This window comes from Carex rostrata, chromosome 3, assembly GCF_964058835.1.
Source record: "Carex rostrata chromosome 3, lpCarRost1.2, whole genome shotgun sequence".
NCBI lineage: Eukaryota > Viridiplantae > Streptophyta > Magnoliopsida > Poales > Cyperaceae > Carex > Carex rostrata.
The window spans coordinates 1571186-1695458 of NC_135920.1; the positions used below are offsets into that span (position 1 = coordinate 1571186).

Consider the following 124273-nt stretch of genomic DNA (forward strand, 5'->3'; position numbering starts at 1 on the left):
ACTTTCCAAGGCGGTCCACCTTCAGTATTCCTTTGGCATCAAAACCCAATTTAATCCTTTTACAGATCTACTCCATGATTGATTTCTAAAACTTTAATCTACTTACAAATTAAATAGATTAATATAACATATTTATACCTTGTTTCCAAATCACAGTTCGAATGCAGACCGAGCGAGTAGAGCCTCACCAGGGAAGGAATCGACTCGGAGTATCACACGTGTGATACCTCTATCGGTTATCCACCAGGACTAACCGGAGAGCGGTTTATTTCTTCTGCCAGAAATACCGTAAACTGCGGAATTATGCAAAAACACTATTCACGGGGAAAAGATGAAAACCCGTAAACACGAATTTTCGGTTGCTCAGTTTCATCAATATGCAAAACTGACATACCGCAAAATTCGGTAAAATACTATTCATCGATCCCGTAAATATACTTCACAACAACTCGCAAGATTATACATCAACTACGTATAACTTTCTTTTCTCAACCGAAACACTATTTGGGAGAGAAACCGAGAAAGAGAGAAAATACCGATCCATTTCGACACGAAACGGTATGAGTGAATTAGCGAATTTCTCTCTACCCCTCCACCCCTATTTATAGGGTTTAGGGTCGGTTGCCAAAAGACCAAAATGCCCTCCAAGTTCGGCCTATTTACAAGATATGCCATTGAATGGATAAGGATGACATGTCATGTGGATAAGATTGATGACGTGTCATCTGGATAGGATCGATGACATGTCATGCAGATAAGCACGAATCTGAAAAGACCCGAATGCCCTCGGCCCGAATACAAATAATATTCGTATAATTATTCTGAACAATTATATATATTTTTCTTTGGTTGTTCGTTTCGGTATCGATGATGTGTCATCTGGATAGGATCGATGACATGTCATGCGGATAAGGACGAATCTGAAAAGACCCGAATGCCCTCGGCCCGAATACAAATAATATTCGTATAATTATTCTGAACAATTATATATATTTTTCTTGCGGTTGTTGTTTCGGTAATTTATACAATGTGTCATGCACATTTATAAATTAACCAGTTAACTTTTATACAACGTGTCACACACGTTTATAAATTAGCCAATGTTTTTGCTTGTTATTTTTACATAACATTTATAATTTAATTATAACACGTATAATTAATTATAACCATCTTACTATTGATCATAACCAATTTATAATAAATCACAATAAGATTCTCCGATTAACTCCTATATGGTGTGACCCAATATGATCTGTGTTATGTTGGTAAATAGATGCTGCATCTGGCAACACATCATAACCAATTTATAATCAATCACAATAAGATTCTCCGATTAATCATGAGCGGCATCTGGCAACACATCATGACCATCCAATTACACAGATGATGCTGTACAGTACAATATCACGATCTAGTAAACAATTTACTTGTGTCTGTTCTTCTGTCTCATAGCTATCAGATTAGTTTCAAGGTAGATGTGTGTCATCCTTGCTAACTGAATCTTTTCTTGATCTTGAGCAGATTATCAAATATAATTACTCTTGTAATTATACCGCTAGCAGATAATCTTACTCTATCAAGGGGCCCAGTGATGCTATAGCTCGTATAGAGATACGAGGGACAAATAGTATTCTTGGTAAACCATCACTACCTCAGCTAAGCCATGTATACCGAAGAGCTACCGTTATAACTGCATTTTACCGACAGCGTTTGATAACAATCACACATATACATTTCTTAGTAGGAAAGATGAATACCTCATACTGTAGAACTTGACACTGAATGAAAACATAAATGACACGAACACAATTCTATTTAATGTTTCATTCGGGGTCTGTCAAATACCATGTTCCTAGAACATGCATCTATGTGATTAAAATGACATCTCGTGTCAGGTGGTTTGTAAAACTTAACCATCTTTTAATCCACATACTAACCTTATCGCGGTAATTAGTGCTCCTGCTAATTACCTTGGTCAGTGACTTTTTAAGAGTTTATATTATCTATATTATGGAGTTTCACAATTTCAGTCATGAACTCGAAATGATCCATAAATTCAATAATACTCAAGGCAACAAAATGATATTAATCATCCAATTCATGAACAAAGCTTTATGATAAATTATCGTATTATTGACTTCTAGATTATTACACTAACACCCAATTGATCTAGAAAACCGTCTTTCACCTCTTGGTACTTGGCACAATTTATCTAAACTATTGGGTAAAGCCCGTATAAGACAAGCGTCACCTCTCGGTACTTAGCCTATCAAATACCCTATTCCTTATGGTCTGGACCTAATATTCAATTTCTCAATTGCAAATACCAAATCCTAAGATTTCATGCAATTTCGATTAAGTCTTCACAATCAATTTAAAATAAAGAATAGATCATAACAAAGAACAAGAATATATAAAATAAAACCAACTAAATCATAACAAAAGTTTCAAGTACAACCCTAATCAACCCTAGAAAAGCCCTTAGCCAGTCATGACTAAGACACAAATGAAATCAAAAAGAGTAAAAGAGTTCCAAAGGAAAGAAAATAATAAAACCGGTTGATCAATGGTGTTCTCTCCTTCCTTCTTCTCTCTTCCTTGCTTTTCCTTGTTCAAAACTAGAAATTCTGCCTAAAAAACCGTCCTCAATTTGTTCTACAGGTCCCCTTTTATACCCCTCTCTAAAACCTAGAAATAACTAACTAAAAATAGCAAATTCGGGCTCTGAACCGCCTTATTGCGGGCCGCAATGAATGGAGGCAGTTAACAGACTGCGCAGAAAAATCTGGAGAGGTCATTGCGGGCCGCAATAAAGGTCCTTGCGGGCCGCAAAAAAAGGTCCTTGCGGGCCGCAATAAATGTGAAAGATGCTCCAAATTTCGTGTTGACTTGCTACAGATCACCCGTTTTGCTCCGTTAAGCTCCAAGCACTTGATTACCTGCAAAATAAACATAACTAGGGAAGTAACTTGAACTTTTGGATATTTCTAACCTAATCAAACCTAATTTAATCAAAACTTGGCTTAATTTACATAACAAACCCTAGGTTTCAATAGATACAATTTCGGCTTATCATTGGGAGAGGTGTGTTATAATTAAAGTATTCTCTGATCGGTCTGTTTTTGCCTCCCAGTTTGAAAGGCAGATGTGAAGAGCATGGGGGGGGGGGGGGGGGTCTGTCCACTGACCTCCTTTACTATGTCTGGGAGAGGCCTTTATTTGGTAGAGTGCAAGAATAAGAAGGACTATGATATAATCATCTCGGAAGGCCCCTGGTCATACAGGCAAGACCTGGTGGTCGCTATGGAGTGCTCATCAGTGAATGAAGTTGACAGGGATAGAGTGACACATGCCGATATATGAGTGCAGCTCCATAACCTGGGTTCAGAGGTGCTGACTGAGGAAGGACTCTGTATCGTAACTGAGCCGGTTGGTACGATATTATCTGAGCCATTGGTGGGTTATCTGAATGGTAAGACTTTTTTCAAGGTCAAACTCCTCATTGCCCTTAACGCCCCGATCAAAGACAAGCTTAAAATTACCAATCCAATTCTGGGGGATGTTGAAGTATATCTGGTGTATGAAAAAATTGACCGCGTATGTTGTTTCTGCGGGGCTTTGGGCCATGAGATCTTATCGTGTCAGGAACGGGCCAGGCTCGCCAAAATTAAAAAAAAGAATGGAAAGTCAGGATAGGCCGAAACTGGAGGGGATTTTGAAGCCGACTAAAGGCCCATGGATTGTCAATAATACCTTAATCCCTCTCAACAATAACTCAGACGACCCAGAAGTCACCCAAAAGCCTACTGTTAACCCAAAGCCTGCTACTGTAGGCCTCAAAAGAACCTTGACCGAAATAAATCCTACCTGTTCACATAGCGGATCGGGTATGACTTACCTGATAACAGACCCTTCTTCCCTACCTATCTCTTCCATTAATCAAACCCAAAATGAACAAAAAGATGACTCTGTCCCTCTACGCAGATTCCAGGCGGCACGATCCTCGGCAGGGGCTGGGGCGCCGTTGGATAAAAAATGAGCATCCTCTCGTGGAATTGTCGAGGCAGCGGAGGGCCGTCGACAATCCCCACTCTCAACCGATACCTCCGCAGGACGGGCGCGCTTTTATCTTTCATTTTAGAGACAAAGTGCTCTGAAAAGGTGGCTATGAAAATAATTTCTAAGTTACAGTTGCAGAATAGTGTAGTAATTCCCTCCCAAGGAAGGGGAGGGGGGGGGTTTGTGGATGTTATGGGTGAATGAGATTTCTATCTCAGTTTTAGAGACCTTTTTTTCGTTTATTGTCGCAAATGTTCAGCTTGGACCAGCGGCAAAACCTTGGCTGAATTTTGCAGCATATGGTGATTGTGACGACAGATGAAATGACGAAATATGGAGAAAACTTTTAGATTATGCAATGAATGATGACCTGCTGGTGTGTGCAATTGGAGACTTTACTTGGGTAACGGGGCATAATGAGAAGCAAGGTGGAAGTTAGATAATCAAAGCAAAACATAAAAAGTTTAGATCCCTCCTTCAAAGGTCGGGTCTGATTGATCTTGGATTCTCGGGGCCGGCCTATACTTGGGCTAACAACCAAAAAGGTAGACCTTTAATCCTGGAGAGGTTGGATAGAGCAGTGGTGACTACTGAATGGATCAATTTATACCCGAATTCTAAGGTTTTTCACATACCAAACTATTCTAGCGATCACCTACCAATTCTCTTAAGAACAGATTCTAAACCTAGGAGGAAAGCTAAGTCGTTTAGGGTTGAGCAGTGGTGGGCCTCGCATCATGATTTTCAGGATGTCTGTGTCAAAGCGGGCTAGAACATGGGTCAGTCTTGGAGTGAGCTGTGTAACTCTTTTAAGAAGGAAGTGAGAGTATGGGGTAAGGGCAGCAAGAACCCGAATTGGGAACTAGTGAATATTGAAAAAGAGATGGAGCAATTGATTACTCAACAACAATCTGATGTAATCCGTGAAAGAATTGCTATATTGTAGCAGGTGCATAGCTGCCCAAGAGGCATATTGGTTGCAACGTTCAAGGCTTAATTGAAGAGGCATATTGGTTGCAACGTTCAAGGCTTAATTGGAACCTAATGGGAGATCAGAACACTTGGTTCTTTCATATAACGACAGTTGTGCGGAGGAAAAGAAACATAATACAAGCTATCCTGACGGCGGAGGGGGAATGGATTATGAAGGAGGAAGAAATCAGAAAGCTCTTTGTCAGTCATTACAAGGAGATTTACAAAAAAAAACCCCTAGGAAAGATCTATTCCCATTCGGCTGTTTGTTGACTCAATAGAAGGGGAAATCATTAAAATTCTCCAAGAAGAAATGGAGGGCCTTGAAAGGAACCCGACACCTGCTGAGATTTTGTGGGCTGTTGTAGACACCCCAAATTGTGTAATATTGAAAACAAAATATATGTTTGCATCAAACTTTGAGTGATGAAACCAATGACGAATGAAGAATGTAATCTCGAGGTATTTGCAAAAAGAGGTATGCTTTGCAATTGAATTTTTCGGTTAGTGTCATATATTGTCTAGTCTCGAGTAGAATATGTGCACTACAAGTTGAACATTATTCAGCCCGAGAATATTATAATTACATCATCGATGATGATAATTATTATTGACGATGTTATATTCACGAGTACTTATTTCTATTGGCTTATTGATGACATTAGTCATTTACCTATCTCCGGTTTTGAAATAAATTTTATTATGATCTCATGAAATTAAAATAAAATCCAAAAAATATGATGAGAAGAGAAAATACTTCTCAAATATATCATCTCACAAAATTAAGATAAAATCTAGAAATACAACAAAACCTAGTTGTTTTAAGTGGATAATTTCGCTTTGATATCGAGAAGTGCGACAAATTTCCGATATAACAAAATACTAGTTTTAACATGCCATTTTATTCTATTAAAGCACATATTAAATTTAAATCATGGATAGTGTCAACCCACAACTACATCCGACAGGGTAATTTATCATTAGAATTGTATTTTTCAGATGAAACATTATGACTCAAATTTGTCTCTCCAGTACATCTCACATGAATAAAATATAAGGGAATACTGTTCGGCAGATGTAGGGCCTTGTCTGCAGTGATAAGTTAGCTCCATAGTTTCACTATCCAAAATTAATAACTTATAAAAGAACATAAGGCTTGCTAAAGAGCTCACTATTGGATTCATTCGGAAAATATTACGCACTATTCTATTTCGGGTGCAATACGAAATACACTCGATGCTTAGGATAATGATTTAACCAAACTCATTTTTAAGTAACTGTTTCGGAGGAAATAGTCATACCATGCATCAATGTGTTTTATATGACAACCCTATTTACATACGTTATAAAAACCAAGTTTTAATTATGATTAGCTTAAAATTAATGTGAAGCTACACACAAAGGATCGTGTCACATTTTTTTTCTGCCAACATCTAGATATACTGGATAAACCACAAACATATCTTCCAGGAAGAATATGCATGATTTTATAATATCCAAATTATTTTAGAAAATATTACAAACTATTAGAATAATTTTAGAGTCCATTCTTTACTTTGTGAGACATTATTATTTATATCAAGCATATGTTATTTTCATCTCCAAAATGAAACCTTTTAATTAATGTGGAAATGATAGTATTTAATGCACAAGTTATTTTACTTAAGTGTTTTAGAATTAGCAAATATATTTTATAATGTCACAAAAATTCAAAAAAATTACATCTTCATAAGCTTTGAGCATGATTACACTACAACAAAAATTCAGAAAAAGTTACCCAAATGAATTTAGTAGCAATATGACAAGACATCATTATAAAATGTATATTCAAATCACATTTGCAAGTGGCAAAACCAGCCAAGGAACAACTTGTATATCCCTTTTCAGCTATATTCTAGCTTCTTATGTTATTTCAAGTCAAAAGATATGCACCAAAAATATCAGCAAGATTCTTGCCTATTTCATATGATATTTCTCCCATATATTAGTTAAGTTAATTTTCCTTAAAGGGTGATATTCTTACAAACCTTTATGGGTGAAACACATGCTGTTAATCGGTCCAGAAAAATGATCTCAAAAGAGAAAGGCTACTTGTCTAATTATATTCTAGTAGTTTATTGAAGCATGCTCTCGTTATAAATCACCACCTAAACATATATGTGATGTCATCATAAATATATATGCTACTTCATATTTAAGAAACTTGAATTGGTTGCTCACGTTTATCTATAATATAATTGTGTAGTCTTATTTTATTCCTGATATGAATTTTGATCGTTTCAAAGCCTAGCTGTTGAAATATTATGCACTAAGGCTATTTAATTAGCATATTCATAGATAATCAAAACTTTAGCTCTTGTCACATCTCTCTGAAAAATTTAAGCACTTTTGTCATGATCATTTAAGGGTCTGTTGCACAAAAAAAGAAATGTCAGCAAGATTCTTGCATCTTATTTCATTTCAAGTCGGTGGCAACTTGTGTCTAAGTTATTTTTCATGTTCTTGCATATTAGAAAAGTTAATTTAATTAATGTATTAGAGTACTTATATTAGCATAAAACATCTCAATCTTTAATTCGAAGAAAAATATTTTCAAGAGAAAGAAACTAGGGATCAATTATTCTTAATGGAACACGATAATAAAATTGAGATAACCTTATTTTAGAAGCCATATATAAAAATATGCATAGTAACATTTATTTGCATAAACGCTAATGATTATTCAATGTTTGAGCCTAACGTGCTAGCATAATGCAATAGGGATTCTATATGGTGCAAGAATGATTTGTCAGTGAGCAAGTGGTAAATGTTCATTTAACTTCGGTACATCAACACAGTAAGCTTGTATATTATTATGGAAGTATATTATTTTGAGTAGGCCTTGTTTGAACTTGCTACAAACTACTGCAAGCTAGGGAGCATTTTCAAGCATTCCAAGGGAAATATATATCCTAATTAAATTTGAGGGACAGTGAGTAACGTTAGTTGCCACTATCCTACTTGAAGCAAAGATAAATTACTTACTTTATATGTATAAAAAGATCATCCCTGAGATCTCAAATTTAAACCCTAAATTATCTACCTAAACTTACAAATATTAACAATAATTTTTCTGATTTAATTCATATGCAAAAATCCCAGAAGCTAGAAAAGAAACTCAGCAGAAAATAAACTCAGCAAATTCAGCAGTAAAACTTGAGATTTAAAGCAATATAATTAATTCATTTATGCATATTAAAAACTTATGATCTAGTCATGTCCTTGCTGCAAATTTTCATCTTTTTATCCTGTTGGAATTGATCAAAGAACAAGGCAAATTCCTGAATTTCAGCAGCAAGAATCCTGCTGCTATGTTTCCACTTGTTCTTGGTGATAAACATCATTAAGATGTGTAAAATGGTCATTAAAATTAAGAAAAACCTTCTAAGTACCTGTAGGCATAGTTTGGATTCTTTTCCTGCATTATAATCATTATATTTCAGTGTTTTTCACAGCCTTTTTCTAATCCTAGTCAAATCTGTTCAAAACAGGTTCAATAGTGGGGCATGACATCTTGCAGCAGATTAAGCACAATTTTAAGCTTCAAAAACCTTCAAACTTCACCTATAAATAGCTCCCTGCATCTTCACTTCATCTTCATAGTTGGTTAGAGCATCTAAAGCACAAAAGAGAGAGCAAAAAAACGTTCATTATTCAGCCCACAAAAAAAAACAGCAAGAGGAAAAAAATGTGTATTCCACAAACTTTGCCATGAAACCCTAATATCATGAGCTTCAAAAAATTATGAGTGACAACCTTGTTATGCTATTCCATTAACCAAGTTCTCAGAATACTAATACCATCCATCCAAGCCATCGAGGAAATTATCATGGTGTTCTAATAACGAGAATGAAGATTGGCGTGGCTTGAAATTTTTTTGATCAATTTTCATTTTCTTTTAGTTGCTTTATTTCTTTTTTTTTCTTCTTCTTTATTCCTTCTTTTTATTGTTGTTGTCAAGCTTGCTTATCTCATTTTGTAACATATATTATCGTTAAATAAATTTTTGAAAGCTAGAATTAGTAGAGACCAATTTATCGGGTGAATGTGGTGCCTAACACCTTCCACATTCATAACCAAGACACGAACCTAGCTTATCCATGGGCATATATAAATTAGATTGTGTATTTCTTATTGTATAACGTGTGACGACTCCGAATAAAATTTAAATCACGTTTTAAAGGTTGAGTTGAGCGTCGGGTTTCGTAGCACGGTAGCTACAGCTGTCAATGCTCTTGGGCCTATGAAATTGCCTGGCCCAGATGGGATTAACGCAGCCTTGATACAACAATAATGGAAGCACTTTGGGCCCACAATCATAAGAGAAGTTCAACTCTTCTTCCAGACAGGGGTTATGAAGCCCTCAAATGCACATTCCAATCTTGTGCTAATCCCTAAGGTTGATACACCTCTCAAAGTGACTGATTTTCGCCCGATCAGTGTTTGCAACATAATCTACAAGATTATTTCCAAATTGCTGGCCAAGAGAATGCAACCTCTTATGAGCAAGATCATCTCTAATGCCCAAACAGCCTTTATCCCGGGTTGAGAAATATCAGACAATGTGATTTTGCTGAGGGAAATTATTCACAGCTTTAAAAAGCCGTATAATAATGAGCAACAGTTTGTTCTGAAGGCCGACCTCGCAAAAGCTTTTGATAGGCTAAACTGGGATTTCCTCTTCCATTTATTGTCTAAATACGAATTCCCAGCACAATTCTGCAGATGGGTTGAAGCTTGTGTGAAGTCAGCGAAATTTACCATTTTACTGAATGGAGTGGGTGATGGCTTCTTCCTGCCGTCGAAAGGGTTTCGACAGGGCTGCGCCATGTCTCCCTATTTGTTTATCATAGCAATGGATTCCCTCTCTAGATCTCTCAATCAAAGTCTCTAAAATGGTCTCATTTCGGATCTGAAATTATCCAGATCCGCTGACCCGTTAACCTGCTCCCTTTTCGCAGACGACTTGCTGATTATGGGGAAGCTTAATTCGATGGAGGTGTCAGTTCTACTCTCTACCCTTAACATTTTCTCTTTTGTTTCAGGGCTTTCCATTAATCAGGCGAAATCGAAAGTGTGGTTTTCTAAGAACACTACCGATCAAGCAAAGCTCATACTGACTGATTCAATTCAGGCGGCAGAGGCGACCACTGAGGAGAAATATTTGATTACCTTGTTGAAAAATTCGAGAAAAGACTGAACCGGTGGAAGGCTAATTTCTTGTCTCATGTTGGGAGATTGGTTTTAATAAAATCGGTTCTCGACTCCTTGCCGATATACGCGATGTGCACGATAGTTATACCGGCTAAGGTAATCTCAAAACTAACAGCTATAGCCCGAAATTTTTTCTGGGGAGGTAGGCATGACAAGAGAAGTCTAGCTTACGTGGCATGGAATGAGGTCACCACGCCAAAAGGGATGGGTGGTTTGGGGGTTGAGAAGCCTCACTGAAATGATTAAGGCTCTGGTTCTTAAGATGGTCTGGAAGCTGGTAAGGGGTGATGATACGCTGTGGGTTAAAGCCATTCAAGTAAAGTACTATCCAAGGGGTGCCTTCTGGTCTACCCAAAGAAGAAATTATTGTTCAAAACTTTGGAAGCAAATGGTATCTCTAAGGCAGGTACTAGTAAGCCATATTGTTTGGAAAATTGGTAGTGGGGACACAATTGGCATCTACTCCCAACCATGACTCCCGGGCTGACAAGAGCTTAGGGCAAGTACTGCTCAACAGAGAAAATCCAAGGTATCATCCCTAATTCATGCTGCAACTAAGGAATGGAATTTTGAAAGCCTTCAAGAGGTGTTTGGATTCAATAAAGCTCTGGCAATAGCAACTCTGGATAGTATTAAACCTTCACCACAACCTGCTCCTGACACCTTAATGTTCACCTATGCAAAGGATGACAAATTCTCAGTAAAAAAGGCATACCAGATGCTAAAAGGGGCAGATGTGGCAACCTCGGATAAAGAAATGTGGGATTGGTTATGGGCTAATACCAGTTTAACCCCTAAACTTTAAGTTTTTATTTGGAGGGGTATCAAAGGGGCTTTGCCAGTCAAAGCTGTTCTAGCTTACCGAATTAGGCACCTTTCACCTACATGCTCGATTTGCAAAGCTGAGAATGAAACAGTGATGCACACACTCTTTCACTGTGATTTTGCAAAGAGGTATTGGCTAATCTCTGCAACACCCTTCAGAACCAATCAACTCATGGGTACTTTTAAGGAGACAATGGTAGCCATGAAGGAAGTTATGACTGATCCTGAGATGTGTTCTTTTGTGTGCTCAATGTGGGCCATTTGGAGAATGCGAAATGAGGTACTCTATGGGGGAAAAACAGTCTCTTGAAGCATGCAAAGGCTTCTACAATAAAGAAAGAGAATCCTGTCAGATAAGAATGCTAACTGGAGGCCTAATTCCGCATAGTCAGGTGGTGGAGTATAACTGCATTGAGCAACAATTGCAGCAAGAAAAACTATCCTTTTCATGCTTTGTTGATGGTTCTTTGGCTCCAGATGGTAAGGCTGGGATTGGAGTATACCTTCTATGCAGAGGCAAGGTGGTCTATTGGATCTCAAAGGCCGTCCAGGCTGTCAATACGGCGCAGGCTGAAGCTAAAGCTTTGCTGGAAGGTTATAATGTTCTGGTAGAGAAAGCAGGAGGGATGGGAGCTGTCTTCTCTGATTCAAAGGATCTAGTAGCAGCTATGGCTCAGCAAACACCAACAATTTCTGATTGGAGAACTTTTGAGGAAGTGTGGAAGGCCTGGATAGTGCAGAGGGAGTACCAGATAAAAACAAGTCATGTAAGCAGAGATCACCACAACCTTACTATAGCTCACAAATTAGCTTCACAGGGTAGGTTGTATGAATGGGAAAAGATAAATAGTAATGAGCCTGCTTTTGAGCTAGCTGAAATGCATTCGGTTTACAATCATCACTTTTATCGCTGGTTATCTGCTTTGGTTTGTAACGTGATACACCACATTTTGGACACTCGTGAAGATCTTTATACTCATTTCGATATAATATACAATCATTTGGACACGCGTGTATTCTTTGAACTTCCAAATCCACTGGGCACAATATTTTCTTCACTTCATAAACATTAGGTGGTATCCTGTTTCCATCCGGAAGCATTTCTTTCAAAATTTGTAATAACTCAGTAAAACTTCTATCACTCCAACCGTTAGATGCTTTAAGGTTATATAATTTTAATACACCTTTCAATTTTGAAAATTTCGAACAACCAGGATACAATTCCTTATTAGAATCTTCGTACAAATTCTCAAGTAAATAATACTGCTTATCATTATCAAAATTCTCTTCTAAATCACGTAACATTTGATCAAAATTATCACATCTATCTACCACCATATCATCATTTTCTTCGGTATGGTATTCCTGATGCTGGGTACGAGTGCCTATGTCAGTTTCTAATCCCCGGAGATTATTCCCATCATTATCACCGGTATGGTATTCCTGATGCTTAGTACCAGTACCTATGTTGGTTGACAAACTCTCACCGTGCCATAACCAACACTTATATCCTTGCTTGAATCCACGACGGATTAAATGGTTCCTCACTTGGCTTGGGTTGGAAAATTTTTGACCATTGTTACAATCACGACAAGGACACGACATCAGTGCACTCCCCTTACTCGCCATATCTTCCATAGCAACTCTGATAAATTCCTCGACACCTGTCATATATTCATCAGATAGACGTAATGCTGCGTACATCCAACTGCGATCCATCTGCAATTATAATAAAACACAATTAATTAAGAACAAGGTTGGAGTACTCAATTCTGTTCACAATAGGGCTTACATGGGGCCGGGTTACCATCCTATCCCATTATGTGAATACTTTGTCTCAGTAGTGACCACATGTTACTCGTGTTTTAGCATTTAAGAAAATTTCGGCAGCATTTCCCCTTAGTTTCCCGAGTATTCGGGGAACTAATAAGGGAAAATGCTGCCGAAATTTTCTTAAATGCTAAAACACGACTAACATGTGGCCACATCTTAAATGAGACAAAGTATTCACAGAGCAGTCCCAAAATGGGGACTATTCAAAATTAATCCCTAATGGATTAATTTTGAACGGGTATCATGACCTAAAGGCAATAATCATGCAGTTGTGGCTCGTAAGACAATACTCTAACTACATACCTAAGCTAATATAAATACATCTATGTACTCTAGCTATACACTCTTACCAAAAAAACACATTAATGCACAAAACTAATTAAACATGAGTTCTAGGTTGTAGTACTTACAACTTTTTTTGGGATGCCGGATCGAGTGAGATGAAGATAGCTGCACCAAATCTCTCAATAATACCCAAACTACAAAATTAAACCGGAAAATCAGAACCTAATTAAGAGATGTACATATATAACATGCTATATATCCTACAAGTTGAATTAAAAAAAAATGCTCATATAGCATATATATAGCAAACTCAAAAGGGTGTGCATGCAAATCTTGAAATAAGAAAAGGTATTCAAACTTATAAAGAAAATCTCCACATATAAATAATATATAGGTCATATATAGCTAATATATTTGCTCATAAATTACACATATAACATATATAGCATATATATGCATATGCATCCAAATCTCCACATTTAAAGAAAAACTTGAAATGAGAAGAGGTATTCAAATTTAAAAGCTTGTGGAACCAATAAAAGAGCTAAATCAAAACTTATAAGGTTTAGATTTTGAGTGGGGATCATAACTCACTTGTATAGGATTTAGGGTTTAGGGTTTGAACCGAATCATAGCCAATAAATGGTGCTCCATTAATATCAAATTAGAGAAAAGAGATGATCAAATGTACCTGAGAAAAGAGAGCTGAGATAGCTGAATTAATGCAGGACGAAATAGCTGTTGCGCTCTTTAAGAGAGGCGAGACCTAGGAAGAGAGACGAGTTTCTGACAAAAATCGACCTGAATTTACCTTTATATGCACTATTAGGATCGGTTGTTAGCAATAAAACCGATCCTGATACTATCAGGATCAGTTATTCTAAACAACTGATCCTAATAATTCAACTATTAGGATCGGTTTGTTCTAAGAACTGATCCTGATAGTACCAGGATCGGTTTTTATAAACAACTGATTCTGATAGTTGAACTATCTGGATAAAATAACCATTCATGTTTATACATTATTTATTAATTATTTAATTATCATTTCATATTCTATTTTAAACATCAGATATGTATTTATTTAAACATAACCATCTGGATAATTTGAAAAATTTATAACATAAACATCTGGATCGGTTTTATTGATAATAACCGATCTAGATAGTATCTGAATCGGTTCTAAGCAATAAAACCGATCCAGATAATTTATTAAATACAAATTTTTTTTTAATTTATTAATTAAACTTTTAATAATTTATTAAATAAACCTTTCAAAAATCTGATAAATTATCTTACAAATTAATAAAAATAATAAAAATAATAAAATTAATAAATATATTAAATAAACCTTGTAAATAAACATTTCAAGATATTTATTTAATTTTTATATTTTCAAACCAATAAAATTAATAAAATTATTTACAAGAATTTTTTTAACCCATCTGGATCGGTTATTTAGTCAAGAACCGACACAGATTGTTTTAAATTATTTTTTATCTTTAATTATTATTTTTGAACTATCTGGATCGGTTGTTAGCAATAAAACCGATCCTGATACTATTAGGATCAGTTATTCTAACTATCAGGATCAGTTGTTTATAAAAACCGATCCTGAAACTATCAGGATTGGTTTGGAGCAACAACCGATCCTAATAAAAATTCTGCAATTGTACGTTTTGGAAAATAATAGATATTTTTTTAAGAAACTAGAAAGATATAATTTTTTTTGATTCCATAGAATAAACATATGAACCAAGGTCGATATCACATACTTCACTTGCTCTCTCTCTCTCCACACTCTCAATGGTTGCAATGGCGAAATTATCCTCGGATGACATAGAAGGCGAAGGCGAAATGGCCAAGCGGAGAAAGACTAACGAAGGAGGAAAGACTTTGAATATTCCGTCTTCTCAAAGTAAAATCAAAGAAGTAAGGACTTTGAATCCTACATCTCCTCAAAACGAGACTGGAGAAGAAAATGAGATAGCCACAATCCATACCGACTTCGGATCGGTTGTTTGGATTTTCAAAATGGCTAAAATGTACCATGGAGCACCAAACGCGTATACTCCGCATCTCACCCAAGTCTATATATATATATATATATATATAGCTCGCAAATATATTGGTAGCCGTATTTTTTTTTTAAGTTGGAGTCTTGAGATTAAAGGGTTCCTTAATTTTAATAGTATGAAATGCTTTCACTTCATATAACTCATTTGAATAGGATTCAGGTGCGCCTCTCTACTTTATAAACATGCCAAAAAAAACATAATACGTCTATGGTTGGTGTTAATTTGGAAGATAGAAAATTGATAAGAAAATATCTTCTATGCATTTCATTTAGAAAAGATTTGTAGGTTACGTAAGAACTATATTTGTCGTGTATTATGTTACATAAAAATGATGTATGCATATATATAGCTCGATACTAATCTAACATTCAACATCCTAGAGAAAATTTGATTTACCAATATATTGTTCTTCAATTGTTCTGATTGAATTTTTTTGTTTATCATATATTTATGTTTTTTTTAAGATTATTGGCTTTAAATGCCAACTAATAATTTCATTAATAAGAAAAACGAACTTACAACGAGTTAAATGACTCTCCAATACAAATCTTATATTTTATTCTCACAAAATTATCGAAATTACTCAAAATAACTCTAATTTTTCTAATCTCACTTGTATACACTCATAATTACTCTATTACCTTAAACTCTATCGCTCTCTACAGCTGGATCCGCTCTTTCGACCGCCGCCGGGATCTACTCACCCGCACCCCGATCGAGATGGCGTAGAGATTCAATATTCCGAAGTCCGACGATATCGCACTCTCGACTCCAATCGGCTCCAGTTCCTCCCCTCTCATTCTTCTCTCCGCTTAAAAAAGTAGAGCCGATCGAGAGAGAGGGGAGAAGCTATGTTAGAAGTGAAATCTAGAAAAGTGAGAGGAACAAACCAGAAGAGAAGAGAAGTGAAGAGGAAAAACTGTGGCGGCTGCTAGAGTTTTGAAATCACTCAAATATCACCTCGGTGTCATATATTTATGTTTTCATAATATTTCTATTTAGGACATGGAGTTGCACAATATATAGAATAGTAGTACGTGTCTGCAATTTTAGCTTCATATTGATTGGGCAACATTAAGATAAGGAGAGTAGATCACCTACCTCCCGGGGTGCAGGAAAATCCTGCCTCCTCTATCCCTGCAACTGGGACCAGTCACTCTTAAAGGGAGCCGGTCACTGTTCATTTTTGTATTTGGGGTCCACTAACAGTGACTCTGGAGACAGAAATTTTCTGTTCCCAGAAAAGCAGAGGATTCGATTTCCAAGATAAGTCGTCCATATATTTTTGGGACGCCAGATAGCTAGCTAGGTGTACTATCAATACTTGAAATTAAATCTCCCCATGCGGAAACACACAGGGACCACCAATCATACATACGATCAGGAAAAATACAAAAAGAAGCATAGTTGATTTTATTTTATAGAGAAGGGACCCTCGCTAATCTCTTTCCTTTTATTCTCTTTAAAAGGCAAAGCTTGTGGCATAGTCTTCAATCTTCAATGCCACGAAATTATATATAGTGTATATTACTGCCTCACAGTATCATAGTGTGTTTGTGCTCATCTATTATTGTAAATATAGTATGTACATAATATATGGAGTAGAATTAGGCTATTATTAGACTTATCAATTCTGAAGTTAACTCACCTCTCTAAGTGGGTTCACTTCTTCCGTCTCCAAACTTATTACGTACATCATAGTTCATTCATATTTGGCTATATGTGAGGAATAACTCATTATTTCTCGCTTCAAGTCACAACCAAACAAGACATAAGATATTTAAAACCAACACAGACAAATACTTTACGTTCATAAGATATATTTCTCGCTTCAAGTTTATACTTAATTTCATGATTTTTAGATCTAACATAGACAAATACTTTACGTTCATATTATGCAAGTATAATAGTAATTCATGACCAAGGAAATCAAGAATAAACATCAATAAAACTGTAACCCAGTGTCCATAAAGCCACATAAAGCATACCACAAAAATTACAAGTGTAGATCATACAAAAGTAGCAAATAACAAGGATAGATTGCGGGCTGAGCTGCTGATGTCCAACTTTTTTTTTGACAGGCCTCACTACTCTGCTGTCCATCATACGGTCCGAATTTCAATTTTAAAAATAGTGCTTCCGAAATATTTACTAGGAGAAAAGGTATGGCTTTCTATGCTTGTATCCGCAATTCATCGAGCTTTTATCCGCAACGAAATTTTGGAAAATGAAACGGAATTGCAAAATTCGTCCGGCACGAACGGCCCTGGTAACTTTAGTCAAACATTGGTGTCCTTGACCTACTATACACGCGTCACCTATACAGCATCATATTTAGATACGGACGTAGGCTTCAAAACCAGAAATCTAGAGATTGGCGCCTATTTGGATATAAAGGTTCGTTTTGATATTCGAGCCATACTAAAATTGACGGCTCAGATAAACCTGACTCTCCAACTCCTTCGAGGTCCAAAATCATCCACGTGTGCCCACAACACCGAAAGCAGTGTACAGCAACACAAACCCTAATATTTGAGCAAAAGAGAAAACACTAACTCTAAAATATCTACCTAAAATATCTCTTACATAGGGAACCGCCTCGATAATGCTTTTATATTAAAATTAATATGTAAAATTATTTTTCCAAATCTGGTTATAAATTAAAAATGCATCAGACTTGGACATAGTAAGTCCGATTCCTGCATCTTCTTTTGAAACGAGCAAAAAGACAAAAAAAGGATGTAGCTACACAAAACCTTAAATAATCTTCTGATTGGAGATCGACCTGAAAATCTGATATCAGATCTGAAACAGATATTCCTTAGCTTACTAGCTTAGTACCAAATACTTCTTCTTTTGTGCGACAAGGTGAAAGAGAAAAGATAATCATCCGATGCTTGCTTTTTCCCTACAAAATTTTGTTCGCTATTTTATTTTATTGCAAGTTCGATATAGCAAATGTTAAAAATATCAAAATTTTGTATTTGATAAATTCTGCGCAAGGGTTAGAAGAGAGGTCTGACAACGAGAGAAGAGAGGATGGGAGGAGATGAATGACTAGACATATCATTTCTCTGTTTGAACACTAAAAATTGAAGAGAGGAGATAGGAGAAAATGCTTGCTTATTATTATACTCCAAATTAGACTGTAAATGTTTACATCCCCTCTTTTTCTTGAGCTTACCTCTTGTAGTTTGTACAAAGGTGATAATTGTTATAAGATTAGCCATCAAAAAAAGATAATTGTTATAATATCCAAAATTTTCGAAATATTTGAATATCACATGCCATCATATATTTTTTTTGAAAGAAGTGGGTTATGTCACCGATTTCCATTGCAAGAAACCATTACAAAGTTTAATTGGTACCAGTGGTACCAACCAAGTACAATATAAGCATACTAGTAAACTAAACTAACAAACAAAATATGTCACAAGAAGAAACATAACACTTAAGACCTATTACAACCTGCATAGCACTCATATACCTAAGAAAATAAGCAAAACAGCCTCCTAAAAAGCCATCATATCACCAATAGACCAACATACGCATAATAGACCCTGCAAACTAAGAAATCTCAAAACAGTTCATCAAAGCAAAATATGCAAAACAGATACTAACATAACAAAAACACATATAGCAGCTTCAATATCTTCACCCTCCATACGTAGCCTCATCCTCCATTATGCTTCCTGTCCCAAGCATAGGGATTGTAGCCTGAGTATCCTCCATATGGGTAGCAAGTAAACCTCATAATAGGTCCTTTGCATCAGGAGGTAAGATATAGATTAGTTTCTCTAAAGCCTCATATTTCTGATAGGAACACCAAAATTTAACACGCGCAATAATTTGTGTACCTAGAGTGTGGGGACCTTTTGCACATGCCATCATATTAACTTTTACTGAAAAAAAATCTTCCAAAAACACGAAAATATTCAACAATGGAACTGAATTTAAGATCTTTACAAAAATATCTGACGATAGATATGTTTTGCTTAATCCAAATAAACACGCAGCAAACTTGATCTACTTTTGTAATAGCATGTAAAATAAACTTCTACGTGATACTTTTGTAGCAGTAATAATAATAGTAGTATTAATAATAACGACAAAACCAATCATAGTAATAATAACAAGATATTTGATGAATGTTTCAGTATTTTGTTACTAGAGTTTCGATAGTACAAAATATAGTAAAAAAAAAAAAAGATGATTGGACTAAAAATGGGAGGCATATGTTCATCGAGTAATGATATGCTCTGCCACACAAATGGAAACAATTCCAGAGCAAATTTTTGTTGAGTCTTCATAACCTTTACAAGGCAGTCATTAGAAGTATATTTTAAATTTACATTATAGTCACACATAAATTGAGAAATACTCCCAAAATATGACAAACAGTGTCTAGATAAAAATGTTTACGATAAGAAGTAGGTTTCATGCTTAGGATCGGAAAATGCGAGTGGTTTTTATTTTTAATTTATCGTAAAATTTTGTAAAAAAATAATTTAAAATTTAATTATTATAAAATAAAAAGATTCGAGTGAACCGCCGTTACTAAAAAAAAAAAATATATATATATATATATATATAAAAGAGTGAACCGTCGTCCGGTTTGAAGCTTACCTCTAGATCTCTCCAGCCTCGTTTCAACCTCGAAAGCCATTTTAGAGAAATAAAAACATGTAGAGAGAACAAAAACATCTTTTGACAAAGCTGTAAACAAGGGAGTAATCATTCAATAAAACCAAATACAAGGAGAAAAAAAAGGAGGGGGTCCTTGTTGCTTTATCTGTTAAAAAAAGAACACTCTGGGTATCTTAGGAGCTAGGTGCAGCTCCGTTGGCACCCTCCTTGTCAGTGACTCGAACACATGGAGAGGTCATTTTCAATTTCCCTCTCGCTTAATTCCTTCCATTTCAGAAAAGAAAAGACAGATGGCGAAAGGGGTACTACAAAAAGAGCGGGATCGTTTCTCACCTCTTGGCGTTTTTGTTGTTCATTTAGGTTTACTAGATCAGGCAGTGATGATGCGAGGTCGTGTTGAACTGAAGCGGATTGAAAACAAGGCGAGCCGCCAAGTCAGCTTCTCTAGGCGGCGTTGTGGCCTCATGAAGAAAGCGCACGAGCTGTCTGTGTTGTGCGACGCTGACGTGGGATTGATCATCTTCTCTCCGAAGGGGAAGCTCTATGAGTTCTCCAGCTCCAACTGGTACGCCTCAATACCTCGCTTTGGAATTTTTTTTTTTTTGAAATATTTTAGTTAAAACCTAGATTGTTAGATCGGGGGAGAGGAGATGAGGTCGTGTTCTTCTCTGCTGAAGATACCCTTAGTAGGTATTAATAGGCTCGCAATTGCGAATTTGGGAGGGTGTTTACTAGTCTTTTGAGAGGTGATGGGACCTGAGAGGGTCAAAAGGAAAAGATCGCGTCAGATATTTTATCGATATTGAAACTCGGCTGATTTCTCTTCTTTTACAATTCTTTTGCAATTCTTTTCACTTGTCTTTTCTGCCCTCGTGATCCTCCCTCGTTTGACTGCTGTTGAAGCATTTTTATTGTCATTCACCGTTTGATTTCATCTCAACAGTCCTTTGTTTAAAAATTATATTTATACTGTATATTTCATGTGGTTGAGGATTTTCTAATAATTCCATAACTCAATTCTGATTCGCTGAAGCTCCTCCAAAAATAACGATCTTTCACTTCGAGTCGGTTGTCGAGCAAGCACAAGGGGCAAGGTACTGCTCATTTGTAGCAATTATCACTGTTTATCAACGATCATTTGGCAAAAAAAATAATTTCTTCAATTATTAATTGGCAGCGTGGTGTTACAGATCACGAAGAACTTATGAGTTCTCAAATTAAATATTATCATCCATGCGTAATGAAACTAAATCACCTAGGTTAGGTGCAACTCTTATGGTTTCAATTAATTAATATCTTATGCGTAATTAAGTTCATTGAATGGAAAATGATTTATATTTCGGGGTATTTGTGAAAAAAAACAGTTTTTTTACATATAACGACGCGGATATTTAACTTGACTGGTGTTCTGTGAAGAAATTTTTTGATTTGGAGAAAAGACATCAAAACTCTTCCAACACAGATGAAAAATGACTGCTTAATTATAGTTTGCTCTTACTTGTTAGGGTTTTCATCATGTATGGTTTTAGGGTTTTCATTATTTAAGTTTGACTCTTTCTTCTACTCAATCATCTCTAAATCGTTCATAACTTAATTAAATCCTAGTGCGATAATATGCAGCACCTATATTATCCAATATTAGGCCTATGATTAATTTACAAGTAATTTTCTTAAATGAAACAATCCAACTTAAATTTGTGTAGAAGTTTCTGTTATTTGGTGGATTGAACTTCCAATATAATCTATAATACAACTATTTTAATAAGAACTATATACTTCTTCTTCTTTTCATATTTCAAGGAAAATAATTTTTCACACAGGAATTGAAATGTCATGTAGGCTCTTCAAAGACACAATATGATCTGCTAGATAATGTAATTAAGAATATTCATTTAGTTCTTTTTTCTAACAGTGTATTCCAAAACGTTCATACTAAATCCTTATAACTAGTTATTTTGAGTATAGCTTTAATAAACTGTTAGATTATATATTGTTTTAATATACTGTTTGATTATCACACTATAATTTGAGTAGCTTTCAATTGTCTAAAAACATACTGGAACCCCTTAGCATCATCTTCCTTGCTTCTCATATAAGCCTTGCTAAAACCTGAGAAAAATAAAACATGGATTGGGTCAATTGCTGTGCGTGCTTGGTTTAATGTGGCTCAGTATCCCTGTCTAATCATGGTCGAACAACTCGGATATAACTCTGCTGCTTTTCTGATCCTAACCATTCAAAATTTTCTATTCACGTATCTCTATAAAGAAACTTTTTTATGCACAAATCTCAACAAATTTGAATGGTTGAGATCCGAAAAGCAGCAGAGTTCATTCCAAACAAATTATACATGCAAAACTCAACCTTTATCATGCTAACTGACAAATAGCAGGGAATGAACATCCCTGCTATTCATATGCTTGAACAAGTCTGCAATTATTACTACAACAACTTTAATTTCAACTGCATGTGAATTTTAGAGCGATATATACATTCCTCCGTGCTTTGACTTTGTTTTCTCAGAAGTCAGAAGCCATGAATGTCATAGACCAGCTCCAAAACCAATGGATACCGATAGGGTGGAATATCTAAGGGAGGTAAGTTAAATAGGTTGTTTCCATGTGATAATTCAATGAAAACCAATCCCTAAATTCCTAAAAGAAAAGCTGAGCAGTCTCGATTTCTAATTATCCTATTTAACTTATATATAACTTGTTTCTTGCCAGGGAATAGTGCATGGTTGTGTCATTCAACCTTTTAGTTTAGATAGTGGCCAAAAATATAAAATAATTAAATTTTTACAATATATTTTAAAGGAACAAATAGGCTCGGAAATCAACTCATGCAATATGCGCGTTTAGAAAGTTGTGGTAGTTTTAAGTGTCTTAGAACATCTTAATGCAGCCAATCACAGTGCTTTAAAGTATTTAAGGTTAAATAAAGTTTAAACATCTTCATAGGTGGACTAAACTATTAAATCCTAAAATTTAAAGCGTTTTTTCTCTTATTAATTCACTTGCTAACAAAATACATAAGAATTACATAATTTTTTTTTATATAGCTTTGGTAAAAAATGTAATGGCGCATTTATGGTAGTTGATCAGTAACATTACCATAATTGAATTGCTTATTACTACTAGGATTATTGTAGTTTCATGACTTGTGGTAGTTAGGTTTCCCAAAGGACACTATTATGTTTTGAAATATTGCAGTTTTTGCTTGTATATTAAGGTGGTATTTAGTTGTGGACTAAAGCTAATGAGATTCAAGTTGGTTATGCCAACTTAGGCCAGCATAAATTATTTATGTTTAGTTGATGTCTAAAGTTATATTTTGACTATTAAGTTATTTTTTATTTTGTCAAAATTTTGTAGCTTAGAGAATGACTTAATTTGTTTTTATAATGAAATTGCAACTATTAGATCCCTTATTTTTCAAAACCATTACAAATTGGTCCCTGTCATTGCCAAAACTCATACCACTACTACAAGCTTTTTGATACCAATCGGTACGAGTAACAATATTACTCTATCAATTAAAAAAAGGTCATTTGGCACTAGTAAAGATATACTACCCACTAGGTACAAGCATCAAAGTCATGTTTGGTTGTGGAATAAGTGATGGAGTAAACCCTCAACTCCACTTATAAGGAGTCAAACGAGGAGTAAATTTAAAGAAGTAAGAAGGAGTGACATTTGAGTTAATCCGGATTAAGTTACTCCACCTCTTTAAGTGGAGTAACTTACTCCACCTATGGGTCCTGCGATTAGAGTTACACCATGTTATAATTTTCTCTCTCTTCCTTAGTCTAGCTATTTTTATGATGGCCAAAGATATCACAATTTTGTTATATGAGATGAACAAATTATATTGACTAGTCGCATTTCTTCGCATGATTCATAGCACACTAAGTGCTACTTTTTTGTAACATGGTGGGGGCTAACATTTAAATCAAAGCATGCATTCTACATTTTGGAAACCATTACAATCGCAGTTCAAAGGATCAAATACAACTATTGCATGAATCTGACTGATGACACTTATATAACAATTTATGTAGTATTTCATAACGAATCTCTGACTAATATCATTTTCACTAACATATAGCTATGCGATTGACTTGATATCTCATATTTACTTAAATTTAACATGATAATTAGTTAATTCAAATACTAGTCCATAAGATCACTAGTGTCCCACTAATAATAAAAAGGCTACAAATCATTAAGAATAACATAACATCTAACTATAGGGTTTCATGATCAAATCACAAAATTTTATAATTCAAAACAACTAATGCTTTGAATAAAGAACATAATAATAGTATTATTTCTAAAACATTGTTTTAAACATATTACAATGTGATTGTATGATTGATTTATTAGTCATGACATTTACACCTTTGATCTCTCTGCTTACATTAGGTCAAACTATAATAAATAGAGAGACGTTCGGTGGTAGTCCAATAGTCCAATTCAATCCATTTCTTAGCATCATAACATTCCTGAATTGATTTAGTGTGTAGCAACTCTATTTGGAATGAATTATGTCTCAATATTGTGATTTTTTTTTCAAAAAAATGGAAATTATTTCGGACTCTTGAACAATTTCTCGTCTCGAGTAAGTTATTGTAATTTTAACTAGTTATATTAAGTTTATAAACTATTGATTAGTTCAATTGAGTCTTTCAGTCACTTAGTTTACTCTATAACTATGTGTTAGAGCATCCACAACTCTGAAATTATATTGAAATTAATACTGTTGTTATGAAAGAAACTTGATTTTAATTTCAACACCTCTGTATCGGTGAGTTGAAATTAATTTCTTTAGAGTATACATTATGGAGAAAAAACAAAACATCCCAATATTTCTTCTCCTCTCTCTTGTTTTTCCTCTGAACAATGCTTCTTATCTCTCGTTAATTTGGCGCTCTTTCTTGATTTTATCCTCATCACCCGTAGCCATTTTGGTTTTCCACTTCTCCACCAACTATTATAATAAACTAAATCAACACAAATATAATAAACAATTTCAACAACCAAGATCCTAAAGGGAGAAAAGAAAATGATAATGTACCTTTTTCGCCAATGTCTAAATAGAAATTGCTTTCATTAAGTGAAAGCTTTCAAATTAGAAATTATCTTGCACCAGTGAGAGTAAATGTGAAATCACCAGTGCAGATTTTGAAAGTAAATGTTGAAGCTGATAGAGTTACTCTTATGATATCACTATGTTATGATACCAACTTGTTATGACTCCAGTGTTTTTCTGAGAAACAATAAACAATTTGATAATATTTTGCGGCCTCTTGTTGGCTAGTTGAACTTGGGGTTGTGTAGCCTTGATAGTGCTCGTGTTCATTTGAAATATAGGGGTTGTTGCGGGTCTCAACTTGTTGTGTTGAATTTTACGCATGTGTTTGTTTGAAATTCGCTACAAGTGGGTTGTTCATCATTGTGGATGTCGTTTAGTTGTTGGGGTTGACATTCATTTGGATTTGAAGGGATGTCTTGTCTCGAGATTTTTCTTCTTCTTTCCCAATCTATTCCTGATTGTCGTAAGCATTTTCTTCATTCCATTCTCTATTGATTTTCTCTTTAAATTTATTGAACTCTTTGTTTTGATTATTGGAGCGCCTTTGCATCCCATTTGGCCTTATTTTTTGCGCCTTAATTTGTTTATCAACTTGTTGAGCGTGTGTCATCATCCACCTAATGCCTTAATCGCGGCTATGATCTAATTATTCTTTGATACCAATTTGTTATGACCAAGTGACTTTGTACGAACAACAAACTTTTTTATAGTATTTTGGAGTTTTCGGGTGAGTGAGAGCTTTTCGGAAAGAACACAAGAAAATGGATGGATTTTTGATGATTTAAGAGAGGGTTGAAGAGATTTGATTGGTGAAAATATGGCTGAAGGCGAACAAACATAGATGGAAATATTTAACACTAATATACTTTACTCTTACTTCCAAAAGACAACTAAATTTGATAAATTTTATGTTGTATTGATTACTTGATTTCAATTGATACAAAACACACACAAATACATATATCTATATATGAAACACTCCACTAATACAACTCTCGTAACTCCATAACTAACACATTTTCTAATTTAACCACCCACTTCTGCTATATTACATAATCTGAAAATAAATTTTTAATTACTTCTAGATATTCTAAATTAACTAAAAGATAAATGAGAGATTTCATATATACTACTAAAAAGAAGACGCCTCATATACCTGTTAGAGATTTTGGGGACGTGTACTCAACACCATCATTTTTTCACTTTTGTAAATCCAAGTGAGTTTTGATTCCATCGAAAAACGAGAAGTCAAGTCTTGGTGTCGATTCATGCATCTTTGGGTTTTGTGGGCTGTACCATTTAATGTTGATGTTCCTCTCATGCTTGGTATTATACATATTGGCCTCTCGTTCGTTACTTGAACCTTGAGGTTGTGTTGTCTTAGTAGTGCTCTTCCTTCGAAATATAATTGTTGTTGTCGGTCTCAACTTGTTGTGTCGAAGATTGTGCATGTGTTTGTTCAAATTCGTTGCAAGTAGGTTGTTGATTATTGTGGATGTCATTTTGAAGTTGTTGGAGTTGACATTCATGTAAATTTGAGAGGTGTAAGCCTTGTCACAAAGGTTCTCCTGCCCTCCCAATCTATTCCTGATTGTTGTAAACATTTCCTTCATCTCTTACCATTCTCTATTGGTCTTCTCTTTATATTAATGGAACTCCTTGGCATGATTAGCATAGCGCATTTGCATTTCATCCAGCCGTGTTTTTGTGCTTTAATTTTCTCATCAATTTGTTGAGTGTGTATCGTTATCCTCATGATGCTTTAATCGCAACTATTATACCAATTTGTTATGATCTAACTATGCTTTGATACCAATTTGTTATGATCCGAGTGATTATGTGAGAAACAACAAACCTTCTGATGGTATTTTGGAGTTTTGAAGGAACTTTTTTGTTTTTGTTTTTGGGTGATTGAGAGCTTTTCAGAAAAGACACAAGATAAGGAATGGATTTGTGATGATTCTGATAAGGTTAAAAGGATTTTGTTTGGAAAGATATGGTTGAAGACAGAAGAACGTGGATAGAAATAATGAACACTAATTTACATTACTCTTATTCCTAAAAGGTTTGTGTTGCAATAATTACTTATTACAATTGGTACAAAACACACACATATATCGGAAAGATTCCATTAACACTACTAACACAACTACTGCTACTACAACACAAACACTTTCCTAATTGAACTGCCAACTACTCCTAAATATTACATGATCTTAAAATAAGTAAATATTTCTAGGTACCTTAAGTAACTAACAGATACAGTACAATAATTATACGTCTAAAACTAGAACAATGACTCAATAGATTAGTTTTTTTTTTAAGACTCTTGACATACTGAACAACAAACTATAACAATCTGATTCTAATCTTTGTAGATTCTAAAATGTAAAAAATGCAAAGTATTTAAGTTGTGAATTTCACCGTCTATTTTTCGACACACTTGAAATCATGTCTGATAGACTTGTAAAGAAAAAATTGTGATTAAAGTAGTTGCCAAAAGTCAATTTCAGAACCATTTGTATTGTGTATTGCATTTCTCTCTTGAGTTTGTTTTTTTTTTGCATATTCTTAATATGTTTGCTGTCAAACTTGTCCCTAAAATTTTATGATATTGTTGATTGATTTATTGTTATGCATGTCGTAACAGTCTTCTAATATGGTATCAACATGAATGACTATACAATTGTATAACATCTTAAATCTTCACAATTTTTGTGAGTAGTCTCTCTCTTTCTCTATCTGACTTTTCATTCTCTCTTCGAGAACCTTAGCAATGGTTTCTAAGTGGATTAATTAGTCAAAATAAGTTCAATATTACATCAATGGTTCATATGTATATAGTTATCTTGCATACTTTTATATATGAACCTAAAACTTTAAATAATGCACCACAAAAATCATTGGTTGTTATTCCACTATCACTTATATGTTGAAATTGAGATATTAGGCGTTCATTCTAATAGTACGCGAAGTACAATTAAGCATCTACAATTATCGTCGGCAGTAATGTCAACATTGGTATCTTTTTTTTTTGGAGGTCCTAGCATTTAATTTGTTCTACAACACTCATGTGATGATTATGAAGTATGCATTCCATCCAACAAACTCGCCATGCACAACTTTCCTTACAATGTCTCTTTAAATATTGTATATTAAATCAACTAGCTTCATAATTTTCATGCCAACATATGTCGAGAATGGAGACTGTAATTGTATTATCGTTGCGCATAAGAAGAAGAAATGCATGTCCTAGTCTCTCCAATACCGATGTTATATTAAGGATAATAAAAAGCTACACCAATTTGGATTGCCTAAAACATTTTGTCAATAGGAACCCTCTTCATTAATCATGCTAGAATAATATAAATCATTTAAAAGGGACAAGAAAATTTGTCTTAGTTGCTAAAGGGTGTTCCTGGCTTTTAACTCCTCATACCACTTTTTCATGCAAACGACATCAAAATTGAACAACAGTATGCCCTATATTTTTGCCATTGCTTTTGACCACAAAAAGAGTACTATTTTTGCCATTGAAGAAGGACAAATAATAAACAATAATTAAGGAGAGGATCATATTAACTAATTGTAGTCGTTCTTAGGAGATGTTTTCCTTTCCATTATGTTAATTACTTTTCTAGTGCCCATATAGTATTTGTCAGTGCTCTAGCACACTAACATACTGAACTGTAAACACATCAGACATTCACCTTAGTATGATTGCAACCACAACTAACACCTTCAATTGTTTTATTAAGGAATGTCCACACTAGTATTCTTTTGTTGTAAGTTTCTAACATTCTGCTCATTTTGATTACACTTATGTTGGGGTTGAAGTGTGCATATCATCGTATTTATGAACTGTTGGCTTAGCGTTATTCTGCCAATCTAACATCTTATACGACCTGAAAATTACTACTCTTCTTATTAACATTAATCTGAATAGTGTAAAATTGGCACCTTGCTCGCATTATTTCACATACTAACCACAATAACATTATTTTTGCATAATTCCCTATTATCCAAATGTACCCTGAAATAAACATATATGTTTACATATATATAAACATAAATATGATAAAAAGTAATATTAGAAAAATGGGTTGAGTTGAAGGAAAACGCGGAGCAAAAAAAATAGCATTCAAAACCCTAGTAGCCGCCTCCTTCCACCTCCTTTAAGGTACGTCCCTCCCATCCCTTCTAGAACTAACCCCGACATAACAAATCTCCCTATCCTCTCTCTCTCTCAGCTTTACCTTCTCGTACGAGAGAAAAATGAGGGAGAGGGGGAGGGACTAAAACCGTGAGTGCGATATCGACAGAGCTCAGAATGTAGAGTATCTACCCCATCTCGATCGGAGTACGGTGGTGAGCAAATTTGAACGTCAAAGCACGATGACGATCAAAGAAGAGCGGATCCAGTCGTGGAGAGAGATGTGGATAAAGGTAACAGAGTAGTTAATAGTGTATATAAGTAGGATTAAAGAATCAGAGAATTAGAATAGTTTAGAGGATTTCGTGAGTATAAGAGAGTAGATATATAAATTTGGGTCATTTGACTCGTTGTAAATATTTTTTTTTATCATTAGAATCACTAGTAGACATTTAAAACCACTAACCTTAAATATATATATATATATATATATATATATAGGATTTAGCTAATATGCTATAGGTAGCTAAGAGGCCTCCCGTGCTAGGGCTCAATATTCGACTTTTCAAAATCCTAACGGTCGATCCGAACCGTTGATCTTGTTCTCCATATTAATATGTGTTTGGAGACCAAATTTTACATTTTTTGGAAATTTTTTACTATTTTTTTAGATTTATTGAATATCGTTGTTTTTTATGGTCCAGATTTGTCTGAAAAACAGCGATTTTCAATAAATCTAAAAAAATAGTAAAAAATTTCCAAAAAATATAAAATTTGGTCTCCAAGCACATATTATTATGGAGAACAAGATGAACGGTTCGGATCGACCGTTAGAATTTTGAAAAGTCAAATATTGAGCCGTAGCACGGGAGGCCTCTTAGCTACCCATAGCACCGTAGCCAAGTCCTCTATATATATATATATATATATATAGAGGAGGGATCAAGTTACAACACTTGAAAGTTACAACAAAGTTACAACATCTATTTTTTTCATTTTCAAAGTCCAAATCGTCGATCCAAACCGTTAGATATTCAATCTATATTAAAATGTGCTTGGAGACCAAATTTTATATTTTTTGAAATTTTTTTGCTATTTATTAAGGTGGGTACAAAATCGCTGTTTTTATTAAAATTCTGCACCATTAAAAAACAGCGATTTTGTACCCACCTTAATAAATAGCAAAAAAATTTCAAAAAATGTAAAATTTGGTCTCCAAGCACATTTTAATATAGATTGAATATCTAACGGTTTGGATCGACGATTTGGACTTTGAAAATGAAAAAAATAGATGTTGTAACTTTGTTGTAACTTTCAAGTGTTGTAACTTGATCCCTCCTCATATATATATATATATATATATATAGAGGAGGGATCAAGTTACAACAAAGTTACAACATCTATTTTTTTCATTTTCAAAGTCCAAATCATCGATCCAAACCGTTAGATATTCAATCTATATTAAAATGTGCTTGGGGACCAAATTTTACATTTTTTGAAATTTTTTTGCTATTTATTAAGATGGGTACAAAATCGTTGTTTTTATTAAAATTCTGCATCATTAAAAAACAGCGATTTTGTACCCATCTTAATAAATAGCAAAAAAATTTCAAAAAATGTAAAATTTGGTCTCCAAGCACATTTTAATATAGATTGAATATCTAACGGTTTGAATCGACGATTTGGACTTTGAAAATGAAAAAAATAGATGTTGTAACTTTGTTGTAACTTTGTTGTAACTTTCAAGTGTTGTAACTTGATCCCTCCTCATATATATATATATATATGCATGCACACATGTATATGTTGCAGGAAAATATTGGCAAGAAGTTTGAAAAATTAAAGAAAAAAAATATATTAATATAGTAAATACAACAATCCAAACCTTTAGTCCTAAACAAGTTGGGATAGGCTAGAAATGAAACCAAATCACAAGTCATTATCTATGGGTTTCATTTCATGAGAGAATGGCTATTTTTCGACCATTGGTCTATCGTTGGTTCGCCACGCCTATCACGACTCTCATCCTTTATTCTGATTTGGGACAGATTGTGCAGAAACTACACAGGCAGAGTTTAATAAAGTAATAAATAATATAAGATATTTGTTGGAGCCAATCCATCGTTAGATTTCTTTCATGTAATTTTGAGAGTAAATCTATTGTTGCTTAGTGTGAATGATCTTGGAAAACAAATTACATTCTATATATGTTAGATTCTTTGGTATTCTTTGAAGAGAAAAAATCAATTGTTACATTTTTTATACCTTTTTGAAAGGAAAAAATCACCGTCTGCAACTATTTTGGACCATTAAATAATCATGATTTTTTATTTATTCAGAAAAAAGTTGAAAATTCTAAAATGAAAAATTTAGTACCCTGCAGAAAAATAATGGATGTTTGTGTGTTGAATTATCTTTTACGGTTCCTATTAGTTTTGGTTGTCTTTTAACCAACTACGTGGTTTCAAAACACCAAAGGGTGAATTCAGTAATAGCCTTCTGACCAGGAACAACCCTTAAGCCAGGTGCCAAAGTAGCGATCTCCAACTCATATACCCAGTATTGTGCTTTTAGTCTTGAACCATGAAACCATTTTTTCAGTGCAACCGACACCCCACATAAACTGTTCATATCAGTGGTGTTCCTACCAATGTCATACCAGCTCATACTTCTCTTTTCATACAAAATTTTGCAGCATGGAAAAGATAATAGAGAAGTACACAAGATTTTCAGATGCTGAGAAAGGTGTAAACATGGTACAACAAGATGTAAGTAAATTTCATATTTGTGGTATCATCAGTGTAAACTCTCAAGTACATATTCTGTGTGTTTAACAGATTTCAATCTATCATTACTTGCCTTAGATGACATATTAATAGTATATTATGCAAATAAGGGTTAATGAATGTTAAAAGCGGTCCCCTTTTGATGTTAATCGAATTTTATATTAGCTTTAGGTCATAAGGCAGATGCCACATACCTTCTGAAACTTGAATCCTTGGAGATTAGGTATGTAAAGCTGAATAATACCTCGCAAAATAACCAAGGCAACTAATTCAACCTGAAATTTACCCAGAAGTTACATTGTCTTTTGCAAAAAAAGTACCAGAGCTAATATATACAGTGGAGAACTAAAAATGAACAAACTTAGAAGCAAACATAGGGTTGGTACCTTCAAATTACCAATTCAGTAGGTAGGCAATTTTACTATACTGGTAAAGGCCCGTGATCAGTACGGCGGCTTGGATGGTTATGTCTTCCTGAGATCAACCTACAATACGACATCAAAAAATCAATAAAAAAGTTGGTTTATTTTTTTCTAATAAAAAAGAAAACTACGTGGGCCATTCCATATTCTAGCCACCTGTAGCTGTTAAATAAATGGCTTTTTATTTCAGAGGTCTGTGAGATTATCAGCAGATTCAGGGACCAAAGTTGATGTACCAAAGATTCTACAAAGGTACTTATCTAAGCTTGTGCATAATTTTCAGAAATTTATCTATTTGAATTTTTTTTCTAGAAAATAGTTGTTTCAAAGCACTTTGGAATTCTTTAGGTTGATCGATGGTTCAGATTTTCCAAAACTAAATTTGGATGAGTTTAATCAAATAGAGAATAAATTGGAGTCTGCCCTGGCAACGATCATGTCTCACAAGGTAATTGGCCCCCCTGTAAAGTACATGTTTATAAAAGAAGTAATCACTGTTGTCTGCTGTTATAGTTGCATAGATTGAGTAAATTGTGAGTCCTATTTAGGTCAATTTGATGTGTACTCTAGCTGAAAGCATAACTAATGATTCCTACAGGTTTGGTTGCAAAATTGTACCTTTGATCAAGCTTTATTGGCAACTTGAAGTCAATTTTAGACTTCACTGTGTTAATTTGGGTGATTAGTTGCATAATTAGGGTTAACATAAAATTGTGTATCTGGTTGTCTTGCTGCAGTTTGAATATTCACACTTAAAACGGGTGCCACAGCAAAGGGTAAAATCAATTGTAAGCATGCACAAGCAGATTTTTCACTATAGGATAGTGTGAATAAAAACAAAAAGAGGTGCCCAAAATGGTTAGTGCCAGCTGGCATGGATGGAACCTGCACGATCAAATTCACCTAAAGAACTTATGTTTATATAAAGCAGTGTCGAAAAAGATACCAAATATGTGTCCTGATTATTTCTGGCAAGCTACTTGAACCAAAATTTTAGAGTTTAATTGAACTGTTCGTTTTCTCACAAGAAAAGTTTTTGTGCAGACTGAATTGATGAAGCATATGATGAACGAACTCCAAGAAAAGGTATGTCTTATGGTTCTAATTGGAGCATTAAATAAATCTGCCTAGAACTCAGAGATCTTGTTCTGAGAAAATGATTCTTATTTCTTCTTACGGAATTAAATATCTCGAATTTAAACCATTTACACGATCCTTTTAGATAGTCCTCGAATATTCATTCTCTATAGCGCTAAAAAGCTCCTGTACCCTGGAGAGCTTTCGACTATTTTGTCAAAAGTCGCGATCGACCTAATTAATCTCAAAATACCTCGTTAATCCACACGACTCTCTGCGCACAATAGAGGATAAGCAAGCCCACGATGTGACAAAATTAAATTAAAAAATTGTAGAGAGACTTACAGGTATCAGACCGCAATGAAATCATTACCAATAGTTCCAATCCGCGTTATCAACTATTGAAGAGATTCAAAGCAAAACAAAATTTATTGAAGAGATTCCAATAGAAAAAATAAAAGAGAAAGTCATGAAGAAACGCTTTTGACATTGAATTTCATTCTTGTTCAGGGAAAGGCACTTCTCCATGAGAACAACCTGAGTTGTATCTGGAATGAAGAACAGACAGAGGCAAGAGATAATACTATCTTTTTAGTGTTTTTTTTTAATTCATAATGTCTTATTCCTAATTTTTGCTATTTATCTTTTCATATTTTTCTTGAAGGAAGGAATCAACAAGCTGCCGGATACGGAAGGAGCCGAAAAGGGCAGCAGTTTCGAAGTTGCCATAGAGAAGAATTCTTAGAATAATACTTTCAATTACACCGCTGTTATTAAAATACAATAAATATTGGAAATGAGTCTGTTGGAACTAACACGCGTGCGAAGCGGCGCCTGTTCACCTCACGTGAGCTTAATTACGGTTAGCACTTGGTAGAAAGTACTAGTAGTATACGAAAGAAATGGAGAGAGAGAGGTCTTTCCTTGTATTGTATTTGTATCCGATCAGTTCTTTGAATCCCCGGTATAGTATATGTACGAGTAGGGGTGGCAACGAGCTGTTAAAGAGCGAACTAGGTCACACTCGTACTCGGCTTGTTAGTATGTCAAGCTGAGCGAGCGAATTTGGATTTTAGGTCCCGAGCTAAAACTATTGTTCAAGACCGATTCGTAATTTGTCCGAGCGAGTCGAGCTAGTTCGTTACTAGCTTGGCAAATTTATAAATTTGTATATTTGTTTTCCTGCTATATCTTAAATTTTTATAACACATCTTATCAATTATGGCTAAAACAAAATAATATTTATATGACTAATTACTGATAAATACTCTTAATTCAATTATAATTAAGCAAATCAACTATTATAAATTAACTTTACAGCTAAATTCATACATACAAATATATCAAAATTCTAAATTCATACAAATATATTCACATAATAAATTCATGCATACCAAACCAAACAAATTCATACAAATTAACTTAATTGCTTATAATTAATTCACACATATTCCATACAAAATTACCAACCAACTTAAACACAGTCCAAAGTGCAATTGTCATAACACTGACTATAACATCCATAGACCATAATATCTCTAATCTGAAGTAAACGGATCTGATTAAACTATGTATATTAAATAGCTCGTTAACGACCGAGCTGGCTCGTGCCGAGCTAGACCAAACTCAAACTCATTAATTCTGGTTCGAGTATATAGCGAGCGAGCTAATTTTAACTCGATCCACTAACGAACGAGCTGTTACCGATCAAGTCACGGGCGAATACCAAGCGGGCCAGAGGCCACGAGCCACGAGCTTTTTTGCCAGTCCTATTGTACAAGGATTTTAAGAAGTGAGCCACGATTGTTGTAATAAAAGGAGTTCGTTATGAAATATTATAATAAGGATTGTTTCGGTCCTATTAATCGGTTTAACTTTTTTTATTATGTATTTTTATTAAGAAATTAATCAATATTACAAGTAGAGCACCTTTTTTTTGTATTGTTGTATAATTATGGATTATATTGCAAATCGATTCGTACCTGATTATATTTTTTTTCTACGTCAAACAATTTGGAGAGTGCTAGTAATAGCCTAATAGGTAACACGTCACCTTCTTTACATGTTTTAATTGATACAAATTAGAGACAGATATCAAGTGCATGTTTTATTGACCCTTATATTTTTTATGAGAATTTTATATAATTAATTTTTTTTAAATATAATTTTGTATAATTTTGAAAACTTTTGATATTTAAGAATTTATTTTAGTAAAAAAAAATCAACAACTCATATGTGAGACGTGAGGTAATTTCTCTCTAACTCTCTCTCTCAAAATTCCACCAAACAATATTAGATTTGCTAATGTACGTACCACACTCACCACTTCTTTAAAATTTTAAATTTGAAAATTTTAATTTGCTAGTTCATTGTGTTTTCTCTAACGACGAGGTGAATATAGAGGTTTTTTTAATTCTAAACTCTATTTAGTTGGATATTCAAATATAAAATTAGATCTTATGTGCGGGCAAGTAGTTCTTGGCGGAATCAAAACCTTAAAATATCAAGTGCATGTAAAAGTAAATAGAAAAGTTAAGAGAATTGACACAAGAGATGATAACGGACTTCGGCAACTAAAGGTCTACATCTCTGGGGCATCGCGGCTGCTTATCGGTGCACCTTTCTATTGATAAAATAATACAATGTGGAACCAGTGAAACCTTATAACATGCGGGTAGTCAACTCGACCCAAAACGATCGAGCACTAAAGGCTCTAAGTTCAACAAAAACTCCAAGAATCACTAACTATCACTCTAATCTCAACTTGATCAATTTAGGTGAAGTGGATTTGAAGTTATTGAAAGAAAATTCAAGTTTAAGTATAAGTAACAATGGACAAGGCTAAACCTTTTAAATGATTCAAAAGTGACGGCACAAAGGATGTTGTTCATTTGTTGAAGGGGAAACAATCAACCCTTCTATTAATATAGAGATATAAAAAAATATCAGAAAATGAAACAAAATCAGGATTTCATCATCAACCGTAGTGAGGGTTGGTCAATCGATACTGGTTGGGGCAGATCAGACATTTGGACTCTAATTCTTTTGTGCTTGATTTGCCTGAAAATATACTTTTGTAATTCATAAGTTTTGATTTCAACCGTTATTTTGTTTGATCAATCGTTGTAACAAATAGACACACGTAGCACAACCTCAAGCCTACTTTATCATATTTTTAGATATATAAAAATTGATAAATTAAAATGGTAAAAGTGGACTATCTTGCTCTTGATGATTCATCCAATCAATCCATTAACTTGTATTTACCATGAATCATGTATTAATGCTTGTCTTGACAAATAAATTGACATAACAATTAAACCTGCAACTATCTCAAAAAAAGAAATCGTATAATTTAATATTTTACAAATTAGTCAAAGAGTGAGTCTATGGTACTATGCATATTACGATTTTTTACTGTGCTACAGCGCTATATTCGAGTTTTCAAATCCTAACGGTCGATCCGAACCGTTCATCTTGTTCTTCATATTAATATGTGTTTGGAGACCAAATTTTACATTTTTTGAAATTTTTTTACTATTTTTTTAGATTTATTGAAAATCACTGTTTTTGGATGGTCCAGAATTTTCAGATCAAGTGATTTTCTAAATATCTAAAAAAATAGTAAAAAAATTTCAAAAAATGTAAAATTTGGTCTCCAAATACATATTAATATGGAGAACAAGATGAACGGTTCGGATCGACCGTTAGGATTTGAAAACTCGAATATAGAGCCGTAGCACGATAACAACCCGTGATATGCATAGTACCATAGACTCACTCTTAGTCAAATAGAGCAATAGATTGCTTACAACAACACACTGCTGAACTTGTGCCCCCTCACTATATCTCTGTATTGCATCCATCTTGCCTCATCTCTCTTGGCTTGTCCTGTCGAGTTGTCCTATTGTCTTTTCTACAACGATTATCCCTTCAGGTTATTCTCTTGAACCCTGTATTTTCTGGCACCTTCAACGTTGTTCCCTGATATGTTAATATATATCTCATTTTTGTGGTTGAATATTTGAATTGATTTGTAAGAAGTGTGATGGATTTGTTTTCTCAATTTTGTGGTTTTGTTGGCCTTTATGTAAATTATCCAATTTTGATGTCTTGTTTATCTCTTGAACGGAGAAATAGGTGCTTATAGAAGGCAATTTAAATTCTAATTTATACATGTGGTACTTTCTCCAATAATATCTATTTTTTTATTTATAGAGAAATTTCTAAAATTAAGCAAATATAGAAGGCAAATATTTTTTTTTCCTAAACATGGTATTAACTTATCGCTCTCTCAAATATAGATGGTAATAGAGCAATTTCTAAAACGAGGGTCTCAAGATGAATTCACTTCTCAATTGTCATAGTGAATTAAAGTTTGTTCAAGAAAGTATTATGATAATCATTGATGGTGTCAAAGCATATAGCATAACTCATTATCTTTTTATCTAAAAAAAATGGCAAAAAGCAAATACGAAGTAGCCATTTTTCTGATTTATTTACCACAAATGTGTTTTTGAGTCATTTTAGTAGGTTTTGGTGAAAGTTGTGTATTTAAGTCAAAAACAGAGCAAAAAATGTCATATTTCGGCGATTATCAAATAGCCGCCAAAATAAGACATCACATGGAGCATACATCACCTCTCATGAAGTTCACAACATGCAAAATATCGTACAAGAAAATTCACTAAATCAGAAGTCTGTACGACACCCCTCATGTTGTACGCGACATAGTCCATAGTTTGCACGGTTAGCAGGCCGGATCTTCTATAATATCCTCTATTCTGATGGGTCACGCTATTTTTAAACAATTTATGATAGATCATGGGTGGACCCCCAACGACCCCCATGATCTCCACTTCCTCCATGATCTCCACTACTTTCACTACTGTTTAGGAATGTCATAAATACCCTTTTGTAATAGGATTTATTGTGTGTGTTGAATTGTGTCAAGTCTAGAATTGTAGCTATCAATTCTCATTATTAGGCTACGTTAGAGAGTTACTTAAAGAGAGAGAGAGAGTGGTAGCCATTAGAAGCCAAGTAGTGGAGAAATCATCTTTGGAGGTAAAAGTCGACTCTCTAGGGTCCTGGAAACGTAGACGTTAGTGCCCCAGAGACGCAGGTGTTAGTGTCAACTCCGTAAACAACTCTCATGTTAAGTGTCTCTAAACTCTACTATTTATTTTATTATTTATTAGTTTAGATTCAAGTTATTCTAGTTTCCGCCAATAATAACTTATAGACATGCTAGATAATTTAACTTAGAATACAAATTATTAAAAGACCCTATTCACCTCCCCCCCTCCCCCCCCCCCCCCCCCCCCTCTCTCTCTCCCGGTCCTCTAATTAAGTGCCTTTGGGACCAACAATTGTTAAAATTATGTTTTCTTGGAAAAAAAGAGAGTATGTGTTTGTCCCTCATTCATTGAATATGTATACGAATATGGATCAGATATCAAACTTATATAGATATTGATCGGATATTAAACGAATACAGATATAAATCAAATATCAAACCTCTACTAATAAGGATATTCATATAATTTGAATCTCTTATTTTAATATTGTAACAAATTTAACATATTATTCAAAGATAGTGTTGTTCTACCAATAATGTTTTTCGTCTATCTGACTAATTTGCAAAAATATACAATTATTGAATTTTACAATTTTTATTTTTGAAAGATATGCAGGTTCAAGTCAAATGAAATGACAATATGAAATACTTGAAATGAAGAAATCATGAATACACTTATCAAGAATACAAATTGTAAAATCATAAACTTGGTAAAGTAAGTTTGAGGCTGTTTAAACAGGGAACAAACGTTAATAACGTTTGTAAAATGTTGTAACATTTTCAGCCTGTCAGAAATGCTGAAGTAACAGCTTGAACAAACTCAGAAGCAATTTAAAACGTTGTAACGTTTATAAAATGTTATAACGATTTGAGAATGTCAGAAATGCTGAAGTACAGCTGGATCAAATTCAAAATTGAATTACAAATGTTGGTAACGTTTATTTAATTAAATCAGCATTGTAACCTTTAACAAAAGTTGTAACATTTTAATTAAATCTAAGCTTCAGAAATTTATGTTTTTGATCAAGATTTTACAGTACAAAATGTTACATAACATTTTACAATCTTTGGTAACGTTTTACTGAGCTATCAGAAAATTGAAACCCTAAATCGCATTTTGAACTAAAACGTTATAACATTTTATAAAATGTTGGTAACGTTTTAAGTCAAACAACTCATTTTTGAGCTGTCTCTATAAATAGTGTCACACCCCAAACCAGGAATTCTGGATTAAGGTGTGATCAACCTCGCCTCGTGCTTAATTAATCATTAAGCACGCAAGGCTAATCATAACTAATAAATCAAACAGCAGCGGAAGCAACATAATATAAATATCAAGCATCAGTCACATAGCAAATAAATAAACATACACATACATAACATATAATTCGATCCATCTCGGATCCAAATAACACCATCTATAGAAGGGGATACATGATCTATCGAGCCTGTATATATAACACAGGAAATACAGGACTCGTAAAACTAATCAAAAGTCTAACCCTAACTAGGTCAAGTGGTGTGGCCCTCGGGGACAGCTCCTGACATCTCCTGCTGCGGATCGCCAGAACCTGTACCTAAAACCCACGAAACAACTTGTGGGTGAGCGACGAATCGCCCAGTATGTGACCCAAAATTATCCCCTCAGGGATCCTCTACGGTCAAAGGACTTTTATTTATAAAATGAATACAATTAAAAATATGCACATGTGTGAACCCATATTAATAGCTAATAGAATTTATAATACTTTGGAATGATGCCATGATGCGATTATTCTATTATGCCAACATGCGGAATAAATCCAAAATAAAATCAAGGTGTAATATCGGATATAAATCAAGTCGGAATCCAGTACTCCTTGGACTGTGTGCCCAAATACAATAACAATAATAATAATAATAATATGGATAAAGTAAATCACCCCGTGCTGTGCCAATAGGATCACAAGATCCAGCAATATAATCCAAGGACTGTGATCAGAGTGCAATGATACACGTTGCCTAGTGACATCGAGCATTGCCCCACAAGATAATAGCACACTAGCTGATGGTTATATCAAAATCCGGTGTGTCATCTCACCTAGACGATTCATAAGCCAAACATATCCAATAGGAGAAATCATACAATGCAAGTCGTAAGAATATCATCACCAGGGCCACAGAACTCGAGATCGGAACTGTGCCCTCACCCGCCACTCTGCCACGGAACTCGAGATCGGAACCGTGCAGACCAAATCACCAAATCCGCCATGGAACTCGAGATCGGAACCATGCGGTAGCGTAAAACAGACCTACACAGAACTCGAGATCGGAACTGTGCAGTCTCAAGTAATAAAAATGCCACTACGGAACTCGAGATCGGAACCGTGGTGGGGTAACCTGTTCTAGGCATGTAGCTCCTAATGTAGGCGTGGGAAACATCCCGAATCGTCCGTGCCACAGAACTCGAGATCGGAACTGCTCACGTCAAATAGCAAAATGATCGAAAAAGGTATATAATCAAAGTTTATACATATAATATAAATCCTAAAGCCATCCAAGGATCAAGTGACCCTCAGCTCAGTGGTTGTCGGGCCGTCCCATGCCAAGTGACACCAAGACGGAACGAAGTCACTCGGCTCTGCTCAGCTCTCACCAATGCATGCATATGCACGTAAAATAATAATATAGTCTTCTACGAGAAGAAGACAGATAATAACCTAATATTCTAATAAGATATATATATAATATTATTTAATTATTCTACTCTTAAAATACAGTAAATTCAAATTTTTCAGGGTTTATGCAATTCTACCTACAGTGCAGAAAGGATAAACATGCTCTAAAGTTTTAATGCAACTACTTAAAAATAAAGTGTGGATGTCAGGTCAGATGGATCGACTGGTAAGAGTACGCCCACGAAAAGAATAATTCAGATATCCCACACCTGAGGGGGCTGGAGTCTCTGTCGCTAAAAATCAGCGTGCTCCACGTATGCTCCGATCTGCGGGTCAGTCGGATCGGCCCACGGGTCGGACTTGTACGGAGTCGACTGATCTATGATCACGTAATTTTAACTAATTAAAATCTGCACTAATTTTATTCTAACCCTCGTCCTAGTTAATGTGCAAGTTAAATTCTCGATTATTTCGATTTTATAAAATTACCGATTCAGTCAGATATTAATTATTTACTTTGATCTAAATTAATCTAATTTAATTCTAAAATAATTTATATTTTTAATAATTTAATTTGAAGATAAATTGCTTGTAAAAATTCTAATGTCAAAATATTCGCAAAAATAATCATTTGTTAATTACGGTAATTCTAAACGTGTCTTACCTATTAATATATCCTAATTACTTATCTCTTTGATTTATTTTAGCTTAACTCTAATTATTTTAAATCGGTCGAAATACAGTAAAAGTTAACTTATTATCAAAAATTCCTAATGCTATTTATTTTTATAAACATGCATAAATTATGTAATTATTACTAAACTAATAAGTATTAAAATATACTTTTAGTTATATTATAATTTAGATACGTAAATTAGTCTTACAAAATTTTAGAGAATAAATGTTTATCTATTTTACGTGTTTTTCTAATTATTTCTAAGTCGAGCAATTTGTTATTTTATAACTAATCTAATTCTACGTGTAATTAGTCGTTTCGAATCTAAGTCAAAAATAAATATTTCTCGTCGCTAATTAATTGTCATTTATTAATTAGCAACGAGTTTTCGTACAATTTCGAAAATGTTTAAAAGAAATATTTTAATTCAAAAACTTATTATGAAATTTTTATTTTATTTTAAATGTATTAATACTGTTTTAGTTTGGTTTGTTTATTAAATCAACTAATTGATTATTGCTCTTAAAAATCATACATTTTAAAGTTCAAGTTACGTGTGTTATTTTATTCTACTTAAGCGATGAAACTCGATATTTAATTGTTAACCTAATTATACCACTGTTGTAGCCTAGAAAGTTGCCAATTTAAATAAATGGAAATTGACACCAATTTAAATGCTTGAACAATGCTAAATGTGCATAAAATCTTCCCAAGATGAAGGGAAATGACATATTAAAGTTCATGGTAATATTATACATTAAAAACCATGAATTTTGATATTTTATACAGATTCTAACTCCAAATGGTTAAAGAGTTATGAATTTTCAAAGGAAATGCTGACATGGCAGCTCCTGATTGGTGCCACATGGCACAGGGTACCCCTAGCATTAAACCTGGCTTCTCTGGGTGCAATATGGGGTATACCAAGCCTAAACCTAACCCCTAGGACCCATTGTCAGCCTCACATGGCTATTTTCGCTGAAACTCGGATATGGGTGAACTCAGTGCATGAAGAATGAACTCCATACACCAAGCTGACAGCGGAATGGTGCACCATGCGCCCAGACCAGCCAAAACGAGCAAGGGAGCGCTGAGTTTAAACTCAACGCCTTTGAACCCTTCATTTTGAGTGCGCTAAGAGCACCATACACCATAACACTGCCCCCTTGTGCGGCCTACAATGCGCCAAGCTTATACAGAGGGAAAAGGAAATGAAAGAGAGAGAAGGCACAGGTCAGTGAGGCCGACATGCGGGCCCCTTTCTCTGACATCTTCTCCTTCCCTCCTCTCGCGGCCTAAGCCGATTTTTGAGTTCTAAATTCGCCTAAATTAAGAATGGATTGAAGCAAAGCTTATATAAGATTGAAAGAGCTACCTTCCCTCTTCTCTCTGCCCATACCTCAAGGATTGTCTCTCTGCCCATACCTCAAGGCCTAAGGTCATGACAAAATAGGAGAATATACTCCTGGAGGCTGAGAGCACGCATTCCCTCATACCTCATCCATATGGCAGTAAATCAAGGGCTATTGATGCCCAGAGCTGTTGGTAATGCAATCTAAGGGCTCAAATGCATCCAACACACTCAAATGACATGTCAAAGTATAATTGGGTGATCCCCTGTCTTGATGGCATTCAAATAAACATAAATCAACCAGAGGCATTTGATCAAGCACCTCTGGCCAAGATGAGACCACCTCAGCCCTACCAAATCCTGAGCTGAGCTCTTTGCCTATAAAAGGGCACCTCAAATGAAGTTCAAAACACCCCACAGCTAGAGAGAAAACACACACATTGAGCTCTGAGCATACAACTACACATTACACACACATTTACACACATACAAGTGGTGCACACACACACCATAAGCTTCCTCTGTGATTACAAGTCTAATTCCTAGGTAATTAGAGCTTGGATGCAATGTAAAGTCCCTAGTGACCTTGTTTGTACATTATTTTCATTAATAAAGCTTTTATTCTAGCCATTTGATCTTCTTTTCTTATAGCACTTGCTTCTTTTATGTTCTGATGCAATAATCTTCTTTAAAAACACTTAAATAATGTATTTAAACATTAAAAACATAAAATGTACTGTTTTGATACAAACTTTTCATAAAAAGTTATATTTTTGTACATTTTTCTCTATTTTCTTTCATTTTCTTCTTCTCTGCCTCCCTTGATTCTTTTTTGTAAATTAATTAGAGGTAAAGATGAGTGTAGTGAGCCACAGGCATCCTTGCTCATCTGACCCTTTGATTTCTTTACAAAAATAATCAAAATAAGGGAATAAAGTGACTTTAAATAAAAAGATAAATGCACAAGGGTTGTTTAAAGTGAGCCACAGGCATCCTTTGCAACTCTCAATCTAATGATCACTTGAGAAGGCCTAATTGCAAATAAAACTAGAGAAATAGTAAGGTTATGCTACCAAAATGGCTAATTTCACTATTTTAAAGGGTTTATTTGCAAATAGTGAGAAACTGAGGTTCAAAGTGTAAAAAGACAGCAATTGTATTGCTATATGTCACTTACATCTATGAATCCATGAAGTTTTGATGATAATGCCTCTTGAAATCAAGTGAGAGGGTATAAAAACATGATTTTAAAACAATCAGGGACTTCCCTGCAAAATTACAAGTTCTGACATGTTCAAAATACATTAAAGTGATGATTTCATGATCTTTGAAACCTTTGATCCTTTCTTCTTTGATACTGGTACCAAACAGTGGCTATAATGCCCTTGAAACTTGTTATTGAACTCAACCAGACCTATGCCAGGCCATGTGACTCCCTCTGGTAACCTATGGTAGAAAGCCAAGTCAGAACTCAGCATTGCAATGCATTAGAAATAGCACTGGTACAAAGGAATGCATTGAAATAGGCCTTTTTGACCTCTGCTGATAAATCTGATAATTCAGGCAAATGAAAGGACTAAAGTGAAAAATGGACTTCACAGTCAGATGGAACACATCAAAACACACAAAATTGATATAAACTTCATCTCATTTGGATATTCCTATGAAAAGTTATGAGGTTTCAAAGTTCATCTTTTTAAAATGGAAATTCTGTATTTAAAATGGTAAAATTACCATGAATACCCCTGAGCTTGATCAAGCCATTTGACTGAGTAAATGAGCTCAGAAAAATCCCAAATTTGAAACAAAAATCCCTGACATGTATATCTTTGAATTCATGAACTGAAAACCACATATCCTGCACAAGATTCAAGAGGAAATGATTTAGAAATATTGAAATATATATGTTCTTTATGCCAACTTGATCCAGATTCTGATCTAATGCAAACCAAAGCTCCCAAATCCTTCCAATACAATCTAAATGACATAAAAGGCCTCTTTGAATGCCCAATTCGACTTGAAATCCATTGTACCTGCTATTGGTACCAATTCGGTACTGAAACCGAAGTGACAAAACCTAAATCATACCCAAAATCTATTTAAATGGGAAATCGATGCCTCCAGAGCCTTCTATAGCCTCATACGAGCCTAAACAACCAATCAATTGAAAGAAATCACAAAGAAATCGAACAAAATCGATCTGGGACTCAATCGGTACCGATTGGTACTGTAGATGCCTATTCCGCCGCCTCTGATGGTCGCCGACGGCCGACAATGGTACCAATAGACTCCTGACAGCCACACGATCACAATCATGTCCTTGACCGGCGCCGCCGTGGCCTAGATCGGCCGGAAGGAGTTCATCGGGGAAGAACCCTAGCCGAGAAACCCTTCTGCACGAATCTTGAAGCAATCTCTGTGATTAACGGCCCATGTTCAAATCTATAAATCAAACGGCTCCTGACAGTATAGGACCCCTCTGTCAGTGGCTCAAATGAATTAAAATGACATGGCACTAATCTTAAAGCCCAAATGGATTAATCTAAAGCCCTGCACATTAATTGATAGCCTAGTACACATCTCAAAGGCCCAAAGCCCGAATCTTGAAGGCCCAGCACCAATCTCAAAGCCCAAAAATGATTAAACAAACCTCTTTTACATATAAACCCCTCTGTTTATTTAAAATATGCAGAGAAGCCCCTATAAATTTACATAGAGGCCCCTGTCAGAATAAAAAAAAACTTCTCAAACAAGCCCTTGAAGGCCCAAATTTCATTCCAAACCCTGTTAAAAGCCCAAATTATAGCCTCAGGTCCCTGGAAATTTACAAACAAGTCCCTGGAAGTATAAAATCTTCACAAATAGGTCCTTTCAAGTCCTTTTTGGCCATAACTTTTTCATACTAACTCCAAATCAACTCAAATCAGTCCCAAATGAACCCAAATTCAATTTTCTATAATTCTAAATAATATTTGAACATATCCATGTCCCATAAATAATCTGAAATGACCAAAATACCCCTCTCGACATATTTTTATAAATAAAAGTATAAAAATGACATCCAAGTGCTCTTTTCATATTAAAAACGTATAAATGATATTTCTCAATAACTTTCTCACATTTTAAACATATGAAATCCACGTCTTCATGCATACATCATGACAATCAATCAAAACATGCCTATAAATTAAATGAGAACCAACCACATGACCAAAGCAGACCATAGATGAGTCCCTTTTAGCCCCTTTATTCAATTCAACCCATATAGGCATAAATCCCAGAATGCTTGAGGTCTTCAGGTAGACTCGAAAGGTCTTTCTGATGTAATTAACGGCGGGGGCTTACGCCCGTCGGAAGTAAAACGTCCTCGCAATCGAAAATAATAAAACCTCCGACAACCGATCATGAACGTAAGTTCGTCACAAGGGGTGAACCAGGAGGAATGCAGAAAGCAAATTCCGAGTGAATCCCTTCCCCTGAGTTCGGTGACCCGCTCACATTCGAAGAGATAGAGCACTGAACCCAGCTGGGAATATTTCCACTCACCCACACTTAAGACATCCCGCACCGTTAGCTAACCTGACGCCATGCAACTTTCTGCGCCCTACAACCACTAATTCGTTGTTTTTAAAAAAAATATATACATATAACATAAATACTTGTGTTGTTAATAAAATTACCTTATCAATTAGCAACGTATAAAATTATGTTTTCGAAATTAAAACTTTGTAACGCAAATTTTAATTTAACTATGGGTTAGGTGTTTTTATCCGACAATTTCGCATTTTGAAAAATTTCCAAATTCCATAATTTTAATCCAAGCCAAAACCCAAAAGCCATTTCCAATTATTTATTTTACATGGGCCAAAGTGCAAATACATGCATATTTCCAAAACAGACCCTACTAAATTTTAATTATCACAAAGGCCTATATTTTACACATTCAACGCTAAATTTTCAAAAGTTCACAAAATGGACCCTGTCAATTCAAGGGCTGGTACACAAACAAAAATCAGCACAGTACCAGTAGTATACTGGGCTGGTACCACTGGTACCAGCACTTCGCAAGTCAGCACAACAACAACATGAATGCACCAGTCGAACAATACCAGTACATCATCAACACAGAACCAACAAAACAGGTCAAGGCAACTGGTCAGAACAAGGCACAAGCCAAACCAGTAAAACAAACAGAACAGAGCAGAGAGCAAGGCAACAAGCAACCAAGCACCACAAAACAGACCAGCAACAACAGAACAACAAGGCAGAATAGAGCATGGCAACAAGTCAGATCAGAGGGCATGACAACACAGCCTCGTGCATTGGCTTGCCGGGAAAATCAACAACCCGAGTAAGCCGTAAAAATTCAATATTTCGCAGAACCATCACAGAAGAAAGGTAAGGTGCTAAACTTACCCGATTTGAGCAAGCCCGGTATGGAGAGAGCAAAGAGGAAAGGGGAATTGACACCGGAGCAACGACAACCAGCACTTAGCACGGCATAGCACCAACCAAGCACCCGAACAGCACCAGCCAAACACCAGAACAACACCAGTCAAGCACCGAAACGGTACCAGCCAACAGGCGTACCAGAACAAGAGAAAGGAGGGGAAAGAGAGGAGTTCTCAACACATGAGAGGGGTAAAGGAGCAACCAGAACCAAAACGAGAGAGAGAGAGAGAGAGAGAGAGAGAGAGAGACACTTATACCTAAGAGAGAGGCAGCGACAGAGGGGGTACGGCCAAGCCCAGAGGGTAGGCGTGTACGGCAAGCATGAAAGTCGCACTGGGCAGGCGAAATCATGCGCAAGTCAAGCACGGGGGATGGGTTTTCTGACAACCGACGGGACGGCACGAGGGAGCAGGGAAACGGCTCTCTCGTAAGAACCCGGCCTCCATTTCCTTCTCTAGTAAGGATGCGAGAGAGAGAGAGCTTAACGGGTGGGGCCACGGTTCAGAGAGTGAGGGGAGAGGGGTGCTAGGGTTTCCACGGGAGAGGATGGAGGAGGCGGAAAAGAGAGAAAATAGAGAGGGGGTCGGGGGTCCCCCATGACAGAGAGAGAAAAAGATGAGAGGAGGGGAGGGTTTAATAACCCTGCATCAAGATCCGTGCAGAGATCAATCAAAGGGCCTGGATAATTCTGAATTTTACAATACGGCTCAGATCGATTATTTTAGGACACTTTGTATTATAGAATTAGGATTAAGGACTCGTAAAATCATTATAACTTCGTTCGGATATTTTGTATGTTTATTCCTTGAAATTTTATAATTTCGAATAATTTGATATTAATTAGTATATTTATTTTTGTATAAGTATTTAGTTAATCAGGCTTCTAAAATTCATAAATGATCGAGATTGTAAAATTTATAATGTTAAGAGTACGAAAAATTCGTGTTCTTATACTCCTATATAGATCTCTTAATATTTATTTATAGTGTTATAATTTATTTTATTTTTTTAAATCTCTAACTTTTTAAAGTACATAATTTCATAACTCATTTATATTTCAGTATTTTAGATTCGTTTTAAATTAGTCAGATAGATCCGAATGATCGTTAATTAAATAAAAAAAATTATTTTAAGCGTAATGATCAATTTAATACACTAATCATGTTTTAAAATTTCAGAATATAACAAATAGGGCTTTAGGCTTTCTTCTCAAAGCATCTTAACCGACCCTAAACTTCTAAAATGCTATTTTCTGAGAGCTTTGCTTACTCCATTGTTGTGAGAGCTTAAAACTTCAAAATCACTCAAACAACCTCAAACCCACTTCACTAATCTTGAGTTGGATTAGGTTAGAGTGATCTTTTGAGTGTTTCTCTTGAGTAGCTTAAACTTTGAGATCTTGTTCTCATCTCTAGTTGGCCGGTTGACTTCCTGCTTGGATTGTAAGGGCTCAACGGTTCATAAGTTGTAATCCTTTCGTATTGGGTAATAGAAATACGCACCTAGAAGAGGTTGCGAAGCCTCGGAGACGTAGGCCTTTGTTTTGCCGAACTCCGTTAACATCCTACATGTCAAATTTCTCTAAACTCATCTATTTTACTTTCAATTGCATTTATTTTTAGTTTTTGAGTGATTAACGGTGCATTTAGTATAACAGATAGTGTGTGCTATGCTCATCAAGAGAACACGGTGAACATAAACTCCAAAGCACACACCAAGAGAACACTGTGAGCATAAACTCTAACGTTGGAATCGATATATTTCACAAGTGATGCACGTAGATGTAAAATTTTGAAAATTTCGAACTTATTTAGTACAATGTCAATGGTAAAAATAATGATTAAATATGAAGTTTTATAAGTTATTTGAATGTAATTATTTTTCATTGTTTCTCAACCGCTTGACTTTTTATGAAATGAATTGAAAATTTTTAACATTTTGTATGTACATACATCATTCATGAACTAGATCGGTTTCAAAAGTTAAGATTCATCTTTTGAAATGAATAGGATAGATTTTGAAGCTTTATGTTCTTATGCTTACCAAGTACTTTTGTTGAGTATAGCATCTACTAACTTTACTCGATATAATTTGGATACTCGATCATTATATATGTTGAACAACATAAATAATTATGTTCAGCTTGTTATGTTATTATAAATTAGATATCTTATTAACAAAAACCAATCACTAACATAATCACATTTTCAATCAAAATACACTAACAAAAATATTATCTCTCTCTTTCTATGTATATATATATATATATATAGGGTAAGGCCAAGGTGTTATGGGTTGCATAGAGACCTACGGTGCTACGGCTCAATATTCGAGTTTTCAAAATCCAAACGATCGATCTGAACCGTTCATCTTGTTATCCATATTAATATGTGTTTGGAGACCAAATTTTACATTTTTTGGAAATTTTTTACTATTTTTTTATATAGGTGGAAAATCAAATATCTGAATGGTGCAGAATTTTTTAGATCAACTGATTTTCTACCTATATAAAAAAATAGCAAAAAATTTCCAAAAAATGTAAAATTTGGTCTCCAAACACATATTAATATGGAGAACAAGATGAACGGTTCGGATCGATCGTTTGGATTTTGAAAACTCGAATATTGAGCCGTAGCACCGTAGGTCTCTATGCAACCCATAGCACCTTAGCCTTACCCATATATATATATAATAATAATAATAATAATAATAATAATAATAATAATAATAATAATGCTACCATATATTGCAATGCATAAGCATTTTTGTACATTGAACTATAAATCATTGGATTCAAAATCCAAATAACCGGTCCAAACCGTCCATCTTGTTCTCCATATTAATATGTGTTTGGAGACCAAATTTTACATTTTTTGAAAAAAAAATTTACATTTTTTTTAGATTTTTTGAAAATCATTGTTTTTTAGACAAATCTGGACCATAAAAAAATAACGATTTTCAATAAATCTAAAAAAATATATAAAATTTGGTCTCCAAACACATATTAATATGGAGAACAAGATGAATGGTTTGAATCGGTTATTTGGACTTTGAATATGGTGATTTATAATTCAATGTACAAAAATGCCTATGCATTACAATGTATGGTAGCCTTACTCTCTCTCTCTCTATATATATATATATGAATCTATAATAAACAAACATTTAAAAAAATATAGATACAAATAATTATCTCTATTAGTAAATGTATATGGTTTCGAAACATGAAGTTGTATATGTGTCCATAATATTGTAAATAGAGGAGAGTTCAAATACCTCTATTTTTGTGTCTTCATCAAGCTTTCATTTTCAAAACGTTATAACTCAATTTAAATCATAAACTTCAAAAATAAAACTGTTAGATGTGATCTATGTTATTTTCTCCATGTGTTCATAAAAAATTATCATGTTTTGGTTTTGTTTATATGTGAATCAATAAGTTAAAAAATCAACGTCTAGAAATTATCCACATTAATTAGTACATTTTTATAAGTTCTTGATAACAACCAAAACAAAGTTAAAAATGTCATAATTTTTCACACGTGCATAGATAAAATGATTTAGATCATATCGAACGATTTTATGTTGACTTGTAATTAAGTTTTAAATTTTGAGTTATTAAAATTTTTAAAATTAGAGACAAAAAATGAAGACTTTTAAATCCTCATATAAATATCTAAATTTACAAAAATTTAAATACATATCTGAATACCCACAGATAATATGATTTATCGGTCGGACTTGAAACTTTTTATGGGACGGTGTTTGCCTGTGATCCGGCACTATAAGGCCCTGTTCGGCTGCACAGTGGGAATGAGAATAGGAACGGGAATAGAAAAAGTTTGAACTGAAATTTACTGTTCACGTGGGAAAAAAAAATTTCAGTCTGAGTGAATTTTTTTTTCCCACGTGAACAGTATTTTCGAGATTACATCCGAACAGGTCGTAATGGTCTGGATTAGATCGGGAGTACACGATAATGGTACGCGAGTTCGATACATGGTGTCTCGGACTTTTTGGTCTGTTATGTTCAGCCTTAATTAAAAGAAGCTCAAGGATATTACATAGTACAGTAACCATCTACGTGGCCTTAAAAAGCAAAAAAAAGCAAAAGAACTTGCAATGCCAACAAGAGCAACTAGTTGATCTCTCCAGAGATGAGGAACTTTTTTTCCTTTTAAGGAAGAATTGTTTATGAGTGAGTCTATGGTACTATGCATATCACGGGTTGTTACCGTGCTACGGCTCTATATTTGAGTTTTCAAATTCTAACGGTTGATCTGAACCGTTCATCTTGTTCTCCATATTAATATGTGTTTGGAGACCAAATTTTATATTTTTTGAAATTTTTTTACTATTTTTTTAGATATTTAGAAAATCACTTGATCTGAAAATTCTGGACCATCCAAAAACAGTGATTTTCAATAAATCTAAAAAAATAGTAAAAAAATTTAAAAAAATATAAAATTTGGTTTCCAGACACATATTAATATGGAGAACAAGATGAACGGTTCGGATCGACCGTTAGAATTTGAAAACTCAAATATAGAGCCGTAGCACGGTGCCAAATCGTAATATGCATAGTACCATAGACTCACTCTTTATGAGTGAGTCTATGGTACTATGCATATCACGGGTTGTTACCGTGCTACGGCTCTATATTTGAGTTTTCAAATTCTAACGGTTGATCTGAACCGTTCATCTTGTTCTCCATATTAATATGTGTTTGGAGACCAAATTTTATATTTTTTGAAATTTTTTTACTATTTTTTTAGATATTTAGAAAATCACTTGATCTGAAAATTCTGGACCATCCAAAAACAGTGATTTTCAATAAATCTAAAAAAATAGTAAAAAAATTTAAAAAAATATAAAATTTGGTTTCCAGACACATATTAATATGGAGAACAAGATGAACGGTTCGGATCGACCGTTAGAATTTGAAAACTCAAATATAGAGCCGTAGCACGGTGCCAAATCGTAATATGCATAGTACCATAGACTCACTCATTGTTTATTTGACTCTTTTATCTATATTCGCATTAAGATATTTTGTGGCTTTCCGCTTTCTAGATCCCACCGGGTCCACCCTCCACCGACCAGCCCCCCATCACCTCTCACGCAGTCACACTCATCCTCACCTGATCCGCACAAAACCTCTCGTGCGAGGTGTGACATCGTCTCATTCCAAATCCATTTGCTTATCACGAAACAATGTCTGATGATATAGATTTGACCTCCGGAACGGAATCAGTTTCGTCCGTACATAGTAGATTACTCTTTTTTGGTTTTGAAAATTTGGTATCAAATATTAAAGGAGTAGATTACGCTCACCTGATACGCATCGGCTTTAGTTTTATGAATTTGTGTGGAAAAATTGATTGGTCTGTAGTACGGATATATATTTTTGTATTCGAACTGTTTGACATAATTTTCATATGAATATGTACTTGTGAATCGAATTTTATATTTTTTTTTTAAATATCTTATCTTTTTTTTTTAAGATAGGTAGAAAATGATTGGTTTTGGATGATTCAGAATTTTTAGATCAAGTGATTTTTTATCTATCTTAAAAAATAGTAAAAACATTCTAAAAATTATAAAATTTGGTTTGTAAGTACATACATATGCGGAGATCATATTGAATGGTTCAGATTGACCATTAAGATTTTAAAAATGAAAATATTAATTTGTATTACGGACTAATTTGTGTTGAGCATAGTACCATAGACTCACTCAGGATTAATTATCGGAGTGGCAACTTTTTTTCCTTTCCGTTTCCCTTTTCTGTGAGTGAAGGTTCAAATACGGATAAGATTAATTCACATCTGGATCAAATATTTTTGGTTTTTCTATTGAAATAACATCATCTAATCAATATTTTGTTTGTCGAGATTAAATTCAGTATTTTTTTTAGGGTTTCCATAGTTTTTTATAAAGGTCATTAATAATAATATTTTGATTTTTGGCTGTCATGACAATATATTTTTAAATTTTTATAAAAAAAATAATTTGAAAGCTAAAAAAACTTGATATCCTTGTCATTGAATTTATAAATTGATTGTGTATCGAATTTTATATAATTTTAGTTTTATTTAATATTTTATCAAGTCATGAAATATTGATAGTTGTAAATTTTAAGTCGTTAACAAATTGTATACATCAAATTCCACCAATGATATCATACCGATATACTTCCCAAGTTTTGTCTGCTTCGTTCATTTCGGCCGCAATTTACCGAGCTTTCATGCGAAACGAATTGATGAGTTCCGCCATTTTCTTCCAAAACGAAACGGGATAATTAATTCAGGTTCAGCCAGAACGAACAGCTTTGGTAATTTAGTCAAATATTAGTCCTTTAACCAGCACGCGTGACCTACTTTAGTCAAACATTAGTCGAACGGCTCCGGTACCTCTTTCCATGAATTTAAAAGGGCCCCACTACACGTGGAATTCGTATCCTCTGCATTAACTCAAACGGAAATCTTTTGAATTAATAAATCGTAACCATCCGATCTGTTTTAAGATTCGTTCATACTAGATCCACACCAATATTAAAGGACCTCTAAATCTTAAGCAGTGGCCGGATTAGTTCCATTTAAAATCAAACGGTTGAGATTCATTAACTCAAAATATTCCTTTTTGAGTTAATGCAGGGGATATGGATTCCTACACGTGGAAGTAAAAAACCCATGGCCTCCACCTGACTCTCAACTTTACCATCATGGAGAGCTACTGACACGATATCAACTTATCTGGAATATGCTAATAGAATGCAATACAGAGTAAGAATTTTATACAAAAGAAGAGAGGCGCTACACCAACCACATCTCCCAGCAAACTGGGCTAGAAAACAGAAAAGAGGCTTGCAAACATACCAGGATCACCATGTGCAGATAGCAATTTCCTTGCAGGAAAAAATTGACAACCAATTCTTCACTATGCAGCTACGTACCAAGATATTCAAGAGGAAATGACAACAGAGATGAGATAGAATAGAGGCGACTTTATTTTTTTATCAAATTTCTAGATGCATATATATGTAATGAGCATGAATGGGCAGAAAACAAGCCTTGTAACAGACTATTATTTTTTTAGTTTATGGTAGAAACCTACGGGTCATTTCCGAAAAAAAAACAAAATGGCGCGGACCAAATTAATCAACGAGTCACAGTTTAACCCAAAATTTTTATTAATACTCTAACAAAGAAAAAATAGAAATATGCTTTCAAATTTGATATAATTTATAAATACCCTAACTGTCCCACTGAGGGCGGCCAACTCTCTATACTAAACTGATGGGGCGGTCAACTTCAGATCAGGCAACTCCCTAGTGGGACGGTTTAGTATTGTCTATATATTGAGGGGTACACCTTAGAGGTGCTATCGGATCAGATCGGATCCGGATACTATTATATATATTTGGACCCGTATTCTAAAGGTGTACGGGTCTGAATTTCAATCCATATACTTATTTGTTTCAAATCAGATTGGATCCGGATCCAGATACCTATCTACCCGTAGATATTTCAGATCCAGTTTTTCGGTTCCGAGTAGATAGATACCTATAACTTGTTTGTAGATTATCGGGTCCGATTCGGATATGGTGCGGTTTCGGATCCGAAGCGGGTATATGTCACAACTCTAAAGCATTTGAAAAATCATTTACATTTAAATATAATAATTTCTTAAACATCTCATATCATAAATTATTATAATATAAATTAAAAATTACTGCAAAATAAAAATTATACTATTAATCTTGTTCATAAATAATAAAATATATCATGCTACGTAACACAATAAAAATAATAACTCTAAATTATTAGTTATCTATCCAAATTAAAAATACTATCCTATTTTTTACTTCTTTCATATATACTACAGATTTTTTTACTTTTTGTCTCATTAGAGTCTTCAATAATATTTTGTGAAACTTGAGTAGTATTATTTTTAGAATTTGATTGTTGATTGTTTGGAGTACTGTTCGCACAAAAGTGTATCACAAAGTTTCGGTACAACAAGTTGTACCTTTTAAACTTTGAATTAACTTCCGATTAAGACTGCAAGTGCACAATCCTATCGTATAGTAAAATCAGGTATCGATCCAAGAGACGGTTCAAATCTAAACTGGACTCTACTTAAATTAATTAAGTACTAGAAGTTGGAAAGGGGTTGGTTTTGGTTGTTTATATTTCCTAAATAGTTCAATGACAAAGATTAAAACAAATAAGAGAGTAAATAAATTTGGTTTAATTCTATAATATAAAAGGCGTTTCCAGGGTTTCTGATTGCGTCTTCAATTCTGTCTCTCGGTACCTGACGCGGGACGCATGACCCTCGAGTTAATACAGCAGCCATTCATTTCTGTATTGATAGTTTTGTGTAGGGTTCTATTGACCGTACCCGATATTCCTAAATCTCAACTCTCGTTTGTTGGCTTTAATAAACACGATACTAGAATTGCAATTTCTACCCTCTTAGGTTTCTAAACTTCAACTCTCGTTTGTTGGTATTCTACCTAAGTTAATTATTTGGTTTACTAAAGGTATCCACTACCTCTCGATGCATGGAAAGTTTCATCTCTCGGCTAATAATTGGTTTTACCTCTCGACTTACAAACCTACCTCATCTACTTAGTCTGGTTAAGAGAAATATTTAGGTCAAATTACAAGAAAGATGCTGCAGTACATCTAACAGTAAACCAAGAATAATTCAAGCAATTTCAACTAAGCAATTAAATTAATACTCAAACAAATAAACACAAACATCAACACAAATTCAAACAACATGCATATAAAACAAAGTATCCGACTACATCATAACCCTAGAAACTAAAGGTCTACTCAGACATAGTCATAAAGCAAATAAAAGAAACAAGGGGAGAACAAATCATGATAAAACCCGAAGAACAAAGAAGATCCGTGATCAAACTTGCTTCTTTTTGCTTCTCAACTTCATCTCCAAGCTAGTCATCAAGTCCAAACCCTAGAATTCTCTCCTTAGCTCCAGAAAATGCAGAAGGACTCCCTCTGTCGCAAGAAATCTCGTTTTATAACCTTTTTGACATACTTTCCTTCAATTTGCCTCTATTTCCAAATCTGTTTTGTTTCCGGAAAAGGCTAACGCGACCCGCATCGGATGTGATGCGGCTCACGTTCATATGTCTAATAAGCAGTTGATGAGCGATCGCGTCTGTGGTCGCGTCAGGGTGTGATGCGGCCCGCCTCGGTCATGATGCGACCCGCGTGTAGAGTTTCAGAATTCACAACCTTCCCTGATTTCGCATATTTTCTGCAAAATAAGAATAAAAACGTAGCAGTACCACATTCTATAGATATTCAATGTAAAAGACACGATTTAGTGGTTTAAAACACATGTTTTGGTACAAAATTTGGTCGGTTTTATAGATCAAATAACGAGACATCAAGTACTCATGGTGTAACAAAAAATATTGAAAAGTTTTTCTATTTTTTGTTAATAGTTTTTGAATTCAGGAGTTTGAAGAGAAATAACTTTTGAAAATAAAAATATTGAAGAATAGATATAATTTTTAGAAAGTAAAATATTGGAGATGATGATTTTCTTTTCTATGGCTCAAAAAAATATATGAATGAAATACTATTAATTTGTAGAAATGACATATCAATAAGAGCAATAAATTTTCATTATTATGCAGAGGATATTCAGGCAAATATTGAAGGATGTATTCATAGCAATAAATTTTATTTAAAAAATTAATGCAGCTGTTACGGAAGGAATAAATTTGGCATCCATCTATGTGTATAAACATAGCGAATATGTGACTGCATTATATTTTCTTACATTCAAGTTGTGAAAAAGTACTGGGCTCACCACGGCTTATGCAAAAATTAATATGCAAAGTTGTATTTTTATATATTAATAGTTATTAATATATGTTTTATCGGATATTTATACGGGTATCGGGACGGGTTCGGTTATGGGTCGGATAATTAAATGAAACTCATATCCTACCCATTATAGTATTGGTTCCAGATCGGATATTAAATTATTAATTTTGTAACCGTACCCATAAGTACACAGACGGCGATCCATGGAAGGCGGATCCATGGAAGTGTCGTACACAGACAGCGATCCAGGAGGAGCTCCTAGGAGGGATCCATGGGCAGCCTAAGAGATGAAGGAGGACAGGGAGGTTCACTTGAGGTATCAGTTGCCGCCCAGGGAGCGCCATCTACCTTGTTGGTTAGATCTCTCTGTTGGCTTGTGCTGTAATCTACTTGTTTGCTTGACTAGATTTGCAAACATATATAAATTGCATTTTACAGTTTTCCTTCTCGAGATATGGTGCTGGTTTATGACAACAGAAGATTTAATAATTACACATTAATGATGAATTAATAAACTATTATACAACATCAATGATGTAGTCATGAAGCACAAGACATTGGACAACAGAAGCTTCATCTCAAGATTAGGATATTTAATATGTAAAAATTGGTAAAATAAGCTTGAGAATGAACTAAGTGAGACCTACTGTTGCAACAGTCCAGGAACCTTTGCAACATAATAAATAAATCATGAGCCAAGTCTGTAACAGTTTAAATCGATCAGAACCGTCACCTAACGGTCGACATTCCAGAGGATTTTCGTTGAGGGAATCGTTGTAACGGTCCATGACCATTATCCATAAAATCCACCATTGTATACAAAAATCCACCGTTATGGTTCCCTCAGTCTAAACCTGTGTAAATTGACCTATCGTTGTAACAGTCCATGAACTGTTGTAACGGTCGGGGCAACTTACCTTGTTTTTATCAGCTCTCTATAAATAGAAGCAATACTAAGGTTTGGAGAAGTACTCTAGCCGCCTAACTACAATATTTCAAATTCTCAGATCTAGAGAAAACCGTTGTTGCTTGTGCACTTAAACTTCTATACGCACAATCAATCTCAATCTTATTCAATCAATACAACAACTCTTAGAGTGATCCTGCGAGATCAACCATTTACCCTTGAGCCTTATTTACTCACCTTGTTACATTTGATCCTTAGTTGCTCACCTTGTTACCCTTGAGCCTTAGTTGCTCACCTTGTTACCTTTAGTGCTCGTGAGCCGATTCCGTACTCGGGCCGTGTGACTTCCCAGAAGATTGTAAAGGCTCATCAGTTCCACCTTGTACTCATTTCTCATTGGATAAAGAAAGGTGTGTCATCTCGAAGGTCACGGGCCCCAGAGACGTAGGCATTAGTGCCGAACTCCGTAAACAACTCTTATGTCAAGTGTCTCTAAACTCTGCTCTTTATTTTATTGTTTATTATTTTTGTTTAGAACTGAGTTATTCGAGTTTCTGCTAAAAATAACTCTAAGACACATTAGGGACTTGTAACTTAGATTAAAAGTTCAAAAAGACCCCATTCACTGATAGGGGTCAAATAAGTCACTATTTTCCCTATCACTTAGCCTATATTATTGTCATTTATCGAGTTACAATTGCTTATTTTATAGAGAATCAAATTCTTTTTTTTGTTATTTCACTTGATTTTAGAGAATTACATATTTTTCAATGATATTGGAGCAAAAACAGGCATAAAACACGCAATTCTGACATCTCAGCCTCAGGCACAGAGATGCCTTCATCCGCATGCTACTCGGAAGAGCCACCGCATGAGGTTATAACCGCCCGTGAGGATCTCAGCCAAACCGCATGCTATTCCGGCATCCGCACGCAAAAACTGTCAAAACAGCACTTACTGATCTAACTACCCAACCAAGGCCTATTTAAGCAAATGGACGCCTGAGAAGAACTCTCTCTCGAAATCTCTGAAATAATACACATCTGAGAGCACTTACATTTTTATGTGATATTAATATTGAATCTTTTGACGAATAGTAATAATGATAGTAAATGACAACAATAATAAGAACAACTACAGAAGTAGTACAGTACTAATAATAACAATAACAATACTAGACGGGCTTCTGCCAATAAAAAAGGAAAAAAGATAGATGAATAATTCAATATATTTGATGGAAAATTCGATAATAAAAATATAATAAAATAAAATAGAAAAAAGAATGACCGTCAATCCCTAATCCTTAATTATCTAATTGTCTTGTGTGTTCTACGCGGAATCAACTTAGGTCCGATGTCCATTGGACCCAAAGTGGTTCCAATGGGTTCGCTAACCGTCGGATCTGCTTTAAAATTCGCGCCCGCAATTTCGCGTCTGCTTTAAAATCCGTACACACAAATCCTAAAGCATATCTGACGGTTACCGAACCCATTGGAACCACTTGGGGTCCAATAGACATCGGACCCAAGCAGAACTCGTTCTACGCAGCTAAACTACCATCTTTGATTCCAATCTGAGATCACAGATTCCAAGTCCAACTGCAAATATAAGTGATCGGACTTTTCAAGTCCGATTCCACTGAAATAATTTTTTTTCTCATCTCAATAATAACAATTGGAATGGTCTTATCAAATGTGATCTAATAATGTTACGCACATGTTAATTGAGGGGTGTTGATATTAACACTATAAAATTTGTTACCGACACAACATAATTTTAATTTTTTATCTAATAGACAAAATTGGTCTCTCCGTATGCTATTATTTATTTTGCTCTCTTAATTAGTAACTATTTAATAGCTATATATATTTTTAATACACTTTCTTCATCTCTTTATCTTCTTAATAGAGAAAAAAAAAAAGAGAAACAATAATTCTATTTTTATTTATAACACCAATTTCAAAAATATTACAAAGTCCAAAATCATTTAAGTGTTTATTACATATATCCTCACCCAACACCAAAATAATTGTTTTTCTAATAACAATTTTTATTTATAAAAACAAACCAAACAGTTCAAAAAAATAGTGAATTACAAAAAAAAAAAGTTTTAAAAAAATTATATATATATATATCCCTCCCCCAACAACAAAATAATTGTTCCACAGTTAAAAAATTTAATTATAACACTAATCTCAAAAAATATTACAACAGAGCATGAAATTTTTGTCTAAAGAGTATATTACAAGCGTTTTGCATTTTAGAAAACCCCTTTTTCCTTGCATATAATTTTCTTAATTTTTCTATCTAATTATATCAAATGAGTTTTATTATGTATAATAAATTAATAATAGACATATCCAACAAAAAATAATAAAAAGAATCCGATTTGATTAAAGAAAAAATTTCACTGAAGCGCTATATTTACTTAAAAAAAAAAAAAGAGTGAACCGTCGTCCGGTTTCAAGTTCCACTCTCGACCCTCGTTTTTTCGCCCTCGCAAAAACCAATTAGATAGAAACAACAACAGCTTTTGGCGAAACATTAACAAGATATTAATCATTCAATATTATAAACCTCAAAAAATGAGAAAAAAAACAGGGACCCGTTTTGCTTTCTTTGTTAAAAAAGAGCACTCCGGGCATCTTAGGAGCGCGGTGCAACCCCGTTCACGCCCTCTTGTCAGTGACTCAGAAAATGGAAAGGTCATTTTCAATCTCTCTCACTTAATTCCTTCAATTTCAGAAAAGAAATGAGTGATGGTGAAAGGGGTTCTACAAAAGAGCGGGATCGTTTCTCACCTCTTGGCATTTTTGTTCCTCATTTAGGTTTACTGCATCAGGCAGTGATGATGGGGGGGTCGGGTTGAACTGAAGCGAATAGAAAACAAGGCGAGCCGCCAGGTCAGCTTCTCTAGGCGGTGTTGTGGCCTCTTGAAAAAAGCGCACAAGCTGTCCGTATTATGCGATGTTGTCAAAAATAATAATAGAACTTTCAAAAAATAATAAAACAACTCAAGAACACAAGACTCCCATGAATCTCCCTTCCCTCCCTTATATTTTATTTTATTTATTTCTTGATTGAATTACATGGCTCTTACATGCCTATTTATCAATCCAAAAATATTTTGTATATCATGTTAAATATGGAAACCAATTCTTCGAATTAATGACAAATAATCAAATACTATCTATTGCCTATTTCACTAGATATGACTGATATCCTTCAATTTCTTTTTTCTTTCTTTTGAGTAGATATAGATCTTCTAGAGGATTCGGCTTGATCCCCAAGTTATGCTGGAACCGAGTGTAATCTTAACACTCCCCTCACGAGGGTACGTAAATGTCTACCATTCCGATCTTCTCCAGCATTTCTTCAAATGGTTTAGTCGCTACCGCCTTGGTTAAAACATCGGCCACCTGTTCTGTTGATCTAACAAAGGGAAGAGAAATAATGTGAGAATCAAGTTTTTCTTTAATAAAGTGTATGTCTACCTCTATATGTTTTGTCATGTCATGTTGCACTGGATATGTGAAATATCAATTGCAGCCTTATTGTCACAGTACAACTTCATCTCATTTTTCATTCCCAGTTCTAATTCATTGATCATTTTTCGTAGCCATAATAGTTCGCAAATCCCTTTCATCATGCCTCTAAATTCGGCTTCAGCACTAGATAAGGCGACCACATTTTGTTTCTTACTTCTCCATGTTACCAAGTTTTCCCCAACGAAAGTAAAGTAACCCGATGTTGATTTCATATCCATGATATTTCCTGCCCAATCTGCATCTGTATATCCTTCAATCTTTGTATGTTCATTCTTCTCAAATTTGATTCCTTTGCCGGGTGTCCCCTTCAGATATCGTAAGATACGTGTGACAGCTCCCATGTGATCTTCACTTTGATTATGCATGAATTGACTTACTACTCTCACTGCATAAGCTATGTCAGATCTAGTATGTGACAGATATATTAATTTTCCAACTAAGTTTTGGTATTTTCCTTTGTTCGTAGGACATTGGTCAGGACAAATCTCAAACTTCACATTTTGTTCCATTGGGGTACTAACCGGTTTACAATCTAACATTCCAGTTTCGGCCAAGAGATCAAGAACGTATTTTCTTTGAGAAAGAAATATATTTTTTTTAGATCGTGATACTTCAATCCCTAGAAAGTATTTTAGACCTCCCAAATTTTTCATTTCAAATTCTTTTGAGAGCTTCATTTGAAGCTTCTCAATTTCAACTTTGTCATCGCCTGTTATAATCATATCATCTACATAGATAATGAGAATTGCAATTTTACCTTCAGTCCTTTTAAAGAACATGGTGTGATCAGAATCTCCTTGATTGTACCCATAGTTTTTCATAGCCTTGCAGAACCTCCCGAACCATGCTCTTGGTGACTGTTTCAAGCCATACAATGCATTTTCTAATTTACACACTTTGTTTTCTGATCCAATATGGTTGTAACCGGGAGGCAGCTCCATGTAAATTTCTTCTTCCAAGTCTCCATGAATAAATGCATTTTTGACATCAAATTGATGTAATGGCCAGTCAAATTTAGCTGCAAGGGACAATAAAACTCGAACCGAATTTAATTTTGCAACCGGAGAAAAGGTTTCCTGGAAGTCAACCCCATAGGTTTGTGTATACCCTTTTGCCACTAGCCTAGCTTTATATCTTTCAATTTTTCCCTCTGCATTGTACTTGATTGTATAAACCCATTTACAACCAACTGTTCTTTTTCCTGGTAGTAAATCAACTATTTTCCATGTACAATTTTTTTCTAGGGCTTTCATTTTTATAGTCATTGCTCTAGTCCATTCTTTACTTTTAAGGGCATCCTCAACTTTTTCAGGTATGGCGATAGAAGATAGTTGGTCTATAAAATTTTTTAATGGTTGTGGCAATTTTTCGGTTGAGGTGTAGTTTGTAATTGGATATGTTATTTCTTTACTCGTCCCATCTTCGGGGATGTATCTTTTTGGTGGTTTGCTACGATTAACATGTACAGGATATCTAGGCTGGGTTTCAGAAGAACATGCCTCGTTGTTATCTTCTCGGTATTGCCTCAATAAGATCTATCAATGGCTTAATTCCATTTGGTGAATGACCCAACTGACCTATTTCTGCTGGATTTTGTTGCTCAGAACATTCATCATTTTTTGAACCTGAGTCAACTGCTGCTGGACCCGAGTTATTTGCTAGACCTGTACCTGAATCAGCTGCTGCTAAACCCGAATCAACTGCTGGGCCTATACCCGAATCCACTACTGCTGGACCCGAACCAGCTGCTAGTCCTGGACCTGAATCAGCAACTAGTGGATCGGATAAAAAAGTTAGATCAAAGTCCGGTTCATCATGACTGTTGCCCTCCTGAATTGGATTTTGGATTTTGTTAAAAAATGACTCATTTTCTAAAAAAGTAACATCCATGGTAGTATAGAATTTTCTAGTACCTGGATTATAGCATTTATAACCTTTCCGATTTGCTCTCATTCCCAGAAAAACACATTTTTCAGCCCTAGGTTCTAACTTTGTGCGAAATGGTTTTTGTATATGGATATAAGCAACACACCCAAATATTTTTGGAGGCAAATTTAAGACAGATGGTATGGTCACATGAGATGATAGGACTTGGATGGGGGTTTTATAATCATTTGCACTTGTGGGTGTACGATTTAAGAGGTATACAGCAAATGAAAGGGCAATATCCCAAAACATAGGAGGTACTTTATTTTCAAGTAGTAGTGATCGGGTCATTTCAAGTAGATGTCTGTTTTTTCGTTCGGCAATACCATTTTGTTGAGGTGTTCCTACACATGTTGTCTCATGAATAATCCAATTTTCTCTAAAAAAAAATTTGTACCCTATGGTTCAAGTATTCTGTCCCATTATCGCTCCTTATGGTTTTTATTAATTTCCCAAATTGAGTCTTTACCAATTTATGAAAATCTTGAATAACTTTAGAAACATCATCTTTTGTTTTAAGTAAATAGAGCCAAGTCATTCTGGAGCAATCATCAATAAAGGAAACATATCATCTACAACCAGATTTGGAAATTATAGAGGATGGTCCCCATACATCTGTATGTATCAAATCAAAAGGATTCTTACATTTATTTTGACTACTATAATAAGTTGTTCTATGACTCTTAGATTGGATACAAGTTTCACAAACAAAATTTTTAGGATCTAAATGCAAAAATAAATCAGGTAAAAGCTTTTTCATGTATCCAAAAGACGGGTGACCTACTCTTTTATACCATACCCAGATTTTATTCTTAGTAGATAATTGCTACCAGTTTTGACTTCGTCCAAGTAATACAACCCATCACGTCTAGTACCATGGCCAACGATCTTTTTCGTGAGAATATCTTGGATTACACAGTGGTCAGGGAACATAAGCACAACACAATTTTGATCATTTGTAAGTTGGCTAACAGATATCAGTTTTGTTGAAAGGGAAGGAACCACAAGTGTATTTTTCAACCTTATTTGATTTGATAATATAATTTCTCATGCACCTTCTACAGGATAAACTTCCCCATTTGCATTAATGATTCCAGTTTTATGTGAAGTGCACATGATTTCTAATTCAGTTTTTTCATGTGTCATGTGGTTGGTTGCACCTGAGTCAATGACCCAACCTTCATTTTTCCTATTTTTGCTCAAATTTGAGATATTGCACTTACCCATGCTAGTTTTGAAAATATCATTTTTACCTTCACAATGATCTTCTCATTTTGTTTGTGACTCAATTCTGACTGCTACCTGTTGACCATATTGGTTCGGTCATGTCTGCTACTTTGGCTCTAGTTCAGATCCAGCTGCTACTCCTTTTATAAATGTCGGTTGCTGCTTGCTGGTCACCAGACTGCCTGCAGCCACAGTTGTTGCTGCTACACATTTTCCTTTCTCCTCATACTTCTTCTTCTTGTCACCTTTCCACCAATCCGGGTAGCCTACCACTTCGAAGCATTGCTCTTTTGTGTGTCGGTTTGTGCCACAGTTCGTGCACCTTAGTTTTGTGTTATCAAATGTTACATCAATAGCACTTGAATGAATTATACCCTCGGTCATGGCAACAGGTTGAGGTATGATTTGTGTCGCCGGTTGAGGATTGTTTATGACAGCAATTTGCATAGCTATCATTTGAGTCATCATTCTCGTCATCTGCTCAATCAGTGCAGCAATGGTGGTCGATTCTTGGGATTCGTCTTCTGGCATTATTCTACCAAGTATGGATCGTTCCTTAGAGCAGTATAGCACAAGAAATTGAAGTTAAAGACAAGAAGGGCAACAATTTCTCTAGCTATACCACCAGGCAACCACGCTCTGATACCATGTCAAAAATAATAATAGAACTGTCAAAAAATAATAAAACAATTCAAGAACACAAGACTCCCATGAATCTCCCTTCCCTCCCTTATTTTTTATTTCTTTTCTTTCTTGATTGAATTACATGGCTCTTACATGCCTATTTATCAATCCAAAAATATTTTGTATATCATGTTAAATATGAAAACCAATCCTTCGAATTAATGACAAATAATCAAATACTATCTATTGCCTATTTCACTAGATATGATTGATATCCTTCAATTTCTTTTTTTCTTTCTTTTGAGTAGATATAGATCTTCTAGAGGATTCGGCTTGATTCTCAAGTTATGCTGGAACCGAGTGTAATCTTAACAGATGTTGACGTGGAATTGATCATCTTCTCTCCGAAGGGAAAGCTGTACGAGTTCTCCAGCTCCAACTGGTACGCCTCAATTCCTTGCTTCAATATCTTGTGGAATTAGACGCTTTTTTATTTGAATATTTTAGTTAAAACCTAGATTGTTAGATCGAGTGAGAGGAGATGAGGTCGTCGTGAGGGTGTTCTTCTCTGCCGAACATACCCCTAGTATATTTTAATCGGCGCACAGTTGATTTTTTTTTTGGGAGGGTGATTAATAGTCTTTTGAGATGTGATGGGACCCGGGAGGGTAAAAGGAAAGCGTAAGATATTGATATTTAATGATCACAGATGTGTTGTCGTCCTTGTAGCTTTTATATATATATATATATATATTTCTTTCTTCTCTTGGAACTCAACGAGTCGACGACACTGCTATTTTAATATTTTAATGTCTTTTCATCGTTTGATTGAATGATATTAACTGCATCAGTTCTTTATTTAGGGCTCGTTCGTCCGAAAAATGGGAATGGACTTGAGCACAGAAATTGAATTAATTTTTTTTTTCTCACATAAACAGTGATTCATTCGAAGAGGCCTGGTTCGCTGAGATATGTAAGAATATGTTATTCGCTGATATATCTCTTTATTCTATTTTCATTTAATGTTTTATTGATTACGTATATTCATGAGGTTGAGAAATGTTTCTAAATAATTTCATGAAAATTCATTCTGGTTCGCTGAGCCTGCTCCACGAATAACACATTCTTTCATACTCTTTCATTCATTTTTTTTTTAGTACGAAAATAACGCTCGTACTTTGAGTCGGTTGGCAGTGCAATCACAAAAGGATGCTGATTTGTAGGTTATGCGAGAACTTCCATTTCTTCAATTATTGGCTGCGCAGTGTTGATCACGAAGAACGACATATTTATTATGCATGCGTAACGAAATGAATTCACCTATTTAGGTGCAAATCTTATTGTTTCAATATACGAGTAAGTTCATTGAATAGAAAATGATTTATATATTCGGTGTATTCATGAAAAACAAACTTTTGACATAAAAACGATGATGTGAATATTACACTTGGCTGGTGATTTCTGAAGAAAATTTTTGCTCTGGATAAAAGACATGAAAAATCTTCCAACACCGATGCAAATGCCTGCTTATAGTTTGCTCTTACTTTTTAGGGTTTTTATTATTTAAGGTTTTAAGGATATCATTATTTTAAGTCTGGCTCTTATTTCTACCCTATTATCTATATTCTTTTGTTACATAAATCCTAGAGTGTGACAATATGCCACCTATATTGGTCAATATAATCTATAATGGAACTGTTTTAATCCGAATTACAGATGATTTTTTGTTTTCAATGAAATAAGTTTTTCACACAGGAATTGAAGTGTCTTATAGCCTGTATGGACACAGTATGATCTGCTAGATAGTGTAATTAAGAATATTCATGCTGGTTTACTTCTTTTTTTCTTAACAGTGTTTTGCAAAACATTCATACCAAGTCCTCATTACTAGTGATTTTGACCATTTTAATATACGGTTTGATTATCCCACTAATTTGAGTAGCTTTCCATTGGATAAAACATATCGGAACTCCACAGCATCTTTTTTTTTTTAATCCACGTCTCTTATTGAATGGGGGTCAAATTCAATTTCAAAATTTTTGGACTTTAATATAATTTTTCTATATAATTTAAAATAAAGGTTATGAATACTATAGAACTGACCCCCATATTTTTCGTGAAAATTTTATATGATTGATCTCATACTAAACTCTCAAAATTTGACCTCCATAACTTGAAAGTCTACCTCCACCCCTGTAGATATCCTTGCCAAAACCTGAGAGAAAACAAATAAGAACTACACAGCATAATGGATTGAGTAAATTGAGGTGCATGCTTGGTTTATGGGGATCGGCATTCCTAGTAATCATGCTAGAATAAGTCTGGAATAATATATGAAACTGTACTTTTATCATGCTAAGTAACAAATAGTAGGGAATCAACATTCCTGCTAGCTTGTTATGCTTGAACAAGTTTGTTGTTATTACTACAGCGATTTTTTAATTTATACATCAAACACATATTTTTCAGTCTCATAATTGTGAAATTAGAGCGATACATTCCTCCATGCTTTTGATTCCTTTTTCTAAGAAATTAGAAGCCCATGAATTAGATTAGTACCAAAACCATTGGAAACAATAGAAATTATTTGCTGAAGTTCTCTTTTAGGGCCTGTTCGGCCGAATCACTGTTCACGTGGAAAAAAAAATTCAGTTCAACTGAATTTTTTTTTCCCACGAGAACAGTGTTTTTCAGTTCAATTCCAGTGCCCGTGCCCATTCTCATTTATCGGCTGAACAGGCCCTTATTGATTAACCTCTTGGGTTTATATAGGCCTTGCAATCTTTCAAATAAGTCATTAATCTATTCCCTAATACCTATTTATCAATAGGCCCTTGATACAACTACAAATCTCAACACTCTCTGTCAAGATGGGCGGAAGATATCCACTAAACCCATCTTGTCACACAGTCTATATATATCTATTGAGCTAAGTCCCTTGGTGATAAGCCACTTGATCCCCCGTTGGAACATGACCTAACTTCACTAGTCCACTATTCAGCTTCTTCTTGATGAAGAACCTATCAATCTCAATGTTCTTGGTCCTATCTGTTGCACCGGGTTATTAGCAATACTGATTACTGACTTCTTGTCACACATCTTCATTCGATCTCCTCAATTGATCTTGAGCTCCACCAAAAGGGCTCTCCGCTACAACAACTTGGCCACTCCCAAAGCCATGGCCCTATATTCGGCCTCTGCAGTTGACCTTGGTACCACCGACTGCTTCTTGCTTTTTCAGGAGATCAAGGTATCCTCTACAAAGATACAATACCCTGATATGGACCTTCTATCATCGGCGCAACTAGCATAGTCAGAATCACAGTAGCCCTCAATACTTATATGACCATTTTTTTTAAGATCAACCCCTTTCCTGGAGCACCCTTTCCTGAAGCACTCTTCAGATACCTCAAGATCTGATACACTGCGTCTATATGACCCTTCCTCTAGTCATACATGTAGTGTCTCACTACGCTTACTGCATATGAGATGTCGGGACGAGTGTGACTCAGATAGATCAAACGACCTACCATCTCTGGTACCTCTCATGATCGATTGTCTCTTCTGCCTCTGCACTTAACTTGAGCTTCTGATCGATTGGGGTGACCGTAGACTTGCACTCCAACTTGTCGATCTCTGTGAGAAAACCTAGCACATAATTCCACTGAGAGAGGACAATCCCCTCTACTCCACGAGCTACCTCAATCTCAAAGAAACATCGAAGCAAGCTAAGATCCTTTATCTCGAATTCCTTCCCTAATCTCCCTCTCATCGTCACCCGTGACAATCATATCGTCAACATACACAGCAAGCATCGTAGTATAATCTCGATGTTGTCAAAAGAACATTGTGTAGTCAGCATTGATCTGCTGATATCTCATGCCTACTATAGCCCTCTTGAACCTATCAATCCAGGCTCGAGGAGACTGCTTTAGATTATAGAGCGACTTCCTCAATCTACACACCTTGCCTACTGTCTAGTTTGTGCCAAAGCCTAGTGGTATCTCCATATACACTTCCTACAACAAATCTCCATGAAGGAATGCATTTTTCATATCAAACTGGTGTAGCTTCCATCCACCATTCCCTACAAGAGAAACCAGTGTCCTAACTGTGCTCATCTTCACCACTAGTGCAAATGTCTCGTCATAATCGATGCCATATGTCTGACTGTAACCTTTTGCCACTAGTCGTACCTTGTATCGCTCAACCTCCCCTTCTGGATTTTGTTTTACTGTGAAGACCCACTTTCACCCAACAACCTTCTTCCCCGCTGGTAGTGGCACTATCTCCCATGTCTTGTTTTTGTCGAGTGCTCCAAGTTCTTCATGCATGGCAGCCTTCTACTTTGGATCTCCTTAGTTACCTGCCAACACTTGGGTATAGAGACGGTGTCTAATGATGTCATGGATGCTCCATGTGTAGGTGATATATTAGAATATGAGACAAACTGAGTAATGTCATGTGGAAATCTAAAGCGATCAGGAGAACATGTCCCGCATTGCTACGGGAAGTCCTTCTTAATGTCGTGAGAGGAGAAGATAGAGGAAACATATCACTTGAATCAACTAAATCTATAGTGGGTGTTGTAGGTGCTTTACGAGTCGAGAGTAGGCCGGGACAAGAGACTGTGTGACACATTGACCTCGAGCGGCGCAGGCATAGCTCCCGCATTCTGCTTCCTCCTCTTTTGGCATACTCTCATCTCCCCCTGAGTCTGAGTCCCACCACCTTGTGGTATTTCCTTATTTTTCGGTTCATCCTCAGCTGATTCTTCCCTCACGATAGGACATCGGATTGACCCCACATTCACCAATATCTCACTATCACTACTCTCCACCTCTCACCTCATACCTCCAGTATCGAGTGAGTCATCAAAGGGACATCTAGTGAGTAGTATGACTCAACCTCTCGAAAGGTCACATCCATGCTTACAAACAATCGTCTCTCCACCGGGCTCCAACATATATAACCCTTCTGCGTTACCGAGTAGCCCACAAAGACACACCTCACATCTCTGGGATCTAGCTTCCCTACTGTTGGTCTGTTGTCCTTCACAAAGCATACATATCCAAACACCTTTAATGGAAGAATTCCTCCATTATCACCTTTCAACATTTCACACGGAGTCTGCCACTCTAAAACTCTTGAGGGCATTCTATTGATCAATTGGATAGCTGTCAAGACGGCTTGCCTCCACAAGTGTTTTGGGACATTCATCAAGATCATCATACACCGAGCTACCTCCAGGAGGTGTCTATTTTTCCTTTCCTCTATCCCATTCTACGCTGGTGTGTAAGGGCATGTAGTTTGGTGTTGTATCCCTCGAGTCGACAAGTACTCCTCAAACGCCTTATTTATGTACTCTGTTCTATTATTTGACCTTAATATCTTCACTACTGTCCTGTATTGAGTCTGAATTGTCTTGTGAAAATCTCTGAAGCAAGCAAGCACATCACTTTCATTTTTCATCAGATATAACCAAGTAACATGACAAAAACAATCAATGAAGGTCACAAAATATCTATAATCATTCAAAGAAGTTATGGAACAAGGTCCCCATACATCTGAGTGAATCAAATCAAAAACACCAAAACTCCTATTACCCGAGCTTACATAAAAGCTTCAGGTATGTTTGCCCACACGCATCACACACAAGTTTATGTTATTAGCCTTTTCATACAAAGACGGATACAAAAGACTCAAAACTCCAAAAGAAGAATGTATCATGCGCTGATGATGCAACATCAACTCATCCTCCACACTCCTACTAAATCCTCTCACACCTGTCTTCTCAATCATGGATGTCTGTAACACCACGTAAATCAAAATACTAAATTAAGGTACAACCTAAATAGTATATAAATTTCTCTTTCATTTATTTTAACAACTTCACAAATTATCCAAATTGAAATACCGTGATAAGAAACAAATAATTCTGATATCTCTGAAATTATATACTCCTATAAATATTGTTGCCAAGTCATGAAAAACCCAATAGAATTACCCATTTGGTTACCTGCCAACCTTAAAATAAAATAATAAAAGAATCGATCATACAATCATATAAACCAATATAACCCAATTATATATATATATATATATATATATATATATATATATTCCAATTATATATGTGTCTGACAGACGGTGCATTTATAAAAAGGTGCAAATCTAATATCAATAGATAACTGTTCAAAATAACCGGCGCCGATCTAAATTAGAAACCGCCTCTATAAAAATACATAAAGTGATCGGTTTGCATCTCTTTGTCTCCTTCTCCGCATCTTCACAGACCCATAGTTTCTTTTCAATTGTTTATTCAATTCTTCCGATATCTTCACAGAGGTGATTAATTATTATATTATTTTTGATTGGTTTTACTCCTTTTCATTCATATATGCCATGAATTACCCAAATCCGTACAGTCAACGTTCCAAGTTTATATTAAATTAAGGTTTCTTATATTTGAATTTTGTTTGTTTCCTTTTGTTGTATTCGTTGGCAATCTATATATATTTAAATATACATGTCTCCTTTAGATAGTCTGATTATGCCTCTTTTATCTTTTTCTGTTTTCATTCGTTTCGAATCTGATTGTTTATAATATTGATATATATATATATATATATGTATAAAGTAGTTTGATAATAAATCCGATATTCAATATTGAGTCAAACAGTCAATTTGGAATTCGATTATTTTATTAGTTTATATAATCAGAGTTATATAGTCCGATGGTTAATAATCGTCAAAGTTATATAGTCAGATTCATCTAGTTATTTTGAAATTTCAATTGTTATTTAATTATTGTATTCTTTTGGTAAATTGATTATTTTTATTTAATTCATTTATATAAGTCGGATTAGTTATTAATAAATATATTTGGTGTATATCTGGAAAATATATATATAAGTATTAATTTAGAAACCGTGTTACATGGTCTAGGTCTGAATTATGAAGTAAAGAGTGACGGAGAAGCGGTAACGAACTACACCACAATAGCAGGTACGGGTTTCCTGGACCTTGTCAAATTGTACTTACCGTTTTGTATACATATTATTGATTTAATTGTTTGGAATTGTGCATGTTGAATCGAACGATCCCTTTGACTTGTTTAGAATTTCAATAGGATTGTTTCATATCGATCATAAGACTTGTAAGTAGGATATGTTGAGCATGATATCGTGTAGTGTTAAATGACGAACGTAAAAGGTAACGGATATGTTAAAGGAAAGGGGCTAACATGTGTTGAATGCATGTTGGAATGTATACATTGGGTCTAGGTTCGACTAGACCCCTCGTCAACGTGGCGTTGGATGGATTTCCCGTCACGGGTCAAGACCTAGCGTAGGGTGGATTCCCCGTCTAGTGAGACAGCCAATATCTAGCGTAGGGTGGATTCCCCGTCTAGTGAGAAGTCTTCCGTTGTTGGATGGATTTCCCACCGGAGTGGCGGTCTTCCGGTGTTGGATGGATTTCCCACTGGATTGGCAAATAAATAGATTAATGGAAAACTTGAAAGATAATTAAAGAAGTATGTGTGTGTGTGTGTGTGTGTGTGTGTGTTTTAAATATTGCATGACATGTGAGGATATAATAATTATATCCTATTTGTAATAATAAGTAAATTTGACAAATTCCGGGACTGGAACTAAATCCCGTACTGAGAGACTGTTCGATCTCTCACCCGTTTCCACTTATGTGGGTTCCAGGAAATGATGAAGTCGGCGAGGAGCACGAATAGGAGGGATGCGGATCAGGAAGGCAATGAGCTGACTGCTCAAGTATCTTTTTAATTTCTTTAGTTAAACTTGAATTTCTCTCTTTAGAAGTGGATACATTGACTGACATGGCAATTATCGGTTTGTTTGCCATGTTTGTCTTGATCTCATGTTGAATTTATGTTGTGTGTTTGAACTACTTGTGGTGTTAAAAGACTTCGTTTGACTTTTACATATTGCATGAGTATTTATTATTGATAATGTATGTGATGTGCACACGTCTTACGTATCATTACGTGGCGGGTTGTCTCGGGGTGTGACAATGTCAGTGCTGAATCCATCCCCTCTCGCCCAAGTACCACAGCCCGCTACACCACGTGCCAGTCCCCTTCTCTTGAAAGATCACCTTGAAAATATCAAAGGAAACAACACATTTTAGTTTGAGTATAATGGCAATAATGGATAAGAGGTTTACTGAAAAAGGAGCATATAACACATTGGACAAAGTCACAGAATCGATACATCTAAATGTACCCTTACCAACCACAAGTTGTGCCATCAGTTGTTTAGATACTCTCTTGAACTGCTAGGTGAGTATAGGAAGATAACTCACAATGAGCCCCTGTGACATGTCGAGATACACTAGAATCTACTATCCATTCTGGTGATCTTGTGGTAGATATGAAAGCAAAAGCATGAGTATCACGAGTGCCTTTGTATGAGTGAGCATAAGTAGCAAAGTTATCCCTGGATGATGACGATGTGGAGCTCTCCTCAGTCATGGGCTTCTTGCCCCCATCACTTGTCAACTTCTTCCTCCTCAACATCTCAAGGAGCTCCTGATCCTCCTCAGTGAAGGCCTGAACTGCCTCTTCCTCTTCCTCTGTTACAGTTAAGTTTGCCCGATAACCTCCAGACTGAGCACTTCTACCGCCTCTACGACCACCACGGCCTCAAGTATGTCCACATCCACCTCTCTTTCCTTGGTGGCCTAGGACAAGTCTTGTTCAGGTGCCTCACTTCTCCGCAGTTGTAGCACCTACGAATCTTCCCCTAAAATCTTGTCATACCCAAGTTTGAGACTACCAATGCTGAACACATCCCAACACTTCCATTAGTCTCGAAGTGCAACTCCATGCGACTCTCTTCCTGCATCATAGCTACAATTGCCTCCTCAAGTGGGGGAATCTTCATCTGGGTCAGGAACACTGCTCTCCTCTGATCAAACGTCGGATTGAGATTTCCCAAGAACTGCATAGTCCTCTCCTAAGAGCGAATCTCTCCACTTGCATTATGGATGCTTGCAACTAGTCCTCGGCGAGAAATGATCACAGTCTGCCCATAGTCTCTCTATATCTATGGCATACTCTTGGATCGTCATGTCACCCTGAACCACCACATCTATCTTTTGCTTGATCTGGAATACACGCATGTTATTCTCAGCCCCCACATAGGCCCGCCGCATCAACCTCTTGATTATGGACAACACAAACTCAAAAAATAAAAAAATAAAACTGTCAATCTGAGAAAATATGAACTAGAGCTCTTGTTCATATTTCTGAAATTCAACCGGTCTAATTTGAGTCATTTGATGTGATGACTTACATATCATGATTTTTTAAACAAATCAAATTTTATATTTTATAAATTCTTGTGTATCTTTTTCGACAGAGAAAATCTACCGCTAGATTTCTATCATATTTTTTGAGAGGATGAAATCCATTGCTACTTAGCATGACTTGCATATCTTAATCTTGGAAACAAATTTAATTTTGAATCTTTTTAATTTTTTCAAATTCTTTGAAGATAGCCCATTGTTAGATATTTTTCTTCCGTAAGTTTTCGAAAGGAAAACATCACTGTTTGCAAATATTTTGAACCATCCACTAACTTTGACTTTCTCCTTATTAAAAGAAATAATGAAAATTCTACAAAATGAAAAGTTTGGTACCCTAACGTCAACAATGGATGTTGGTGCGTTCAATTTTCTATGGTTCCTATTAGTTGTGGTTGTCTTTTAAGCCAGGTGCCAAAGTAGCAGTCTCCAACTCATTCAGTTTAGTGCTTTTAGTCTTTAAACATGAAAGCTTTTTTTCAGTGCAACCAAACAACAGGTATAAACTCTTCATATCAGTTGTGTTCACTATCGGTGTCATACCAGCAAAAGTTCACCAATTCATTTCCACTTGTCAGCTGATACTTTCTTTTTCATACAAAATTTTGCAGCATGGAAAAGATAATAGAAAGGTACAAAAGATTTTCAGATGCCGATAAAGGTGTGGAGGAGGTGCAACAAGATGTACTGGCAAGTAAATTTAGCAAATATTTGTGGTCTCATCACCATAGATCCTGTGTGTTTAACAGTTGATGAATGCTAAAAGTGGCCCCATTTTAATGTTAATATCATTCCAAACTAGCTTTAGGTCATGAAACATATGCTGCACACACTGCTGAAACTTGAATCCTTGGAAAATAGATATGTAAACTTGTCTGAAAAGAAAAAACCAAAACTAACTCAACGTGAAATTTATCCAGAAATTAAAGTGCCTTTTCTGCAAATCAAGTACCACAACCAATATATACTGTGGCAAAATGAATATTGAACAATATTAGAAGCAAACATATGTTTGGTACCTACTTATCAATTTAGTAGGTTGGCAGCTGCACCATACTGATAAAGGCCCATGATTGGTTCAGCTTGGATAGTGGTTTTTTCCTATCTTCTAAGAACAACACTACAATATGAGATAAATAAACCAATATAAAAATGATTCGTTTTTTTCCTTGTATAAAGCAAACTACTTGGGCCATTTTACCATATTCTAGACACCAGCTAATAAACTGGTTTTTCTTTCAGTGGCCTGTGAGATTACCAGCCGATTCAGGGACCCGCTTTGAGGTACTAAAGTTTATGCAAAGGTATTGATCTAAGCCTGTGGATAACTTTCAGAAACTAATCTATTTGATATAACCCTAGAGAATAACTGTGTCAGAGTACTTCGGAATTCTTTAGGTTGATCGATAATTCAGATATTACAAAGCTAAATTTGGATGAATTGAATCAAATGGAGAAAGAACTGAAGTCTGCCCTGGCAATGACCATGACTCACAAGGTAATTAACCCCACAGTAAAATACATGTTTAAAAAATAGTAATAACTGTTGTCCGCTATTATGATTATATAGATCTGAGTAAATCCTGAGGGCTATTTAGGTCAATTTGGTGTACACTTGCTGAATGCATATCTGATGGTTCATATAGGTTTAGTTGCAAAATTGTACAACAAGCTTTTTTGGAATCTTGAAGTCCATTTAGACGTCACTATGTTTATTGGGGGGATTAGTTGCATAAGTAGGGTTAACATAAAATCGGATACTGCTTGTATTGCTACAGTTTGATAATACTTGCACTAAAATCTGGTGTCATGCAAGTCATAATACAGGTCCACAGCAAAGGGTAAAATCCATTGCCCATTTACAATTGTCAGGAAGCATGCACTAGCAGACTTTTCACCATAGGATACAGAGAAAATAAAAATAAAAAGAGGTCAACAGCTGTAAGAGTTCAACACAGAATGGTTCATGCCAGCTGGCATGTGTGAAACCTGTCCTGTCAAATTCACCTAAAGAAATTAAGTTTATGTAAAGCAATGTCAAAAAAGTTACACAAAGTGTGTCCTGATGATTTCTAGTAAGATAGTTTAATCAAAATTTTAGTTTTTATAAACTGTTTGTCTCCTCATAAGAAATATTTTTTTTGTGCAGACTCTATTACTGATGGATATGATGAATGAACTCCAAGAAAAGGTACATCTTATGGATTATAATTGGAGCTATAAATAAGTCTGCCTAGAACTCAGAAATTTGTTCTGAGAAAGTGTTTCTTGTTTCTGACGGAAATATCAATAATTTAAATCATTTACACAGACGCATCTCATGTAGAATTCGTATCCTCTGCATTAACTCAAAAAGGAATCAAATATTTTAGAGTTAATGTATGTGTACCATCCGATCAGTTTCAAGATTCATGCGAATTAGATTCACACTGATATTAAGGACCCTCTACATTAAAAACGGAGACCAGATGGACTCCGTTTACAATTAGATGGCCGAGATGCATTAACTCAAAAGATGCATCTTTTGAGTTAATGCACACAATGCGGACTCTCTCCTGTGCTGTGAAAGGAGGGTGTCAGGCATCATTTTGAGTAATGTCTATAATATCTCCCATTAAGATGGGATATCAAGGAATCAATTAAGTAAAGAGTTTTCAGAGATGTCAGAAATATATTTCCAAATTGTAGATGAAAAACTATTCTTTTTAAATAGGACCTCCAATATTTACTATCTCTAGCGCTTGAAAAGCTCCGGCACACTGAAGAGCTTAATTAGGATTATTTGTCAATATTAGTGATCGATCAAAATTCAAAATGCCTCCTTTTGAATTCATGCGACTCGATCTGCACACTCAAACCTCTCTACCACTGGAGAAAATAAAGCAGCCTAACGCCTCTAGAAACAATCCTGACCTAAATACATCCGAGTCTGTTTTTATATGAAAAAAATAAATTGGAAAATAGATGAGAGACTTACAGATATCGTCCTCAATGAAATCGCTACCAACAACTCCAATTTCTGACCATGAATTTCTTTCTTGCGTGATTTAGGGAAAAGCGCTTCTCCGTGAGAACAGCCTCATGCGCTGCATCTGGAATCAAGACCAGACGGAGGCAAGGATGATAATCTCCTAGTTTGTTTTTATAATGTCTTTTACAAAATTTGTTCAATTTGTTTTTTCATTTAGGTGGCGAATAGGGAAGGAGACCAAAACGGGGACAGTTCCGAAGTTTCCGTAGAGAAGAATGATAATCACTTCCCTGTTGAAGTTTTTAATAGTACAAAAAAAATTTGGAAGTGAGTATCCAGGTGTGTCTGTTCAAAATCGACACGTATGCAAAACACAGCCACTTTACAGTAATACATACGGTGAATATATACGAAATAACTGGAGAGGCAGAAACTAGTCTTTCCATTCCGATTGGCACTTAGCCATGGCTATCTTATATTTACTAGGAATTTATGAGGTTAGTGCCGATTGTTGTAATAATGACAAAATGTCAAAATCCATTGTGAAATACTGAAATATTAATAAATAAGGTCGGCGCCTTGCGATGCTTCGGTCATATTAATGTTGTAATTTTTTTTGTTACGTCTGCATCTTCTGCATTAACTCGAAAGAGTATTTTATCTTTGGGTTAATGTATCTCAGCCGTCTGATTACAAATTGAGTTTATCTGATTTCGTCTATAATTTAGGAGGTTTTTAATATTAGTGTGGATCTAATCCGCACGAATCTTAGCATTTATTTGACGGTTCAGATATATTAACTCGAAAGATTCAATCTTTCGAGTTAATGCATAGGATATGAATTCGTATTTTATGACCAAGAATACGGAAATATTTTCTAATTATATTAAAATTAAAATAGAAGGTATGAATTCGTATTTAATGACCAAGAGTACGGAAACATTTTCTAATTATATTAAAATTAAAACAAAAGATATGAATTCGTATTTTATGATCAAGAGTACGGAAATATTTTCTAATTATATTAAAAATTAAAACATATGTTGTACAATTATATCGCTATCGCAAATAGAGCCGTACACGATCACACATTATTTGTGTATGTTGCTCTAATTCAATAAGTGTGCCCATCACCTTTTCAAGATGGTTATAATCAAAGGTAAGGCTAAGATGCTATGGGTTGCATAGAGACCTACGGTGCTATGGATCAATATTTAAGTTTTTAAAATTCAAACGGTCGATCCGAACCGTTTATCTTGTTCTCCATATTAATATGTATTTGGAGACCAAATTTTATATTTTTTGAAAAAAATTTACTATTTTTTTTAGATAGATAGAAAATCAGTTGATCTAAAAAATTCTGCATCAGATATTTGATTTTCTACCTATCTAAAAAAATAGTAAAAAATTTTAAAAATATATAAAATTTGATCTCCAAAAACATATTAATATGGAGAACAAGATGAACGGTTCAGATTGACCGTTTGAATTTCGAAAACTCGAATATTGGCCGTAGCACCGTAGGTCGCTATGCAACCCATAGCACCTTAGCCCCCTATAATCAAATATTATATTCTTTTCTTTTACTTCATCATGGTAATATACTTTTTTATCTTTACACACGGCATACATTTTTAAGTAGCCTTACCCTTAGCCATGGTTTTCATAGGCGGAGTAAAGAAAATTCCTAAATAGTATCGTATTTTCCTCTAATTACCCTTTTTGCTAACATGATACATAAGAATATTTTGGTCTTTTTGTTGAGTACTACTTCATCTACTTACAACTATCAAATATCAGTGTTTTAGCATTTAAATTACTTCAATTTTACTTCGCTTGCCAAACGCAAGAAATACTTGTCAAAATTATGTTTCTAGAGGATTTTGTGTAAATTTTTGGTGAGACCCGAGGGGAGAATGAGAAATAATAAGATCTCGTCTATTCCATAATTGAGTTGCTTTCTCATGGTTGGATTATTATAATTTTATGATATACGGTAGTTGGGTTTTTCTATAACTCAACTACTAAGTAATGTAGTTTTTACTCGCATCTTAAATATGTTTGTTCGAACATCAAACCATCTTCATTTTTATAACTTTCCAGATCCAACTAATTGCTTACTCTTATTAATATTAAAAGTTCATCATTTAGAATGCTATATTACTTTTTTGGTTCTTCTCACATGTCTTGTAGTTAGATTTGAGGATGTGATCCACCTTTGATCTACTCTTGCTCATGCATGCTTGAACTAGACGTAATAACTAATAAAAAAAAAAAAAAAAACAAGCTCAATATCACAACACGTCTATTTCAACAAATAATTATCATACCTACATTTAACACTTCACACAACGCACCACGCCACTCATATGCTGGAATAGGAGCAGAGTAGGTTCAATGCCCAATTGGAATTGGGTCCGATGGGCAACACTTTCATCTGATTAGAGCAATATGAAAAGAACTGACATGTGTAATTCACTTTGGCATTCCAAATCTTGATGAAGTGTGCATCGAAATTTCCTACGTACCTTCGTCAGCCTTGTATAATGGTTTTCTAGAAGTTTGTTGACTTCGAGGGGTGATTGCCATACACACTTTTGCACAAACTTAAGGTTGTGTTGCGCCATTATATTGTGTGTTGGTAGCTTGTTATATATACAAGAGTAATATGGAACGAACTGGCATCGTGCAATTCATTTTGGCATTCCAAATCATGATGAACTATTCTTTGATCTTACTTAACCTTCGCCAGCCTCGTATAAATGGTTTTTGAGTTCATTGCATTTGTGCCTCATCTCCATTTGTGGATGTCCGGCTAGTGCTCAAGTTAATGGATGCTGCCTTTTTACTGAGGTATAGATCGAGCGTTATTAGCAACAACCTAGGCTAGTATCTCTAATACCGATACTGCATTTAAGGTTATGAAAACATGCACCAAATTGTCGCTAGTAATAAGCCTTCTCCTGAATAGTGCTAGAATAATAATATAGGCGAGCCAAAGAGGACAAGACAAAAGTTTGTCTCAGTTGCTTAAGGTGATGTCAAAATAAGGATCTTGTGGTGATCCCCATGCAAAGTCTAACCATCGTTTTGAACAGTTTAACATAATCTTCATATGAATATTTACTTGTAAACTAAAATTTACATTTTTTTTTTTAATATTTACTTTTTTTAGATGGATAGAAAATCACTTTTTTTTTTTAAAATTCAAATCAAGTGATTTCCACATTTTTAGACAAAATAGTAACATAGTGACTTAATTGAAACGAATAAAAAGTTTACTACAACAACAACAACAACCAAGCCTTTAGTCCCAAACGAGTTGGGTAGGCTAGAAATGAAACCCAATCACAATCAAACAATAAAGATAAATAATAATATAGTCATAAAATAAAAGTAATAAAAATAAAAGTGAAAGCGAAAGTGATAGTAATAAAACTAATACTAATATTAACTATATTCTACCTAATCGTAGAGGTCAAAGTTCTAAGCTTACATCCTAGACTCCAACTTTCTACTTCTATGACCTAAGACCTATAATACTATCTCTAAATAATCCCTAACCAGCATTAGGTCATGGTTCTGGTACGTGGATCGCTAGCTTCCACGCGCTTCTGTCCGAAGCCGACTCCTTAGCTATATTTCACTCCTTCAAGTCTCTTTTTACTGCTTCGTCTCATGTCAATCGTAGCCGACCTCTGCCTCTCCTTGTGTTTTCGATACGCCTTATAATTCCAGTACACATCGGTGCTTCAGGAGGCCTCCTTTGGAGATGTCCAAACCATCTCAAACGATTTTGGATTATCTTCTCTTTAATCGGTGCTATCCCAAGTCTGTCACGTATATCATCATTTATGATGCGGTCCCGTCTTGTATGCCCACAACTCCAACGCAACATACGCACTCTGCTACACTTATCTTCTGAACATGTTGCCTTTTAGTAGCCCAACATTCTGCACCATATAATATCACAAGTTTGATAGCCGTCATGTAGAACTTGCCTTTGAGCTTTTGGGGGACTTTTCTGTCACATAGAATGCCAGATGCCTGTCGTCATTTGACCCACCCCGCTCGAATCCTATGACTAACATCTTCATCAATCTCACCATCACTCTGCAACATCGACCCTAAATATCGAAAGGTGTCCTTCCTAGGCACTACTTGTCCAGCCAAAGTGACATCTCCATCATCTGACCGGACACCGCTGAACTCGCACCTCATATACTCGGTTTTAGTCCTACTAAGTCTAAAACCCTTCGATTCTAGAGTTTGTCTCCACAACTCTAGTTGCCTATCAACTTCTATCCTACTCTTGTCGATTAGCACCACATCATCAGCAAAGAGCATACACCAAGGGATCTCCCCTTGTATGTCCCTTGTAACTTCGTTCATCACCAGGGCAAAAATGTAGGGGCTCAAAGCTGACCCTTGATGTAGTCCTATCTTAAGAGGAAAATCATTGGTTTCGCTATTGTATGCTCTGACACTAGTCACAATGTCATCGTACATATCCTTGATGAGGGTAATGTACTTTGTTGGAACTTTCTTCTTTTCAAGAGCCCACCACATAACATTCCTCGGTACTTTGTCGTACGTTTTCTCCAAGTCGATAAATACCATGTGTAGATCCTTCTTCTGCTCCCTATATCTCTCCATAAGTTGTCTCGTCAAGAAAATCGCCTCCGTGGTTGACCTCCCAAGCATGAAACCAAATTGGTTCTTCGTAACGCTTGTAACTTTTTTTAAGCGATGCTCGATGGCTCTCTCCCAAAGCTTCATTGTATGGCTCATAAGCTTAATTCCTCTGTAATTTGTACAACTTTGAATATCTCCCTTATTCTTGAAGATTGGTACTAATATGCTTCTTCTCCACTCGTCAGGCATCTTGTTTAATCTGAAAATGCTATTGAACAACTTAGTTAGCCAAGCTACTCCTACGTCTCCAAGGCACCTCCACGCCTCGATAGGGATGTTATCAGGCCCCAACGCCTTGCCTACTTTCATCCTTTTTAACGCCTCCTTCACCTCAGACTCTTGAATTCTCCGAACAAATCTTCTGTTGGTATCATCAAAAGTGTCATCCAACTCGATCGTGGTGCTATCATCCTCTCCATTGAATAGCTTGTCAAAGTATGCTCTCCATTTGTTCTTTATCTCGTCATCCTTCACCAGAAGTCCATCATTCTTGTCCTTAATGCATTTAACTTGATTAAAGTCTCTCGTCTTCCTCTCGCGGAGTTTAGCTATCCTATAGACGTCCTTTTCGCCCTCCTTCGTACTTAGCTTCTGATATAGATCTTCATACGCACGACCCCTTGCTTCACTCACTGCCTTCTTTGCGTTCTTTTTTGCCGCTTTGTACTTTTGAATGTTGTCCTCACTCCTGTGATGATGCAAGCATTTGTAGCATTCTTTTTTCTCCTTGATAGCCTTTTGCACGTCCTCGTTCCACCACCAAGTATCTTTAGGTTCTCGTTTATTTCCTCTTGTCACTCCAAACACCTCCATAGCCACCTTTCGAACGCAAGTTGCCATCTCCTCTCACATGCGATTTGCTTCTCCTTCTATGTTTCATGCCCCTTCTCCAATCACCTTATCCTTAAACACCCGTGAGGCGTCCCCGTTGAGCTTCCACCATTTTGTCCTTGTGATTCTGGCGCCTTTGTCCTGCCAAACACGTATCCGAAGACGAAAATCGGATACCAAAAGCTGGTGTTGTGAAACAACACATTCTCCATGTATCACCTTACAATCTACGCAAGCTCGTTTGTCATCTCTCCTAGTAAGGACAAAATCGATTTGACTAGAGTGTTGGCCACTATTGAAGGTAACTATATGGGATTGTTTCTTTCTAAAGAAGGTGTTAGCTAACATGAGGTCATAAGCTACAGCGAAATTCAAGATCTCTTCTCCTTCTTGGTTCCTATCGCCATATCCAAAACCTCCATGCACCCTCTCATATCCCCCACTAGTTGTACTAACATGGCCGTTAAAATCTCCTCCTATGAAAAAAAAAATCAAACTTAATGACTAATTTGTCACAAAGAGCAAAGCTTAGTGACCTCTGGCAAAATGTAACATAAAAAATTGGCAGCTATCTCACTTTTTTTTATGTACTAACCATAATAATATTATTCTTTCACTATTCCTTCTACAATCCAAATGCACCCTATAATGAACATATATTTTTACATATATACATAAACTAGACATGCACATATGCATATGGATATGCACATCTGATATGTATGTATGTACATATATCTACATATATGTATAAAGTGAATCTATGGCACCATGCATGGTATCGACTAACAAGTATGACACCGCCCAAATTGCACCGTTCTGAAACTTTTGAAGCTTATAGGCCTCATCATTCAGTGACATATCATATGGGACACTTCAATGGGCCTTGAGAACAACTAGTTTCTAAAACAAAATAGAATGTTTCCGGCAGTAGCAGTTTTATCCGTCCAGCATGGCACTGACTGACATGTCTTTAGTATTTTGGTCATCGACTTTTCATACGAGCTCCGATTTGGGTGATCCAAAATTCTGTGAAAAGCTGACAACAAGCTCTACAACGTTTATGTGATACATTTGTTCAGATTCCAAGCATATCATAGTCAAACAGGCATGCTAAGAGAACTAATCTGTTTTGAGACAGCTTGTATTAATTAATTAGGTGTGAGTTTTGAGTGTGTTTTAATTAGGGTCAAAGAGTATTTATTTTCAGCTGTGTTTTGGGGTTTCTAGGAAGATAATTAAGTATATTTTGGGAGGATAAAAAGTAGTTAAAGTTGTATTAATGTTTAGGTGATTTTTGGAGGTCATTGTAAGGCTATAAGAGAAGCCATGCTTATTTTGTAAAACAACTATTGAATATATTCGAATTTTATTGTTTGAGTTGAGTTTATCTCCTCTTATCCACTATTGGGTTGAGCTTTGCTCCTCTTGAGTGATGTTTAGTTGAACTCGCTGGTGTCCTTGTGAATCTCCGTGGCCAGACCGTGTCAAAGTATATATCGTGGGTACAAATTACGAGTCATGAAATTCAGGATCTCAACTGCGTAAGTCGATCTATACATCGAAATCATGTAGGAACCAAGTTTTGTATTTATTTTTTTTTTAAAGATTGTTTTACTCTCTTTTTTTAATAGGAAAATAAATATTGATTTAAAATTTCTAGATTGTCCCATAGGATTGGTTTTCTTATTATCCAAAAAATAAAATCTTAAAAAAGCATAAAATTAGTTTTGTACAAAAAATTTGATTTGTAGATCAAATTCAACTATTTTAATTTCAAGACTCGAGGTTTGAACCCGTTGAACCACCTATGGGTGCTATGTATAGTATATTATAGACTAGTATAGGGTTTGGCTATTATACAAACATTTGAAGTGCAAATGGTCTAATATCATTCTCTTACATGTCCGAATGATTAATCCAATCCACTAAATACGGTCTCTCTCATATCAAAATATTGCAGAATACCATATTTTATTGCTTTTTGAATTTTTTTTGCACCCTTTTTTTCATATTCTTGAAGATGACTGTAAATAGCAAAATAATATATAATATTTACATGTCAAAATAAGGTCCAACTTCCGAAGAAATTAATAAATTGGTATCTTATAAGATTTTGATTTATAGATTCAAGTAAGCAACTTGGATAGATTGTTCAAATATTGCATCATTACGTATTATTGAAATACAAATATTTGTATAATTTCCTAACTTTACACACACACAACAAACAAAGAAAGAGAGCATGATCTAAGCTAACCCAGGGGCGTTCGGATTTTACTGTTCACGTGGAAAAAAAAAAAATCACTCAGACTGAATTTTTTTTTTTTCCACGTGAACAGTAAAATTTATTTCAAAAATTTTGCAATCTCATTCCTATTCCTATTCCTATTCCCGTTCGTCTGCCGAACACGCCCTAAGTGTTCATGAGCTTCAAAAGTTGTTGCCTTCACTTTAAGGACATACTGGATTTGTTGATTTTTATGTACTTGACAAAAATAATTTACTTCACAAAAATAATTTACTGGACAAGCCAAAGTCTGCATACAAAACAAACTACAAAAATTAAAAATAAATTGTCTTGTCAAAATAGATTAATCTCAAGCCAATCAGATGGCTTTTAAGACTAAACTCGAGGATTTTCTTAATAAGTTCAGCTCGCACTAACACTACTCTCCCTAAAGTTGTTCATCAGTTCGGTACGGTTAAAATCAAAATAAAATAGACAAACCAAAATTTTATTTGGTTTTAAAAAATACAACCGAACCAAAAAAAAAAAAAACCAAACTATAATAAGAAGATTGAACCGAACTCATATAGTCATATAGGGTTTGGCTATTATACAAACCAAACAATTTTTGTTAATTTTTTTTATAGGCTCAAAAGAATTATTTATTTCAATACACATAATTGAATTAGGATTTGGTTATTTTCATACTGGAGGAGAAAGAAAATGTTCATAATTAATTTTTTATAGGCTCAAAAGAATTATAATCCTCTTTTTGGTTGGTTCAGTTTAATAGGTTTTAAAGTTTCTAAACTGGACCAAATAGTTAAACCAGTTTTAAAAATTGAACCAATCCGATCTATTTAACCGGAAAAACGGAACGATTTAATTGGATCTCTCTCGGTTCAAATCAGTTTAAAACCAATTAAACCGGACCCGATAAACACCCCTAACTCTGTGTATGTGTATGTGAGTTAAAAGAGAGGTAGGCTACTCTGCTACAACTCTACTTGTATATTTTGTAATTCAAATGGTCAATTTGAGGAAATTTTTTTATAAACCATAATGAATAAATCAATTCTTCCGGAACCAGCATGATTACTTCGTTTTTTTGAAAAACCAGAAGGACCGAGTGCTCCATTCGGTCTCCAGTTTTCCCTTTTCTCCAGACCGAATGGAGCACTCGGTCTCAACCATTTTTTCAACTTTTTCACAATTTCCTGTGCAGCTAATGGTGCGGTATATGCCTCCAGACCGAATACAGCATTCGGTCTTGATTTTTTTTTTCCAATAAAGTCCATTTCCACCGACAATTCCCATCATTAGAAGTTAGAAATGATGCAGTATATGGTAGCACTTTCACCTTTTGTTTCTGTGCACGCACCGACATAATCCGTCTATATAAGACATAGAGCATGTTAGCTGAAAATCAATTCTCCCAAGCGTATCCAATTCACTCCCTTCTCAAGTTTTGCTTCTCCAATTCACTCTTCCATTTTCACCATTTATAGCTGAAAATCAAGCTCCATCACAATATTGTGTTTTTACATATCGGCCTCTGCATTGTGTTGGTAGCTTTCATCTAAAGATTTTAGTAAGTTTTTTTTTTAATTACGTTCATAAGAGCATCTTTTATTTTAAGATATTAAATGTATTTTTATTTTCATTAGAAAAATCATATAAAATAAATAAATCGATATATAAATATTGATTGACATTAGCTAAATACTTTTTAAGACAAAACATACACGTAATTATATTTTATAGAAGGACTCAAAATGTTTACCATTTCTTATGCTCCACTGTATATGGTCAAATTTTCTTGCATTAGGAAATTAAGATTTTAAAAGAAAAATGTAACTTCAAAAAAGTTATAATTATTTAGTTTTTTTTTATACAAAGTAATGAAGTTGAATTTTTTTTTTTTTATTGATCTTGAGGGTTTACCATTTCGTGATTTTATATAAAATGAACTATATTTTTTAATATTCTGACATGATAAGAAAATAAAAGTTACATGCAACTTCATAACTTTTATAAATTCTCAGTTTGAAAAAATAATATAAAGACTAAGGTATATTGTTTCACAAGCGCTTGCTGCTTTTGAATGATAATTTTTTTTGTGTGGTGATATACTGATAAATAATTAATTAGATAGTTTTGACAGTTCTTAGCAATTTTTGTGGTGATATACTGCTTTTTGAATAGTCAAATTATTATTTTAACCTGACACAAAACTTAAATTAAATTAAATTCGACTTAAAATAAATCTAAATTATAAAATTATAAATCCCACTTAAATATGTTGTAAAATTAAAAATGATATCGATGATTGATTGTGAAATTTGTTTTTTTCAGGTAATGTCTCAAGTAATAATAAATGTTTATCATGAACGCGAAATTTCAGACGCACCGACCTGCACATTTGCTATTACTAACTTAACGAGTCTTGATGAGCTAAGAAAAAATATATATCTTGGCATTCGTTTGCTTCCTAGCCAGTTCGAATTGACAATCAGGGCACGTTTGAATACCGCACCCCCTGGCTCAGCAGAAAAATACCAGTTGTTTAGCATAGACAACGGAACGATATGGCACATGGTGCTTGAACATGCCACTCCGGTACTAAATTTTAAACTTCTTGATTTAGTGGTTGAGTCAGTACCATTTGTTAATCAGACCAATTATGACCCATATCCGGGTAGTGTACCTGGAAGTAGCAGAGACCCAACAGTGTCTGATTCACCCATATATTGTGATAACCCATCCGAAATACCTATAGTGGATGATTTGGTAACTCGTTTTAATGAGATGAATAATAATACTAGCTCAGACACAAACTCTAGCTCAGACACAAACTCTGACCTTGGTGGCTCAGCTGTCGGGGAAGATGATATGGCTGAAATGGAGGATCAAATTAGAATGCAAGATGTAATGAAGGAGTGGGTAAATTCTATTCCCTTTATTAATCGAGGATTGCAGCATCATTTTCCGGCATTTAATGACGATGTGCCGATGCCGTACAAGGATGAAGCATTTTTTGGTTATCCACCCAGAATTGACGGTCAATTTTCAGTGGGACAGATGTTTGACTCCAAAGCCGATCTTAAATCTCAGTTGGGTGAATTTGCCCTAAATCATAACTTAGAATTACAACAAACTCATACCAATCGTACTGGCTATATAGTTATATGTAGAGCAGAGGGTTGTATACGCAAAAACTACTGAGACGGGAAATTGGACAATTGCAACAAACCCATACGAGCACAATTGTTACAGTATTGCTTGTAAAGTAGACAGTCGTCAGCTGATTGCCAGGATGATTGCAGATGTAATCAAACCTGGTTTGAAGGAGGACCTGGAGATGTCAATTAAAGCATGTCGATTTGCAGTTAGAAATCGATACAAAATGGTTCAGCCTTCATACAACAAGATTTGGAGAGGGAGGGAGTTGGCTATTGCTGATTTATTTGGCTCTTGGGAAAAAGCCTACAAACTGCTACCTTCTTTGCTCAGTGCAATACAGATGTCTACCCCAGACACAAAATACGTAATTGAGCATGAACCATCTACAGAAATGGGCATCCGTATTTTCACCCGTGTGGCATGGGCTTTCGGTCCATGCATTGAATCCTGGCCATATCTCCGACCAGTTATAAGTGTAGATGCTGGACACCTATCCGGCAGGTATAAAGGAAAATTATTCATGGCATGCGCCTACAATGCAGAACAACAATTATTGCCAATTGCGTTCGGGATTGCGGATGAGGAGAGTTCATCTAATTGGGGCTGGTTTATGCAATTTGTACGTAAAAATGTTGTCGGTCCTGGTCGGATATGCGTTATATCAGACCAGCATGCTGCAATCCGTTCAGTGTTTGATAGACCTGATTTAGGGTGGTGTGAGGAAAGGGGTGAAGCAGTTCATCGATTATGTTCTCAACATATTGCGTCAAATGTTTACAAGTTGTGCAAGGACCAAATCATAAAAAAAATATTCAAGAAATTTGTTTGTAAGATGAAACCTTGGAGGTTTAATGAGGGTATGGATTTGATAAAAGGTAGGAGTATTACTACTTATAAATATGTAATGTGGTGTGGTAAACGGTTGCGAAATCTCGAAGAAGAGCCTTTGCAACTCCATAAATGGGCACAATGTCATGACGGAGGCATGAATAGGTGGGGTATAATGACTACAAACGGATCAGAATCCTTGAACAACGTATTTCGAGTGGCTCGCCAACTGCCTATAACAGCGATAGTTGATCGCACATTTTACAAAATTGTGGATTGGTATTTCAATAGAGGTAAGGTCGCTCAACAGTGGGTTCGAAGAGGAATGCAATTATCAGAGAATATATTATCAGTTTTAGAATATCGGACAACAAAAGGAAAGGAGCATGGAGTGATACCAATGGGGCCCAACGTTTTTGAGGTCGTAGTTCATGATGGAGTCGTCAGAACGGTATGTCAGCTGTTTACTTAAATTATCAGTTTCAACTTATAAATGATAACATTTAATTATTTCGATTTATTGATTGTAGGGAGTGAAGGGAGATATGAAGTATGAAGTCAGATTTCCAGGTGGAGAGGGGGGGTTGCCTATTTGTGAGTGTCAGAAACCGCAATTTACTGGTATTCCTTGCGACCACGTCCTAGCGGTGTGTTGTAAGTTTCGTCTAAATTCGATGAATTATGTAAGCCACTATTATAGTGTTGAAAATTATGTCAACACATGGAGAGGTAATTTTTCCAGCTTTGGTAACGCTCACAATTGGCCATTTGACGCGGGAGCGCCTATAATCAGGCCAGACCCAAATAAAGTTAATAAGGGTAGGAGAAAGCACAAGAGAATTCCTAATTCTATGGATGATATGGAAGCTCGAATTAGGCCACGCAATGTAGGACATCGTCCAGAGGGATCCCATAGAACAAGAAATTCAGGTTCGAAATTACATAGTGAATAAGTTAATATTTTAATTATTTGACACACACCTAATTATTTTTTTGTCATTATTTAAAAGGAGCAACTGATGGAAGACGAAGAAGCGTATCTGGTCCACGTCCAGAGGCATCCGCTATGTATAGAGAGGCAACTGCTACACAAGGTTCACGAAGAAGTGTATCCGGTATTCGCCCATCTGGTAGCCAAGCAGAGGCATCCGGTAGCCGCCCGTATGGTAGCCAACCAGAGGCATCCGGTAGCCGCCCATCTGGTAGCCGTTGGAGTAGAATATTCAGACGTGGTAAAAATAGAAAAAATTTGTAGCTGTTCTGACCTTCGCCCATTAATCATTAAAACTGTACTTATCTATAATATTTTTGTATAGAGAACTTATGTTCTATGGAAACTAGACTTCCATACCTTTAATTTGGTATAAAGCATATCAAAATCCATGTAGCCGTTTTCTCTAAATCGAAATTTTAATCTGGTCAAAAGCTGGGACTGCTTAATAGAAAAAATTTGTAGCTGTTCTGACCTTCGCCCATTAATCATTAAAACTGTACTTATCTGTAATATTTTTGTATAGAGAACTTATGTTCTATGGAAACTAGACTTCCATACCTTTAATTTGGTATAAAGTATATCAAAATCCATGTAGCCGTTTTCTCTAAATCGAAATTTTAATCTGGTCAAAAGCTGGGACTGCTTAATAGAAAAAATTTGTAGCTGTTCTGACCTTCGCCCATTAATCATTAAAACTGTACTTATCTGTAATATTTTTGTATAGAGAACTTATGTTCTATGGAAACTAGACTTCCATACCTTTAATTTGGTATAAAGTATATCAAAATCCATATAGCCGTTTTCTCTAAATAGAACTTTTAATCTGGTCAAAAGCTGGGACTGCTTAATAGAAAAAATTTGTAGTCGTTTTTATGAGTTTTGTTTTTTTTATACTTTATGAAATTCTAAAAGACTACGTGTGAAATTCTAAAAGACCCTTTTCGGTTCAATATTCAGATCCTTTTCGGTTTTTTAAACTAGAAGACTACGTGTGTTTAGAGTTTATTCGTTTATGAAAGACATCTGGCACGAGCTTGAATTAGGGCATCTGAGACATACCCAAGATTTGCTACATCTCCTTCCGGTTCGGGCACGTTCTGGCTCAGAATTTCTTCGTTGTTTTGATTTGGAAACACTGAATACATGCCATTGTCGAAGAACCATTGCATATACCCGTCATACCTTGGATAAAAGTGAAACTTAACAAAAAATTTCTACCATTGTTAAATGTGAATATTTTATTTTCAAAAATTTAATCGTACCTGTCCGGAAGATAAGGAATAAGCTGTCCATCTTCAGAAAGCTGTGCTAACAACTGGGGATGTGTGTCGATATGACTCAGCCAGTGGTCACTCCAGTCCACAGAGTGATCATCAAACAACCCGTGCGCTCGTGTGTATTTGCGAATCTCTTCAAGATGGCTGAAGGGTAGAGGAGCCGGCGGAGGAACTGCCTGATATAATCCGAACTGCCGAAAAACCCTCTCGGGAAAGTGAACCTCTACCTCCCAGAAATGGATGCACCACACGCGACATGCAAAGTACGCCTGGTCTCTTATCCCGGCCCCATGTAAATTATTTACATAAGATATGTACGGCCTCCAATTGACAACATCGGATCTCAAACGCTCAAACTGATTCCGAATTTGCTCAATACCTACGTTGTAAACATATGACAATTACATATTGAATCAATACATATTTATATGGAAAAACATAATAATTATTATTAAAATGTACCTCTCGCAGGGTTACCCTCCCACTGATGCGGAATAGTCCACGTTGCTCCATAAGCCAGTCTCTCATCTATGATATTGTTGCCAAAATGTACATCGTGTGGTACGGGCCGGGCTATAGCAAACCGGGTCCAAGACCACATCTGAAGCAGCAGTAATGGACCATTAATTAATCCCATTTTATACCTGCATGCCCGTGACAACTGGCGATACAGGCAAGCGAGCACAGCGCCTCCCCAGTTGTAGTGGTCCTCACCTCGAGGTCCCAAATATTCCAAGAATGGTAAGTACATTAACGAGACGGAACTTGAATTCGAATCCGGAAACATTATAGACCCGAACAAGTACATTGCATATGCTCGTGTGTGCCGATCTATTATATCCCGGTTATCCACTAGTGCCAAATTCGTATCATTAAATTTTTTTTTCAACCATATCAGACGCATATAGTTTTTTGAGATTGATACCTTCTCATTGGGTTCACCCTTATTCTCCACCTTTTTATGATAAAATTCATCATCATCCCATTCATAACCATCATACACTTCGTGTCCTAGACAATCTAAGATCAATTGTGAATATTCATCATCGGTACATCCACAGATAGCCTTCCCTGTAAACATAGATGTTAAACAAAATTATACTAGTACAAAATTTCAATTAATAACAAAAGTATAAATTAGCAACAAAAAATATTTTACCAGTAACAGATAAGCCCCACAAACAGCTAACATCTTCCAATATCACTGTGCACTCCCCCACCGGAAGATGAAAAGTATTTGTCTCGGGCCTCCACCTCTCAACGAGAGCAGTGATCAACCCTTTATCTATCAGACAGTGATGGACATGAACCATCTGATACAAGCCTAAATTTTTTAAACCTTCTTTCATCTTAGGCTGGTACCTAACTGCCATTTTGCAACTACCAGTAAGCATTTAAAATCAGGCTGGAACGATAATTGACATGCAAAAAAAATTTTACAAAAATTAGATTTAGAATTCAAAAATTTAATAAGTAGATTTAAATTCAAACCGATATTAAATAAATACCTTCGTAGTCGCCGCATATAATTTATGTTGCTTTTGGGGCAACTGCAATAAAGATTGTTCACCTTCCATTTTCCACTACAATATAAATAAATTCATACAAAAAAATATTAACATGCAATTCCAATTCAATATTGACATGCAAATATTGAATTAAATATTAACATTCATTCTATTATTTTTCATTATTCTACAATTACACTGGAAAAATCTAAATTACACTAAAAAAATAAATGATTGCAACAATTACTAAATGCATGTACACTAAATAATTCTACAATTAATAGTTACAATATATAAACTTAAATTACGCTAGAAAAATAAATATAAATTAATACAATTACTACAAAAATAATTTATACTACAATTAAATTACAACATAAACTACATGCAAACTACATACAAATAAATTACAACATAAACTATTTAGTTAAACTACAATTATTACATAAACTACATGCAAATAAATTACTATATACAAATAAATTACAACATAAACTATTTAATATAATTATTTATACTACATGCAAATAAATATAAATTAATACAATTATTTATACTACATGCAAACTACATACAAATAAATTACAACATAAACTATTTAGTTAAACTACAATTATTACATAAACTACATGCAAATAAATTACTATATAAATCATTTTTTTTATACTACAATTACTACATAAACATTTATTTATACTACAATTAGTCCATAAGCCATTTATACTACTAAAAAATACACATAAATCATTTATACTACAAAAAGAAAAAATTACACAAAAACTATTTATTTATACTACCATTATTACATAAATCATTTATGCTACTAAACCATTTATTCTAACTATTTATTTATAATTTTGGATTATTAATCAAAAATAAGAGAATTAAACTTCATACCTAACGAAACTTGTAGATCTGAAGCTCTTCTTGTTCTCCTTTCAAAAATACACAAACCTATATAATTAGAATTAAAATTAAACTAATAATTAGAGAGTAAAAAAAAAATTTTGAGGCAGCCACGGAGAGAGAAGAGAGACAGGGGAGGGAAGGAAAAATGGTGAATGGGGGAATGGGGAACGCAACACAGAGACGGGTTACTTTAATAAATCTCAAGACCGAATGGTCTACTCGGTCTGGAATTTTCAGGATTTTCTGTGGCGCCTGTAGGGAAAACGTGAAAAAATGGTTGAGACCGAGTGCTCCATTCGGTCTGGAGAAAAGGGAAAACTGGAGACCGAATGGAGCACTCGGTCCTTCTGGTTTTTCAAAAAAACGAAGTAATCATGCTGGTTCCGGAAGAATTTATTTACTCATTATGGTTTATAAAAAAATTTCCAATTTGAGTCACTTGATGTGACTTATATATTATGATTTTGATAAACACATCAAATTTATATTTTTTTTTTCTTTCACATCTTATTGAATGGAGAAAATCCATCATTAGTTTTCTTCAGTGTTCTAAATAGCTAGTTATAGCGAAGCTATAGCGGTTTTGAACCTAGAAATCTAAGCTACGGGGTAAAACTGCGTTAATCGAGCTACAACCGCTATAGCGTGTAGCGTGTAGCGGCAATAGCGGTCCGCTATGCTACATGGTTTATAATTTTGCAATTTTAATATGCCTTAATGTCCAGATGGATTTTTTTTTACTTTATCAAGTTATATCAATATAATGGAACATGTGCGGGTTATACCGCTATATCAATTAAATTTTGTATCATACATTAATATATGGTAGTGGTATATTTTGAATATAAAATATATCGATAGTTTTTTAATTAAGAATGTTTTGAATGACAATTTGAACTTTGTATTGGTTCAATATGAATATTAGAACTTCTTAATCAATTTGGTGTTTTTTTTTCTTGATGAGACATGTTTACTATTAGTATAAATATAAAATATAATTTTTGAAATAAAAAAACGCTATTTATGATAGCTTTCGCTATAGCTGCGCTATTCGCTAAAGCTTTTTTTTTTCTCCCCGCTACGCCGCTATAAACGCTATTTAGAACCTTGGTTTTCTTTCATAATTTTTTTAGGAAGAAATCCTTTGTTACTTGGTGTGACTTACATATCATAATCTTGAAAAACAAATTAGATTTTATATTTTAGATTCCATTGTTAGATTTTTTTTTTTTTTTCATTCCTTTAATAGGAGAAAAATCACGGTCTACAAACATTTTGGACCATCCAATAAAAATGACTTTCTACTTATTCAAAAAATAATGAATATTCTACAAAATGAAAAAATTCGTACCTACAATCAATATTGGATGTTTAATTTGTGCATTTAAATGTCTTCAATGGTTGCTATTAGTTTTGATTCTTTTTAACCAACTAGGTGGTTTCAAAACACCAAACTAAGGGTGAATTCTCAGTGTAGTATTCTGACCAGGAACAATCCTTCCACCGAGTGACAAAGACCAAAGTAGCAATCACCAACTAATACCAGTTTAGTGATTTTGGTTTTAAAAAAAATGAAGTCATTTTTTCATTGCAACCAACAACAGGTATATACTCTTCATAGCAGGGCTGTTCACTACCAGTGTCATACCAGATAAAATGCACCTATTTAGTCCACTTGCCAGTTGATAATTATTTTTCATATAAAATTTTGCGGCATGGATAAGATAATTGAGAGGTACAGAAGATTTTCAGATACCAAACAAAGTGTGAAAAAGGTACAACAAGATGTACTGGAAAATAAATTAGCAAATATTTATGCTCTCATCACTGTAAACTCTCAAGTGCAATTTAACTGTTTTCGATCTGCCATTTATGCCTTTGATGGCATATTAAAAGTATATTACGCAAATGAGGGTTGATGAATGCTAAAGGTGGCCCTATTTTAATGTTAATCTAATTTTAAATTACCTTAAAGTCATGCACATATCATACTGCATATGCCTCATACCTGCTGAAACTTGAATCCTTGGAGATTAGATATGTAAAGCTAAATATATACCTCGCATAATGCAACTAACTCAACGTGAAAAATACCCAAAGTTAAATTATGTTTTTTCTGCAGAACAAGTACCCAGCTTATATAAACTGTGGAAAATTAAGAACGAACAAAATTAGAAGCAAACATATGGTTGGTACCTTGAAATTATCAATTCAGTTGGTTGTTAGTTGAACCATTCTGGCAAAGGCCCATAATCCATACGGCATGGATGGTGATTTTTTCCTATCTCTGGAAAGCAACCCTGCAATATGAGATAAAAATTTCAATAAAAGAACATATGCTTACCATTTTACCATATTCTGGCCAGCTGTACCAGCTGATAAACATGTTTTTATTTCAGAGGGCTGCAAGATTATCAGCAGATTCAGGGACCAGCTTTGAGGTACTAAAGTTTCTGCCAAGGTACCGATCTAAGTCTGTACATAATTTTTAGAATTTTATCTAATTGATAAACCCAGAGAATATCTGTGTCAAAGTACTTCGGAAATCTTTAGATTGATCGATGGTTCAGACTTTCCAAAGCTAAATTTGGATGAGTTCAATCAAATGGAGAAAATACTGGTGTCCGCCCTGGCAAGAACCATGGCTCGTTAGGTAATAAATCCCACATTAAAATTCATGTTTATAAAAGAAGTAATCACTGTTGTCTGCTATTATGATTACACAGATCTGAGAAAATCATGAGGCCTATTTAGGTCAACCTGAGTAAATCGTGATGTTTCATAGAGGTCTAGTTGCAAAATTGTACTTTTGATCAAGCTTTATTGGCATCTTGAAGTCAATTTTAGACTTCACTATGTTTATTGGGCGGATTAGTTGCATAATTAGGGTTAGCATAAAATTGAGTACCTCTTGTACTGCTATGGTATGATATATTTTACACTAAAAACTGGTGTCATGCAAGTAATGCAAGTCATGCCAGTAATCAAAGCACCAGATTTGGTTTGAATACCTTAACATAATACAGGTCCACGGCAAAGGGTAAATTCCACTGTCCATTTACGATCGTCGGGAAGCATGCACGTCCAGACTTTTCACCATAGGAAACAGCATACAGTATTCATAGAAAGAAAGAGGTGCCCAACTGTAATATTTCACCTAGTTTCATGCCAGCTGGTTGGGTGAAACTGGTCCGGCTGAATTTTCCTAAAAAAATAAGTTTATGAAAAAAAAGTGTTTTGAAAATGTTACCAAAAATGTGCCCTTGTGATTTCTGGCAAGACACTTTAATCGAAATTTTGGAGTTTTTATGAACTGTTCGTTTTCTCAGAGAAAAGTTTTTGTGCAGACTCAATTGATGATGGAGATGATGAAGGAGCTTCAAGAAAAGGTATGTCTTATGGTACTAATTGGAGCTATATATAAATCTGCCTACATCTAAGGGTATTTTTTTTCTTTGGAAGTGTTTCTTGTTTCTTCTTATGGAAATATCTTCAATTTAAACCATTTGCGCAGACGCATCTCCTGTACAGTGAGAGGAGTATCATTTGAAATAATGTCTACAATATATCCATCCTAGGAAATTTGCACTGCTTTGGCAATTCACATCACAGAAGGCTTAGATGCCCATAAAGATGTGATGTCAAGAGCTCTAGTTAAGTATGAAATACTTCTCAGAATTGCCAGAAATATATTTCCAAATTGAAGATGAAAAACTATTCCTTTTACTGTTTTACATAGGGCCTCGAATCTTTGTTCTATCTAGCACTTGAAAAGTTCCGTCACACTGAAGAGCCTTGGATAATTTTGTCAAGATTCGTGCTCAGCCTAACTCAAAATGACACGTTAAGAATCCACACGACTCTCTGCAGTTGCACTCAAACATCTCCAGCACATGAGAGAGTAAACAGCCTTGGGCCTCTAGAAAAATATCCAAATTACAGTCAAGAAAAGCTCAATTTAAATCAAAGATCTGATGTTAGTTCTACCGAATAAAAGCTCAATTTATCTTTTACTAGCCCAATTATTACTTATGAGCTAAAAGTTTAATTTTTTTTTTTTTTTGGATTTCCTTTATTTGTTTCAAAATTCACAATCACACTCCAGCTTGGCAAAGATGTAAACTTTGTTACCAGTTGTCACAGATGATCCTAAGCTAAACTATGAGTACATCAAAGGTGGCAAAATTACATGGCGAGATTAAATTCAAAAATAGTAGAGAGACTTACAGAGCTCAGCATCAGCTCGTAGTGAAATCATTACCAATAACTCCAATCCGCATTATTGAAATAAAAAGGAGTGGAAGAAATGCAATATGGTTCTCTTACAATCTCATACGGCATGATTGTAAATAGGCGATAGGGTTCTAATTCTTACCGCAATTATCACCTGAACTGGTAGCTCACCAAAGTGGCATTGCCAGATGAAGAGTTTGAATTTTGGCAAGACACCCTTTTGCCCCGAGACCCAATTCCAAAAATCTTTGTCACCTATTTGAGTTCAAGCGCCTCTCAACGAACTTTTGACCTCGCTGAACCGAACCGAACCGAATAATTCATTTGCCACTATGCTCAAGCTTTAAACAAACCAGGTCCATATGGAGCCGCCTTTATTGGTTAATTAATACGGAGTAGCAAAAATAATTATTTTTATGTTACAGTCGATACAAACTTTTGCTAAAAATAGTATGATAGTAAAAACAGTGATTTTGTGCTTATTTGAAAAAATAGTAAACAAAAATTCAAAAAATATATATTTTAATATGAAGATCATGTTGAACAATTCGGATCGACTATTTAAATTTTAAAAATAAAAATAAGTATATAAAGCACGAATGAAATATGAAAATATGAGACATTCGAACCATCAATTAAAAAAAAATATTCAGAAATCGTATATATTAGTAAAGAAATTTCCAAAGCCCGGAGTGACTTTGTATAGTGTCCAGTTCTCTTGTTTCATTTCAGCTATTTTTAATTTTTTTTTTTTCAAGAGCACAAATGCACAATCATCATATTTGTCTGCCCAATTTTAAGAAAGTTGAATCCAGCCTTAAAATTTTTCTTTATTTATAATAACTGAGAACGGACTGAAACGTGAATAGCAGCACAACGGATCCGTATACCGTGGATCTATGCTGCTCTTACGGCAATTAAGCCTTTGTGCACTTGTAATTTTTCTGGGTTAAATTTATTAATAATGGATGATAATCCTGGTAACATAAACAAAAATTTAAAGATTTATATTAAGATAAGAAGATTTTAAACACAATCTAATATCTCAAAATAAGAACAATTTGGTTGACTGATCGTTTAGAAAACAGCACTAGGATAATTTTCTTGCTTAACCAATTTGGGTCCGATGGATATTGAACTCAAATTTGAGTCTTTAAAGTTCTCCATCCGTCTGATTCATATTAAAATATGTGCACATAAATATTAAAACTGACGTGCATGCTTATTAAAGCAATGCGCGTGAATTTTAAAGCGGATCGAACGAACATAAAACCTATCGGAATTGAATCCGATGCTCATCGGACCCCTAACAAAAGCCCTGTTGGTTTATTGTAAGTAGGGCATGAGAAAGATAGCAAAAAAAACAGTAGGGAATGAGAAAAACAAGTTATCATTACATAATTTTAACAAATAATTTTCATAAAATCATGCAAACGAAGAACAAAAATTAATCCAGTAAATTCGTTCAGTCAATGCAACATCTCATTCTATCTATTTTCCAATTCTCGATAAAACAAATCAGACAACTCAAACCAGGATACATGGAGAAATTGGAAGCCAACAATTTGATCAGCCAGCATAAATGTGCACGCCGATCGCTATGAGAAAGATGGTGATCAAAGCAAAATAGAGGACAGCATGAACCAAGATCGATATCCCACTAGTCTGCATGTTCCCTGTTATAAAAATTAGGTTGGTCAGAAATTTACTAAAGCAGGTTCAAAAACCATATTATCAAACAAGTCCCTCAAATAGTAGAATTTCATTTTACTGGTTAAATAAGTCCTCATCGCTTCTGCATACCAGTGTGCATTTTACCATTAATGCAGATTAGAAAGAAAGGTTACCCAAAACAACATGGATATTTCAATTTGCTTTCTTCCCGGCTTTTTTTTTTGGTTTTTTTGTTTAAGGTATATTTAAAAGTATAGTTTTGAAGGGAAGAACTGTTTTCATAAGGAAAATTTTTATCATTCAGCAGCATAAACCGACGATTGGAATTTGAAGAGAAGGGGTATAAATCTTGAAAAGATAATAAATAATATCAAATAGACAAGATTTTTGGAAAACAAAATACAGCAAACTTTACCAAATTCGATGATGCGACCGCGGCCAGGCAACTGAAAGAGCAGTCCTGGAGTGAGCAGCACAAACAGCACCACCGCTATCACGACCGGTCCCCAATCCGCCATCTCTCTCTCTCTAGGGTTTGGTTTAATTTTTCAAAAATAAAATAATTAACAGCAAAGCCGAAAGAGAGGGTTCGGTTTGGCTGTTTTCGTTTGTTCTTAGTTTGAGTGAGAGAGTAAGGAATTCGTGGATTTGTTTTGGGGATAGTGAATGACATGACTGAAGGGGTTAAATAAATGATACATGGGGACTGCCATTCCAGCGGTGTGGCCGAGTCTCGTGTAGATATGTGTCATGTGACCTTCGGATTTCTGAAAGTATACTTTATGACATAGTGACAAGATATCAGAATTATATCCGAATTATACCCGTTTAATTCTTTTTTGAGGTGATGCCGAACCGAACACCGAATTATTCGGTTGACCGAACTTTGACCGAATTAAATCCGAATAATTTCTGAATTTTCCGAATTATTCACGAATTTTTCCTGAATTTTTCTAAGAACAATTATTTTTTTGGTTTTTTATTTTTTTTGCTCCCTTGCAGGAATGAGATTTCTGATCCGGATAATTCCGAATCATTCCCGAATTATACCCGAATTATACCCGAATTATACCCGAATCACGAATTTTTGATCTCGCCAAACCGAACCTGAATAATTCATTTGTCACTATGCTTTATGATACGATTTAAAGCGGGTTGCTTTCATGATACATTGGTAGGCTGACTAGGCTCTTTACAAAATCCTCAAGTTTGTTGGCACTCGGCAGCAATTCCGGAGACGCAATTTATTTATTTTTTAGTGAATTCTTCCGAGATTTTTGTTGCCGACCGAAAACGGCATAACTAATATTTTTCCGTATTATTTTCTAAGTGCGATATATTATGCATAATTATTAGAGAAAAGATTTATGTCCACTGGATTTTGTCCACCATTTGTCCACAACACTATTCATTCCCGATTTAACTGTCTTCAACTGTCTCCCCGCTATCCAATTTATAACAGCCTATTTAAACATCGACAGACGACGGGATCTATCTTTTTTCTTTCATAAACCCTCTTCTCCAAAAAAGTTGGAAAAGAAAAAACGAAAATCGAATGGCCACTCTACCTTCTCCGGCTCCGATCAACCTCCCCATGGCAAGATCCTCCGCCACCAAGCCCTCCTCTCTTCTCTCTTTTGTCCGTACGAATCATCGCTTTGACTAGATCTGCTAACTCAGAGGGACAATCATCTGTGGACAGTGAAAACTAGGAGGAGTCGCAGGTCAGAGCGGGTCTCATTTCATGTATTACATCTTATTAAATCCAAAAGCTTATGGTAAATATCTAGTTGTATACGAAATTGTAATCTATATGATTTTTTTTTTGTATTTTTCTTTTGTCATTTATTTTTCGTTCAATTTACGATTTCGTTTTTGAGATTACTGACTCGATCTCGTTGTTTTAACATGATCGCCATGGAAGAGTGTTATTCAAACAGAGTGTTATTCAAATTTCTCTGCTCAGGTTTAATTAGATCAATCGTGCAGATCTGAACGGCCTCCTCTCCTATAGTCCATTTTATACATGATCGCAATGGAACCTTCAATCATGGAGCGCAATCGAATAGAAGTTATTTTTGTTGAAGAGCACGGCAAAATTCAAATCTAGTAAGTTATTTATGTTGAATTTGTTGTTTTCGTTATATACAGTAACAGATCTAGCATTTCAAATGAAATCTGGAGGAAAGAGATGATAGAGAGGCGATATGGAGTATTAATCTGTTCATTTTACTGTATTGCCCCGTTAATTTTACAGTATTCATCTTGTCATTTTACAGTATTTATCTTGTGAAAATCTGGAGGAAATAGATGATAGAGAGGCGATATGGAGTATTAATCTGTTAATTTTACAGTATTGTCTTGTTAATTTTACAGTATTCATCTTGTGAAAATCTGGAAGAAAGAGATGATAGAGATGCGATATGGAGTATTGATCTGTTAATTTTATAGTATTGCCCCGTTAATTTTACAGTATTCATCTTGTCATTTTACAATATTCATCTTGTCATTTTACAGTATTCATCTTGTGGAAATCTGGAGGAAAGAGATGATAGAAAGGCGATATGGAGTATTTATTTTTTAATTTTACAGTATTTATCTTGTAATTTTACAGTATTCATCTTGTAATTTTACAGTATCCATCTTGTGAAAATCTGAAAGAAAGAAATGATAGAGAGGCTTCTTATTCATCCGAACAATATTCAATTGAAAATTCTACTGTATACAAGATTCAATTTTACAGTTCTGCTAATTCAATTTTACAGTATACAAGATTCAATTGTAAATTTTATTGTGTAGAAGATTCAATTTTACATATACAAGATTCAATTAAAATTTTTACTGTATACAAGATTCAATTTTACAGTATACAAGATTCAACCCAGTGCGGACGCTAATAACTAACTCTAACTGCCAATAACTTCCTATAACTGTAATTTTCGAAAGTACAGTTTGAAAGTACATTTATTTTGTCCTGTTGTGCAAGTTGCTATATTTTTCTAACTATCATGGGACCACTTCAAATAGTTGCTGGATGTTTTGTGATTAACTGATATATTTTATGTGATATATTGTATAATTATACAGCATGTAGAAGTAATTTTACAGTATTCGCACAAGTCAAAACTGTGGACAAATGGTGGACAAAAGGCTGTGGACAATTAGACGCTTCCTTATTATTATTATGATGAGTAGGATTTAAAAATTAGCATTGGATCTAGTGATAAAGGCTCATAATTTTCATGTGGTAAGTCATAAGTTCAAAATTCAAATAGAAGAAATTATTTGTTGTAATAACAAAAGTGTGTAATTTGAAGGCTTGATCTTTATCTTTATTTCTAAAAAAAATATGAATATGATTCAGATGCATCTATTTTTTACCTCGACCATTTGACTATAATTGACTATAATACTTTAAATTTAAATGTCAAAATAAAATTGTTAAATATGATCAATATCAGTTTCTCTATGCACACATAAAAGATCACAACATTTTGATTTTGTTTGATTAGTACATAAATTCGAGATGTTTATTGGATAAATTCGGAATGTTGATATTTCAACTTATTGATTCATATAAAATTGAAATTAAAAAGTGATAATTTTTTATGTGTATGTAGAGAAAATAAAATATATTACATCTAAAGATTTATTCGAACTTATAAATTTTAAAATTTTTGTTATTAAAAAATTAAAAAAGTAAAAGTATGATAGAGACACATAAAATAAAAATATTTAAATCATCCTCTATTAATATATATGTAATATCAAAAGAATTAAATTAACATAAAATTGTAAAAACTCTGTATAATATTGATACAAAAGTTGGATACTAACAAGGTGTATGTTGTAATACATATACCTCAGTGTTGTAACTTGCAACTATATTTTATAGCAAAACTATTTTTCTTTATTTCAACTTTTGAATATGAAATAATAGTTTTATCACATTCAAAATTATACACTCAAAATAAGAAATTCTATCTTGAATACAATAATTGGTCTGATGCTAAAAGTTACCATATTTTCTTATGAACATTTAAAATTTTAAATCGCTACAAATTTAAACTATTGATCTTGTTCATTTAGAAATTATTCATCAAAGTGAATTCTATAAATTATATACTACATATAACTTGCTTCATGCATTTTGTAAATTATTGAATTGTATGGATGAACTAAAAAAATGATAAAAGTTTATGTAGATATAGAGACACCTGTGTATCTCTAATTCATTATTATTTTTTTAACGAAATAAGATAATTAGATGACCTTAAAGTATTTAAACTTCGAAGTATGAAAAATTTATAAACAAGGTAAAGATACTAATTTATACCAATATTTTACATATATCCAACAAAAGTTTTCTTGCGTGTAAGCATTAAAAGGTAGGACCTAATCCTTGAGTGCGTATCCTCTGAGATATCTCAACTTTTGCGTGACCGACGTGTCCGGTGCCTATTTGGGGGTGATGTAGGGGGCCGCATATGTGTGCTTTGAGATTCGTGTATAACGCAACTAAACGGTTTGGATTTTCCATAAAGTCACGCAAAGTTTGAGATATCTCAGAGGATTCGAATTCCCTAATCCTTGGTAGCAACTTCTTGAGTAGTTCACATCAAAAAAAAATAATAATAATTTCTCGAGTTCTTGAGTGCTCTCGGCCAGAGAAGAACATCCACGAGGCGCGGGTCGGTGGCACGTGGCGGGTTCATTGTTAAAGTGGGAATCGTCTCGCGTAATTCAAAAAATAAACAAAACTATGGCACGTCCTCGGTGGACCCACCTTCACCCTTGACCCTTGTGCCAGAGGTACAACCGCCTGGAAATTTTTTATCTATAGAAATTATAAAATTCGGATTTGTAGAAATAGAAATAGAAATAATATCTCTTTTATATCAAATGTGGTAAGAGTTGATTTATTGAGTCTGATATGTACATTCTTTTTTCCTTTAACTTTGATGAATGAAAATTTTTTTATGGATTAGACTTATTAATTCTGATTTATGAAGAGTTAATTTTCTCCGACACAAAATCATCTGTAATCATTGTTTTTTACAGATATAGGAACTTTTGTTCCGCAGAAAATCAACTCCTTTGTAAATCTGAATCATTAAGTCAGATTCATAGATTTTCTAATTGATTTTCTACGTTACAAAACCCTTTGTATATGTAGATATATATGACTTTGTGCCACAAAAAATCTAATCTTTTTGGGATTGGACTCATTGAGTCCGATTCATAATTTTTTTTTTTTTTTTTTTTTTTTACAGATTCTCTGTACAGTTTAAAAAAAATTATGAATCGGATTTAATGAGTCAAATGTTACTAAATTTAATACAAAAGAGATACACTTTCTATTTTTATACTTACAATTTTTGTAATGTCTATGAATAAAAAATTTCACAACCGCCTCCTGAATTTCAATTAAATAATACGAATTTGGTATTACTTGATTTCATGTATATTAATATAGAGGAGGGTTTAAATGCCTCCATTTTTTGTGCCTCCACCATGCCTCCATTTTTTAAAACATTAATAACTCAAAATTTAAAACTTAAAAGTTAAAATAAAACCGTTAGATGTGATCTATGTTATTTTCTCTATGTGCTCATAAAAAATTATCACATTTCAATTTTGTTTTTATGTGAATCAATAAGTTCAAAAATCAACGTCTAGAAATGATCCACATTAGTAAGTTTTTAACAAGCTCTTAATGATAACCCAAATAAAATTGAAATGTCATAATTTTTTACACGTGCATAGATAAAATGATGTAGATCATATCCAACGGTTTTATTTTGACTTTTAAGTTTTAAATTTTGAATTATTAAAGTTTTAAAGAATGGAGGCATGGTGGAGGCACAAAAAATGGAGGCATTTGAACCCTCATCTTAATATATTAGCTGTTTTTCTGAAAAAGAATAATAGGTTCGGAAGCATTCTTTATTTCTTTATGAAGGTGCTTATCCTGCGACGAACGCAAAGAGACGAAACAAGCCCACGTGCGATTCCTTCTGAGCTCACATAACTAATTCAAATTTTAAATTGTTCTTGTAATATTCGAAACCCTCGAATTCTTAAAACGCGGATTTTAAGATCTGTCTGTTCTATATTAAATTGTCTCTTAAATTTTAAATTTAATTCAGGTTGAGTTGAAAGTTTGTTTTCAGACAAATTTAAAATTTACTTAAGCTAGACCTCAGTTTGAACTCATTCAAACTGTTTTTCCATTTAAGAAAGAAAACGAATATAAACAGTTTGAAATTCGTTGCTTTCTATCGTATGGTCTGTATTCGTCACCTTTCTCCAGTTCCTCAAGTCTCATTTTATCCAGTTGGCGTGTGTTCAGACTACTCGCGTCGTTCACTTGCTTCAGAAGAAGGTAACTAAAGAGAAAAATGAAGGAAAGCGTTACTGTAACGAGAGTAATTTCTCAAATTCGTACCTCCGAGAGTGTAAGTTTCATGTAGTGAGGGGAACCGTGCATTATCTCTTTCATTTCTCTTCCTTTCCATTCCTCTCCGTGTGGATGTTGTGAAGCACAGTCTAAATCATCGGCTCAATGCACAAATTTTCGTCCACTTACCTTCCAGTGTGCTCAAGGCCTAAGCTCCATATGCCACTCTTTTCTGATTTTTTTCTAATTTAACAGGTTTCGTCGTGTATGAATTTGTACAAGTTACAACATGTACTATTTAAACACTAAATTGAGAAATAATATTAGATAACGAGTATTTTTTAAAACATTTAGCTATAAATAAACTAAAAACGCTGAATATGTGAATTTTGTGGATACAAATTTATACCCATATATGTTTAATGAAATATATATCTATCGACGGTTTCACCAAAAAAAAAAAAAAAATTGAGTCACCAGTTTAGTTTGACACAAATCTCAAAACATGGTTAGAAATTATTCTACTCTCTGAGAACTGAGATACAATGGACCTGTCGGGTGGAGGTATGTAGTTTCTTTGGGATTTCATGCAGCGTCTTTGATGTATTTTTCGTAGTACATATACTATCATGTAGGGGTGGCGAAAAAGCTCGTAGCTTGTGGCTCAATCGTGACTCGCATTTGACTTGTTCACTAACAACTTGTTCGTTATTGAACCGAGATGTTAACGAGCAAGCTCGCCACTAGCTCGGTCCATAATTAATGAGTTCAAACTGGGGTCTAGCTTGCTCGTTAGCTCGACTAGGCATCAATTTGTGAATTTGTATAAATCTGTGTGCATTTTATACTGTCTAGCTCAGTCTAACTCAGTTCAGTTCAATCCAAAAAGCTTGTATAATTTATTTTGTTCTTAAAACAAGATCCAGTCAGATCTAGCGAGCCAGCTCGGCCTAGCTTGTCACGAGTTCGAGCTTAGGTTTTAACTTGGATGCCCTAGATCCAGCTCGTTCGATTGTAGCTCGATCCATAATTAACAAGCCGAGCTAGGGCTTAGCTCGGACCGAGCCAGCTCGTTGCCACCCTAGTCTCATATTATTACTCGCCATATGGAAAATTATATTTGTTTGGATTTTGACTCTCTGACATTTTTAAAGAAACTTTGAAGCATATCTGCACCGTTGGATCGGTAATTTTGCACGAATTTTAACAAAATCAATAGTTGAGATGTATTGTTTGGAGATATTTCTTTGAGTAGAATTAGGATGTTCCTAAGTTCACCAATAAATTGAATTCAATTCTAAAATTTATTGGATTGAATATAAACGACGAATCTGAACCGTGTATATACATACAAATATTTTAAAATTTTGAATTAATTTTGTATGGAGTCAATTGATCAATTTTTTTTTTTAAATAAATGTATTAAAATTAAGTTATAAGTCTTTTAATTTTGACCGATTGACTCTATACAAAATTGATTTAAAAGTTCAAATTTTTTTACATGTATATACATCACTCATAAGATAGACAGATTTCAATAATTTAAATTTATTATTTAATATTAATTCGATAAATTTTAAATTTGATTTAAAAAAAATTGATAAACTTAAAAAACACTACCAATTTCTTTTTCTCAACTTCAGAAAGGCATGGATTCCTAGAGAAAGACTTTGTTTTTTAAAGCCAAGGACTTTTTACGCCAGCAGTTGTGGTCTTCTGGACACGCCGAATTCCTTCTTAGAGGGAAAAAGTATCTCCCCGATCTGTTACAACTTACAACCACTTCTCTTGCTGTCGTGTCTGGTTCCACCGAAAATAAATATCAACGTGAACCATCAAAAAGGTTAAGAAGGACAAACCTACGGGTTTTGAATAAAAAATAAAGTGAAAATAACAATCTGCAGAAAGTAATAAATTTGAAATTGACAAAATCACAAAATACATCACAAAGTAGTCCCACCAATTTTTGTTAGCTGTGAAGTTTACAAAAAGTAGATACACGATCGTGGGGTAACGCTAAGGTGCTATGGATTGCATAGAGGGCTACGGTGCTACGGCTCAATATTTGAGTTTTCAAAATTTAAACGGTCGATCCGAACTGTTTATCTTGTTCTCCATATTAATATGTATTTGGAGACCAAATTTTACATTTTTTGAAATTTTTTTTTTACTATTTTTTTAGATAGGTAGAAAATCAAATATCTGAATGGTGCAGAATTTTTTAGATCAAGTGATTTTCTGCCTATCTAAACAAATAGTAAAAAAATTTCAAAAAAATATAAAATTTGGTCTCCAAACACATATTAATATGGAGAACAAGATGAACGGTTCGGATCGGCCGTTAGAATTTTGAAAACTCAAATATTGAGCCGTAGCACTGTAGCCCTCTATGCAACCCATAACACCTTAGTCTTACCCCACGATCGTGTACTATATTGAAGAATTGGAATTTCAATCAATATGAAATGAGCTGGATTACGGTGTTTTGAGAAGTAAAATAATATTTTACTAGCCCCTCAAATATCTGTTTTTGTAGTCAAAACAATCAATTCAAATCATTCAATATGATCTCTATAATAAAATGTGTTTGGAGACAAAACTTAACATTTTTTTAAAATTTTTTTTATTATTATTATTATTTTTTTAAATTATTGTTTTTCAGAAAATTATAGATCATAAAAAGTAATAATTTTAAACCTTTCAAAAATAATAAAAACAATTAAAATTTGGTCACCATGAACATTTTAATATGAAAGTCATGTTAAACGATTCTGATTGATTTTTTGAACCTTGAGATTGTTAAATAAGAACAGAAAGTAAAACAAAAACTTTACTTATCTAACCCATATGAAATTGTATATACTGTGACGTTTAAATTATCCACCATTATATATACTGGTTACGTATAGCTGGGTGGTAAATCTTTTTAAATTATGCACCGCGAGGGATGTCATAGATTTACACTGGGTTATATTTTAAAAAAAATTATATTGGGTTATACTTTTGATTGCTTTCATTAAGCTTTCCAGGGATGTGACTTGGGATAAGGTGAGGCCGGATAATTGAGGGGTTTTTTTTTTTTTTATGGTTAGTGGAAATTCCACTAAGAAATATATTAATAAAAAAGTTTTTACAGCAGTAGGACATTAACCAAGTAGTTAACGCTGTACTTTCTAATTAATTATTTACATGATAGGAAAGATTAAACATAAAACATAAGCATAAAAAAAACCAAATTAATTACTTTCTAATTAATTATTTGCATAATTGAGGTTAGTGTTATGAAATTATAGGGGTTAAAATATGACCCGATCCGATCAATTTTTTTTTACAAGCCAAATTAATCCCAACCTGACTCGACCGGAGATGACCCGAAACCCAAACGTAATGTGGATGACTTGAAACGTAAACATAATGTCATGATGGAGGACTTGAAAATACAAATAATGAAGACAATTAAGGAAAATTTTATATAACACTATTTTTTTCAAAACACTCTCCTAAAATTCTTAACAAAATATCATTGTGGGTCCCACTTTTCTATCCTCTTTCCCTCCTTCCTTGTCTCTCACTCCTCCCTATTTACTCCTCTTTATTCTTTGTTTAATCTTTTTAATTAACATAATTTATTTTAACATTCCTATTCTATCTAATTTATTCGGTTTAAAATTTCATATTTCTAATTTTAACAATTATAAGAAATTTATCACATTGCAGGTTAAGCACAATTTAAATTAGGATTGGTCAATTGAAACGATAATGTGAATTAGATTCTTTAATGAAATGATAACGTGGTCAATTAAAAATTAATGTAATTGAATGTTCCGTACTTTTCCATTCTTTACTGTAGTTTTTTAAATTTTTATAGACTATTTAATTTGATTTCTGCTTATATGAGATTAATTGGTTATGCTTACAAGTCTCCTTTTTTGCCTTCTAAAATTCTGCCTACAATTATAAATATCTAATTGGTGAGACTACAAGTTCAACTAGAATAAAAAAAATATATATGAAATGGTGAATTGTGAACAACTCTTTCAACTAATAATATTTGAGAATAACTAATTTCAACATACTTATCTACATGTTTGCTTGATCTGCACTAGCACTTGCGTAATTGGTGATATTGTTTGGTCTTTTAATGTTGTTATGTCATCCTCTTGATGATAATTTTGTATAAGAAAATGTCAATTAATTATTATAATGGTTATTTTTTCTTATTTTTTTAAGATTGTATCATATACATAATTAGTATATTTTTGTTGAAGCATAATTATCTCACTAAATTGTTCTTAATTTGTGATGTGATAAAATTGTTATAATTGTGAAATATAAATATATAAAAAATTTAAACCAAATAAATCAGATAGAATGTGTGTGTTAAAAAAATTATATGTTACTTAAAAAGATTTTATAAAATAATTTTTATAATAATTTTTAAAAGGACTCATTTGTTGGAAAGATTCTATGTATGAGTGATATTATGCTTTCTGATTTAAGCAAATAAAATTTTATACTATAATTTTGAATTCTAATTCGTTTTACACTAAAAATAAAAAATAACTCAAAACGTGAATGAGATAATAAAGAGTTTGGCTAGTATAACATCAGTGTCATTTCAACATATATAACACCAACTCTAAAACCTATCAAATCGACTTTAAACGGTAAATCCAAACCGTTTAAACCGATATACTTCATTAGTTGTGCGTTTACATGCAAAATTTATAACTTTTCAAATTTATTTAGTATTAAATCAAGCGGTCAAATATGTGAGTTTTTAAGTTAATTTTAATACATTAATTTTTCAATATTTTGACCGCTTGATTTGATGCTAAAATAACTCGAAAATATAAAAAATTTGTATGTAAACGCATCACTCATAATGTAAATCGGTTTGAACGGTTTGGATTAGTCGTTTGAGGTCGATTTGATAGGTTTTAGAATTGGTGTTATATATGTTGAAATGACACTAATGTTATACTAGCCAAACTCGATAATAGATGTATTTTTTACTTAAACAAAGAATAAAAATGAGTAAATAGGGAGGAGTATGAGGGAGAAGAAGAAAGGAAAAAAGTGGGATTCACATGAATATTATGTTAAGAATTAAAAATAATAATAATTCTATTCTATTTTTTGAAAAAAAGAGTATTATGTAAAATTTTCCGATAATTAATCCTCAAATATATTTCTTATCCAACAAGCCAATTAAAAATTCTTTATCTACACTATCGCTCCATAGATTACAATACAAATAAAATTATCGCATAAACGAATATTATCGTCGCTATTAGCCTAAACCGAAAGGACAGCCGACTAAAATTTTCCTGGGAAGGACATCTGTCCTCTACAGCTTGTGTGATTGACCAATTAACTGATTTAAATACTTTGATGGAAACGAAGGAATCTTATTTCCACCCTGTGATTTTATTTCATTAATTTAATTGTATTTACCGGAAAGCATTTTTGCATTATAATGGGCCTGAAGATGTATACTCCATGATGTGTTCTAAAACAGATCCGAGCAGCAGTGCACCAATACAACATCGCTAAGATGTTGAACATGTTCATCACCGAGACCAAAGTACATACAAACTCATTTAGTCATCTTTCAAAAGAAAAGAAAAGAAAAGAAAAATAAAACAATTAAAATAGAACAAAGTGCTCAAGTGGTTAGTGACAAAGTGCTTTTGTGTAAAGCATGTTTTCCATTAACAAAAGCCATCATCTCCTTATCATTTTTTATGCGCATCCATGCATTATAATTAGTGATTGACATTCTATTCCCCTCAATACGCACACACCCATAATATTCCAATTTCCAATTACCTGATCTAATTAGGAAGAAGCTCATTATGTCTACTGATTGGGGACCAGTGATTGTTGCAGTGATTTTGTTCATCCTTCTGTCGCCGGGTCTGCTGTTTCAGGTTCCAGCAAGAACCAGAATTATTGAGTTCGGCAACATGTATACCAGCGGCATCTCGATTCTTATACATAGCATCATATTTTTCGTAATACTAACTATTCTCGTGCTTGCGATCGGTGTGCATGTGCGCACTTGATGATCAAGCTTCAGGTAAAGGTTTATCTGGAACTCTCTGGTGTTTGGCTTCTCTTTTATCAGTGCTTCAATGGAGTTATGAAAGTGTAACTTCATTTAAAAGAAAGCTGACAAAGTTGGTTTTTCTGTTTTATGTAGTTAATATTGCGCATAAAATTTGTGTGGAGTGTACTCTCTTGTTAGACTGCATACCTGATATATGTAATTGAGTACACTGAATGGTAAATTCATTTGGTTGTCTATAGCAGATAAAGGCTTATAATTATAGAAAATTTCTAGCTTTGATTCACACCATAAAAGGAGCATATCCATATCAATCAGGTGAGAAAAGGAATCATTGTTTATGTGATAATTATTAGACAACCATGTATTGGTTATCCACTAAATTAGTTCTGGCATTATATTTATACACCGGATAGGAATTCTCCTACTATTTCAAATCAAATTGTTCAAGTTTCTCGGAGAAAATATTGCAAATGCCAAATTGCAAATGACCAGTTATTAATTTGAGTAGTCAATCAGGAATGAGAGCTGAAGCAACTGAGACATTAAAAGACTGATCATGCTCTTAATAATATTATTAGACAACCCTCGATTAGTAAACAAAATTGTTCTGCTACTCCATAAAAGCAACTCGCTGAAAGCACAAAAATCCACCTACAGGCTACAGTTGCTCCTCCACAGAAAACCCAGACTGTGTGAGAGTTTATAACAAAACAAGCGAAATCAGCACCCAAATTTCATTAATTATCACACACACTTGCGGCACAGATCACATACATATAACATCACAAAACCCTAGCGACCTAACTAGATCTAGCACCGCTTGAGGAATGAACTAATGAAGGAAGAACTCAGCCGGTGTTGATGTGGAGGTGGAGAGCGAGGATGATGATGGTGAAGGCAGCGAAGAAGATGAGTGTGTGGATGAAGATGGCTTTCCCGTTGGTGCGGAAGCTTCCAAAGTCCATCGGCCGATGCGTCCCCGGCAGCTCAAACAGCAACCCCGGTGACAGCAGCACGAACAAAACCACCCCCACCACCACCGGCGCCCAATCTGCCATCTCTCTCTCTCTTTTCCTTCTTGGAGGAGAGGGGTTGTTGAATGGGGAGAACAAATTTTGGGTAAGGAGAAAGGAGAGTGCGAGTTGGGGAAAGGAGAATATTTTTGAGTGTTAAGTGGACGACTGGACGGTTCGAATCTTCATCTTGCTTCTCGTCCCCTCAGGTTACCTGACTCGGTACAATTAAATCGGACGGGTTGAAGTAGGAATTTTTAACATGGTACGAATCACAAAGCACAAATAATAACCCCCCCCCCCGGAATCCCGAGTAGGCATCGGATAAAATTAAATCTGGACCGTCTATTTTGATTGTGTTAAGTCAGGTACCTGGGAGGATAAATGGTAAACGGACGCCAATTTTTTTAACTTTTTACACTCGGAATATTTTGACTGACTTTGACTTATGTTGAGAACTTGAGATCACTACGGCGTCCTGCTCCGATCTGAAGACGGTCGACATCTATTAAATTTAAAAGATTCTCTTTTGAATTAATGGAGATGATACGCGTTCCCAGTTCCCTGCTTGACAGACGTTCTAATACTGAAAAAATATAACAGTGTTAATCTTACAATACCAGAATGTAAATAAACTATCTAAAAATAAGAAAAAAAGGTAAAAGAGCTGCAGTCTTCACCACGTTTCATAACTTAAAATTACCAACTACATAACAATGTTGACAGACGTAATTGGAGAGGGACAGTGTCCCAATGTGAGTTCTTACTTCTTACTAAACAATTAGATTGGTTTAATTCAAAGAATTATAAAATTGAAGCATAGATAAGGAATAAAGCGAATAAAAATATAAAGAGGCCGAGTGATCGAGAGTTGATGTTGTTGGCTGCCTTGCCTGGCCACGTTTGATTGGAGCTTAAATACGAACTATGATCTTTATTTTCTGTACAGAGTCTCACAAAATTAATTTTGAGTCTGCACGAATGATCTTTCGAAAGAAAAACCTTTTTTTTAGAGAAATATAGAGATGAAGCTTTTAAATTTTATTAATTGAGACACCAGAAGTGTCAAAATTTACAGAAGATAAACTTATTTCTCAGTTTGGTAAATAAAACAAAAAAATATTTCTCAAAACATACAGCTATTCGAACAAAAATTATGATGATCACGTTGTTATTCTCTTCTTCTTCACTATCAATCGTCACCGTTCAACATCATTTATTTTATTATCCTTATCATCTTTATCATCATTATTTTAATTTTTAAAGCACCTAATTGATCAAATTTTGGTACTTAGCAGGAACACATATCTAGTGTGTGTGGTTTTTTAGGGTGGCACGCAGACTTAATCTGTTTGAAATATAGAAACGTTAGTCAAATTTGATATATTTGTAGTAAAATTCGGATACAATTGTACGATATATTGCCCAAACTTTAGATGTTATTTTGTTCTACCATTTTATTTGAATATAATTTCCAATAATTTGGGAATTCTAATTGCAGTTTGGCCAACCATCGTCCTACCCGAAACCTTAAACCTCGTCTTAAACCTAGATATCATACTCCTTAATTTAAATTTGATCGGCAGTAAAAAAAAAAAAAAAAAAAACTAACTTGGTTCGGGAAAAGGAATCCACAGTTAAATTCAAGAAAGAAAGGTAATGATAAAAAGTTAAAAACTAAAAAAAGTGACGTGAGGCCAACTTTCTATCTCCTCTGCTTTTTTTATATAACAAAGTTCACGATTCCAACCCAGCCTGGTGGACTTTTAAAAGTGACACGCATACTGAGTTCGCCCAAACTTGCGAGTCCATGTAAACTTGTCCGTATACCATTCTAGACTAATCTGTGTTTATCCTGAATTTGAAAATTTAGACATCTCTATTTGAAAGAGGTAGCGAGGATTTGTTTAAATCTGGGTGTAACCGTGTAAGACAAAAAATATTGATATTATTTTTTCAATAAGCCTAATGTTCATTCTCTCATGTGTCAATTCTGATTTTTTTTTCTTGAAGGTGCTAAGTAAAAAAATTCACGTGATTTGTAAGCAATGTTATCAGAACCGAACCGGACTGGCCGGTTCGGCCAGAAAAAACCGGAACCGGCCACCTGTCCGGTTCGGTTCCTTTCAATTACCGCTTTTGTTGTTGTATCGGTTAAAAGTGGTTTTATCGGCCGGTTCATGTCAAAAATTCTCTAGAGAAAACTGAGTTAAACCACGGTTCAAATCATATCTTCCTATTTCGCTAGATTCTTCCTCTTGCAGAAGCGATAATTTTGCAAATCTTCCAATTTCGCTGGATTCTCTATTTCCTACCTTTTCTCCACATGCTGAGATGGAAATAAATATGATATTTGCTCTCCTTTCTACTTCAATCAGGCTTTCTCCTTTAATCTCTTGGTATTTCTTGTGGTATATTGCACATAGGCCCAAGGAGCTTCTGATTTCTGAAGGCATAAACTTGAAACGAAATCATCTAAGAACTTGCATTAGATACTGTAAGTATTCTCATTTGATCATTTAATTCGGATTTGTAGTTCATGCACTTGAAAAGCTTGAATTTTTGAGATGATTGTATTGAATAGATGAATGCATTAAAGGTGTTTGATGAAGTGCTCAAATTAAAATAACATTTAGATGAGAGTGGTAGAGTTGCCAATTACTTTGTCTAATTGTGTAGTAATAAATCTATACATGTTTCTCTCTCAATCAAATACTTGTGAGTATATTTTTGTACGAAACCAGAATTGCATTTACAAAGGTCGTAGAAGGTAAAATGGTGTACAGAGCTGAAGCAAAACTTGCATTTGTGTTGTTGGTTCCCAAATAAAATTATCAGTGCTCTAAACATTCAGAATTAGAAGTTCAAAATCTAGTTCTTTATTAAACAAAGATTTGTTTGTGTTTTTTTTTAAATGAACTATTTGATCTGTACTCTAATAGTCCCAAAGCCATGATATTGAGAAAGGTAGAAAATATCATTTTAGACTCCAGTTAACTTTCTTTTTCTTGGGGGCAAAATGTAAACCAATGAAAACAAATTAACGATCACTATGATGTTGCTTTGACTGTGGTTGGGTACTTTGTGTTTTATGAACAAATGAGCTACTTCAACCTGGCCGATTTTTTTATTTATATCCAAAAATTAAATTAAATTTAAAAAACTAACCGAACCGGCTGTCAAATTTTAAATCTACCCAAACCGGTTAACCGTTAACCGGACCAAATTTCCGGTTAACGGTTAACCGGACCCTTTGAAATGGTTCGGTTAACCGTTAACCGGACTCAAACCATGGGTCCGGTTAACGGTTAACCGGATTCGTTGGTTCGCTGAACCGTTAACCGAACCCAATTTTTTTTTTTTTTACTTTTTTACTTTTTTTACTTTTTTTTAAAACAGAAAATTTTAATTTTTTTTTTTTCTATTGAAAATATACATGAAAATTCGTATTTAGATTTATCAAATTTACACCAAAAATTTTTGTAAATCAAATATGAAATTTAAAATTATAGAAAAATACACATACACATACACATACACATACACATACACATACACATACACATACACATACACATATACATAAATAATATACGGTTACCAATTTTTATTTTTTTTTACTTTTTTTTAAAACAGAAAATTTAAAATTTTTTTTTTTCTATTGAAAATTGATGTGAATTTTACTACTACACAAGTAATAAATCCTAATTTACCCTCAATTCGGTTGCAAGTGTACAACCTTGTCAAGTAGTATTTAGGGATCGTCTCCACAGGGACAATTCGGAATATTAAACCTAACCTAACTAATTTAATTTAGTAAAAGGAAATAAAGGAATTTGTTTGTTTTCTATGATGGTTTGGTTTGTTGCTGATCAAATTGAATTAACTAAATTCTAGGTCTAAATGTGGTTTTAAACAAGAATGAGAAATTAGGGTCTCTTCGGGTTCCTATCCACTAATGTCACGATTAATTGATTTATTAAGGTTGTTCTTATAAATATGAAGGCACAGTCTAATGTTATCGGTATAAAGTGATATTTCTATGTTAATACCGTCTTTAAATTAGTATAAATGTCACCTCTCGGTACTTGGTTACACTAACCCAAAGTTATTAAGTCTTTAACTGTCCCAATTGGTATAGAAAGTTATTCGTCACCTCTCGGTACTTGGTACAATTTTCTAACCTATCGGGTTAAGCCCGTATAAGATGAGCGTCTCCTCTCGGTACTTAGCCTATCAAATACTCTTTTCTTTATGGTCAGGACTAAATATTCAATTTCTCAATTGTAAATACCGAATCCTAGGGTTTCATGCAATTTCGCTTAAGTCATCACAAACAAGTAATATAAAGAAAAGATCATACCAAGGAACAAGTAAATATAATATAAAATCAACTAATCCATGACATAAGTTTCAAGTTCTAACCCTAATCAACCCTAGAAATAGCCTTAGCCAATCATGGCTGCAGCACACAAGAGAAATAACAAGTAAAAGAGTTCTAAAAGAAAAGAAATCAATGTAACCGCTCGAAGAATTCGCTATCTTCTTCTTCCTTCTTTTGTCTCTCCTTTTTCTCCTTATTCTCCTGTGCTTTTCTCTCTTTCTAATGTCTAAAATTCGTTCCTCAAACAGTTATATCCCATCCAGAATTAAAAACAACTAATTATAGCAAAAATCGCTTCTGGAACTGTTTATTGCGGGCCGCAATAACTTCCATTGCGGGCCGCAATAACTTCCATTGCGGGCCGCAATAACTTCCATTGCGGGCCGCAATAATAATACAAATTTTTCTGTTCTGCAAATCGGCTCTGACTAGTTGGTTGCGGCCCGCAATAAAATAATTGCGGCCCGCAATAAAAGTGAAAATTCGCCAGATTTGTGCTTTCTTGCTCCAGATAGCTCGTCTTCCTTCGTTAAGCTCCAAGCACTTGATTGCCTACAAAATAAACACAACTAGGGCAGTAACTTGAACTTTTAAACATTTATAACCTAATTAAATTCTAATTTCAACAAAACTCGGTTTAATTTACACAACAAACCCTATGTTTCAACATATATCATTGTGGCTTATCAAATTCCCCCAAGCCTAGTCTTTGCTTGTCCCAAGCAAGTCTAAACCCTCACAGGGATTCCCGGGTTTTGTTTATGTATTTAAAACCAAGTTATCTAAACTATCCTAAAGACTTAAAAATAAAATTGGTCAGTCAAAGCAATTTAGGGTTCAAACAATTCAATTCAAAGCATGAGTATGTCAAACAATTATGCGGGTTTCTTTCAATGATCTTCTTCACCTCACAAACACACGTTTCGATTTTAATTAAGCAAGTTTATATCTATATGACACTTCAGAATTAGTTAATCCTAAATTTTTCTCCCCCATTGTACATGTGACAACCAATTCCAGAAAATCCTTTTAAAAATTTAATTTTTGTTAGGGGTGTAGACTGTGCCTGATGCTTTGACTTTTTTTTTTTTTTTTTTTTTTTTTTTTTACTTGTGCATCCGTCTGTTTTTGGCTCACTCATTTTTCCACTCATTTTTATTTTATTATTATATATATGTTTTATTTTATTTTATTATTTTTTTTTTTTTATATATTTTTTTTTATTTTTAATATGCGGATGTATCTGTCCTAAGGACTTCAATCCAACATAGCTCACTTTTTTTTCAGCCTACACCTTTGTTCAATTAAGTCCAATTAGAAAAGAATTTCTGAATCTCGCGCAAAGTTTCCTACGGGCACCAAGCCTTTCGGTAACTCTTGGCATTGCGCGTCTGAGACTTGATTTTCAACATGTAGAGAGGTTCTAATTTAAGATCACAGGTACTAAAGTGTCATAAAACATAAATTCACTAATTATTATGTCAACTTGCGCCATGTGGTTATACCATTGAAATCCCCACTTAGATTGTGACATTTTCTCAAAACATTCAAATTTAATTATTTTAACCCCTAAATAGCACAAAACCTACCATTAACTTAAACCTAAGGTAAACCTAAGATACAATTCCTACAATTTTACCCCCCCAAGCCTAAACATTGGCACCGACTCGGTGCAATAAACAAGCTAATGAAAGGTAAAAAGAGGAGATAAAGAAACTCACAATGAAATCAGGCTGGTGGAGGTGGTGGAGGTGGCTGCGCAGTCCCCTGAGAAGAAGATGTACCAGTCGCTGATGGTGCTGGACGTGTAGGTCTGCGGCGCCGCGGTATCGGGTCAGCGGAAACAAAGCCAGAGTCAGACATATGCCCGTAGATGCGGTCCGTCCTATAGTAGGTGGCATGTTGCTGCTCAGCTATCTCATCCACCGTCCCTGCAAGGTCCGTGTACTGGACATGCATACGCCCCATCTGATCGGTGAGCCGAGTCATGTCAGAGTGAGAAGTGCTGAACTGACCCGTCATGTAGGTCTGATGCTGAGTGAACTGCCCTCCTATGTGAGTACGGAGATCAGCAATCTGGCGATCAACAGAGTTGAACCGCTCATCCACATAGTCACGCAGCTTATTGATGTTGGTGTTCATGGTCTGCATCAACTCGTACATTTGCTGCGTGGTCACTTGGTCAGCACCGGAAGCCCAAAATGGAGGAGGCTGAGGCTGCTCAGGTCCAGGGATCCCAAATGGATCAACAGCGGCTTGTGCGGCAGGTGGTTGAACCATATCGAGGGGCAGAATCCAAGTGGAGGGATCTGTCCTATCAACCGGTATCCGGAGAGGCATGGGAATCTGCCGACCGCTAGAGAGGAAGAAGAAAGAGTTGCCGACGCGAGTGAAGATGCCAGCCGTCTGAAGATATGCCATATCTATGAACTCGGTCTGCTTTTGGAGTTGATGGGCAAGGACTTTGAAAACTGGCCCTTCTGCAGGAATGACCCCATGGTAGATGGCAAGACGGGTCACAAAGCCCCCGCAGGAGATCATACCGCCCGGAGTGGCATTTGTCCTAACGTTCAGGAGATTGTCGATGAAGAAGCTGCCAATGTGGGGTAATTTCTCGGGATTGGTCAGGGCATGGATCATGGCATAGATGAAATACGACTCGCACTCGCCCAAGGTGCCCACTGTCTCACCGCGTGCAAAGATGGTGAAGGAGAGAGCACGCTGGATGTAGCGAAACACCGGGTGGCTGATCTGACTCGCCTTGTATGTCCGCATCGGACCACCAATCAGCTGGCAGGAGAATTCGTAGAAGCTGGAGTCCGGCTCCCAATCTGGCACCGTCACGGCATCAGCCCGGAGAGGAAACCCCAGGAGGTTGCTGAGTTCCTCAATCGTAATCTGGTACTCTGCACCATCCAAATAATACTGCAATAGAGAGTCATCTTCCATGTGCAGAGTAGACAGGAATTCATAGGTCAGGGTGCGGTACGCAGGAAATGGTTTGGTACAGTAGTCCCAGATACCAAGGGAAGACATGAGGAGATGAACCTCATCTAGAATGCCCAACTGCTGAAGGGTAGGTATGTGAACATACTTGGGCTGGACAACTTTTTTGGTCTTAAGAATTTGAAAGTTTTCTCGTGCTTTTGGATGCACAAATCTAAGACCATAATCAGTGTCGTTGTTTTCAGGCCACTGATCTTGAGGTAGAGTGGTCCAGTCAGGTTGGTCAGACATTTCAATATCATTAGACCCACTGTTGTTACCGGCCCCTCTTCGATATTGTTTGGACCGTTTTGAGGGGATGAAATCATCCTCTGCTACCGCCTTACCCTTGCCCCTTGGTTTTGGTGGCATGATTGGTGTTCAATTGGTTCAATTCAATTACAATTCACAATCAATTCAATTACCAATTTGGTTCAATTCAAGCAATTGAAATTAAATAGAGTTAGAGATACAACCAAATGTGTGCAATCAAACCAATGTGAAGTGTAGATGCAACCGAGAAATCCAAACGCCGAGTCGACCCGCCAAATTCTGGAAAAATCAGCCTTGTAATGCCTTCTGTGAGCTTTATTGCGGGCCGCAATAAGTCTCTTTGCGGGCCGCAATAAGGTATATTGAATGCTGGAGGCCTCTGTCTTCTTCGTTGCGGGCCGCAATAAACGGAATTGCGGGCCGCAATGGGTCTGCGTGAAACGGCGTTTTGCTGGCTGCTGTCTTGCGGGCCGCAATGGGTAGGTGTTGCGGGCCGCAATACTCGCGGTGGAGAGGCGGAAAGAAGTGGCGGCTGTTGATCGGTGGCGGCGGGTTGGATTTTGTAGTGAGAGAGAGATAGGGTTAGAGAGAGAGAGAGAAAAAGAGAGATGTAGAGATGAGATGGAAAGAGATGGAGAGGGAGAGAGATCGGGAGAGAGAAAGAGATTGAGAGAGAGAGAGTAGAGATGGGGAGAGTAAAGAGAAAAAGGTAGAGAGAGAGAGTAAAGAGAAGAGAATGGGAGAGAGAAAGAAGTGGGGGAAGGGGTCATAGAGAGAGATAGAGATTTGCGGAAAGGCCCCCCTTTTATCACAAATTCGCGTCTGTTCGGCCTCCATTGCGGGCCGCAATAACTGTCATTGCGGGCCGCAATGGACTTTTTTTTTTTTTTTGACTCTATGACTGCTTGATTGCGGCCCGCAATAACTGGAATTGCGGACCGCAATTAACTCAAAATTAAGACTTAATCTTCGGAAGTCTCTGACTGCTTGGTTGCGGCCCGCAATAAAATTATTGCGGCCCGCAAAGGAGCCTGAAATCTTCTGAAAAACCTAAATTAACCTATCTAAATGCAAATAAAATTTAAAAATACGAAATTTAAAATTGCAAAAAGGTAAAGTGCTTGGGTTGCCTCCCAAGAAGCGCTCTTTTAGGGTCTCGAGCTCGACCATTCTCCTCTTTTAGTTCATTTGTGCATCGGTAAGGGAGATGTTAATCTTCCCTTCAACCGGTTCTCCATGATTGTACACCTTGAGCCGCTGGCCATTTACTTTAAATGCGCCAGTTCGTTCGCTCCAGATTTCTACCGCCCCATGTTCAAACACGCGTTTCACCTGAAATGGGCCACTCCATTTGGACTTGAGTTTGCCTGCAAAGAGTTTAAAACGTGAATTGAACAATAAAACATAATCACCGATTTTAAACTCCCTTCGTATGATGTGCTTGTCATGCCATTGTTTTGTCTTCTCCTTGTAGATTTTGGCATTCTCATACGCGTTGAGACGGATCTCCTCAAGTTCATGCAAGTCGAGGATGCGTTTTTGACCGGCTTGGTGCATGTCGAAATTGAGGGACTTGATAGCCCAGAATGCCCTATGCTCCAATTCGACTGGCAAATGGCATGGCTTACCATAGACAAGCTTAAAAGGGGTCATGCCAATTGGTGTCTTGTAGGCCGTGCGGTATGCCCAAAGTGCATCATCTAACCTCAGACTCCAGTCTTTTCGGGACAATCCTACAGCAGTTTGTAGGATGTGCTTTATCTCTCGGTTTGACACTTCAACTTGGCCACTTGTTTGCGGGTGGTACGGAGTTGCCACCTTGTGTTTAACTCCATACTTTTCCATTAAACTTTCAAAGGAGCGATTTATGAAGTGTGAGCCTCCATCACTAATCACCACCCGTGGAACACCAAATCTTGGGAAGATTATCTTTTGGAAGAGGCGTTTGACGGTCTTTGAATCGGCCCCTGGGCTTGGTATTGCTTCTACCCATTTGGAGACATAATCCACTGCTACAAGGATGTATTTGTTGTTGCATGAACTCGGAAATGGCCCCATGAAATCAATCCCCCACACATCGAACAATTCGACCTCGAGGATGCTTTGTTGAGGCATCTCATGTCGCTTGGTGATGCCTCCCAACCTTTGGCATTTGTCACAAGAGACAACAAATTGCCTTGTATCCTTAAAAAGAGTTGGCCAAAAGAAACCTGCTTGCAGGACCTTGGCGGCGGTCTTATTGGTTGAGGCATGTCCTCCATATGGTGATGAATGACAGTGGTGAAGAATTGATTGAACCTCATCCTGCGGAATGCAACGCCTATGAATCCCATCAACACCAAGCTTGAAGAGATATGGGTCATCCCAAAAGTAGTGCTTGGTATCCGCAAAGAATTTCTTCCGTTGTTGGTAGGTGAGATAGGGTGGTAGAACTCCGCATGCAAGATAATTTGCAATATCCGCGAACCATGGGTATTCGATTTTACCCACTTGGTAGAGCTGCTCATCGGCAAAAGAGTCATCAATGGGTAAGTCTTCATTTGGTTCAGGTTTGATGCGCGAAAGGTGGTCAGCTACAAGGTTCTCGGTACCCTTCTTGTCTCTAATCTCCAGGTCGAACTCTTGGAGTAAGAGAATTCAACGAATGAGACGAGGTTTGGCATCCTTTT

The 124273-nt window shown here is 35.0% G+C and overlaps 4 protein-coding genes and 1 long non-coding RNA gene across 7 annotated transcripts; 2 read left to right on the plus strand and 3 right to left on the minus strand.

Moving 5' to 3' along the window:
• Nucleotides 1-18189: 18189 nt before the first annotated feature.
• LOC144552164 (MADS-box transcription factor 14-like) lies at nt 18190-78293 on the plus strand. Of its 3 annotated transcripts, XM_078300286.1 has the most exons (8): nt 18190-18223; nt 20313-20517; nt 31895-31955; nt 32598-32659; nt 32756-32855; nt 33452-33493; nt 33995-34054; nt 34149-34517. In XM_078300286.1, exons 1-8 carry the CDS (start codon nt 18199-18201, stop codon nt 34227-34229), a joined length of 636 nt encoding a protein of 211 aa, XP_078156412.1. In that variant the 5' UTR covers nt 18190-18198; the 3' UTR covers nt 34230-34517. The 3 variants fall into 3 exon arrangements, with proteins under 3 accessions (XP_078156412.1, XP_078156411.1, XP_078156410.1); XM_078300285.1 differs by lacking the exons at nt 18190-18223; nt 31895-31955; nt 32598-32659; ... (2 more) ...; nt 33995-34054; nt 34149-34517 and adding exons at nt 75755-75833; nt 76386-76447; nt 76542-76641; nt 77293-77334; nt 78195-78293 and having other exon boundaries at nt 20223-20517; XM_078300284.1 differs by lacking the exons at nt 18190-18223; nt 34149-34517 and having other exon boundaries at nt 20223-20517; nt 33995-34137.
• LOC144552165 (uncharacterized) lies at nt 31974-33882 on the minus strand. Its single transcript, XR_013510963.1, has 3 exons — nt 33830-33882; nt 32372-32470; nt 31974-32260 (listed from the first exon to the last, which is right to left on the minus strand). It is a non-coding gene; the product is annotated as an uncharacterized LOC144552165 (long non-coding RNA).
• Nucleotides 78294-100171: 21878 nt separating the features above from the next.
• On the minus strand, nt 100172-101127 carry LOC144551896 (uncharacterized). The gene is made up of 2 exons (XM_078299995.1): nt 100892-101127; nt 100172-100478 (listed from the first exon to the last, which is right to left on the minus strand). Exons 1-2 carry the CDS (start codon nt 100992-100994, stop codon nt 100372-100374), a joined length of 210 nt encoding a protein of 69 aa, XP_078156121.1. The 5' UTR covers nt 100995-101127; the 3' UTR covers nt 100172-100371.
• Nucleotides 101128-112495: 11368 nt separating this feature from the next.
• On the plus strand, nt 112496-113227 carry LOC144551905 (uncharacterized). Its single transcript, XM_078300006.1, has one exon. The coding sequence runs from the start codon at nt 112735-112737 to the stop codon at nt 112942-112944; it is 210 nt and encodes a 69-aa protein (XP_078156132.1). The 5' UTR covers nt 112496-112734; the 3' UTR covers nt 112945-113227.
• A 439-nt stretch (nt 113228-113666) lies between these two features.
• On the minus strand, nt 113667-114115 carry LOC144552167 (uncharacterized). Its single transcript, XM_078300288.1, has one exon. It carries the CDS (start codon nt 114005-114007, stop codon nt 113798-113800), a length of 210 nt encoding a protein of 69 aa, XP_078156414.1. The 5' UTR covers nt 114008-114115; the 3' UTR covers nt 113667-113797.
• Nucleotides 114116-124273: the final 10158 nt, after the last annotated feature.

Bases quoted from the DNA above. Each gene is read 5' to 3' on its own strand.
- LOC144552164 (XM_078300284.1), top strand. From the start codon at position 20,243: ATGGCGAAAGGGGTACTACAAAAAGAGCGGGATCGTTTCTCACCTCTT. The intron at 31,956-32,597 runs GTACAACAAGAT...TTTTTATTTCAG, and splicing joins CTGAGAAAGGTGTAAACATG to AGGTCTGTGAGATTATCAGC. The intron at 32,660-32,755 runs GTACTTATCTAA...GGAATTCTTTAG, and splicing joins GTACCAAAGATTCTACAAAG to GTTGATCGATGGTTCAGATT.
- LOC144551896 (XM_078299995.1), bottom strand. From the start codon at position 100,994: ATGGCGGATTGGGGACCGGTCGTGATAGCGGTGGTGCTGTTTGTGCTG. The intron at 100,479-100,891 runs GTAAAGTTTGCT...TTTTTATAACAG, and splicing joins CGGTCGCATCATCGAATTTG to GGAACATGCAGACTAGTGGG.
- LOC144551905 (XM_078300006.1), top strand. From the start codon at position 112,735: ATGTCTACTGATTGGGGACCAGTGATTGTTGCAGTGATTTTGTTCATC.
- LOC144552167 (XM_078300288.1), bottom strand. From the start codon at position 114,007: ATGGCAGATTGGGCGCCGGTGGTGGTGGGGGTGGTTTTGTTCGTGCTG.